This window comes from Neolamprologus brichardi, chromosome 18 (genome assembly GCF_056152115.1).
Source record: "Neolamprologus brichardi isolate AB-2024 chromosome 18, ASM5615211v1, whole genome shotgun sequence".
Taxonomy (NCBI): Eukaryota; Metazoa; Chordata; class Actinopteri; order Cichliformes; family Cichlidae; genus Neolamprologus; species Neolamprologus brichardi.
The window spans coordinates 28,734,944-28,861,312 of record NC_142121.1 but is presented as its reverse complement, the minus strand read 5'-3'; the positions used below and the strand labels follow the sequence as shown (position 1 = coordinate 28,861,312).

Below are 126,369 nucleotides of genomic sequence, written 5' to 3'. Positions count from 1 at the left end.
GACACAACCAATTTGAAGAGGACTTGGGAAAAGGAATTAAATATAGAGATCAGTGACGAGGTATGGGACAAAGTTTGGGAGAATGCTAAATCTCTGAGCGTCTGTAATAAAGTTAAGGCAATCCAAATTAAAATCCTACACAGAGCTCACATATCACCTTCTCAACGCCATAAATACAATTCAGACCTTTCTCCGCTGTGCCCTAAATGTAAAATAGAGGTGGGCAACCTCACACACTGTCTATGGTCCTGCCGGAAAATACAACAATTCTGGTTCCTCATAAAGTGTGAACTGGATAAGAACTTCACCACTGACACTGAATGCAATCCACTGTGTATGCTACTTGGAGTGGCAAACGACAAAATTAGGGGGACGTTTGGAAAGCAGCTCTATGCACTGTTAACATTCTGTGCAAGGAAATGTGTCCTCTTGAACTAGATCACGGACACGGCCCCATCTAAGACTCAATGGCATCGGTATTGGAATATGTCTCACTAGATTTCCTAACATGCAAGCTACATAGTAGGGACAAAAAGTTTCATAAAATATGGGACCCATTTATGGCGTATGTCGGTTTGGATATTTCTGCTATTTTCTCACGGGCCTTGGTATAATGCAAGCAGATCACTGCTATTTTACATATATGTATTGTTAATCATATCTCATAGTCAACATGTCTGGATTTTCCACTTATTTCTTTGTATTCATGAGCCGGGTTGCCTGTCTTTTTGTTTTGTCTGTTTTGTTTCGTTCTGCTATGTTGTTGTTGTTGTTTTTCTTGTTTGTTCTTTTTTGTTGTTGTTGTTTTGGTTATTTGTTTGTTTGTTTAATTTTGGTGTCAGTGTAAAGTTTAAAACTCAATAAACACACAGTTAAAAAAACAACAACAACAACAACAAAAAAACCCCCCCAAACCTTTGTGTGGGCTCTTTAAGTGCTCAGGATTTGCAAAGCCCCAAGTGGAAAGAATCACAACCTACTTTTTTAGACTCATAGATGGGTCAAACAAGCAGGGAGGAAGCTGACATCTGGCAGCTGCTAAAATAGTTGATTTATTTTTGTTTGCTGTCATTTTGCCCCATATTCATGTCTCTTTATAACTGGACTGATGGTTATATGCTTGTTGCTTTTACGCATCTAAGATTTTGTGCAGAAAATGCATTGTTTAATACCTGTTTAATATGCAATGATGATACAGCATCACCCTAACTAAAAATGTGAAGCAAAGTGCAGAAAACATGTTAGTGATGCTTCATAAAACTTGACCTGGACCTGCCAATACCTCATAATTAACAAGATCCAAGACTTCAGAACTTTTCATGTATGATAGAATCAAGGTAATGATGCAATGATGGTGCTGGAATTTAACAAAATACATAAACATCCATACAAAGCAGTAGCAGCAGTTCAAAACTTTTGGAGATCTTCATTTGAAAATAAGTATCAAAAAGTGTCCACCACATCCAAACAACTAATGTTCATGTCTGTGCACGAGCTGGGAGCACAGTGTTTATGTTAAAGAATGAGTCATGATCTCATGCATGGTTTAAAAGATGAATTTCTTCTGCCCTTTAGCTTTACCTCCCTCGGCGGCTCACGCCACGGTTTAGAGGCTCGTAAATTTCACTCACCTTTACATTTAAATCTCAGCAGTGGAACAGAAAACCTCAACTGGTTTTACTGGAGCTGCTCAGCAGCCACCAGGACGATGCTGTTGTTATAGTGACCATTTCAGATAAACTTTATATATGAGTCACAGTAGTTGCTGTTAGGGATTACTGCCCTCATAGAAATTGTATAAAGGGATCAAATTCAATATCAGAACGTTTTTAACATGGAAGTATTCTGGTGTGAAAAAGTCTTGAGCCACATCTCATTTCTTAATGTTTTGTGAGGAAAATCAAGAAAAGATGCAACAATTTATTGAAACTTCAAAAAATAAAACTCAACAACAAAAAAACATTCATATAAAAACAGGTAAGCACATTTCTAAGGAGTCCGAAAGTTAATATTTGGTACGACCACCTTTCTTCTCCAACACAGACAGAATTCTCTTAGTCAGGCTTCCTTGTAATTTTTTAAGTTCTCCAGGTTTCTGGAGAAACGCAGCTCTTCTTTTGATGTTTTCAGGATGATTCCACGTTAGTGCAAATTACTGCAGATGAGATTTACAGTAACTGTGCTGTAAATAGAAATTACAGCAAATTACTGTAAATGTCAGTTATGTTGAGCTCTGGGCTCTGGGGAGGCCAATCTACTGCATGACTAACAGTGTGTGTCACTGTGTGTTTGTGAAGCCATTTTCAATCAGATACTATCCAGATGGTATTACACAGGGGATGGGAATCTAATGATTATAATGAGTTATTTATGCTTGAATTACTCATAGGTCAGTGTTAAGTGGCTAACAAACAAACAAACAAAGAAGCAAAAAACACACAAGACATATCTATAAGAATTGGACTGGACTAAAAATGATGGAAAAACTTTAAAAATAACAGGAAAGTGTCGCTGATTAGAAGGGAAACAAAAAGTCATAAGGGCTGGATCAAGACTTTTTGTAGAAAGAAATGTGTTGCTGTCATTGCTGTTAATTTATTTTTAGAATCACAAAGCATAAATAAAGAATTTAATAGCTATTTTGTTTTTGCTTTTAGTTGCACTACATAATCTTCCTTGAAACATGAATTTTTGCACAGATAAATCCATCCATCCTCTTCTGCTTATCCAGTCTGTCACAGGGCTAATAAGATAAATGGTTTTTTCCCTGTCCATGTAGTCTTAAAAAAAGATGTTGTTTAACCTGCAACAAAATTACAAAATTAACATCTGGCATTAACCATGAGTGCAAGGTTTATATCAAAGATTAACATTCCTGCAGAATGGTTTGTGCCATCTTTGAGCATTACTAAAGCTAAAGGTTATGACCTCTTCTCACCTTCTAAACCACTTAGTTGCTGTATTTTTACAATGTGCATCAGTTAAACACTTTAATTCAGTGAAAATAATCAGAACTATAAATAAGACCTTCTTTTGACCTTTGTAACAGAGCATCAGCTGAAGCTCAAATGTAAACGAGATTTTCTGAAATGGCCTGCAGATGGCAGCATATATTCAACATTTCCAAGCTCTCCATAAAAGGGTGACACATTCTGGTCTGAAAAATCAAGTCATATCTTTGCACTTCAGGGATTTACAATCACAAGTTTTGTTTTCTTAAGAGTACGGATCAAGTTTCACCACTGAGCCTGTCGAATCCTGAAAACTGAGCCTAAGTCAACACCGTGAGGTCATCGCGTATACCAGGAGAATGTAGTTGTTGTAACTTTATAGGAAAGCTCGGCCATTAAATGTCCAAGTTTGTTGACAAAGGTGCTCGACTGCTGCGAGCACGTTTCAGTGACTTCATCAGAGAGAAGCATTAACACTGATGGTAAATTTGTCAAATGTGACACAGCATTCTGCAGCTTCCTGGACTGGAAAAAAAGCATGAAGCTGAAGTGAATAAAAATCAGGTTTCACTTGGTGTACGGGGGCATAAATTACTGCCCACCTCTTTCAGGAAATGTGCGAGTGACCCTAAAGTCAGCGTTACATGACGCAGTGGTTAATCATAAAAACAGTTGTGCACCGAAGGAATTATGTTGTTTCTTTATGAGTCAGGGCCTCTGACTTCCAGTTTTAGGGAAATTATAAAGTTGCGTAAACATTAAAAAATGGTCAAAATGTGGATATCATTGAAAGGGGAACATTACGAGCAGATATGATTTTACTGCTTCTGCCATTGCAATTAAACGTGATTTACTGTGGATCATAAAGAGGGCAGGGGGTTTGTTACGGCAGTTACCCTACTTTTACCCTACTCAAACACCTGAAACATGTGAAGAGCGGAATTAAAACCATATCACCCTGACTGCAGAGAGTCACCCTGATCGTTAAAAGAAAGAAAGGAAAAAAGATATATTAACATCCTTAGAGCCCAAATCCCCGAATAATGAGCATGAACTAGGGCAAACATGTTTGAGTCGAGGGTCAGAAAAACAGCATTACAAATGAGGCGAGCGAGCCAGGAAATCCTGCTGCTTCACGTGGTCTGTGGAAGGCAGTCACATGCAAACAAAGCCAATCACTGAGGACGAGGAATCCTTGGATTCCTACGGCGCAACAAGACCAGGAAACGCTCAGCCGTTTGTTCAAGTTTGCAAAGAAAAATAAGCTTGAAAGTGTGGAAATCATCACATGTCAAATATGTAGTATAGAAGATATTTAAGAAGACTGTAAAATCCTAATGTTGGGGAGAAAAAGTTCAACATTTTGGGGGAAAAAAATGTATATTTCCCTCAGTTTTGAATTTAAATGAGAAGATTAATGCCACTCTTACATCTGCACATATTAAGCTTCTTCTTGTTTAGCTTAGCACAGAGGTTGGGACTGTGTAGGTGAGGGAGAAGAAAATGGCCCCTTGATAATGTAGGTGTGTACAATACTGTACACAAGTCTTAATGCATAATTTTCAATTCCGTTCAATTCAATTTTATTTGTACAGCGCCAAATTATAACAGTTGGCTCAAGGCACTTTATATTGTAAGGTAGACCCTGCAATAATACATACAGAGAAAAACCCAACAATCACATGACCCCCCTATGAGCAATCAGTGCCTGGCTGTCAGAAGACATTTTTACAAAAGGAAAGCGAGGAGAAAATGCTGAGGTATGCTAAATAACACCAACCCTGGGCTAAAGTTAGCGGCAGCAGGTCTTACAGAGTGATAAATGCAAATACCACTTTTTCAAATCATTGTAAATGCATATGGAGGAGGTCAGGAGAGACGTACAACAGTGAGTGTCTGCAGCCATCTGTAAAACACGGTGGAGGCTGTGTCATGGTTTGGGTTGCATTTCAGCCAGCGGTGTTGGGCATCTTGTGAAAACTGATTAAAAAAGTACCATCAGATTTTGATCCACCATGTAACACATTGTGGAAAATACCTGATGGTACTTTCTTCTTGAAGGTTACGCCAAATTACAGAAGATCCGTGGTGATGCGTCTGATGGAGTGATGAATCCATGTTGTTTTTTGCTTTGCACTATATTTGTTTTTTTTGATAATTTCTTTGTATTGTTTTTCTTTAAACATTATACTGGGGAGATGGAGGGTAACAACAAAGAAGAACATAAAAAGAAAAAGAAAGAAAAAAAATTAAATAAATAAAACAGGTATAAAAAGAACGTGTTGAGTCAGCATGTTTCTACAATTTGATTTTGAAGTTTCTCATTATCAATGTGATGGTCTTTATCCTGTCGAGTTTATGTAATCAGTCCATTTCTCCCACTTTTGATGGTAGTGAATCTTTCTGAGTCCTTATTCTGTAAGTCAATTGTTCCATAATTCGTATTCCGTCTATAATTTTGATCCATTCATCCTGCGATGGTGGGTCTATCTTGTACCATTTTCTTGTGATTTCCTTTTTACAGGCTGCAATCATAATTTTTTTTATTTTATTATTTTTTTATTTTGTTGCCTGTCCCGTTTGGCTCTTTTTGCCATCACAATTATTGTCTAAAGGCGAAGAAAGCTGCCCAACGGATTTACTTTACCAAATGGACCATCTCAGCCTTGCCGTAATGGTCTATTTGATTCACCTTTTATTGTTTATTTTATTTTATTTTCACTTGTTAAATACAGGAAAGACCTGACTGGGGAAAAGAAAGGGGAGAAAGAAAGAGGGAAAGAAAAACAGCGGAGAAAAGGGACGGGGATAAAGGGCAAAAAACAAAAACCAACAAAATAAGCAGACAAAAAATACATATATCAATCACCTGGATCACCTGTTGAGAAAGAAAAAAAGAGAAAACAAGCAGGAAAAAAAGAGCGATATAATAAACAACATCACGATGATCTATGTGAATATAACAGTAAATACTAAATATTAAACATTATTGTGCAGCACGTAAGATCGACAGCGCACAGTGTGCTTTGAGGTAGGAGCCAAACTATGACCCCCCCACCCCCACTAGGTGATGGAGCTGATCAAAGGAGTCCAGAGCAATTGATCTGATGTGGTGGCAGAGGCTGTATCAAGAGTAATGTAATCTAATAGATAATTTCTATATTGGTTAGACTTAAGATTATTTTTATTTTCCCAGTTTATGAGGACTGTTTTCTTGGCTATGCATAGGGCAGTGAAAACCATATGGGCTATATTCTTATCTGTAGTGACATTATCTAAGCTGCCCAACAAACACACTAAAGGGGAAGTTGGAATGTTACATTTCAGACACTTTGATAAGTCTTCACATATCTCGCGCCAAAACTTCTGAACTGGTGGACAGAACCAAAGAGCGCGGATATAATTGTCCGGTGAATTGGTTTGACAGTGTGAGCAGTTGTTGGTAGACGTAAAGCCCATCTTGAACATCCGATGACCTGTATAGTGCACTCTATGTAGTATTTTGTATTGAATTAATTGAAGACTGGGATTTCTAATTAAATGAAAGGTTTTTAAGCAAATCTGAGACCAGATAAGTTAACTGATAAATCCGCTTCCCATTTTGCAATAGGAAGTGATATTGATTCATCTGTTTTAGAAAGCATTCTGTATATTTTGGAAAGTAATTTGGGGGTTTTAAGAGTAAGAAATTGAACCACACTTGGTGGTGTTTGTAGTTCAACTTGACCCGGTTTAAATTTCTTTTTTATTATGGATTTCATTTGTTGATATTCTAAAAATCTTTTCTTGTTGATCCCATATTGTGTAACTAGTCTGTCAAATGGAATAAATTCTGTTCCTTCTAGTATATGTTCTAAATATTTGATTCCTTTACCACTCCAATCTGGAAAGTTTATCATATTATTGTTTTGTAATATGTCAGGGTTGTTCCAGATAGGTGTACATTTGCATGGGATTAATGAAGACTCCGTCAATTTCAGAAACTCCCACCATGCTGTCAGAGAAGAGCTGATGCTGACGCTTTTGAAGCATTCATGTCATTGGATGTTTGAGCTGATAAATGGTAAATCTGAAATCTCTAGATTATTGCAAAGTGCTTGTTCTACATCTAGCCAAGGTTCGTCTAAGAGGGTATGTTTTAGCCATCCTGAGATAAATTGAAGCCTGTTGGCTAAGAAGTAGTGCTGAAAGTTAGGTAGTTCTAATCCTCCTTTATCCTTGGTCTTTTGTAGTGTTTTTAAGCTGATACATGGGGGTTTATTTTTCCAAAGAAATTTGGACATGTATGAATCTAGAGATCTGAACCAATCTTGTGGCGGTTTAGTTGGGATCATTGAGAATAAATACTTTATTTTTGGTAAGACCATCATTTTTATAGCGGCAACCCTTCCCATGAGTGATATGGGTAGACATTTCCATCTAGCCAGATCGCCTTCTACCTTCTTTAAAAATGGGATATGGTTTAATTTAGTCAGATCTGCAAGCTTTGGAGAAACATTAATACCTAAATATTTTATATTTCCCGATTGCAGTGGTGTAGAAGAAGAATTATGGAAGGAGCAATTAATCGGGAGGACTGTAGATTTTAACCAGTTAATTGAGTAGTCTGATATTCTTGCAAAAGAGTTTATCAATTCAATCACCCCAGAGATATTGGTTTGTGAGTTTTGGAGAAAAAGTAACACATCGTCAACATAAAGGCTGATTTTATGTTCCACGTTCTTGCATTTTATGCCCTTAATTACTGAATTCTGTCGAATTGCTGCTGCTAGTGGTTCAATAAAAATTGCAAACAGTGAAGGGAAGAGTGGGCATCCCTGCCTGGTGCCCCTCAGGAGAGAGAAGCTGGAGGATGTTTGGTCATTTGTTTTGACACAAGCTGTTGGGGAATTGTATAATATTCTTATCCAGTTAATGAAAGAGGATCCAAAAATAAATTTGTGTAAAGTTGCAAACAGAAATTTCCAGTTAACTCTGTCAAATGCTTTTTCTGCATCTAAAGAAAATATTGTAGTTTCAAGGTTTTTACTGTATGAGTAGTCTATTAAATTAAGTAATCTACGTGTATCTGTTGATGAGTGCCTGCCTTTTATGAAACCAGTTTGGTCAGGATGAATTAGGAGGGGGGTTATTTTCTCTAGTCTCTTTGAGAGAGCTTTGCAGATTATTTTGAGGTCTACATTTATAAGGGATATTGGACGATAGCTTGAGGGATATACAGGGTCTTTGCCTGGTTTTAGCAGGAGATTAATGTTTGCAGAATTCATATTTGATGGAAGTCTGCCCTTTTCTTTGATTTCCAACAACGTTCTGTAAAACACTGGTGCTAGAATCGTCCAGAATTCTTTGTAGAATTCTGCAGGAAAGCCGTCTGGACCTGGAGCCTTATTATTGGGCATGCCTATCAGGACTTTCTGAACATAATTTTCAATATGTATCTATGTTCTTTCAACACATTTCCCATAATGACACCAAGATATAATAATGTACAAGACTCTTGGGTTCTGTCCCAAGATTTTGTGATCTTGGGACAGAACCAGAACACATGGGAATGATTCACATTTACATCTCCACAGCTTCCCCAACACGGTTGTGGTAATGAAGTGTGTTTGCTTCTAATTTTGGGTGTTATAAAAAATCTAATTACATTTTTCCAGGAATGCAATCTCCAAACACGTGATGATGTTTTTGCCTGCTGTTTTTTCCAGATTTGTGACCATTCCTCATCAGATATGTTCACTCCCAACTCTCTCTGCCACTTCAGTTTTACATACGTTGTTGTGCACCCTCTTGCCTCCATTATATGCTCATAAATTGTAGAGATTTACACTATACTTACACTATATTTAAATATAAATTTGTACTTGATTCAAAAAGTTCTGCACCTACTTCCAGTTTTCCTAGCATATATAAAGAAATTTGGGGTGGCTCAAAAAATGTGCCTGCTACTGTATATCATAAAAATTACATTTTCATAATGCTTTATTTCAATTGATTATTTCTTGTTCCCACCTTCTTCTTAACTGCAAGTGTATAAACTTGCATTCTCTTTAGTCTCACTGATTTTAAAACCGCCCCCACGACGGTAAGTCAAATTCTTGTGGTGTTTGTTTTGTGCAACCACATTTTTTTTAAATAACAACATTAGCTTATATTGATGATCAGTTATATGGCATCATTTATATTTTGCCTCACTGCTGGAGGTGCCTTATAGCAAATATGAAAGCATTATTGATGTCGACAGAAGTCAAGTAAGTGTGTGTTTGAAAACATTTATTTTATGGATTTCACAGTAAGCCTAAACACTGTAAAGTAAAGGTGCAGTGTAAAGAGGGGAACCGTTAGTTAATAACTCCTGCAGTGCATGAATTTTTAGTTAAGCAATCACGCTGCTCTGTGCATCTGCTTCCACTTAGGGACCTACAGAGAGATTAAATGAATGTGGAAAAGTAATGAATCTCACACGTAAAGAGAGGCCCATTTACATCCTGTAATGGCGTTGTGTTCAGTCAAACCATGACATAAAGCACAAATCCTGGAAGAGGACACAGCATTTACAATGCATGACAGGCATGCTAAGTAGTCCATGAATTTTTTTTTTTACAGAAGGCCTCGCAAACATTAAACTGCTTCTGTTTCCTGCTGCACGTTACAATGTCAGACTGAAGCAAAACACAGGCAGAAGCGCACACTGCGTGGATGAGCATCCGGGCAGGCTTGTGCACACACTGATAAGCCGCACTGTCTGACTGCAGGGTCATCAATAGATTCCTGCTGCATCAATCTTTGTTGTTTAAACAGATGGCAGCGGCACCAAAGAGCTAGTGCTGCGCCTGATTGAATGCTTGATAGGAAAACCCAAAGGAGCCTGTGTCAGAGGCCATACTGGCTAGTAGATTCTAAGCACATTAACATTCCTGAATAAATAACCCCAGGGAATGTTACTGTGGAGACATTAAACAGGATTTTCCTCCCAGAGCTCCGGAGAAAGGCCAGGCATCACTCAGGGATCTCTACCGCCTGGAGTAAGGAGGAGCTGGAGAATCCAGTACACAGAGGAAAGATCTTCCTATCCTTCCCAAGAAAACATTTAAACTTCTGGGAACTGATGCGAGTTCCAACACAGGAAAGAATTTCAGATATTTTGGTTTGATGTCCCTTCTGACAGTGGTGGTCCTAGCCTGTTTGGCGCCCCGGGCGAACAATCCCTCTGCAAACGGCTACCAAACAGCCATCATAATTCGTCATACAATGAGAACAGGAAGAATCAACAATTGACAATGACTAATTAATATTAAAATCTGTAACATAATGTATTGTTTGGAGTTTAGTCTGTTACTGTTACTATTTTTACCATTTCTTTTTGGAGCAACTGTAATCCACATTATTTCCTTAGGGATAAATAAAGTATTCTGATTCTGACTCTGATTGTTTCAGGATGACCTGCCATTATCCAATGACACATCTGCTTACCCGTATCTTTTGCTCGTTTCTCTTCTTTTCTATTTTTTCTAAACTGCACCTGATGGCTTTGAACTTTTCTTGTCCATCTTCCATTGGTTTTAATTTTGCACTCCAGTATGAACACCCATCCCCCAATTTGAGGATCACCACAACATAACCTAATAGACCTACACCTTAGTTTACAGATTCACTTTGTCTAGGGTTTATTTCTGGGATTTCACACAACCCAGGATTCAAATCATGAATACATAATGGGCTTAGATTTACAACATTATGAATGAAATGTGCTCTATTTGGAAGCAGCACGGCCCCCCTCCCCTTTCGAAGGGTTGTGTGTGAGACTTTAAATCATCAAACTGTAATTTATAAATGTTAAATTGTTATTGATCCCTTTACCCCTGGTCCTAAAGTGTATATTTATTTTCTTACTCTTCTTATATTTATTGTTTGTTTACTTGCACTGCTGTAACTGGAGCCTCGTCGTCTCGTCTCTCTATATACTGGACTGTATGTAGTGGAGATGACAATAAAGTTTACTTTGACTTCAGCAGTAAGCAGGCGCACTGAGGGCTCTCGGTCACTTTTCGCGTATAGAATTTCGAAAAAACATCGTTGCAAATTATAAGTCTGTATCATGATGTCTGGTGTTTTTGTGTTTGTTTTTTTTGTTTTTATTTTGTTTTATTTTGCGAGTTGGTTATTAGATGCTGCTCCAGCCAGCCAGTGAATCCCTCGCCGCCCCGCCCTCTCCTCCCAGTGCCGCAAGCAGCAGGCTCACCTCGCAAACGGAGGGCGCCCTTACTCCAGGCAAATGGGCGATAGAAAACCGATCAGAGCCTATGACATTCCCAATATGCGCTGGCTGATGTCGGGGCAGCATGAGCAATTTTTTTTTTTTTTTTTTTTTTTTTTGCCGATGCCCGTGATGCCGCCCCCCACCACGATGCCGCCCCGGGCAACCGCCCGTGTCGCCCATATCAAAAACCGCTACTGCCTTCTGATACTACTTTTGATAAACGTTAAGCAGTACAGTTTACTGGGTACACTGTGCTAAAACCAACACAGTCCAATGAAGTCCAGCATTAGACCCTTTAACATTTAGACTTGCCGTTGATTAACTTTTTCTATGTTCTAGCATTTTGTTGTGAAACACTTTGGGATGTTTCTCTTGAAATGGATGCTGCACTAATGAAATTGCAAAATTGCACTTACTTTTTACTTGCAAATACTGCTGTATCTGCTGACATATTAGCTAATTCATAATAGAAATTGGACATTTACTTGTACATTTCTGCTTTTTTCATTCGATTTAGTGATGCATACTTAATGGTGGATGCTGAACTATTTTAGGAATACTTTATTTATAAGTCAGATAAAACAGCCCGTTCTGCAGGTGTGTTACTGTTTAATCCAAGCCAGGATCCCACAGTACCAAATCCAACTACCCTGCCTCAGCTGGTGATCGGAAACAATAGAACTTACTAGACTATAAAACACAATTCTTCCATTTTACCTTTATTTACTTATCATTATTGGTATTGGTTTCATTAAACAGCTCTACAATTACACTTTAATTTACAGGCTGTGTAGACAAAGTGATTCTGTCAGTGTTGTTCCAAAGAATATAATGCAGTAAATCTATCATTATAGACATCAAGTCACCAGACTTATCAATATACTGTCCACAGAAGATTACCAAAGCACTAATCCATATGTATTATACTTATTTTATTACTAGCCTAATTAAATAAGCAATAAACAAGATTACATGCATGTATAGATTAAAGGAGGCTACCCTAATAGATGTACAACAACAGAAATATTGATGAACAACTTAATCAATATAGCTACCGCCAGTTGATCAATACATATAGCATCTCATTTCAGAAAAACTATCAATATCCCCTCCTCTTGTATTATTATCTTTTTCTAACTGCATTTATTGATTTTTTGGCCACTCGTGGGAATGCTGACATTATCATTGATCTGGAGCTGTCTGTAAATGATGTCCGATATTCTCTCCCTCTTTGCTCTGTTTTACTCTTCGTCGAGTGCCGAGGGTTACGCCTGGCTTTTGAGCTGCTAAGGTTTGCCTGTAGAGTGCATTAGGGTTTAAGAGCTGCAAACAGAGCCAACGACAGCAGGGAGGGTGAACCGAGCACAGTGAAGTGTCAAGTTGTGGGTTTTAAAACCAAAATAATCAGATTAAGAAAATCACACCGTTTAGCTGATGGACTCAATCTCCTGTGGGTTTTCCACTGTAGGTGATCATTTTCACATCACACGTTTGACCCATTGTCACTAATAAGTGCTGGTTACGAGAAGAGACTGAGGCTATCGCATGCTTTGGGAACTACTTTCATTTCCAAGGCTTAAGTCATCACCTTCCATCTCGTTTCCCAGATGTGAGTCAGCTGCATGACTTGACTCACATGTTGCTTTGTCAGAATTCTGTCTACCTCCTCCAGTAAAAAGACGCTGATGCTAGGTTTAGATGATCAGAGCAAAGAAATCAAAATTCCAGTGTGCTCAGAGTCACTGATTCCAATCTGCTGGCCTCCCATGGGGTGACTTTAGTAATCAGTGCTTTCTTGTGAATGTTGTCCAGCAGAACAGCAATAAGGTAACTTATATAACTGTTCAGTCTAATGTGGAATGTGTTCTTTTTGTGTGTGTGTGTTGCCTTTATTGGATAGAAACAGTGAAGATAGACAGGAAAGCACGGAGAGAGATATGGGAAGCCATGCAGATCAGACTCAAACCCGGCACATGGTCGCCTGCTCACCCACTGAGCTAAACCAGCACCCAGTGTTGTTGGATTTCTCATAAGGATCTCTAACCACCATCAAATAACAAGTCGAACAGCTGAGCAGAGGGTCCAAATGGAACCCGATACAATAAAACAGCCTTCAGTGCAATAGCACTTTTGGTACTCAGAAAGGCTGTTATTGCCAAATCCTTAAGGATCCTCCCCCTCAATCTATCTGTGCATGTTGTGCTGTTAAAGACGCCTGGGAGGAGGCAGAGCCCGCTGATGGAGTCCTTCTGGATCAGCCCGTAGCTCCGTTACAGCACAGCTTGGCACTCAGTAGATAGGAGCAGTCCACTTTTCTCTCCCCTGCTGAATCACACATTCCTAATGGTGGAGGTCAGCGCAGAGGGAGTACCGTAGCTCCTGACACATTGATGATTGTATGAATTACTGCTGCGCTTAATTAGGTGATTTTTCTCTTTAAAACCGGCGAAGGCTTTCTGTAAGCGATATTTCTCCGGAGGCATGCTTTTCATTGCCTGAAAGGTCACCGGCAAATGGCATGAGAACGAAAGCGAACAAGGTCAAAAGCCTCTGGCCAGGTGCCAGTGGAAATACAGGTTTCAGTGGGCCGTACAGAGTGCAGTACCTGAGGTGTAACGTCAGTCACCAATGGAAACGTATACTCGGTCTTCCCCTCTGCTTCTTTGAGGCCCCACAGAGAGCGATTCTGTTAACGTACACAAGAAATATTGAAATTTGATTGGCATTTTCAATCTTTGCTATCTCACTGTTAACTTATCATTCGAAGGCTTGTGTAAGCACAGACCCTCCGCTGTGTGGTGATGTTTTGCCTCAGCGGTGATAGCAGCTACCATGACCAGCCTCCGCGCTCCTCCGCTCCTCAGATACTGAACATGTGGCAGAAGAAGATAAAGAACCTCACTGGTGAGATGCTGCTGTGCTGTCAGCAAATGCCTGCTAGTGCCAGGTGAGCATATGGTGAGCATCAGAGCATGCTTGCAGTGTTTGATGAAGTCAGTGTTTGTGTTCTGTCAGCACTATATTCTTCTTGGCCCTCCTCCCATGGGACTCCTTCAGACACATATGGAGGTAATTTGTTCAAATTCTTCAGCGGAGAAAGAAATAAGAGGGAGTACATGGCCTTGGGATTTGGGATTGGGAAATCAGTTTGAGGAGTTGGGGCTGGGATGGAATATGTTTCTGGGGTACGTAGAGGCAGGTTTTCTGTGACTAATGGCTTTGAATAACATGTTGCTTGGGTATTGAGATTTTATGGAGGTCAATATATTTGACTTGATAGAAAGCAGTAAAAGTAAAGTAAAATTCCCACTAAATAAAACTTACAATCGTCTGTAAGTTTTCACCATTCCTTCTATTAGTGTTGTAGTTGTTAGGGTAGCTAAAACTGCAAAGTCCACCTCATAATCATGTTATCAAATGAACAGGATCATCCCTCGGAGAATCTGAATGTGGGTCATTCCAACTCAAATCAGTGCGGCTCTGCTCGACCGTCTCTGATCTGCATAAAGAATGATGGTACAAAACATCCATAATGAATGCTGTGAAATGTTAGCATCATATATCAAATACTGGTCCCTCAACACACTTTCAGAACCTTTTTCTGAAATCTGCTTTTCCTTATCATCAACATGAATCAAGATCTGAAATTTAGGACAGATACATCTAAAAAAAAAAGAATCTTGGAGAACTGGCGAGTTAAAATTTGGAAAAATAATCTAGGACTCCTGCAAAGTCCCATATTTGAGCACACATTAATGCACACATCAACTTGGAGGAAATCTTGGCCATTTTTCTCTCACGACCACAACAACAACAATGCTTTAGAGAGGAAACAGTTACCAAAAGACATCACAGAAGTGCCAGATTTCAACAGAATGATTACATGAGTAATGTCATTACATGCACCATGTATTATGGTAATCACTCTTTTACATTATGTAATGTGTGTGGGGGGGAAACAGTATAAAAATCAATACTATAAATAAATGAAAAGCTTTCACTGTCAGGAAATCCATTTTTTAAAAGAGAGAACTTGACTGTTTAAACAGGCAAAAGGTCGTTATAATAGTTAGGAATGCTCTGAGGAACGAAATAAAGTTCCCCAGAGGTTGTTGTGATGTCAGAATCCATCCGTCCATTTTCTCCAGCTTATCCGGGGCGAGGGTCACGGGGGCAGCAGCCTAAGAAAAGAAGCCCAGAACTTTCTCTCCCCAGCCACCTCCTCCCGCTTACACCAAGGTGCTCCCAGGACAGCCGAGAGATATAATCTTCCCTGATTATCCTGAGTCTACCCTAGGGCCTCCTCCCATTAAGACATGCATGGAACACCTCACCCACGAGGTGTCCAGGAGGCATTCCTGTAAAATGCCCGAATCATGTCAACTGATTCCTTTTCAAAGCATTCAAAGATCTGATCGGTCTGATCCCTGGCTTTTGAGGCTGGGACATGTCAGAATCTGAGACAAATGTCTCAGATCAATAGTTCGATCATCATCAGCACCCCATCACAAGCAATAAAAGACACTATCAAAAAATAATGATTGCTAGCCATCCACACGTGACGTGACTTCCACAGACAAAGAGAGACGTCTCCAAAACTTCAGGAACAAGCAGTAGTGTCTGTACAATCCTAACATTACTAACTCTAAGTAGTCTATATATTTCAGAGTGTTTTAGGCTGAGGGTCCTGATATAGCAAATGTTATGGCAGGAATTTGGCCTTCCTCCTGATGTTTACAGTCTGTAGGTACAAGGAGAACAAAGAGAGAAACGAGAGAGGAAAGAGACACGTATTCAGAAAACTGCTTACAGCAGCAGAACTTAACCCCAAGATTCTGCCAAGAATAAGAGCTTCTGGGCATGGACGCAATATATTATGGCTAACATTAGCGCTTAGAGGTTTCAGAAGGGGCGTTAGCTTGTATTGTATTAGCATGAGTGATGGAGCGGATAAAATAAGCTTACATAATAACATGTTAAAAACACCTGGTCTTTAAATGTTCTCACAAGCTGCTGGTATAGAGATATCACATAACGCGATGTGTTTCTGTGTAATGTGAGTATTTCAGCCTGGTATTGATTGTCTTTGAAACTAATTGTGAGCCGTGAGCCAAGAAGAGAAAAACTCTCAGAAAGTCAGAAAACTTGGCACAGCTCAAAAGCCGAGGTCCCCCGAGGAGCCAGCCGTCATCATTCTGTTCTGTGAATAAGAAAAACATGCCCAGCGGAGCCGTAACGAGGTCACTTATCAGCGAGGGCACTCGGAGGGTGTGCCACGCTTCCTCTCAGCATCCCTCCATCTGTCAGAGGGAGAGGACCAGTGACCTCAGCAAGTCCTGCCAATAATATCATGTGGCGTCAAACTCCACGACGGGCTTCAAAGTTGACGGAAGGAGCAGCAAGGCCAAACTTTGTCGAAGAATAGACCAGGTCTCGTTTTCTTCTAACTGCATTAATTAAAAAAAAACTACAACTACACAAATGCTGTTTTTCTTTTCTGTCCAAACTACCAAAAACATCTGAAAGGATGCCCTTGAAACATTGTGCACTCATGATGAGAAACACCATCGCTAATAAGAGTTGCATGACAAATAATCTTAGATGGCTTTTAAAGTCTCTGTGTGTGCAGGGGGCAAACAACAAAGAAGCAAGACTTCAGACCGACCACAACAGTGCCGCAGAGTTCATGGGAAGAATTTGTAACTCACACTGAGTAATTACTTCACAAATATCAGGAGTTAAACCACAGTGGGAAAACACAGCAGCAACTTCTCTTTTTGTTCCCCCTCCAAACCACATGACAAGGATTTCAGTACTTCAGTGCTGAGAGCTTCTGATTAAGAAAGCCTCTGAATCACATTCAGGAAAGAAAAAAAAAGTGGAAAACAAAGAAAGAAACAAAGAAACAAAAAAAAAAACAGAACAGGACTTTGTTTGTTGGTGTGGTGACTCGTAAAAATGTACTCTGCACACAGCCCCTGTCGCCTTCAGTAACAGCTGTTGATACGAGCACAGCTTTGAGCACATCTCGCACCACCGATGATTTAATGAAGTGGTTCAGGATCGGGTCGCAAACAGAAACACCGCGCCAAGCTTGTGCCGGTGGACGTGCGCATTTGTTGAAGAGAGAATGCGACTGTGCGTCTTGGGTTTGAAGATGCTGCCATATTTGGCACGCAAACTTCCAACAGTTGATCAAACTAAAAGTGAAATGTCTTCAGGATTTAAATGAGTTGATTACACCACACATGTTACGCATAAAGTTCTTATTTTAACAACTCAAATACATTCAACTGGTATTCTTTCACAGCGTCTTGTGTTTTTAATTACACAAAGGCAATGAGATACTAAAATTTGAATACTTTATACAGCAATACAGCATCCCAAATGAAATAGTGTAATTGCTGAAGTCTGACACACTTTTTCTTACTCATTTATTTTGAAAGGTGCAATAATTAATGAAAAAGGTGCAAGCTGTATGCACTCGCCGGACACTTTATCAGGTGAACCCATACAAATATGTAATCAAGTGATCGCATGGCAGCAACTCAATTTGTTTATGCCAAGACGACCTGTGAAGTTTAAACTGAGCAGCAGACTGGGAAAGAAAGGTGATTTAACTGACTTTGAATGTGGCGTGGTTGTCGGTGCCGGACAGGGCGGGTGTCTGAGTATCTCAGAAACTGCTGATCTACTAGGATTTTCCTGCATAGTCATATCTAGGGTTTACAGAGAATGGCCCATAAAAAAGAAAATATTCTCTGGATAAAAATGCCTCGTTGAGGTCAGAGGAGAATGGCCAGACTGCTTCCAGCTGATAGGAAGGCAACAGTAAGTCAAATAACCACTTGTTACAACCAGGGCATGCAAAAGCGCATCTATGATCATGTGACACGTCAAACCTGCACATTTGGATGCTGCAGACAGGTGCCTGTGCACCTTTGGAATGGGAGATTTTCATCATGGATGTGCAGTCAACAAATCTGCAATATTTAAGAAAGGGGAACTGTTCCCTTTCTTGACGGGGGCCTTTTTGTTGCCTCTCCAGTGCACTTATTGTCGCTTTCATTTGCAGCAAAGCTAATGAAATGGCATCAAAATGGCTTATGATTCCTGCATAGACTGATATTCCTGCCTTAGTTTTACACTGTGATGATCACCACCATAAATAACTGGGTTCATTCTCTATAGAGAGCAAATGTAATTCAAAGTTGGAGTGCTGAACATTTATGTGAAAACAGACGTCTGTTACATTCAAGCCCTTAACACTGTTATTAACAGTGTTGGGGAGTAACGGAATACATGTACCGCCGTTACGTATTTAAAATACAAAATATGAGTAACTGTATGAGTACTGTTTAAAAAGGTGGTATTTAGAATACAGTTACTTTGTTGAAATAAATGGATTACACAGCGGTACTTCCCTGTTTGGGTTTTGTTTGACAGCTACGTTCTGTTGTTCCAGGTGGCAGCGTTATGGTTGCCATGGTTACAGGGTGACGCTCTCTCTCTCTCTGTTTCCTGGGTGAGAGAGCGCCTTTTTGTTGTTGTTGTGCTAAGCTAATAGGCAGAATGCTACAGGTATAGCTCTAAAGAATGTAGCATCATGGGCCGTGTAGTCCGTGCTGCAGGGAGAATGGACTGCCATACACGTTATGTGTCTGTGAGCGCGAGAAGGGAGAAAAAGCAAAAGTACAAGTTGTCATCGAGCAAAAACGGGAGCTGGAAGCATGTAAATATAATAATAACCACTGCAGCCAAGAAGAGTGCCTGACGAGCCCAGTTGTAAGTAAGCTAATAAGACTCGACTGTACACCGTGTTCGTGTTTTCCTCCAAAAACAATAAGTTCTGTTGGAGCAGCCTTTCAACGCCTCTCTCTGTCTCTTGCAAGCAAAGTTGACCCAGACAACAAAGTAAAGCTAGTTTTCGGCTATGAGCCCGACACAGAACCCACCGTATTAGTCAGAGGTCCCTTTACTACGGTTCGGAGCCGCGGACCTTCAGTAACAGTAATAAATCACAGCAATAGTACATTCATGTAGTTGTAAACAGCATGATAATATATTAAGTAAGCCAAAGTATTCAGAATACGTTACTCTCATTGAGTAACGTAACGGAATACGTTACAGAATACATTTTGGGCATGTAATCTGTAATCTGTAATGGAATACATTTTAAAAGTAACCTTCCCAACACTGGTTATTAATCCCATCAGCATCTGAATATGCCCAATTTTTAAATGCAGAGTTTCTGGTGACAGTAACACAGCTGTAGTAATGCTTTTTACATGAACCAGCAACGGCCCGTTTGCCAGATCTGCAGAAGCGAGTATCAGTGGGACAGAGAAGGCAGAGTAGGGTAACGTGAGGTTTTAAGGAGAAAACCTAGGAAGTGTACAAAAAAGGTCTGCACTGCAGCTATGTGAATCCATTCAGGAATTGTTGAGATGTTTTGTTTTGGACTGTGATCCAGATAGAATACCTAAAAATAATCCATAATGTAGCCTAGCTCAGAGTGGACACACACACACAAACACACAGTATGGTGTAGTCTTGTGGCAAATTAAGACACTGGAAACAGTAATTTAGTAGTAGTCATAACACAAGGCAGCTAGTACACAATAGCATTACTCCTGACATAGTCATATAAACAAAACATATTTTGCAGCTTATTAAACTAATCAGTTCTGGGCTCCCTCTGGGCGCCGTGCCTCAGCAGCTCAGGAGAACATGCTGGCACATAAAGAAACGTACAGTTAAACAGCACAACCTGTGGAAAACATATACATTTATATAAGGGCAGGCAAACTATATAGCCTCCAAGCGTTTTCACATGTGAATGTATTTTACCGCTCTGCCATAGTTTGTGTGGACTCTATATTATTCCAGCGAGTCATTGGGGAGAGGGGTTAAAGCCTGGAATGTTCACCATTTCCCCCACAGGAAGCTGCGCATGGAAGTCTAGTATTGCCCCACACCCAAAAATCGCTCCATCACACGCACTGGCTTGCCAGCGACTACAGAGATATAAAGAAACAGAATTTTGGAGATTTTCTTTTTTGTCTTCAAGTAAAATAACATAACCAAACACACTCTCGCTCTTGGTTTTAGGCGTTTTATTAAAGACATTTTTATTTTTGATATAGTCACACAGTTTCATCGTACAAAATTTCACAAAGTTAGAAAAATACTCAAACTCTTTAAAAAAAAAAGTACTGAAGCTGTCTGCTTAGAGAGCTTTGTTTTTTTTTCATAAAACTTAATATTCATGCTCTGCCTCTTCAAGAAGCTCGTATTCCATTTACACAGGTGTCAGAGTCATAGTGGACATTTCACCAAAATGCCTGCTGTACACACGCACAGCACAGCACGAACAACACAACACGTGGGGGGGAAAAATAAAAAATATATACAAGAATGCTCAGATTCTATATAAAGTACATTTATAAACACGTCAGACTAAAGTTTCAACTCCGTCGAGTTAGGATGACATTTTGATATTTCACCCAGTGGTTACAGTTATCATTGTGCTAGGTAATTACATTGAAAACATACAAATATACTGGCGTCATTATAAAATGGTCGTCTATTATATAATGCAGAGCTAGCTCTAGCTTGTTGCTAGCCCTTTTGTGTTACTTTACATGACTTTGAGTTATTTACAATGTGCTGAAAATAATGACTAAATTGTGCTTTGGTACTGAAACGGGTAGCTGCTGCTCTATGAGTGCGCGTCTTGTTGTTTTTAGGTGTATGTGTGCATATACAGATGTACTGAACATATATACACACACAGACACACACCTGTATAGAATCCAATACATCACAGGATTTGTCATCATGGGAATCATCACCAAGATTAGTCCTATTACTAATAGTACAGCAGCCCCTGCACCCAACAGTGCTCCTGTTTTGAGTTGTGTCAGTCAGAGCAGGTGTTTGTTCTCTGGCTGGAGAGTAGGCTATAAACACTGAGATATACAAACTTGACATTAAGGTACACTGGCCATAAAGGCCACACACACACACACACACACACACACACACACACACACACACACACACACACACACACACACACACACACACACACACACACACACACACACACACACACACACACACCTCAAACACTTGTGAGTACCCGCTTGGTACATACAACAGGCATTTCATTAAATGGCTCAGTGTGGGCTTGTCCTGCCCAGCAGAAACAGGCCCACATCCAAAACATACGCCTTCACTGTACTTCCCAACTACTGTTACTTCTGTGCAGCTTCTACAACATTACATCGTGCACATTTTTATTTTTTTTTAAACTTGACGGCTTACAAAGCTTTCCAAAAGCTTCACTCTATGTCATTCAAGTGGTGACAAAGAATACTGACTTTAGTGCTATAAATCACACAGACTGCTTGTTTTACAATGAAACCAAACGAAAAAAAACCATCCTTCCTGAAATTAAGGAATTTGTTTGGTTGCCATGGTTTGTTAGGACAGGTCACACAGTGAGCGAGTGGCAGGAGCAGAGTGGCGCCCGGCACTCATAGATGCAGCTGAGGCAAGAAAGCCGCACACAGCTTTGTTTACAGCTGCCATTTCTAAGCTGACAGTTGACATCTCCAGCAATCTTCATAACACAAAACAGGGACAAGGATCTCTTAATCAAAAGGAGGTCAGCTCTCTTTTCCACTCTGAGATTGTCTGGTAAATCGGAGGGGAAATAAAGACAAATTTCCATTCAGAAAGCTAAAGTCGCTTAACTGCTTTTCCGCAGCGTCTTCTCATCCAGTGAGATGTTCAAGACTCCGGATTTGTCTGCATTTTCCAGATCTTTGAAGTTTCCATTATTCAGTATTGACTAGTGGCTGTAGTTGTGATTAAAGAAAAAAAAAGGCACAGGTCAGGGTTATATACAGTCACTCTGCAGCCTTCTCTATGCTATGATGAGGTGGTTGCTCCGCTCTCTGATGTCTACGGCGGGAACAAGTTCTTTCTTCAGAGGGGTTGAAGACAAAGTAGAGCGTCTCCCTTTGGGCTTGAACAAGTCTGACACAAAGAAGACCTGTGGAGAGCATAGAGAGAACACTCCTTTAACGTCTGAGCAAAGGTGCAAAAGGTTTAAAATGTAATCAAATAACATTAAGAATGTAAGATAGAAAATAGATAATGCATTGTTTATATGGAGGGAGTATGTCAGTACTAGACAAATGTATTTTTTTCCTCCCATTTAAAGTTTTATTCCTCCCACTTTCACTCATACTTTCTGTCCTTTAGAAATAGTTTGGTGTTCCTCAGGGTTCTGTATGTGGTCCCTTTGCTTTTTCCACTTGTAAACATGCTTTTTGCAACATAAATTATAAACCGACTGTGCGTTTAAATGATGAAAGGAAAAAATCTTTGCATCATTTACAAGGCACAGTCTCACCCAATATAGAACATCATTACCATTGTCATTTTCTTACATACTGATATGGAAACCTTTACTTTACACTCCATAGATAATGCTCACTGTCATCCTAAGACTTAACATATAGACCCCAACAGCATCCACACACACAAAAACCATCATTTTCTACAGATAAACATTTGTGGTGATGCAGGAGTAGGATAGTAGTTGGGGAAAATCTAATGATTGAACAAGATCCCCTCTTGTTAAGTAGCTTAATGAGAGTGAGGACATCCACAACACCAACCTGGTGGGCAAAGAAGCCACTAGAGAAACGCAAGGTGGGCTTTTTGGTTAGCAGCAACTGAACTTTGAAAATAAAAGCGAGGGGATTGTCCAATAGAATGGCATCATTCTATTAGAAAGATTTAGCCTGTGCTCTCTTCGATTTCTGAACAAATCTAGTGCACTAGTTTGCAACACAGCCACTCACTATGCAGTAAGCCACCAGGGCTCCTTGTACGAAACCAGCCAGCACGTCAGTGGGGTGGTGCTTGTGATCAGACACGCGGGACAAGCCGGTGTAGAAAGACATCATGATGAGGGTGAACTGGGTTAAAGGGCGAAGCAGACGGGCTCCATGCCAAGTAAAGCGAGACTGGAGGTAAAACTGCAAGAGAGAGACGTTGACATACTGAGTATTCATGCAGAGAATAACAGGATGAGTAAGACGGTACGAGAATAAAAAGGTCAGAAACTTACCACCAAATAAAGCATCGTGTACATGGAGAAGGATGCATGTCCAGAGAAGAAAGACTTCCTGAGGAGAGCAGATGGTAGTCAGCATTTGGAAACGGCTTAAAAACACAGCGGCCAATCAAGCATTTTATTTGGGATATTTAGAACATTTTGAGCTTTGCCCGTTATACCTGGCCTCTTGAACTTTGCTCTCCGGGCCCCGACACTGGTAGTCAGTGATGTAGCCCAGAGAGCAGTTGACCGTGGAGAAGTCAGGATCGCACACGTCAAGAAAGTGAGGACGCAGACGGCCCACTGACACTTTGGCGATATTGGTGAAGGAATGGCTGACTGCACAGCCGAAGATGAACACCCCGACCTGCTTGTACAGAGCGGAAATGTACGGGTTCCCCACAAAAGACTTGGAGCCTTCATTCAAAAAGTAGATCCTGTAGCTCTCACCAATTATAATCTGAGGGGGAGAGACGGGAAAGCAATGTCAGTGACTGGTAACAAAGACAACAAAGACCTATTCCTGAGGGAGTTTTTATTCATTAACATCTTAAATATCAGAACAAATAAATAATGAACACACTATTAACTATTAAGACCATAGATGTTGTTATTACAGCTACAAGAGAATGCAGTGATTCTTTGAGAAGGGGCTCGAGAAGAGCTTGTTTAGAGTTTGAAGTGTTTACCTGTGCCATTCTACAACTATAAAAACAGTGAGACGACAGGGGGGTGGGGGGTGTCAGACCGAGTCCACCTTGTATAGTTTTCTAGAAGTGTGTAAATAGACCGCAGTCTAAACCAGCGACTGATGGAGTGAGGCGTGTTTAGGAGGAGGTAACTCAAAACAGCTGCTGGAGCTCAAAAACGCCTCGCAACCCCCCCCTCAACCTCCCTCCTCCCCTTCCTCCTCATCCGCTGTTGTCTCAGCTCGAGAGTGGAAGGATGGAAGTCAGCATCGGAGGAGGGAGGAGGGGCCGGGCCCCGGTGGTTCTAATCAGGAGAATCGCTGAGCTGGGTGCTGTGTCTGATTCTGGAGGCCAGGAGGGTTGTTTTCATGTTAGTGTCTCAGCTTCATAAGAAATTCTTTCGAGTGGCACAGAAATACGTCGGATTCTGGGAAAGTCTCTCTGCAAAGAGATAGACCCTTAAGAAGATTTAACAAGCTGATAGTGCGAGCGTGTCATTTTCCCACCAGTCAGGCCTTTAGAGCCGGCTCGACACAGCTCAGCGGCTTTCATGGGAAAGAGGGGAAGGGGGACAAAACACATCTGGTTCTCCTTCTTTGAGAGATTTTTGTTTTATACTCTGCGAACGAGCTGGCATTCGAGAATCTATGGCTGTTGCACTGAAACCTCAAAGATAATCGTGGGGCAGGAAACTGATTTGTGGCTTATGTCGAAAGTTTCGCATTTCCAAAGTGACACAGTGTTTTCTTCCATTCTAATAAAGTTGGGCATAAATCATTTACGACACATTGGATTCTAGTTCTATAGTGGGAAATGAAGCACTAAATGGCTTAATGTTTGCGCCTTCTGGTTCAGAGAGGTTGGCCAGAACGCTCCAGGGGGGGAAAAAGAAAAAAAAAAGAAAACGTGGATTTTAAAGTCATGTTGCGCCAGGGGAAAATGCGATATTTGGCAGAGCCTTCTTGTTTGGGGCTTTCGCCACAATTCCACCCCAGCAATTACAGTATTTAACCAAACAACCATTGCATCAACCATAATTGCTCAGCCAGGTCTCCTCACCATTAAAAGCCTCTGAGGGCCCAGAGTCTGTGCTGGTGACTGCAGGGCGAGACGATGACAGCCGGCGACATGTCGCTCTGTCAGGTGACAGCATGTGCAGCAGCGCTGAGCAGAATTATTATCATCATTATTAATGTGTGTATGCTCCATGTTCCTGTCCGGGCTGCAGCATCACATAGAAATGTCAACGCATTTGTGTGAAAAAAAATCAGATTTTTCAATGATGTCTGATGTTGTCTTATTGACAAACCCATTACATAAATCATTTGGAAAATGCCAACCTGTAATGTATACATACTGTGAGCATTTCAGGGCGTTTCTTGGCTGAGAATCGGCTTTTGAGGGCCGAGACTATAAATGTAAGAATAATGGGTTCGCACGTAGTTAAGAAAGTGCCTGTGTTACCTTGCTGTCCATTTATTTTAGTCTTATTTATCTGTTATTGCGTGTGATTTGGATGTTTGTGCTCACCTGCATGTCAGTGGTATTTGTTTAAAATACTGTGTGTGCATTTATCCTGTCGCAATTCTAAAACCACGATCAAAGAATCTACGGTATCGTACCACAGTTCCTTTACCGTGATCACCAGTGTGAGGCCTTTAATGCATGCTGAAGGTTTGTAGTTTGCTGAGACGTAATGTTTAATAACCGTTTACGTAACTAGTGAACTGGAAATGCACTAGAACAGGGGTGGGCAATCTCCGTCCACGAGGGCCGGTGTCCCTGCAGGTTTTAGATGTGTCCTCGTACCAACACAGCGGATTTAAATGGCTAAATTACCTCCTCAACATGTCCTGAAGTTCTCCAGAGGCCTGGTAACGAACTAATCATGTGATTCAGGTGTGTTGACCCAAGGTGAGATCTAAAACCTGCAGGGACACCGGCCCTCGTGGACTGAGATTGCCCACCCCTGCACTAGAACAATAGAATTAATCTTCACAGTCGACCTTTCGCCTATTTGGGGATTTTTCTGTGGACCCTAATTCCAAACTATTCATGGATTTTTTCAGAAAGGATACCTAAAATATTTTCTCCTGATTTTCATAAGGATGATAGCTGAAGGTATATTTAGTGTTTGCGCTATTAAAATATGCAGTTATAAGCGTTTTTAGACGGGGTTTCAAGTATTCGTGGATTTGAGTTTTTCGTGGCAGCTGTGGTCCCTAACCCCCGCGAATACCAGGTGTTGACTGTATTTATAACGGAATCATCAACTCATCATCAGGCCTCTCGTAAAAAATTTCCATTTTTTTGCTGTACAAATGATTGTCAAGTAAAACTGTGGTCTAAACATTGAGGATTGTTATGGACCTATACTCACATCAACATGTTTTACACGCGTGGATTATTTTGAGCCTCAGTGCAGCTGTGCACTCTGAAGTGTTTGTGAAATATTAGGCTTCTCTCTACAGGGCCCGGTGATGGCCATCTGAAACCTGAAGCAGCAACATTATCTGGAGCAGAAAGGGCCGTTGGGCTTCATCATCGTGGCAAATAAAAATTTGATTTGATTTACAGGAAATGTGCACAGGTTCGTCGTCATCGCTTTCTCACAGGAATTTCCAAAAACCTACTCAGTGCCTTTTGCTGCAATCACCTGAATCCTCTTAAATCCCACCCCTCATCCCCCAAGGCAAAGCCCTGAGAAAATGTTGACTGGCTGTTATCTAGAACGGGGTGAAACTAATAATAAGGTGTGATGGTGCAGGTACGAGGAGTCGTCGTTCCAGCCATCTCCCAGGACAATCTCAGTTTATGGCCAGAACGCATCAACCGTAAGATAAAGCCCAGCGATAAACCCCGCATTTCTCAGCACATACAGTAAAGCCCACAGAGAAGATTGCGGGTTGACTTGGTGGAAAACACCACAACTGTTCTAATCTAACAGCTGGAAAAGTGTAACAGCGTTACTACAAATCATCTGTGCTGGACACTTGGCTGTAACAATGAATAAAGACTGATGGATGATGACAAAGGATGGTTAACATCAACTGCAGTTCAATTGTGCTGCTAGTATATGAGCAAGGTGCAAAAACATGAGAGGAGGTGATGACATTAGTGGTCAGGGTGAGAGGACTTACAGAGAGGATGGAGATTAGAATGCCAGCAGCGCTAAGCACACCGTCGCTAATGGTGTCTCCGTTTTTGGCCGGATACTTGATGGACTCATCGTCGCAGTAAAACCCTCTATGGTAAGGCTGAACTGCGCTGGTTTCAATGACCAAGAAAGGCAGGCCGGCTAGTGTGAAGAAGCAGCGAGCGGCACAGAGAGGAAGGAGGGTTGGTGGGGATGGGTGATGGAGAAGAAAGGGAGAGGGAGAAAGAGAGACGGAGGTGCTGGGTTAATGCCACGCAAATTACAGGAGGACGCGGATACAAGCAAGAGGTAACGAGCGAACACGTGGGACCGGCTCAGTTCATTCTGTGGCTGCTATCCACAACCGATGGAGAAATGATTCCAGTTTTGTTAAACTACAACCCGTTTTAAGACGGATTTTGGACAATCACTGCTTTCAGACTTATCTGTAACTCTCCAAGCCTGCTGAAAACTGACTTATTCTCTCTGATAGAAAAACGAGCTCAGATTTGGGATAACACATATATCCAAATCCAAGCAGATGACAGAAAATTTGGTGAAGTGAAAATCTTTTTTAAAAAACGTACATAAGCAAGAGTGTGGGAAACTGTGTGTGTGTTTTTAGGATCATTTTTTAAGATTTCATAAACTAGATGACTCTTTGATCATCTTAGGGATTTGCTGGTAATTGCATTATTATATAGTCCCATTTCTAAAGTGTAAAATATTTAATTTTATTGAAGCAGTGAAATAAATGGAAACCGAGGCAGCCTGAAGGGTAGCGATTAAATCTGAAAGTTAACGACACCGCGCAGTGGAAAATGGTTGGCGGTAATGTACATGATTTACAGTCAATGAGACAAAACCACTGAGAGTGAGCGAGAGGCTGCTGAACCAATCAGACCCCCCCTAAGGTGTCACAGTGCAGCCGGTAATGAACTGAGAGCGTCCCGACGTGTTCTCTCGTTTTCTTACTTCACCGCGCAGGAACTTACTGAGACCACGGGCACAGTGAAGCCCACTGCCGTGAGCACCGCAGTGGACACTGTGCTGTTCTTATAAGGCAGATTGATGCTGCTGTCACTGCAGGAGAATCCTCTCTGGTAAGGCGGGAAGGGAAATTTGTGCAACAGCACGGCAACGAGCATCACTGCATGGTTGGACAGACACAGGACCACAAACACAGACACTTTGGATCAACAGGGAGAAAAAACAAAACACATTTAAAACATTTACAGTAAGTTTACGAGCTTATCGCATCCCGTTTGCCCGTTATCGTAAAAAGAAGAAAAAATGATAACCATTAAATCAAATCATCACCATTTTGCACTTGACTTGAGTGAACCGCTTGAGCCGAGAATAGCATCAAATGATTTCAGGTTCCCGTTAAGAGGGTAAGATGGGCCCTGTTCTTAGGAGGCAATGTTGCTGTTAACTGACAATAAAAAACACACGCTATCAGTCCTTCCTTTCCTGCTGAAGTACTCTTAAAAAGGCCCTTTTAAAAGACGCCTCAGGGGAGGTGTTTGTGTCCGATAGACTGAGTGTTTTTCGGCAAAAGTGCCAAAAAGATCTTATTTGTCTTCCGACAACAAACAGAGTGGGCGTAGCTAAGATGCAAGCCAACCCCCCCAAAACAACAGCTTATTTTCCCCGTCAATTTCCTAACAGACTTCAGCGAGGACTTTGATATTCGAGGGTACCCAGGGGGAGGCCTCAAATCTTGGACAGAATTTGGAAAACACACTTTCAAACGACTTCAAAGCACCGTTTAGCTTTCGAGCCACTCTCTGAAGACGTTCGCGATCTGCAGACACGAAGAAAAACAAGCAGACTGGTGGTCGTTCTGGGGGGGAGCGGGCACAATTTCTCAAAATAAATGTCAACACATGCTCCAGTCACTGCTGAGCCCCTTTACATCCACACACACACACACACACACACACACACACACACACAAACATACAGCTGACTCGAGGGTGCCTTTGAAGGTTCAGCTGTGGGCTGGCCTCAGGTTACAGACAGAACTCTGGCACTCTGAATGCCGGGGTAAGTCCTGCCACATTCAGCAGGATTCACATTATTAATTCTCTCACTTTCACTGTTGTTCTTCAAACAAACACCTGGATGGAGCGGCTGTGAAGCAGGTCCAGTGAAGAAGAAAAAAGAAAAAGAGCAGGGTGGGACATATTAACAGCTCTGGAACTGTAAAAATACACTGCAGTTTAAAGTCTGCTAAATCCTGCATGTCTGATCCCTTCAGTTTGGTTAGTCTGGCTATGAAAAGAGCAACACGAGCCTTTCCAAAGCAGGGACTTAGTCTGTTCAAACTGCTGATACAAAGGATTTAGGGAGGGAAAATAATAATAAAAAAAAGGGCACAGAAGCTCAAAATGCTATATGTGAAACACATTGACCCAAGAGCCCCGACCCCTGCGACCGCAGCTAAACACATTCACAAACCCACAAACCACAAGGCCAGAGACTGATGGAAAGAAACCAATGGATGGCAAACGGCCTGATGAACTTAAGAGGTCACAGCTTTTGAGGAACCAGCGTGAGGTCAACGGTTCCAAAGCGGTGATTGGAATATATTAAAAAAGAAAAAGAAAAAAAAGTGACGCCCTGCTTGCCTCAGGTTTTTCTTCCACAGTCCTTTGACCCCCTGCGTCCGAAACAGAGCTGCAGCATCAGCAGTGAGTGTGGCATCTTGGGATTTTCCCTGCCCTTCTTCCTGCTTTCCCCCTCATCTAAAAGTCAGGGGGGGAGGGCGAGGGGGTGGAGGGTGTCCTCATCACTGCCAACAACAACACCAGTCAGCAGGCGTGAGTCTGCCATTCGCGCCAGCAGCATCGGCCCAAAGACAATAAAAAACAAGCAGAATGCTGGAAGATTTTTTTTCCCTGCAGTTCATGATCTCCTTCTCGCACGTCTTCTCCAAAACAACTGTGGAGACCGAACGTGAAAATAAGCAAACTCCGTAAACGAAGACCGATGATGACTTTTTCAGCTCACGAATGAGCGCGGCGTAACGTCGAAACACGGCAGAAGACACATCATCAAGATGTGACAGCTCCATGCAGCCACACCTTGTGGAAACTAGAACAAATATGCAGTAAACGCACACTCCGAATTCAATCCTCACTATACTCCAGGAGGCATTCGCCACCACGGCTATTAAAAACAAACAGACGCACATTTTCCACTTGCAGGGATCCCTCACTGTCTGCTGGCCTAAAAAAGTATACATACACGTCTGAGGCAGCTGTGACATATACACAGATGAAGTTGTTTTCACCCCCCCCACACACACAGTCATTCAGCAATTGAGCTACTTCACAATTTCAGCATGGGGGGGGGGTGGGGGGTTGGCGCAGGTCTGCTTGCTTGGGTTTTAATGAAAATCCCAGTGAAATCAATTGTGAATCTCACATCTTGACTGCCACACTGGACTCACAATATCATTTAACACAAACATTTAAACTGGAACACCTCAGTGCTTTTCTCTTTTCTAAAAGGTCTGTGGGTCAAGCTTTTTTTATAGAAACTGTGTCACAAGGAGGAATCGAGGAGCCTACGAGTTCCTGGAAAGAGAACTGGATTAACTGGAAATAACTCGTTTCAGAAAGAAACCAAGCTCACGTTTACTATTCCCAAAGGGTCAGTTTCACCAAATTCTAAATATAAAGACATTTTTAGTTTCAGTTTTGCTTGTTTTGCTTGTAGAGGCTTGTGTTGGCTTCCAACGCATCCAATTACAATTAGTAATGAAACACATTATGAAAGTGAGGTTCTCTGTTTTTCCTCATTCTGGTGAGCAGGCCTTAAGGGATTAAAAAAAAAAAAAAAGAAAAAAAGGTGTGGTAAAAAATTCAGACGGTTACCCATTAACCGCCAATCACCAGCTTAGTTGTGAAGCTGGGCAAAGGCACGGTTAAACGTGATCAGGCGATTAACTGGAGAGTCAGTTGCTACAGCTTAGAGTTACGTGAACCCAATCACCCCCTCGCCCCAGGGCTGATTGAGGGGCATCTTTCTTTTTCCTTCTCCCAATTCAGTTCTAGTCAACACTGAATCAGCATGACTTTCTCATCCAGCCGACTCCCCCTGTTGTTATCTTTACATGCACTGGCGGGTCCATGGGGAGCACATTCCCTCGAAGTGCATGACAGAGCTGGGGAGCAATATCCTGGGATGCAGTTTTCCCCAGAAGTACAAATCAGTGTGCGAGAATGAAGGAGAAGTGGTGATTAACCAACGCTGGCCAGACGTTTCCTCCTTGTGGTTGCTCTGTTCAAGCCACATCTTTAGCCAGAAAAAACACTCTTGGTTTGTTGACAAGCTCCTCTGTGGGAAGTTATGTACATACAGAAGAAACGACGGGGATTTACCCTCCACAGAGATACAAAAAATAAAATTACACTTAAACTAAATATAGCTTGTCAAAGAAAGATTGTTTGTAGTCTAAACCACTGTTAACAATAGCTTTACCGCTATCCAGTATAGTTGCGGCTTTATCTTACCACTGCTGCGGTGTTCGCAATCATGACTTTACACCAATATTCCACTGAACAACAAGATGCAAACATGTGGTTGTATCACAGCAGAAAATGAAGTCAAGGGTCTGAACCACACAGCACCCTCCCCACTTTTAAAACTGGGACTTTCATGTTCTCAATGTTTCACCCAGTGTGTGCAGCTGCTGAACATCACAGGACCAGAATTGATCCACACACACACACACACTCAGCTCTGACCTTTTCACCACTTCCCTTAATTACACCACACACACAGAAATATTATGCCAGATGTTCAGATCTGAAGAATTCCTGCTGCTTTGGAATGTGGGCCATTCTGGAAAATAAAATGAACAGTCAAAGCAGAAGTCCATACAGGTGTGGGTGGAGACCAAAGGAATGTATATCCCTCCTGGAGCACTTTATTAATTTCTTTCCACTTGGACTGCATTTTTTAGGGGTTAAGCTAATGTAATTTTTGGAAAACCACATGTACTTTAATAGCTAAATAAACAGGCCAGAGTAGCCAATGCTTTGTTTTAGTTACAAAGTTTGTGAAAGTTGTGGCAGAATCACATGTGATATTATCACTTTTTGTCTTATTTAATACACATTTTTACAGCAGACATGAAGAAAAGAGATGCAAATGCAGTGTTTTAATATCACAAATGAACTACAGGAAAAATACATTTATATTATTACTCAGTGGTGTCAAACATATGGTCTGAGGACTAGAATCGGCCTGGGAAGGACTTTAATGTGGATGTCTTTGGAAAATAAGGAATACATTTTGACCTTTAAACTGCATATTCAGAATTTTTTTTACAGCTTTTTCTACTGATTAAGACTTTCCCCCACAGCCATACATGCTACAGTAATGAAGCTACCGATAAATCATTAAATGACAGTAAAGTTCCGTTTTTTCCACAAATCTACATGCCTGTTCTTTTTACGCCTCCACAGAAAATAAATAAATACAATGAATGAATTACCAATTTTTTTTTAGCTTTATTAATACAGGACAGCCTGGGCAGACTTTCACACATTTATTTCTTACAATTTCCGCCCAAAGAGTCTTGCAGAGTCCACTTTCTTCCACTAACATGCTGCAGCATTTCTAAACTGCACTTCTTTTTCTTATATTGAGAAGCCTCGGGAATGAAATGTGCAGTAAAAAACTACTTTTCTCTTAAAGAAAGTGTCACGACATCAAACGAGCTCGGCATCCCTGGTATCGAGTATAAGCCGGGGCAGCCGCACACGGTCCATTTGAAACACGGCAGAAGTAACAATGAAACGAGCAAGAAGCCGCAAACTTCCCGCCAAAGGTGCCCACAGTAACGTGACGCGACTCTTACCTAAAAACAGGCAGAACAGATCCACTCCGACCAGCAGCTTCCTCCTGCTGTGGTCTTTGCAGTTATTGTTGTTGAGCGAACTCCCGCCGTTCTTCGTGTTGGCTGCCATGGCTTTCTCATAGATCAGACAGCGTTGCATTTAAAGCGTTTGCGTGTTTGGTTAAAAAAAGGAGGAGGAAGCAGAATAAAAATGAATTGATAGCTGTTGGAGTTTATCTCTCGGTCTACAACACGTGTCTCTACAGGAATCCTAAGTAGGAGCGGTCACGCGAGTATCTTTGGTCAGCTGGAAAACACTGTGGAAACTACTCGCTCCTCACTAATGGCTCACCTTCCTCTAACCATCCTTTACTCGTTTCTGCAGGGATAGGTCCTGTCACAGCCTTTCAAGAAAACCCCTCCTCCGGCTCCTCCTCTTTCATGTGCCCGGTGGGGACTCCCCCCACCCCACTCACCTCTCAGGGCTGAGGGGCGCCCCAGTCAACAGCAGCAACAAAGCAAAGAAAAAGAAACTTTTTTTCTCTCCTTCAAATTCTGGAGCAAGTTCCCATTTTCCACTTTAAATAACTCATAGATGGAGGGGAAAACCAGTAGGAAAATTTCCTTGATTTTGCAGACTTTGTGCTCATCCATTTTCTTCTGCTCATCCAATTCAGGGTTGCAGTTGGACTGAAGCAATTTGAGCACTCAAAGTGCTTTCTTGGTACTATCCTCATTCACCTATTACACAAACATTCATTAAAAAGTACTTTTAACCTATGCCTGACATGCTCTTAAGTACACTGCAGTAGATGCAAGTTAATTACAGTTGACAAAATTAAGTTACTGAGCCACAGCCACCACCTAAATCCAGCCCAGATTATTCATTTATATCACTGAACACAGAGCAATTCACTCCAGCGTGCATGTCTTTGGACTGAGGACGCCAGCGTGAGGTAAAGAACACATTTGTGAAATAATACAAGGATAGAACACCCGCCCATATCATATGTTCTTAAGATATCATTTTTAACCCTGATAAGCACAGTCTCAGTACTGGGATGCTTTAACACACGGGGGGAAGAACTCCAGGTCTCATGTGACAGTGTCCTGCATATTTTAGATTTTAGATTGCACCCTGGGTCAACACACATGAATCAAATGATTTGTTTTTTTACCAGGCCTCTGGAGAACTTCAAAACATGTTGAGGTAATTTAGCAATTTAAATCAGCTGTGTCAGATCAAGGACACATCTAAAAGCTGCAGGACACCAGCCCTTGAGGCTTGGAGTTCCCCAACCACTGCCTCAAACTCAATCATAAGAAAAGACTGTACACAAACAGGATAGGAAAACCAAACGGTGTCATAAAAGCATAACTCAATGTCAACTATTTATTAGATGTTACACTGAAACAACAGCAAAAAAAAGAAAGAAATGTAAACAACATTTCTGGAAACAGTCATAACTAAGCAACCACAAGTGAACACTTAACTACTGTTACTAGTATTTAGACAAAGTGTAACGGTTTAATATGTGCACCATCTACTCATTTCAGTGACTTCCAGAGTAATGAAAACAAACAAACAAACAAAAAAAACGACTACTATTCGCAACTAGTAGGTGATATCACAGTTCAATTAGTATTCATGAGGGTTTTTTTCTTCACAGCAGAGGGTCAAAGCCATAACATCAAGCTCCACAGAGTGATAATTAGGTGTCAGCATATAGCGGTGGGGGAGGAAGAAGTTCCAGCTCTGTGAAGTCAACTTCTTGTTCACTGTCAAGAAGAACACAGGGCATTACAACAGTTTATGAGAAAGAAAAAACATCTTACCTAACCCTAAGTATTACAGTACATACTTCTATGAGTACTCAGTTTAATGTTTGTCATAATAACAAAGTTGGGCTTTCTGATCAGAAGGAAACAGGCGACACTTACGGATATGGAGGCTCCTCAACCGCACTCAAGAAGTCTAGATAAAGACGAACAGATACAAGTGTCACGTCACGTTTGAACAACCAGCAACGCAAAATAACTAACAGCAGCATGACTCCAGGTCATTTAAAGCAGATAAAAGGTTTCTCAAGTTATTTTCCATTAGGGAAAAAGTCTCCAGTGTGTATGAGTACCCCGTGTTTAGCTTCACCATTATCAGTGAGGGCGACATGTGGTGACAACAGTGGAGCCATGGCAGAGAAGGGGAGGGGAAAAACAAAACAAACCACTTACTCTGAGGTTCATGGCTAAACAGGACACAAGAAGAGGAAAGAACAGTGCTGTTGAATATAAAGACAAGCAGCTAGAAACATGACAAGTTTGCATAAATAGTTTCTGAGGTTAAAGGTTACAAAAATAAAACCTTGTAAACTTTGCTCCATCATCATCATCATGGACATCACCAAGTTCATCTTTGGTCTGGTGAAAGAAGACTGCCAACTTCTGCAGGGCTTCATGCTTAATTCTGAAGAGCAGAAGTGATGTTGCACATTTAGTTGTTTTATTTTGTCCAGCTTCCAAATTCTTACACAGAAACAAGACTGTGCAGGCTGAGCAGAACCCAACACAACACCACCTCGACTAAAGTCCTTGAAGCAGAGCTTTTTATTAAAGGCTACTTTTTGTACTTCTGGAACAGAAGACAAAACGTTTTAGCAAATTTGTATTGGCCTGAGATTTCAAAGTAAAAGCCTGGTTATAAAAGGCTCAAAAAGCTTCCTTCAGCTAAGGTAAAAGCCTTCAAGGCAATTCTATCAAAGTCAATTTTTATAATTTAGTTTTAGGCTTAACCTAAACTCAGTGTTCCATAAAAAAAAAGAAGAAAACTTATGTTACAAATCCACAGTTTTAAAAAAAACAAACAAACAAACAAACAAAAAAGAATAGTGGCGATCCTTTGTGTATTAGTAAGAAGTTGATAAGTAGGTTAAATAAAACAGCAAGCGTTGGTTATTTAACCATTTCTGCCACTTAGGATTTAAAATCTCCAAATATTTTGGACTTCAAGCTTTGCTCACTTAGACAATCAGCAGCTTTTCTCACTTCTGATTCATTGTTTCGCTTAAATTTCAAGTAAATTGGCCAACATTTTACCAGCTGGCGCCCTCCCTTCGTTGGATGTGATTACAAATTGAATAGCTTTTAGATTTATACAGTTGCTTGCACAAAAGAATAAACTGGAATACCTCAGAGATGATTATAATTGGAGTTTTTAATCATTTTGTAAAAGAAAATGATGCCAATCAAGAAAAATCATACACAACAGGTTAACAAAAAGAGAACCCAGCAGTTAGCCGGTTTCTCGGTTTGGTGATTCGCCTTTCTCGGGCAGACTGTTAATCAGTTAAGATTTTTAAGTTTATCATCCAGTGTGGCAATGATAGTCTTCAGTCTCTCCTGTAATCAGTAGAGGTCTCTAGAAACACTCCCTGTATCGCTTCAGCTTCAAGGACCTTGTAAAATGTGTCCCGAAATTGTTTTTGCTTCTCTTCCACCTTTAATATTTACCTGCTCATTAACACAGTAAGTGATCATAAATTAGTCCACAACACAGCATATACACCCTTGCTAAGAAGCTGTGCAGTAATGTTTATGAAGGGTTGGAAAGGGAAATAATGTGTCTGCTCTGACATCCCTGTTTGAGACTTACTGCGAGTGCAGGTCATCCAAGTTGGCGTCATTCGGTGTGTTCTGGGCACCAGCATGAACACATGCTGACAAAGTGAACAAATGAAGGGCAGAGGTGTAAGCGGAAGGGCGAGACAGGAACGGGGTTAGTTAAAATGCAGACTGAAGAGGGAGGAAGTAAGAAAAACATATGGTAAAAGTGCACATCAAAGCCCTGCTGCAGTCTGCCATTGCATAAAACAACCAGAGTTCCCTTTAAACAGGAGAGGGTGGGGGTGCGGGTAGGCATCTTCTGTTGGCCCGTTTCAACTTCAAAAGGACGGGACATAAAAATGTACTCACACGTCTCGGGCACTGAAGCCGTCTGCTGAGAAAAGCTGCTACCCAAATTGAAGAGAAAGAATATTTAGTGTTCATTTGTCATTTTTAGAAGTGACACTGATCAAAAAGCTGCTTTGAATAAATGCCAAACATCTCACTGGCTCTCACTGAATGGTGAGAGGGTCTCATCTTCATAGGCCCACTCCTCACTGTCATCTGTGACTGTGTGAAGAAGGAAAAGGGAATAAAATAAACAATGAAGCCTGACAAGCATGCTAATGAAAGCCCATGAATTCCATCAGTATCATAAAATAACACGCGGCCGTAAAGCAGATGACAGCAGTTAAGTGATACTGGCTGGGATCCAGCCTCAGTGCAGCAGCACTCAGTCAGTCATGCAGAGCCTCCTGAAACTTACAACTGCTTGTTAGAAAAGGCTGGTTTGAGGATCTGAAAAACAAAGAAAAAAATGAATCATGACACTTTTTTTTTTAATTGAGAAACTAAAAATTTGATCAGTGTGCTACCCAGTACCTGCTTCCAATACTTATGTTATCTCCCTCCATGTTGCCTCCTCGCCCTGCTGCTTGAGCCTTCTTGCCGAGTTCCAGCATCTCCTTTATATTTAGCTCCACATTCATCACTGAAATATAACCATCTGCAAAGACAGAGCAGCAAAGTAATGACACCAAATGTGGAGACACTCCTGTTATATCAACGTCTGTTGTATCCATGCTATGTTTTTAAAGTCCAGATGTTATTAAGCCATTCTTATTTCATACTTACAAATAACACAAAAGTGAACTCACACTTGTTGTTGGCGTCTCGGGCCAACCATTTGCCTTTGGGGCAGTTGGTGGTGCGGATAATGCTGACCGTGTCCCCGCTCTTCACAGGCAGATCATTCTTGCGGACTTTACTGGCCACCATCACCTTGGCATGGTACATCGGCTCTTCGTCCCCCGTCACCTACGAGGTCACGTAAAAGACTGTATGTAAACGATGGACATATCCACGATGATGTTAGAGTTTTAAGGTTCAATATTAACATTTTGACCACTGCCCTGTCCTTTTTCTTTTTGGATGGACAGAAGCTGGAGTGCCAATTAATCTGCTAATGTTTGCAAGCTTGGAGAGCAAGCTGCATTCATAAACCCTGCGGCTGCAACGTACACACACACACACCTACTAATTATTGCTAAGATTACAAAGCACTTACTAATCGGCTTCAGGTGTTGGTGTCTGAACACCTGTAAAATCGACTTAGACACTCAGAGTTGTTATGAGCAAGTGAACTATCCACAGCAGTGAAAACTTTTTTGTACCAGGTTGTAAACAAGCTTTTTAATGCTGTAAAGTTGGACAGTTTAACACGAGACTATGGGGATTCCTACAGGTACTGGAGTTTTTAACACTTTCTGCATTGGTTTCATTTTCAGAAGCTGTCCTTGGATGTCACACACTCACAGGCTGTACTCATAAAGACTTGAAATTAGACTTCTAGTTAGTGAAATTGATCACATCAGGAACACATTTACTGAGGTTATACATGAAAGGATTTTTTTTTTATTTCCAAAAAACAGAGGTGTCACCCTCTGCTGGCTATTAGAAAGAAAGGTATATGGTACTTTTTCAGACCGTAAAGCCACATCCATCTGTTATACATTATAAGAGTCACATCTTAGCAATGAGCTGCACTGTCTTACAAACACCTAAGCAGCAAAAAAAGTAAAACATTTTTGTGTTTTACATCTTTGAAGAGATGCTGCATTGATTCCATGTTTGAAGTTTTATTAAAAAAAACAACTAAAAATTCAGGAAGTAACATTTGCCAACTGATGACTTAGAAAAGCTGAATAAACAGTAACCAAAGGAAACTAAAATCAATAGTCATCATCTCAAAACAAATCACCCCCCCTTACTTTGAACTTCTTTTTCATTTCATTTTCCTTCTTCTCCCTCTCTTTTTGCTCCTTTTTTTCCTTTTCCAATCGTTGTTTCTCCCGCTTCTTCTGTTCTTTATGGTCAGCGGGGTTGGGAGTGTTCATCATGCTAAGAAAAATGTGAAAAAAGGGGTTAGGTATACGAGCAGCTTGTTTGTTTTTCTTGGTTGTTTTTTTTAAATCACATGTTCTGTAAAAAGATTTACATGTCTGACATACCTGTGCATATGATTATGTGCCAAATGTTCACCCGATACACAAACCCTGCAGTTTGATAACCATAGGAAGGGAATGGATGTCACAGTGTCAATGACAGAACAAAGGTATTACGTTTATGAGAAGGGAAGGAGGGAATGAAAGAAGGGAAAAAAGAAGCATACCATGGATTCTTTTGCCTTTTAACACATGATGACTCCTTTTGAGAAAAAACCCAAAAAAGACAACACTAGATACAAAAAACACACTAAAATACACTTTTTAAAGTTGCTAAGATAATTATATACTCTGATTTAAAAATGAGTTACCTTTGGCTGGTGGTCCGCGTATGGATCTGTACAAAACAAAAACAAACAGTGATTATAAATGAGAATAAATGTCTGCAAATGGTTTTATTTTAAGAATAAAATCTGTGTGAAGTACTTACTCTTCAGTCCGCCTTTTCTTTTAGTGGAGTTTTGGCTCAAAGTGAATTTGTTCATATTCTCAACATCTTCATATATGTTAGTATATGTTTCATAGTAACTGTCCTGTTGATGTCCACTGTAAGGGGAATGTATAAACAGCACACTGTTATATGAAGAAGAAGAAGAAAAAAACTGATTCCAGTTACTATAAAACTTACCACGAGTGGCTACTAAGCTCTCTTTCCTCTGGGAAAGACTGACACTCAGCAACTCCCACATCAGTTTCATCAGACGGAGATTTAGGAAAAGAACCGACAAGCACCTCTTTGCTCTGGGACCACTGCTGTGGTATAGCAGGCTCTGGGAACTCTAACAAGTTTATTGGTTCAGGGAAGCTGGCTGGATCAAGGGGTATTATGTTTTCACTGCCAAGGTTCAGATCTTGGATGATGGAGCTCACACTGGGCCCCGCAGGATCATGCGCTGACAAGTCAGCTTGTGGATGCTCAGCGTCGACAGCTGTGTGAGGGTTAGCGCTGACTAAGTCTAAGGCCTCCAGTTCTAGTGCAGCAACATCAACACCTCCACTTTCTGCTGTTTCCATCTCTGTATTTTCAAAGTCTGGAAACTCTGGGGCATCCAGCAGAGGGTTGGAGACGGGTGGGTGCTCAGACTCTGCTTGGCTAACGTTCGGTGACACCACTATAATAAGAAAGTAAAAGCAGTATTTGAACAGATGTTAGGCCTCACCACAAAAAGAGGAATAATGTGAACTGCAGAGAGGATAATGCTAAGTCACTGATGACTAAGCACATGAACTGTGGCCACAGAACTGAAGATGCAAAAAGAGGGAAAAGACGAAGAAATGAAACATTAATGTCTATAAACAGACTGATAGACCTTTCCAACATGCATCTGTTTAACCTGAGATGTTATTAGGAGTACTGCTAATAAATAATCATTCTAACTGACGCTATATAGACAGCAGCTGATGTTAAAACCTAAAATAAAATAAAACATACATTTTTCCTATTTTTCCAACATTAATCAGGTTTTTCTTAAGATCAAGAAACCTTTCGTTGTCACCTATGTTTTCTAATATGACTGATCGCAGCCCAAGTAATTTGGCCAATTCTTCCGACACCTAATGTGCAGTTTGAGATGCAGGTAAACTGTCTATGTGACAGCAAGAGGAGGACAGAATTTGCTAAAACGCATCAGCTAACCTTCGCTGACATTTGCTAATAGGTTTTTAACGCAAATCTATCCTCTGCTATTGCTCCCAGTGGCCATGTCTGTAGACTTGCTGAGACTCTCATACCAGTAAACAGAGGCGCATGGTAATAGCTGAGATCTACTAATGGAGGTCTGAGGGGCTTTGCCGGCACTGGCCCCAGTGTTCTCAGATCAGGCAGAGGCTTCTTTAGTGGGACACATGGTGGATGAAGTTCAACAGTCTTCACTGGCAGATTCTCAGATTTCTCTCTGCCAAGCTGCTTATCCAGTGCTGATTCTTGAGGGGAAAAAGCATCAAATATGAAGAGTATTAGCAATGTATATAATAATTTATGTTATAACATTAACACACATGATGAAACTGCAGATTTTGACATTTGTCACTCTTGACACTCTGCATATAGCTTACTGCATAAAGTGTTGTTGGTTTTGAAGAAAGGCCGGGCTGAGATACAAGCCAGATGTGAAAGACACACTGGTGGGGGGGTGGGCAGGTCAGCGGTCCTCAGTGGTGGACTGAACTCCTTGCCTGTGTTGTCAGGGGAATGCAAGCTCTTGGGTTTGGAAGAGATCAACATGTTTCGGCGTGAGAATTTCTTCTTGGCCCTCTCCAAAGTGCTCATAATTTTATTGTCAGAATCGACTGTGGTCTCTGCTGAAGGAGGGGTGACTGGGACATCTGGACTGGAGAGGGGGCATTCACTGTTTGATTGGTCACTTTGGAGTGAAGCCCCATCCTCTGTGGTTTGTTTTTCCACTGATGGCAACTCACCAGGAGCGCTACACGGTCTGGTGGTCAAATCACCATATGTGGGCTCCTCTCCGCTTTCCGCACTGACCTTTGATGCTTTGACTGATTTGAATGGAAGCAGCAAAGCCTTCTTCTTGATTTTAGTTTGTGGCAAGGCTTCCTTCCCCGATTCTGGTTCGGGTTTGTACTCTCTCCTGACTGGTGTTTCTGTCTTCTGATCTTTTGCAGGCAGGACAGGAAGCACCAGGGGCATGTATCGAGAATGCCTTGCTGTGCCGTCTCCATTAGTAAGCTGAGATGACAGAGAGGTCCACTGAGGTTGCAGCGGAAAGGAAATCGGCCTCTTGCCTCCAGACAGTCGCAGTGCATCTCTGAAAATGACACGAGGAAGCGCTGGTGTCTTGTTTTCTGCAGCAGTATTGCTAACCACAGTGCAGTGACCTCCAGGTGGAAGAATCTGTTTGGGTTTTTCAGCAACAGCTGGACGGCTGGTTTTGGATTGTGCCAGGAGAGCCTCTTCCTGAAATTTGGCCCTCAGGGCTTTGAAGTTGATTGGTCCCTCCTGAAAAAAAAAAACGTAAGTAAAAGAAAGCACAGAAGTATAAGGGATGTTATATGGTCATTTTAACTCTTTTCCCTCATAAAGACGAGGTTTGATGCCCTCCTCTGAACCCTTAATGACGAGCGCTGACACCTCAGTATATATCCATAAAGACGTGGTGTGACAACCATTAGAAGAGTTTGTCTTTTTCCAAGGACAGCTACATGGGCAGAGACCACCCTCATTAACCTCTGGTACAAACCCAGTCATTGTTTCTATAAGCAGGCCCGAAATATGACAGAAACTGCTCAGTTTAGAAAAAAAAAGCTTCAATGGTTGCTGCTTGGCATTCAAGGGGTAAAGAGATAAGCCTACAAAAATGACAAAATACGTATTTTCCTCACTTACTCCCCTGAAAGTGATACAGAAATAATTTTACATTCCATCTGTCCAACAAAATTCAATAGGTAATGTTTGCATATGCTGAGAAACAGGAATGAAAATAAACTTTCTAAGTTTCCAATCCTACCTTACCTACCAATCATACAAATGACACGTGAAGGTACCTTTTTTTGGTACTTTAAAACTATTTTTCTAACTGCAGAGTTTAAAGTAATAATCCGCTCACCTAAATTTAACGTCTCTGGTTTAAGCTTTCTTTCTAATTACCAAAACTACACCCTTTTGGTAATTACAAGGCTTTTCTTTTCACAAGTCGCTGGTCAATTAAAACCCAAGTGTTTGTTGGTTAATTAAGATGCTACTGAACAGATCAAGCCTTCATATATTGTTTTAATCAATAATAGATGTAGAAAGTTTAAGACATCCATGTTTCTCAAAAGCGATCAAAAGAAAAACTGCTATCACTAAACGACTTTCATATATTTAACTGGGTTGGTCGTAAAAATGATGATTTGTTATTTCAAAAGTATTTTTTACTCCGTTCTATCAGTTATTTAAGAAAGCCATACTCATGTGTTAGAAAGAGTAAAGCAGCAGCAGCACATTAGCAGAAAGAAAAGCAATACAAGTAAATTAGCTTTCTATTCAACTGCCCTTTAGCTAATTAAACCTGCTATAAAAGCCTTGTAACTTTACCTCTTCCATTGTAGCTTCTGTCTGTCATCACTGTTAAGGACCGAGCATTTGAAAGACGGTTTCAATTTTAATACCGAGATGCTGTTTACTTTATTTTTTTTAAACAGCGACCTAACAGCTCTGGTTAATCACGGTGAAGGCTAAAACAAACAATTTGAAAGAGCCGCTGAATGACGCACCTGCGTGCTGCACTCGACCTACGTGCGCGTTCACATTTCCTTGATCAACGAATCAGAAGCGTCGAAGGCGCAACGTGTGTGGATAGGGATTTATTTTGATAATGATAACTAATTTTCCACTTACAGTTTTTAATTTTAACTCTTCTTCTTTTGTCCATATCAACCTCTCACCTCTCCAAGAAGACTCATGAAATTCGGTGAGGTATCGGAAAATTTCATTACATATCATAATTTAAATAAATGGATATCAACTTTGCACACAGTGAAGGTTCAGTTTCACATTTGTAAAGTATGTCATAGAAAAAGTTCGTAATAGATGATTTTAAAAAAAGATAGAAAAACTTTCCTAACTGTTGTAATCGCATGTGTTTACTCTTGATCAATCATTTACTGTGACTGATCAAGACAACAGTGTCAAGAGTCCCCTCAGGACCCCTTCAGGATCACAATATCGGATTTGCAATGTGGCTCTGAGTCTTTAGGAATCGCTGTTTATTTTCACTATGGGGACATTCCTTCGTTTACTCCTTGGTTTATGCACACTGCATCTGTTTGTCAGTTCTGACACAATTGTTGACGCATCCAGGACGCCATGGACAACAGCTAAAAACAGGTACAGTATTTTTCACCTCACCACTTCTTGCATTTACACCTTAATAGCTTTTATTTATCATATTCCATACACAATGGGATTTACAAATGGAACTAAGATAATAATAATAATTATGTGGGTCAGGAGGGCCAGAGCTGTGAACAAACCGACACCTATTGACTGTAGACTGGGCAGCTGGTCATCTTGGACACCATGTGACTCCTGCACAGACAGAAAGGTGATTATGCTATTACACTAAACATTTAAATATGATTAATGTTGTTCACAGTGTTTGGTATGGCTGGCTTGTGCAATACTTTGCTACTGCAACTTTCTTCCAAACACTGACATTTCACAGTTTGTTTTGCAAAGTAACTCAGATCACATCAGGAGAGTCAATAAAGTGGGCCGTGGCTGTACTCTGTCCCCGATGTTCCTGGAAGCTCTATTATAACTTTATAACTCATCAATAAATATCAAATGTTGTACGATTCTTCTACTATGAGCATGAATGGATGAATTCAGAGAATTTAACTCATTTTGAACTTGGTTTTAGTTCAGTTTCCGATACTTAGAGAAACCTTCACAGTTTAGTGGGACTGAGTGTATTGATATACTCTGGAGGAGGGAGATGTGTCCCACATCAACCACGCCATGTCTGGTCCCAGATTACTGCGAAGAGAGCTTCACCTGCAAAGAAACAGGTAAGGACCATCTACGACCATTCAGGCGACAAATGCTGAAGGTGATTTCTCTATGTCTTTTCACTAACATGCATGGCCTGCTGCAAGCATTTGTGTGTCAGGAAGTCAATTCTGATAAATGTTCGTCCTTACTTACTTTGTTTCTAGGGCGTTGCATCAGCCGTTCGCTTCAATGTAATGGAGAGTCAGACTGTGATGATTTGTCTGATGAGGATGGATGTGAAAATGTTAACCAGAGAAACGACAAGTGTTCCACCCTCATACCGATCCCTGGTGCGGAGCGTGGCACGCAAGGGTAAATAATGTGCTGTGATGAATGCACATGCACATGTAGTTTACATCACCTATAGAAAGTTGTACAATATGGGACTTCGATTAGCAGTCAGTGGCATCTCAGTGGCTACAGCCATCTTTTTTATTGTCTATTGTTATGCCTTGAAACTGGCATACCGCTGTGACCCTGGTGAAAGCCACCTTTCAGTATTGTTTGGCCTGCTTGTGGCCTAAGATTTAAATGATTAAAATGCATTTATAAGGTTTTTTTGGTGCATAAATGTAAAAAAAAAAATAGGTAATTTTAGCTCATTGCTAGTTGGTTGCCAGGCAACATGACACTGTACAATTTATAATTCACCCTTTATGGATATAAATGTGGTAATTTGTGGTAAAATAAAAATAATGTCATGTTTTTACAAAATATTCTAGGTGCATAAATGTGAAAAACTACCCAGCAACATTTTACCCATGCTGCTGGGTAGTTGCTAGGCAACACGATGAAGCATTATTTCTGCTATTGATTAAAACCTCAGGGGCCTGATTTTTACCTGTGCGCCAAGTTTGGTGGCTCAACTCCTGATTGTGTAGGACGAGTTGGTGGCCAAAGAAACAAACATGCAAACAGAGATTTTCTGTATTATACTAAGATTGTATTATTTTTTTTTTTAATCACAACCAGTAGCTTGAGGAAAATGGTCACTCTAAAGTTTTCCTTCCTTTTTGTTTTGGATAAAGATGTGGATTACCATTCACTGAACCATTAGCTTATTCAATTATCTGTAAACTAATTAAAGAAAAAAGAAAAAACACATGCGACGCATATCAGAAACTGACATTTTGCCTTCAAAGTAAAAGTTGCACCTTTTGAAGTTGCTATAAAATAGGACCTAAAATATAACAGCAAGTAAAAAGATTGTTAGCAGATTCTTTGAGTGTGTATTTTTTTTAAAAAAAGAACTCAGTTTTGCCACCTCAAGTCATAATATATTTTGTGTGAACAATAAAATGCCAAGCTGTTTCAAGGCCTTATATATAAAATAACTGCATTAAAATGACCCTGCCACAATAAAAGCATTTTTTGCTTTTTTTAATGAAGGAGTTGTCAAACAATGCCAGCACGGTGGCATTGTTGCCTCACAGCAAGAAGGTCCTGGGTTTGATTGGAGTTTGCATGTTCTCCTTATATTTGCGTGGGTGTCTCTCCGGGTTCTCCGGCTTCCTCCCACAGTCCAAAGACATGCAGGGAGTGGGGTTAGGTTAATTGGTGATTCTAAATTGCCCATAGCTGTGAATGTGAGCGCGAATGGTTGCCTGTCTCTCTGTGTTGTCTAAAAGGTCCAGGGTGTACCCTGCCTCTCCCTCTATGGTAGCTGGGATAAATGTGAATCACAACCCTGATAATACTCCAGCGGTCACACCCATTGGTGATCAGTTGGTAATTGGTGATCAATATTTATGTAATACGTTAATTAAGTACCTCTTCTTAAAGTTTGCTTCTGTAGTCGAGAATTGTTAAAATACACATTTTTTTTACTTTGATCTAAAACTGTGACTATTTCACTCCACCATCCATTTTTTTCTACTTATCCATTTCAGGGTCACAGGGACGCTAGAGCTTCTCCTAGCAGTCATAGGATGAGAAGCAAGGTATACATAACATATAGAGAGATAGACAGCCATTCATATTCCCACTTGTGGACAATAAATCTATCCCATACTCACCCCTGTGCCCCCCCCCCCCCCAAAACAAAATACTTTGCTCCAGAAACAGTTTTAGCTGCAAAATGCCGATCCAATTGAACCTTTGATATGCATTCATATCACACTATTTCTTTGTCTTGAAAAAAAGATAGATCTGTATCTGAATGTAATTTCTTAATTTGCACTGTTCTTCTTTCTTGTAGCTATAGTGTTTTAAGTGGAGAATTAATGGATCATGTACTTGACCCAAGATATTTTGGAGGCGAGTGTGAATATGTCTATAATGGCGAATGGAGAAAATTCACGTATGATGCATTCTGCGAGAACCTGCACTACAATGAAGATGAAAAAAACTACAGAAAACCATACAACTACCATACTTACCATTTTATGGTACTGTAATGTTCTGATTTTTCGTTTTATTTTATTCTACAAAAATATTTTAACGTATCTAACCTGTTACAGGCCCAAGCATCATCAAAGGGCTCTTCTGAATATTTTGATGACATGGTGAGCCTGCTGAAAGCAAGGAAAACAGTGTCATCGTCCAACAGTGGCTTCACAGTTGGAATCTACCATGTGGAAGTGGGACTGGGTGGCAGCAATGAAAAATCATTTCTCAAAAACATAACACAGTTTAAAAGCCAGGTATATTCTTTTCACTCGAATATTAAAATGCTTTAAATGAAAACAATTACTGTTGATATTGTTGTTGTTAAAATATATTAATGTTAATTATTTGAAATCACTGCTAATTCGTTTTTAATTTAGCATTAAATAATTTAGAGTTAAATAGCTTATTTCTAGCTACTGAGGCTACCAGTAAATAATTAACCTATGGCTAACTAGATTGTTTATAAGAGGTCACATTCAATCCAACTGGCTTGAGCTAGCTAGCTCAACAGGTGCCTTAAGCTAAGAACTTTTAAGCTACCTAGCATTAGCTTCAGTGGTCAAACAAGAATATAGTGTCAGCAAGATTGTACAGTACTGTGTGGAACTATTGAGCTCCTCTTCATTGCTTTATATTTTGGGATTAAAATGGTAAATATGTCAATTAAATGTATACAATTTAAATCAGTCTGAAAGTCAAGATTTGGTATGACTACCATTCGCTCTTTAACATAGTCTAAACTCTCTAAGCAAGATGTCTTTGAGTAGTTTTCAGGAAAAGTTCCAGGCTTCTGGAAGGACGTTCAAAGGAAAATGGTCAAAATTATCCCACACTGCTTCAGTGATGTTAATGTTCAGGCAGGCATGCCGTCAGGATTCTGGTTTTTAATGGACCAAAGTAGTTTGGGCTGAGCCTCATAATTACAGAAGCACACGCATGTACAAATTAAGAGAACAATTCAAAAGCTATCATTATTATTTTTGGCTGTGAACTGTGAAGACCAAAGTAAGCGTTCCATTCATTTAAATGTGAGATCCAAAGTGTAATTAAGGAAATGTCATCTTATTCATATAGTTTCTGTCATATTGGTGAGACAAAGCAAGAAAAAAAGAGACTGAGTGGTGCACTCTTTGAACCATGAAATTGTTACTTAGGTCAATGTGAAACTGTCTCTTGTGACTGGTCAGCATTCACATATGTTATTATGTTATGTTATATTAAGACTGTGTGTTTGGGATCATTGTCATGCGGAACAATGAACCTGTTACCAATCAGATGCTTCCCAGATGGTATTGTGTGGTAGCTCAAAATATAATGTACTTGTCTGTGTTCATAGTTCCATCAATTTCAACAAGATCCAAATGGATCTAGTGAAGATGCATCTTTCAGCTCCGCCTATTTTGCTGGATTTTTCTATTTCTTGGGAAGAAAACTTTCAGACATCGTTCGCCTGTGTAGACTTCTTCCTCTAGTTTTTTTTTTTTTAAGGACAAACTGAAAAAGTTATCAGCTAAAAGCACTTTGGCAATCACCTGATTAGTAAGAACAACAACAACACGATTTTATGTTCAACCACAAGGTTCAATGGAGCACCTTGGGTTCAAGTCTGGCCCAGACCCCTTTGCCACAGAAACAAAATATTTCAATTCAATTTTATTTATATAGCGCCAAATCACAACAAAAGTCGCCTCAAGGCGCTTCATAGATACAGAGAAAAACCCAACAATCATATGACCCCCTATGAGCAAGCACTTTGGCGACAGTGGGAAGGAAAAACTCCCTTTTAACAGGAAGAAACCTCCGGCAGAACCAGGCTCAGGGAGGGGCGGCCATCTGCTGCGACCGGTTGGGGTGAGAGAAGGAAGACAGGATAAAGACATGCTGTGGAAGAGAGACAGAGATTAATAACAGATATGATTCAATGCAGAGAAGTCTATTAATACATAGTGAGTGAGAAAGGTGACTGGAAAGGAAAAACTCAATGCATCATGGGAATCCCCCGGCAGCCTACATCTATTGCAGCATAACTAAGGGAGGATTCAGGGTCACCTGGTCCAGCCCTAATTATATGCTTTAGCAAAAAGGAAAGTTTTAAGCCTAATCTTAATATAAAGAACTGAAGGGTGGCACATTTTGTTTCTTTGTATATTTGTTGTTTCACATTCAAAGTGCAAAATCTAGTTGTTATATTGTTTTTTGTTTTTTCCCCCTCAGGATTTAGGTTTCATTTGGCTTAATTCAGAAGTGCAAACCGCTCGCTTCAAGATGAGAACTAATAAGCTGATGCTTCATGAAGATTTCTATGTTTCACTCATGGAGCTCCCAGAGGAATACGACTTTGGGATGTACTCTCGCTTCTTCAACACATTTGGCACCCACTATATCACAGAGGGAACTATGGGTGGAACCCTGGAACATGTCGTGATTGTCAACAAAACAACAATGAGAAACTTAAGTACTGGAGTTTTCCATTTTGTAATCAGAGTACCCTACCATATTATCACATGCGATGTAAAGTAACCCTTGTTTTGTCTTTTCCCCAATGTTTACAGATATTAACGCTGATCAAGCTGGTTCATGCTTTGGTGCCTCGTTTGGTTTGAGTATTCCAGTTGGCAGCAGTGCAGCAATAGAGCCCAAACTGTCAGGGCAATTATGCGACAAAGGCGGACATTTCAGTGAAGGTGAAAAATGGAAATTCTGTCTTTATCTAAATTAGCTAGTTAAATTGCTTTATTTGTAACTTTTTTCATTTCTTATAAAAACAGGGTTATAGTTTCTTTTGATTTGTTTTTGTATGCACAGATAGAAGAGGAGGTTCAGCTATTATTCAGGATGTTGTTACAAAAGTAAGCGGAGGAATCACAGACAGGAGCGCTGGTCTGAGGGCTATCAGGAACCCTGACATGTACCGGAAGTGGGGGTTATCTCTTAAATATAACCCAACACTCATTGATTATGAGGTAACTCAGTAAAAATAAGTAAAATTATGTATGAATCAAGAAAATTATTTATCTTGCTCTTCAACAAATGTTATAAATCTGAGTGTCATTTATCTCAACACACTGCTGACATCTTCTTGTAATGAACTTTCCTCTTTCTTCTCATCTTGTCTCTGTCCCACATGCCCTGTAAACTAGATCATGCCGATTCATGAGCTTGTACGTATCAGCACAGCTGCTGACCACGTAGGTGACAGACTGGCCAACTTGCAGCGAGCTATTGATGAGTATCTGCAGCAGTTTGACCCGTGCCGCTGTGCCCCCTGCAGCAACAATGGGATTCCTGTCCTCTCAGGCACGTCTTGTAATTGCATCTGTAGCTCGGGCTACCAGGGGTACGCCTGCGAAGAGACCAACCGAAGTGGTGAGAAGAAGAAACAGAAACAAGCTGAACATGTTCAAATCATACACCTTATTTCAAAAGACATTAGAAACAAGTAAAAATACAACTGTGACAAATATTGTAGTCGTAATTTTTTAACATTCAGCAGACAAGCTTCACATGTATATGACCAGTGTTGGTCAAGTAACTTGAAAATAGTCATTAGTTACTAATTACGGATTACTTCTTCGAGAACGTAATCCTGTTACTTTACTGATTACTTATTTTCAAAAGTAATTAGTTACTTTACTACCTAGTTACTTTTTTAAAAACATGATACACAACTGAATAAAGCAACAGACCTTTCAGCCCAATTCTATTTTCTGAATAATCCATCATATAAAACTGAATCAAAGGAAAAAGTCTCTTTTAAAACCTTGTTTTATTAGTTTTAATCTTTTAACTTTATGCACATTGCATCAAGCAAAAATTAAATTATATATAACATTATTTGATTTGAAGGAATTTGTTTAACATTTAAACCTATTTTCTGCATATTCCATCATATAAAATAATTTTTTGTGTTTACACTCACTCTTTCAAATAGATGCAAGTAAAACACAGCAAAAAATAAATAAAATCAAAGATTTAGTAGCACTAAGTCCTGTTGCTCCTGAATCTATTTTCACCTGTTTAGCAGGAGAAACAAACACAAACAAAGGACTAGAACAGCAACCTGGGCATCGTAGAAATTAATTCGATAAACTAAACTGAAGCTAGAACACAAATGAATAACAAAATACAATAAAACTTAAACACTGGGTCACACGACCCAGTACCGTGACTGTTGTGTGGCTCCATGGTGTAGTGGTTAACACATTCACATTAAATCCAAAAGCTCCCCGGTTCCAGAAGGGAAGGAAACACAAACCCAGCCTCAGGATGATCACAAGGTAATGTGTTCTTAGTGCCAGTCATCAAGCCCAGTTAGATGGCAGGGTTGTGTCAGGAAGAGCATAAGGCACGCGATCTTTGCCAAATCAAAATGTGTGGCTCCATCTGCTGTAGTGGCCCCTTGGAAAAAAAGGGAGCAGCTCCTCTTTACTGCAGACTGTTGCCTTTTGTAGCCCAAAGCAACATAATAGCTGAGCTAGAGTGAACTGACTGCGGTGATAGTTCTCCACTGATTCAACATTCATATTCAAATAGTCATCTAATCTGTTTTTAGTAAAACTCAAAAATTGAGCTGTTAATGGATCTACACCCTACAGTTCATAATCAACACCTTTAATTTTCATCAACAGAAACCAAGGCAGATGGATCGTGGTCCTGCTGGGGGGCCTGGTCGCCCTGTACATCGAGGAGGAAGACCAGGACACGAGTGTGTAATAATCCTCCACCTCAGAATGGCGGAGCCACCTGCTTGGGCTCTGCTTCTCAGACTTGGCCCTGTTAAACACACGTTTCTTTCAGATTGCTGAGTGAAGATGTGTTAACTACTTAGTGAGCATTTTTTGTATTCCTTTGTAAACATTAAAGAGCTCACAAATAAAAGAGAAAATCAGAATTTCTGTATTTCCGAATAAATGTATGTTTATGCAGATTTTGTGTCCAGTCTTTGTACCCGACCATTTTCACAGGAAGGTTTTATTGTTTGCTGAGCCACTTAACACTGACCTATGAGTCATTTAAGCAAAAAAAAAGACACCTAACTCAGGGGATGAAACGGTATTAAAATTTAGGATGAAAGAACAAATTTTAAATGATAAATTAGGCACCCTACTGTTACTGGCAGCCTGTCACAAAAACATTTCATTTGTTCTCTTGTCTTTTGTTGAATTTTTTTTCAATTTGATGAAGAATATCAAAGACAACACAAGTTGACAGGAATAAAATGGTATTTGCACCAACAAGCTGATTCCCAAAGAGTCTTTAGCTGAAAAATTGCCATAGCTTGCCACAGTGTGCAGTGTGTCAATAAAAAATTTGAGGAAACTAGACAAGTGGAGGAAAAATGAAAAAGTAACTTGCCTGAAAGACTATCTACAGCAAATGAAAAGTATCTGAAAGACATTTGATCCTCACCAATGAGAAATGGTTGTTACCACTGTCCAAACTCTGTTTTTGCCTTACATACTGTTAGAGGTGGGAATCACCATACATCCCTCGATACGATATTATCACAATACTTAACGCACGATACGATATTATTGCAATTTTTAAAAATATTTTGCAATATTCAGATTCTGTACATAAAGGTAAACTTTATCAATATTCATTTTATCTAATATGAAAGTCTCACACTCAGTCTTTCTCTCATTTCAGTCAGTTTTATTGTTGACAAACTGAACGGTTGGTATTACAGTCTAGTCCAACTTAACTGAATGCAACCATCTAGTACAATTATAGCGACCCATTCAGCAACTGAAGAATTTGAAAGTAAATTAAAGCAAAATATATTTTTACATTAAATAAAAAAGTTTTAAACTTAATTAAAATAAAACATGTTTATTGCTGCCAAAAAAAAGTTAAACACATTTGGACAGTGAAGGAATGTCAGGATTCTTGCTCAGAAAAAGAAGCTGATGCTCTGAAGTCAGAGCATGTTCCAGTCCACAAAAAAGTTTTTTGTAACAAAATATCGATTTCTGCTGTCCCTGTATCGATACATTATTAGCAAACAAAATACTACACAGTATCGATTTTTCCCCCACCCCTACATACTGTATTTATTATGATCCTTTCATGTGTTTCAATAAATCTATGCACCTATTTTCCACTGTGGGGTGTTTTTTGGCTCAGGAGGTAGAAGCAGATCATCTACCAAATGGAAGGCTGGGAGTTTGATCCTGGACTGCTCCAGCCTGCATGACAAAGTATCCTTGGACAAAATGCTGAACCCCAAATTATTCCAAATGGTTTCATTTGACTGTTAATGTTTGTGAGTGTTAGACGTAGAGAAAAGTGCTTTCATGAATGGATGAATGAGACATGTTGTAAAAAGCTCTTTGAGCGCTCAAGTATGGTAAAAATAAATAAATATATATACGTTTATTTTTTAAAAGCACTTTATAAGAACCAGTCCATTTATCACTTCTCTCCTTGTCTTTTGCCCTCCACTGCAGAATGACCACGCACCCCAGCACTTTATGTGACAGTTTTGTGAATTACTTTAAATCTGACGGTCGAATCTTGTTAACAGAAGCTGAGTATCTGAAACAGGTCGGGATAAAAAATACAAAGACGAGGCCTAGAATCAAGACATAATCCGCTGGGGTTAACATTTTTTTTAATACTTGCATAGGGAGATGAAGCATTGTCAAGGAGAATCATCATGTCACACTGGACAGTCAAATACAAGACAAATGTACCAGACACTGAACATCTCTTTTATAAATCTTTATGGCATCTTTGACAGGGGATTTTAAAAGCAGGCAGTAGACTCTTGCTGCAGTCCTGTGCATGCCATGCCTCCATTGCTGGGTAGAGGGTTGTTGCACTGTCGACTTCTTGTCTTTTGCCCTCCGCTGCAGGATGACCACGCACCCCAGCAGCTCCAGTTGCCATCAATGGCTATTTCTGTCAGAACGGATGATACCATACCTCATGTCAGTGTCTCAGCACAATTAGTGGACATAAATAAAACAAATACAACACTGTTACCAGATTATTATTATTGTTATTATTTTTTAAAGTTGTCCTAACCTTTTTTCCTGTTAGTGATCTCACAGGCTCTTCCAGTATAGCCAACAGGACACACACAGTCACACCTTGTACCTGTTAAGAAGGAAAAAAGATATTTCCTTCAATGTCACTATTTGCCATCACTATAATCATCACCAGATATCACATTTAGATTGCGTTCCAGCTGAAACTTAAACAAAACAGTAGAAAAATGGGATTGTAATAAGATGTTGCAATTACTTCTTGAGTCTTTGATGAAAGACACATCCTTATTACATCAAAGTAAAGCTATCATAAGTAGCTTTTGATACAAAGTAGTGCATTGAGTTTTCTGTGAATAAATGATGGAGATGGAACAAAGGAATCACTCCATGTTAATAGTTGTTGCTCAACAACAACAATCCTCTGGGTTACCTTTCAGAACAGCCACTCCATTGTTGCGACAGGGAGCACACCGGCACGGACTAGCCTCTGCCAGGTACTCTGACAGGGCTCTCTTCAGGTTTCTTTTCAGGATAGCATGATGGGAAAAGTCTCTGGAGGTCACCAGCTCATAGAGTGGCCGTGTCTAATAAGACATAAATACTGTTTTAAATCCAGGATCTTTTTACTGTCCAAATAAAATTCTCTCCTTTTTTTGTACTGAGCTTACTGGGAAGCTCCACAAGTGCTGAAACCTGACTGTGCTGCAGCAAGGCAGCCTATTTGTCTTTGGCACACTTGCTATTTGGCATCATTTTGTGTTTGCTCTTGCCATTGATCAGCTCGGTTTGTACTTTGCCTCTGTGTGATTGTGCCAGTGCTTGTCATGCATCAATTAGTGAGGTCAGATGCCGTGTGGATAATTCCATCACATTTCTGAGCTGAAGCTGAGAAATATTTTTAAAAAATGAACAAAATGAACTATTTACTGGATTCATGTAAAAAAAAAAAAAAAATAGGCAAAAACACCCATTGTAGAGTATTATGTGTGGGACTCCAGCATGTAGCACAGCCAAAATAGAAGCAATAGACAGAAATACTGCAATAGGCCTAGGCTGCTGGGGGGTTCCCAGGCTGGCTGCTCTTCCTGAGCCTGGCTCTTTCTTGCTAATAGAAGTTCATCTGATTGTTGTTGTTTTCTTTGTTATTTTAGTATCTTCCCCTTACAATAGAAAGCACATTGAGGCGTCTGTTTCTGTGATTTGGTGCTATATAAATAACATTTAATTGAACTGAAATGAACTGAACTCACCGTTTGGCGAATGAAGTCAGGGTTGAACCGCACACCTTCACCCCATAGCCTCATTAGTTCAGGGGTGGGAAGCTTCTTGGACAACAAAGCAGAGACGGATTCGCTACTTCCACCTCTTACGATAGCAACAAAGTCTTCCACCTCACTGTCAGTCCCTTTCTCCTCTGGAAAGAGACAAATTACTTACTTAAGCTTATCTGCTCAATGTAAGACAGACTGACAGAACTATGATCAAACAGGAGACCCCACCTCCCATCTCGTTCAGCAGGCCATCACAGGATCCCCCGTGAAACCCCCCTGATACATAGACACCATATATGTTTGCGCCAACCTTTAAACCTGCCTGTACGCAGTTCTTGTAGTCTTCTAAAGAATATTCTGGGATAAAGAGAAAAAAAACCCTCAGAGACCGTTTCTTTCACTGAATAAAGCAAAGACTAGTTCAAACAGTCTTAAAGTGTTGACAGCTTATTTCTAACAGTAACGGTCTAGGATTTCTTGTCATGTCATCTAAATATGGAAACAACTGACTGAGAACGCCTAACTAAAGCTTGTTGAGGACTCCTACCTGTCTTTGCAAGCTTCTCTTTGTCCAAAATAATGGTGTGCTCATAGTCTCCTCCGAGGGCAGCCTCGGTGACATAGTGGGTGCCATAGTCCCTGTAAATCTGCCTGTATTCCCCATAATCATAAGCCTGTGGCAGGGCGCGTAGGCGCCGTAGAAACTCGGGGTGTAGCATTAAATCATCCGGCTTCAGCATGTACTGGGCCAACTCCAGCTCTGCCTTGGCCCTCACAAAGCTGTTTGTCTGGGCATCAGAGAATGCAGGTCAAAGTTACCAAAGTTAAAGTCAAAGTTAATACAACATATATTTTGGATATGTGGATATTTGAAAACAGAGTGAGAAGTTCAAGGTAACGTAAAGAGATCTGCACGCATTAAAAACAACCCAAAACATGACACCTCACCTTCCCAGAGGCACTGCGAAGTTTCTTAACTGACTTGCTGTATTTGTTATCATTGTAGTTGAAGCCAAACTCGAAAATTCCTGGAATGCCAAAACCGAAGGAAACAACGGTTTTGCTAGTGCGCTCCTTCATGGTGTAGTCCATGTAGTCAGAGTAGGATTCAAAAGCCTGCAGGCTAAAATCATAGGAGCCTCTCGTCTGTGGACAAAATAAATAAATAAATAAATGTTTTGTGTGAAAACTAAATGGTAATGGTTAATTAGTCATATTAAGCGTGAACTGGCCTTTCTGTTCACCCCCATTGAGGTGTTAGCTCAAAAACAAGACAACAAAGGGTATAGAGTAGAAAACCCTATTTTAAAGTTTTCAAAAATGGTGTGGCAAGAGGTTCACAAGAGCTTTAATCTGTACCCATACTTTCAAAAATGTGCACCCCTGTGGCACAACCCCAAAATTAAAAAAGGTAAACAAACAATTTACTGGCCACAATGGCACAAAAAAGTGATTTAAATGAAGAGAACACGCTCATGTCTTTTAACGATCTGACAGTAAAATTTAATTTGGAAGGACCCGGCCATTTCTGGCAATATTTGCAAATTAGGGATTGTTTGAAAGATAAAATAAAGCTGTCTCAGGAGACAAATCTTCTAGAGAATTTCCTTTTACTTACACCCTTACTTACAAAAAGATCTGGATTGATCCTTTGATAAGGGAACATGGGATTCAATCATCTCTGAAAATGGGTTTTACATAAGGGAAGCTAGAGGTAAATTTGTCCAATATAAAATTCTCAACAGGTACTATTACACACAGATGAGACTTTTTAAAATTAGTAAAGATGACTTGTGTTGGAAGTGCATAAAAAGCAAAGGGTAAGCTAGTGCATGCTATGTGGGAATATCCACTGGTCTCCCCAATATGGGAAAATGTTTTAAAATATATGGAGGGCTGGGTGAAATTTAAGTTTCCTAGATCACCAAGACTGTGCCTATTGGGGGACAGAGGCGAGGTGCCAGAGCTAGAAAAAGCAGGCTTCAGTGTTAAACACTGGGCTTGTGACCTGTGTTCATATTATTTTAACACTTTGGAAAGTGCCTCGGACCCCTACTGTTTCTTTAAATGTTCAAAAAATAATAAAAACTTAAAACAAATAGTCATATTAAGAGTACTTTGAACACAGATGATACTGCAATGATATAACAATGGCATAGCAACATGGCAACAATTTTGTTTTAAAACTTCAATAAACCATTAGTAAATGAATTCATTTATGATTACTACCACAATACTGGACAGAAGTGTATTTGTCTGCTTTTTCACCTGAAAGGTGTACTGTTGTAAGTTGTAGGGCTTCCTGAATCTGACGTCCTGGATGTAGTGGGGCAGGCAGCTGCCAGCATAGTATCTGTTATCAAGCACCAGTCCTTCCAGGTTACTGTTCAAGATGTTTATTCTGAAAGAACAGCAATGATTCTAACTGTGCATGGATTGGATTTAGAAGATTGGATAGATAAAAAGTACATAAAACACAAATAATAACACAAGACAACACAGACTAGTGGAAACATAGCTCACCCTTTGGCAAGGTTTTCGATTCCCCAGTACTCCTCAGCCTCCTGCCTGCAGGGCTTGGGAACCTTCCTGCAGCCATTTTCATCTGACATGTCCCCACAGTCATCCTCCCCATTACACTGCAGAGTTCTGGGAATACAGCGACCTGACAGAGCAGAGGAATATATGGTGTTAAACCATGACTTCTTTCCAGACAGGCAGTGTGCAGAATAAGCATGTTTGCAGAATTGGAATCATTTTGCAAAATTATCTGTAACATAAAATCAAAAAAATGTGTTTCAAAAGTTTTTTTTTTACTTTCAAGTGAAGAGTTAGATAAGAATTAGATAAAGAGTTGATTTGATTCTTAACATGTCTCTGTCAAGTGGCGGTCATCAGTTTGCTAAGCTTAGGGAATAAAGCAAGTTGGACTCCAAATAAAGAATATTGACTCCAGAAAGTCACAACTAATTCCCAAAATGTAATCTCTCCAGTGAATTCTGGGTCTTCCCTGGGGCCTCTTCTCAGAACACATCACCTAGGAGGCACTAAGGAGGCATCCTGGTCAGATGTCTCAACCACCTCAACTGGCTCCTTGCATCCTGGAGGACTAGCCGCTCTGTTTCAAGACCCTGCTGACCCCCTGTCACCCTTTGGAGGATGCTCATTTGTGCTGCAATCTTGTTTTTCTAGTCACTCAGAAAATAGCTCAATCAGTAAAATTTAAATTGTATCTAGGTTGGACAGTCAAAAACTTTGTTTAAAATTAGATCATTTACGATTATATAGCGGCTGAACCCAGTAAAAGTAAAATTGCTAGATAATTTGAAATTTTCAGACTGGAAAGAAGACTTGATTATATCAAACACATAACAGTAACGTCCGTGCAATGTGAATTCTTAAACATTGAAAAACTACTGCTGTGCGGTTTCTATTCCGACTAGTGTTGGAGTTACCTGTTTGGGTGCAGAGGAAGCCCTCACAGAGAGGAACACTGTCACAAGTGTAGCGGGCTGGAACATTACAGGCCTCCTCCTCCCTGGCATGGGAATTGCACTGTTCCCCTCCAAACTCAGAAGGCTGCTCCACTTTGGCATAGCGATACTGTGATGTTGCGGGTCACAGAAACACAAGAGATTTTGCCAGTATCCAATAACGGTGGCCTGAAAACTGCTCCCGGGGAGCTATCAGCTGAAATCACATTAGCGGGCTCTTTCCACTTTGTCATGTCAAGGTTATTAATCCCTTTACTTGTAAAGTGGATAAAATAGAGCACTGAAGTATATCAGCTGAGTCCTTCACCAGACACTGAGCTCTCGGCTTTCACAAAAACAGGTCACAAGTGTCAAAATGTAGAATGCTCCAGATTTAGCTCTCAATCCTAGCCCCATAGGAATGATTCATCCAGTCTAAACTACGCTAAATTAAGCTAATCTGACCGTGGAAATGTAACATTTGATTTAAGAAGTTTATCTGGCTTGTAATTCTGTGGGTTAGTTCAACTAAAAATAGTATTGCTTGATTTCTGAGTTTGAGATGAAAGATTTTGTTTCAACTTTTGATATTTTAGGAAACATATTTTATTTGCCTTTTGCCAAAAATTCCCATTGAAACAATACTAAGTTAGCACGCAGGCTAATTTAGCATTTTTATATTTAGCATAATTTAGCAGATTTATTTTTAAAATATATAGGTCTTCTAGGCAAATTCTACATTTGGACTAAACCAGGTAAGCCGTTTCCACTGTAGATGATCTACTATTAGCCGACTGCTGCCTGAAGCTCCATGGTTCAGACTTGAGAATAGTAGCTCTGCTCATCTACTTTCAAACAAATTCTTTTAAATAGTCTTTAATACCTCTTTTTGTTTGCCCTATCTCTAAAGCAGTCTACAGTATAACCAATGACCAACCATTGTTGGGGGTAAATTCACATGAGGCTGAATCAGAGGCTGTTCCACATTCTTGGACTAACAATGACTGTATTTTTTTTCTAATTTTTTATTAAAGCATTGCATTCAGACTTAAGTTCTGCTTGTATTTGTCCACTGGTCAGCTGCTCTGTGAGGCAGCACACGCTTTGCTTATGCACAGCTGGATGAATCAGATTGTCTGATGAGATCCAGTCATATTTCTGCAGATTTCACCGTATGTTCTTGTTGATTTAACTAACATCTCATAGCCATTATACTTACTTTCTTCTTTTGACAGATGTCACAACGTGACCATGTGCTCCACTCTGACAAAATGCAATCCACTGGGTGAATTACCACTGGGTCACCCACTGACCGGGCTTGACGACTGCTAGGGTCTTCATTGCTTCCTGTGGCCACTGCAACGTTACTGCTACATGCAGATTAAAAACCCACATCAAAACAAACAGAGCAATGCGGCACTGGGAGCAAAGGTCATGTGTTTTTTTCAAAAGCATCTGATCAAAATATAATAGCTTGTGAAAGGAATACAAATTTAAGTGTCAAATGAGGTGCTTCTAAACTTCCTAATTTGTCAGCTGGTCTTTGACAGATAAATAGTTACAACAATTATTAATTAATTCCTGTGGAACCTACTCAGCAAATGAAAAATAAGCTTATCAATTCATTGCAGTTAAAAAAAATAAATCTCCTACCTTAGCAGCACCAAACTCAAAGTAACGTGGAGTAGACAACTGTGCAAACTGATTGCACTGCTCTGTATCACCACAGAAAGCATGTTTGTGTGTTGTGACTGACTGTGAATGAGGAGAAGACACTCTGCTCTCTATGTAAACACAGCCTGATCAATAATGGACTGCATATGAACTGCTGCCATTAAAGTCAGACGTGGAGCTGGAGTCAGAATACTGCAGGCATTCAGGGCCACAAAGCCAGTGTTATGGTGTTGTCTGTGTGGCTGGGACACATACCTCAAGTTTACTTAAACATTATAGAATTTGCAGAGCTTGCAGGTTTGGTCAGCCCAAATTATATGGATGTATTTTTAGTTTTCATAAACCTTAGTCTGTATAATCTGTAGGAATCAATGAATCTGGATGCCTATAAAGTATTTCCATTAAAATATGCCAGTGGTGAAATATCAAGAGTTTGTAATGAAGAAAATTCCAGCAAAGTCATTTGAATCATGTTTCCCTACATGTGACCTTTAAGCTTTATTTATCTTGACTGGTTTGCGGGATTTCACAGAATGACACAACCACAGGAGTCAGCTGTACTTAGTGAAAAGCAATGAAAGTAATGAAACTGCCATGACTCACACTGAGTCTGCAACGGCTGCTTTGTCATGTTATACATTCAAAATTTAGGCTTCTGCTTTGTAAAGATAGTAGTGGTAGAAGCTAAGTCATATGCAGACATTTAAGTACAGTACTAAAGTATATACACTCCTGTGCAAAAGTCTTGAGCCACCCCTAATTTCTTTCTATTTTGTTTTGAAGGAGCCAGACTTTGTTGTAATGTTTTAAAGTGGTCTTGAGCGATAGTTCTCCAGGCTTTCCAAAGGTCTTTCAAAGTTCTTCTTTCTCCTCATTTTCAGTCCAGTGGCCATTTTTCCAGGAATGTTTTCTGTTTGTTTGTTGAGCCACTAACACTGACCTATTACTCATTCAAACTGGGCTAGAATAACAAAACCTAGCAAATTAAATTGTGTCTTTAGACATTTTCTTACATTGGTTACTTTTCCACGTATTTCCAGTCCTGTCTATGTACCTGATCATTTTCACACTAGTGGCTTTGTTGTCGTTGTTGTTGTTGTCAAACCACTTAAGACTGACCTATGGATATTTCAAGCCTTAGAAGGCACCTAACAAGGAATAAAACCAGTGTTGTGTCTACACATAACCAATAACCAATTTAAATGATATTTTGTTCCCATTTCTTTAGTTGCATCTATGAAAAATGCCAAAGTACAGTTTTACAGACATACTTTTGCACCATTAAGGAGCAGCAAAAAATGGCACATCTTAGCTTAGCATGGTGTGCAGTGTGTCATTCAAAAAATTTGAGGAAACTGGACAAATAGAAGACAGAAGAAAGTGACAAACAGTATCTGAAAGTCACCCTGGGGGAAAAATCCCGGAAAGACCCGACACATGTCCTGACAGACGCATCTGAATCTTCAGCTGATTTATTTACTGTTCGCTGAATTTTAATCAGAAATGGCCTCAGTGGGAGGGTGGCTGTCAGGAAGCCTTTTTTTTAACGAAGGAAAACAAGGAGAAAAAACTCGGATACACCAAACTGCACAATAGTAACTTTTTGATTTGTCACTAAAACAGTCACCACTTTTCGAAAACCAGATAATGAGTTTTTGCAGTTTCAGCAAAAGGTTTTCCCCTCTAAAATACTTCCTTAAATATGGATGAATCTGTAAAAATCTGGAGATGTAATTTTTCATACACATACACACACTAAAAAAAAACAAAAAACAGCAAAGGCAAAGGTGGGAATCACATGGTATTTTATTTGTGACTGAACAGTGGCATGGGTACAGTGTATGGGGGAAGTCATAGACGTACAAAAGTCCTTTTTTTTTTCCTTTTTCATGACAATTCTTAATTCCATAAATAAAATTTACAAAATATTTTGGGACTATTTCTCATTTTTCTTACACAAGCAGGGGTACAGTTACCATTTGTTTTTGTAAGTCTAGCAGTTAATAGTGATATCTCTATTGTTCATATTATATAAAGTCGCCTGTCTTTTCAACCGTCTTACTTCAGTGGAGCAGACCTACAGTATGCCTAAGTGCTTTGTCACAACAATGACCTGCTTACTGTATACACCGACAAATGAAAAAGAAAACGATAAAAGACGATAAAAAGAAACGCGATAAGGCATCGAAACGCTATCGACCGTCTCCGAGCTTGGCGCGATCGAGCCGCGTCAGTGCAGGATGAGTTGATTCTGCTCGCCTATTAAACCAGAGATACGGTTAGATGACAGGCAAAGTGTAAACAACGTGACCTCAGTTGGAAATGTCAAATATCTAAAAAGCAAAGCGTCCTATCACTACAACAAAAAAGAAAAAGCGGTTGTCGTTTCGGCCCCGTCGCTCGTGTCATTTTTCAAGTTCAAAATGAGCAAAAACTGGGTCTAGTAAGTTTTTTTTTAATTTTATTTTTAATGACAATGTAACACAGATTCACAGTTCATTTCTCACTAACTGAACAGAAGACAGTTTTTGAAATTTAAAAAAAGAAAAGTAAAAGGCGAAACAAATTTCCAGATGTCCAAAAAAAAAAAAAGAAAAAAAAGAAGAAGGAGGTGCTGGTAGGGCATTGTTTGAGAGAAACACAGGTAGTTGGCATCCAAGAGGCAGAGAGCTATCTTATGGCACAGAGGCTCGGGTGTGGGGGAGTGGGAAGATTCTTATTTACAAAATAGATGTTTGGCAAATCTTGATTTCCATGCTGATGCCTCAGAGTCATGTGGATATCTGCAGTGACTCAGCGTCATCAACCGAGAATTCACAGCTTATAAAATAAAAACAAAAATGAAATAACCTTTCTTTTTTTAAAAAAACTGTTGCAGGCCTAGAAGGAAGCTGCGGAGATCAGCTCTGCTCACAGCCGAGTCCGCTGAACCCACGTTAGGTCTGTTCATGCAAATGGCTGAGTCGGTGGAGCGACGCTATGAGAACATTTGGCAAATCTTCCTGCTGTGCACAGTGTTTGCTGGTGGCAGCTGACGAACTTGAAGGTCAACCGCATCCAGTAGGACGCTGCTCCTCTCTCTTTTCCAAAAAATAATTTGCATCATCAGTGTAACCATGTTGTTTTTTTTCTTTTGTCTTTTACATCATTGCAGATATAAACTCATTAATCCAGAACAGGAGGACGCAATCACCTCCTGTTGTCAGTTTCGGTCAAAGATAAAAGGTCACTTCCTGGTTGAAAGGTTAATTGATTGGACGATGAAGCCAAAGTCTGGAGTACAGTACAGTACAGTAAGCGGCCTCTGGAGGAAAGCAGATCCTAGGATAGCCAGCTATTACATAACTGCCAAAATATCCTTTAAAGGTTGAAAAAAAAAACAGCAGTCTGTGTTTCAGGCTGTGAGATGCTGCTGCTCACAGTCGCTCATCTCTCTTTTCTTCTTTTTCTCGTGAGCTCATGTTTCGGCCTTTAGAGCTTCCATCACCCTAAAAGACAAACAGCAATAATTTCAAAATCACTTAGCAGCACTAGTGCTGTTACAACTTTCGTCACAAGGTGGCAACATTGTGCCTTTCTTATTTCTGGGACGACGCAGAGAGCTGGAGGACAGAAACAGAATTTAAACCAAGGCCCTTTCTCAACTGGCCACTCATTCACACGGAAAAAGGAGATATACTGACAGGTGAAAATACAAGGATAATAAAAAGAGACAGAGAGAGGGAAGAGCAGGATGAGAGGAGCTGGGGAGAGAGGACCCAAATGCAACAACGTGAAGACAGCTGATATTTAACTGAGAAAATCAGAGAAAGAAGGAAACCATGAAATACCAACTCACTGTCTGATGTTCTCTAGCTGTCTTCCTGTGGACATGTCTGATCCTGTGGAGGATCAGCAGCTTCGCTGGGCACAACGGCAGAGCCCTGAGAGAGAAAACACAATAAAATTTCTCCTTTAGACGTGACGTGTTTGTCAAGATCAGGCGATCCTCAGCTTGTTAAACCTCCTGCATTTCCCCCGAAAAACAGGAAAACATTTAGGAAAGTGACATCGAGTTTAATTACCTTGAAATTTTGCCTTATTATACATGATCTAATCAAAGCACTTAAATCATTTTTGACCTTTCGTGTTTAATTGACTTGACATTTTTCTAGAAAAAAGGTTAAACTCGAATTTGGCCATAATAATCACGACATTCTAATCTGCGTAATTACATGTTACATAATTGAGAATAGGTCACCCATGTGGCAGTAATGGATTGTAGCATCATGCTAGTCAGCTGTTCTATGAAAAATCTATGAATCTAAATGACTGACATGACCCCCAGAGGGGCCGTCCTCACCAATTGTTCCTCCTTAGCGTTGCTGGAGTTGCCCTCAGGGTCAACAGGGGAGTGATCTGTGGGTGGGTCACTGCCTTGGGAAGGGGGGCAGTCTGAAGATGAGCTCTGCTGTGGGGCTGGAGTGGATGCTAAGGAGAAGAACATAATCATAAAGATGAAAGAAAAATATTCACAGAACACAGTAAAAGGACTTATAGATGGATTTTGTGCTAATCTGCTCTGTGAGTATTCTGGCATCGTGGCTGGTAGCATGGATGTGCTTATAGGGAAGCAGTAAGTGTAAAACTATGACCTTTATTGCTTGTCATCACCTATCCTTTTTATCTAATGTACTTGACATTCTATAAAACAAAGGACAACCCTCTTCATTTTCTTAAGGTTAACAGAGTTTTTCGGTTAAAGCTGTAAAGACACAAGGCAAGATGTACAGACATGCTAGTAGTTTTGTGACATTATGTAGGCTATATAAAACTGAGGTGAATGCTAATGTCTGCATGCTAATATATTAGCTTTTTGATTTTTAGCAGGTGTACAGCAATGTTAGTGTGCTAACATTTGCTCATTAGCCCAGTTGCTAATTGCTAATTAAGTAGCTAATTAAGTAGCTAATTGCTAATTAGCCTGGGTGTTGATTTGTACCACAGTGAATATAAAACATGTACAAGTGTTTTGTAAATTTTGGTCATATTATGTTACAAAATGTACAATTATATGTGGTATTTTCATTGATTAATGACTTGCGATTGACAAGCTCTTAGCTAATGTTAGCCAAGTCGTTGCAGCCAGTTTTTTTTTAATTACATGTATTAAAACTATATGCATGTAACTTATTTTAAGGTAGTACATATAATTGTTACAATAATATAAGTAACTAAAAACATTTCACACGCCTGGTGGATTTAGAAAATACTTCTGTTCAGTCATTCTCTATGGAGGAATATCTGCACAGAACTAAATCAAACATTTGTAAGCCCACTGTTGTCCAAAGTGTTGACCTTTTTCAAAAGGGGATCGAGAAGATGAAAAAATGCATTGAGCTAGTCATATAAAGTGGCACAGGTGCTGGTTTGAGTAATTATGTAGAAGGTAAATAATATAAAACACTTACGAGACTCAGTAGACGGTGAAGTCGATGTACCTGGGCTCAGAGTCATCCTAGAGAGATCAAGGTCGCTACAGCTCCCTTCTTCTTCCTGGGTCGCAGCAGCTGGAGGTGGCAGGAGCTGACTGCAGGCCAGTGTGTCCGGTACACTCATGAGGCCTGGAGTGCCGCACCTGCTCACCCCTGCTGATACAGCACCAGGTTCTACTGATACAGCTGCTCCCGATGTAGAAGGACCCTCACCTGCATCTGAGTCGAGGCCTTCTTTACCCAGGCTGAGCTGCTTCTGGAGCAGGGTGGGGTCGGCCGTATGCTGGGGGCTGGTGATGGCTGAGGACGGGGCTGATAGGTCGCAGGCCTGGGGGCACATTGTGGTTATGGGTACTAAGCCCTGGAGCATTGCGGCCGGGATGGCGTGGCCCCCCACGCCCACTGTCTGGGCCGGCATGTAGGCTGCCATAGCTGCCCACTGCTGCTGTGTAGCAGGGAAAATGTTGGCCTGGCTCCAGATGACCGGCTGACCACTGGGGAGAACCTGAGCCACCTGCAGAGGTGCCTGCACAGGGAAGGCCAGAGTCTGAGCCTGGGCGGAAAATGGCTGCTGAGCCCACTGTGCTGCCTGCACAGGGCCCATGGTCATATAACCTGAAACAGGAACAAGAGTGACAGAGAAAAGAAAAGGAAACGATTAAAGGTCTCCGTGGTTACCAATTCAGTGCACATTATTAAAATGACAGATACTCATCTATAAATACTTCCAATCTTTAAAAATGAGCTATTTAATTCTGAATATAAGAGTAAAAGAGATGCAATCATTCTTTTTACAGTCTTAGATTCACAGGGACTTTTCTTGTCGACCTCCTTTTGGCACTATAATCTTTCCAAATCATATTTTTGTCACATTTATGCTATTATTTGTGATAGTACAGTCACAAATTTGAAAATGGTTTGCTGCTGTAGTGCTCCAAGTCATCAGAGTGACTTAAATTTAATTTTTCCTTCTTACTCTTTAAATCTTACTGTGAATGAAACCAAGTCAAAGACAGATGGCTGGCTATAAATGTATATTAGGGAACATACAGAGGTACAATCAATGTACAATCCAGTTGGAAACCAGTGCTGCACATGTAGTATAAATAAGAACTACAACAATGTTCCTGCATGAGGCCTGCTGACTTCATATTATAAGCGCTGTTATCTTAGACAGACACACTGTGAAAAGAACGATTGTGAAGGTTGTTGTTTCTTGCATCTAAAAGGATGTTGCTCTTCAGCGAGCTGCTGTTTTAAACGATATATCTTTTTTTCTTCAGTTTTTTACAATGCCAGTTGTTTCAGTAAAGTATGCAAAATCACTGTAGTGGTCCTTCAAGTAACACCACTTTGCTGTATCTCGCCACAGGTTTACAGCCTAATTAAACTGCATCTCTGTGTGCGGTCCTTAAATTCGCTCACTGCTAAATCTTGGCAAGATTTTTCATGAACCGAACATCAAAGAGCCACGTCGCCACCGGCGTTCTTTATTTTTTCTCGCATTGTGGAAAACGATGAAGCGTTTCAGCCTGGGTATGGATACCTGATGGCACAGAGGTGGGGCTGAAGGGGGCGTACAGCTCAGCAGGAGTGTGTTGCTGCTGGCGGCTGCTCCTGCTAGGGTCCAGTGTGTTGGCAGGTGATGGGGGCATCTGGGAGGAAATGCATACACACACACGCACATGCACAGATGTCACCGTGCTATCAAAGTCACCTAAAAGTCACAATATCTTTGGCTGCAGTGTCTGCCACATATTCAGATCATTTAGATCTCAGTAAATAACCTAATGAAATTAAATGACATTACATGTTGGAGCTAAAAAAAAGAGGGTTTGTGTTATAGTACTCACCGAAGGAGGAGTTGACATGTCGCCGAAAAGATCAAAGTGGTTGATATTCTGTCAGTCGAACCGAGGAATGAGGGAGAGAGAAAGACAAAGGCCAGTGATACATCACGCAAATGAGACTTGCACAACCATGAAGCCTTAAATTCATCTCCGGATAGGGTACGGTGGTTGCATGGGTGGGTAGGTGCGGGGAAGTGAATGTTACTCACAAAGGCAGTTTGTGCCGCGGATGGCAAGAAACAACTGTCCCCTCGATTCATTATCAGAAAATGGATCTAAAATGAATCTTTCGTAGCTCGCTATAATTGAGTGGGTAAAAGGCTATTCAGCCCTGTAAAGCAGACTCTGATTAGATATTCTTATGTGCGCCAATCAAGAGCCCCTCCACTCCCACCCCTCCCATGAGAGCTCGGGCTGCTTTATCATGCTGATTTCCCTCTGTGAGCACATACACGGGGGGGACTGTGTTTATATCATCAAATGAAGGAAGGAAGAAGCTCCTGGAACCACCCGACCGAGGCAATGAGGCCACCTCACCCTATAGGCAGATGCGACCCCTGCTCTAGTCCCCTCTGTCCTCCACTCACACTACTTAAAGGAGAGGAGACCTAGCTATGGGAGAGACTATGAGATGGCTAGGTTGCGTGAAATGTCTCTGAGGGGAGGGGGGGCCATGCACAAGCAGACAATGATTCACCATAAAATGCACAAAAACACACAGGATTTACATGCTGTAAAAGAAACAGACAAACACACAAACACAACGTGGTCAAACCAAAGAAAGGAAAAGGGGGAGGAATCACAGCAATCCACGTTGCTGCGGACAGGGCGTTTATGTCCTCCTCCGATAAGCTGGGACATAACCGATTGTAACTGCATTTCGAAACCATCGAGGGGGACAGAATGAGTCCGAATTTGGAGCGAGGTAAACACTGTACACAGAGATCTCTGCCCGCCGGCACCGACACACATCAGGGGAGCTCGAGGCTCTCAGAAAGCTCCAACTGAATGAACAGACAAGCAGTAACACTTAGAGATATGGAAGCGCTGCTACTTAATATACTGGCATGGGCTGTTCAGGTGAGATAGCAACAGGGGCTGGGACAGTTTATCTGCCTGATAGGCTGAGCAACAAGCACAGAAACAGCGAGGAGAAGGAGGAGAAGAAGAGCACTTTGCCGCAGCTGTTTTCAGAGGTTACATGGAGGTTCTTACTGGGTTAATGCTTGACAAAATTGGTTTGAATAAATGTTTTTTATCCTTTACAAGCGACTTGAGAGATGTAACAGCGTAGTCACTGCATGGCGGTGAAGAACTCATAAAGCCTAGCAAGATGAGATGAAATATATTTTCAGTTAGATGACATGGCAGGGGGATGGGGGTCAAAAGTGCATTTCTTTTTATGCTGTTCTCTGGTCAGATGCTATTTGTTAAAGTAAAGCTTTTATGAGTGTTTGGCGGCCTTGGATTGTATGTAACTGCGACTACACCTCATGCAGCTCAACCCGACACCCGCCCCCACCTACAAACCTCTCGTCCTCGACCTCTGAGGAAGATGAAGCAGCCACTCCTTTGTTTATCTAATCAGCCCCCTGCACCGTCAGTTGGGACCAGCAAACAGACTCTTTGTCTTGACATGAATCAGATTGTGCAGAGATTCAGATTTTGGCTAAGAGACCCGTCCTCTAACGTTGTGTGAAATTGCTGACATGCATGCTTTTGGTTGACAAATCAATTTGTTTCGATTCTTTAAGCATGCTTATCATGATCAGTAGCTTTGTTGTCACAGAAAATACCAGACGCAGACACACACATACACCCCTGTGTGACTGCGTCCTTGTCTCGAGAAGTTTGTTTTTAGAAGCCTGTCGGCTGTAATTCATAACTGAAACCATTAGATAGCAGCAGATTAAATTACTAGAAATGGATGGTGGCTTAAGGCACTTCCTTCAAGAGCATCTTAAAGAGAGGTTTGCAAGTAGAAAAATAGGAAAAGTAAATAATAATTCGAAAAAAACAAAACACCTACAGTCATGAAATGGCGTTTTGGGACATCATAGATCCCTTCCTTCTGCTGACTGGTTGGGACCTGCATTGGATTGGAGGTCGAGTCAAACGTAAGTCACATTCAACACCTTTTTTTTTCTTGGCTGAGTATTTAAGAACAAGAACTTACAAGAGCTGAAACATGTCTGAATCAATTTCTATCTGGGCCATTTATTTAGATGCGTTTTCATCGTTTAGCGCAATAGGATTATGCAGATTTTAAAGTTGCGGCACCGAATCAATTCTACTTAAATCAATATCGATTGCAAACAGTGCCTGAGAACGGTGTGTGCTGGGCTCGTGAGTATTTGTTAATCAGCAACAGCACATCTCAACTACTTTATCTGGCTATATATAAAGAAAAAAACCTCCTGAGCTCTGGCCTGTTCTGTTTATTTCGTTCACAATTATCCAAACTATCTGTTGCTCTTAAACTCATCTGTCACACCCCCCCACTCCTCCACGCTCCTTCGACTGGTTAACTTTTGGTTACGTTTTTTCCCCGAGTCTATTGATCTTGTTTCACTCTGAGATCAAATGGCATGGCAAGTGATTAATCTCTCACTCTCTCTGCATCTTTCATCTTCAGAAGAAGGCAAGATACAGAGAAGCAAAAAGAGGAGGAGGAAGAGAAGAGAGGGCGAAAGAGAAGGGAGGCTGGGGAATTGGATTAAACCATACGCCAGCTCCCTGGAGTCCTAGTTGGAGCTTCAAATGGTCTAAAACCAAAAGGTCATCGTATTGGATATATAAAAGCAGAATGTTATACAGGCTGTGGGTGAACTATTCAGACTAAACAACTGACCTTGACTCGGACATCATTTTTTTAAAGCTGATGCCTTTTCAATGCCAGCATCTTTAAAGTTACAGCCCTTGAGATTTTCAACATTATTCATCATCTTTATGATACTTTTCAGCGTTACCCTTTACCATTTAGTAGATATCATTGTTTGCAAGGTAGCCATCTTTAATATGATCTGCTGGTGCTCATCGTGTAATTATATTCAGCATGAAAGTTTTTTTTTGTTTGCATGAAATTTTACTACAGAATTTCCTCGTCAGGAACATTAGCTTGATGTACTTATGAAAGTTTGGCATTTTTTAAAATTCTTTAAGATGTGCTACGAAGTTATAATATTAGTACTGTTTGTATTATCTATCACAGGGTATGAAGAGGGAAGAAGAATGGGGGGCAATGTTTGTCTTTGTACCTGATAAACGCTCTCCTCTGACTGGGGGCCACGGAGGGGTTCGTGTCCAGCCTCAAACACTATGTACTAAAGAACAGAAGTAGTGGGCAAGGCGTATAGGTGCAGAGAATAATGAGATGGAAGAGAGAGAGCAGAGAGAGACAGATTGGTATATAAAACAGAAAGACAGAGGTAGTGAAACATGACAAGAATACATGAAAGCACACAGGAGTGAGGATGGCGTCAAGTGGGAAATGAAATGAGATAGTGTATAAAAATAGGGCATGGAAAAAAGGAATGGAGAGGATGAAAGGAGGAAGAAAAAAAGTGAGGTGTGAAGAGGAAAGAGCACAAGTATAACAGGTCAGGCAATAGTTCAAGGCAGTGTAGAGGTTTTAGCTCGAGGTCTTCCTTCAACCTCAGGAATGCTCCACCTCTTCCAGAGAAAACAGACCTATTGGTCTGAATATTTTCTTTAAATCCTTTAATGAAGTCTTAAAATCTGTCATTAATTCCTTTAACGTTTAAGAAGTGTTTCACATCTTGGGACATGTGCTTAGTCATCTTGCGTGTAGAGTAAGATGAGAGAACTGCTACTTTATCACACTGGCAATCGTAAATACTTAGCTGAAACCAGCTAATTAGCTTATCATATAGACCAGAAAAGAGCTAGCCAGGCAACAAGCACATTAATTCATGATATAAGTTATATAGTATGTATTATATTAATTACTGAATTATAAAAAAAAATCTAGGATGTTTTTTTGGTTAACGGCACCTTAAGAAAGTTAGCACAGTTAGCGAAGAGGAAAAATTAGCAAAAATGTCATTTTTACCCTTTGATTTTTCCAAGGACTAAAAACACAAAATTTACTTTTTAAAAGGGAGCTTAAGAGGTGCTAGTAAGCTTAATTTATTTTCTTTAGACCCAGCCAGGTTGTTAGGCTAGCTATTAGTTCTTTATGCTAAGCTAACTGGCTTGTAGTTCCATGTTTGGGTACAGTTTTCAGACCATAGGCAGGATAACACATGGATGTATCCTCTGAATCTGAGAAGCCAGTGGAAATGCTCAAAGCTACATTCTATCAGAAGGCCACCAGATGGCTGTGGTTGCAAAAAGACTACAGAGCCTATATTGTCTTCTCATGTGATTTCAAGCCCACAATGCTCAAAAGTGATGTTGAACCTACAGGACATGAAACCATTGGTCGTGAGAGAAAAAGCAACGTCAACAAAAGCAACATCAAACCCCAGCTAGCAGGTTTTCCTCTTGTAAACAGTAACCCTACAGTGTGACCAAAATGGCCAACAAGTTAAGTCATTAGCTGTTATGCGCCGGCAAAGTCTTTCCTGATGACATTATGGGCTGAGTCGCTCATTTCAGGTCATACTGGTTATACTATGTTTCAGAATGGAGGACTATCAGTATTGTTTTTATTGGCCAATGACTTACAAGTTTTTTTAGCCAGTGAGCGGGTTCACAATGAGACCTGCCCCTCTTGTCATATGGTTGTTAGTGTTTTTTTTAAACCAATATCGTGATGGTGAGAACACCAACCTCGAGGCTTCAAAACCAAGGGCCAGATTAACTAAATGGGTTAAAGTAGCTCATGAGCGCAATGCCCAAATAGCATTTATAGGTGTGCTTAGTTGTTCAGGTGATTTACAAAAGTGGCGCTGCTCTCTAAACCCAGTCAGTTGATTTCAATATCAAGCACAAAAATAAGATGTGCTTTTTTTGGCATTAAATATTAGCATACTTAGCAATAATTTGCATGTCACAAACATTAATACATCATTTTGTGCACTTGATTTAAATATTTGTGTCCCTATATTTTGCATCTTGAGAACTACATGTGCAACAAGTATAGTTCCCACCTCTTGCACGCAATCTTGTCACTGTGATGTCTTTGTAAATACCAACAGTACCTTTTGTTTTTACACCTAAACCCAATTTGTGCTGGCACAACGCATTCGTAAAACTGATCCTAAGACTTTAGGAACCAATAAATGAAGTCATGTTTGCTAAGTCTAGCTTTTACACTGTCTGTGATACAGACATGAGAGTTGCACTGGTCCACTTATCTAACTCTTCGCAAGAAATCAATTAAGCATGTTTCCCCAGATGTCAAACAGTTCCTTCTGGGAGCAGGCTGGAGTTTTGTCAACCAACATCAACATAAATTGAAAGCTGCAAATGGAATGATCATACGTGAAAACATACTTGAAGAGCAAAGAACAGAGGTGAACTGGGAGGTGGTTGGACGTATCACTGAACATAGCATTCAGAGTAAGAGTTAGTGTTGTCTGTATTCAGTGTGAGCAAACACAGAGAAAAAAAAATGTTGAGCCAAATAAATGCACAGGGCAAAAGGGACGGGAATAACAACCAGTCAAGGGGAGGGGGGCATGTTTTTGGAAGAAATCAGAACATTGACACAGATCAACTGAAAAAATATGGTTTTACAACACTGCACTGGCAAATGGGTGTTGAATGGTTGAACAAAACTGTCCACTAGATGGTCTACTGTGTATTACTGGAATGGTGCAATATTTATGAATCATTAATTCAAGCATGTCAGTGGCTGATATAAATTAAGGATTATTTGTTTATATATTTATTCCAAGCTTAATAAGGGAAAACAGCTAGAAAGCATCAAAGTCAGCCGTGTTTTGCTCCCGCTCTGAGTGCCTACGGACCTACCTGGTAAACTGGATCATCCACTTCATCTTCCAGGATAGTCTGTGTGTGCGGAACAAAAGGCAGATGACACATTTTGTTTTTCAGTCTCATTAGAGAATAAATTGAGAGAAGATGTTAAAAAAAAAAACAAACATCACCACCAGCAACAACAACAACAAAAAAATATACTCATCGCAGCGTGACATTTCCTGCAAGCAGGCACAATTATAGACTAACAGCACGTTGCTTTTTAATCAAACAGTTATTTGGCACATCACAGACAAAACACATATTTCCTAGAAGTGACAGTAATAATAATAATAATAATAATAATAATAATAATGATAAAATCAAACCAGCAAAACCTGTTGCTTTTCCATTGTAGTTAGATATTCAGAACAGAAATCAATGGTCCAGACAAACACACAAAACAGCGTCGCACTTTAAAGGAAGCTACAATGTGTTAAGATATTTGTTGTGTGAATGAATTGCAGGCGGAGCTATAAGGTGTGATCTCACCTCCAAATTAGAAATGAAACTGAGTGGAAAACAACAAAAAACGAAAGTGCAAAGACTTCAACGCAGGAAAACCTACCTGGTACACTGCCTGCTCACACTGTTTGTCCTTCTGGGCCTTCTTCTCCATCTCCTCCCGCTGTTTTATATCGTAGATGAGTGTGAAGAGGTCACGCAGGTCAATGATGAGAGGCTCCGCCTGGATGAGAGAATTGGAATATGATGGTGAAGGACTGAATTAAGAAAAGGTTAGCAATAGATGGTATATAATCAAAGTATCACCTCTCTGTCTCTGTCTCTCTCTATATATCTATATCTATATATACACATACATACATACATACATATACATATATACTATAGTACTAATAGTACTCCATCATCCATAACTAGAAGAAATTGTTTTACTTAAAATAGGAAATACACTGTTCATAATCTGAGACCTTAAACAGAGTTGTAGGCAAGTTAATAAACTAACATGTCATAGTCAAAGTCAACCTTATTCTCTTTCCTGCCAAATGTAAAGAATCAGAATTAAAATATTCATCAAGTGGGGAAAAGTACTCACAGACTGCGCGGTCTTGATGGCCACAAACCTGTGGTGGCCCTCCTTCCCACAGACATAGCCAAAGGCGCGATGATCCCGGGTGTCCTTGGCAATGTAGCTGATCTCATGGACTGAGTGGTGATGAAGGAGCACCTTGATAGCAAAAAAAGATGAGCGTGTTAGCTAAAACTAAACAAAAAAAGGTCTTCTGTTTCACGTGTCCTATTTGTCGTCTTCTACTTTAAGATGCAGAAATGAAAACCTGATGTATGATTTAAAATCCTCCCTTAAAAAAACAGACCACAGTACTGTAAACTGTGCTGGGAGACAAAGTAGGTCAAAGCTACTTAAAACATCTTTGCATATTGTTGAGCCAAATGCAACACAACACAGAGTGTGCTTCAAAGAGTGCTCTCATCTCTGCATATAACTTTATGGATAATGTAGCTACAGAACTAGCATTCATTAAAGATATAAACCAGTAGCACGATTTTAGCTTTGTGCTGTTTTGTGATATCAGCAAGACTCGAGTTGCCGTTCGACGAAAAAAAACACCAAATTAGCAAGCAAGAGATATTAGCAGTTGCAAAACTATAAGTATATAGGAGTAACTCAGCTCTTCACACCCATCTGCTTCCTCCTCTCTTAGAAGATATGTGCTTAGACACCAGGAAGGAGCGCTTGTTTGAATATTAGCCGATATTCGGCGCCGTGTGTCGCCGGTAATGCCTCAGATTAATGTAAAATACAAAACTAATACGACTCGGGCACTCAATTCAGTGGCGAATCACATCAGCTTTACATGAAGCATTTCCATCTAAATGCTCGCTGACACAGCCTGTGCTCTAGCGATCCCCATTTCCACCTAAATAAGTCAAGAGGGGTATTAAGTGTGGAGTGTTATTTACTGCCAGTAATCAGTAAATAAAAAGAGGAGCATTAGGGGGCATGATTTCCGAGCAACAAATGAGCATGTCAAAAAGCTGGTGAGCTGCGCGGGTCGTGGCTGGAGGCTTAATGCTCTTTTTCATTAGAGGCGAAAGACGTACTACTATCACCACCAGTCACATTGAAAAGAGATATTATCAAAAAGATGAGGGGCTTTTTTGTTTGGTGGGGTGAGGGGTAGGCTGTTGGTGGTCGGGCGGGAGCTGGCAGCCACGGGACGAGCGCTGTTGCATAATTATCAGTTTAGCTCTAATGACAGCTGAGGTGGAGCCGGCGGTGTAATTAGCATTAGCGGCAATGATCATTAAGGGGTGGAACTGAGTGCTAATTATCGGTTAGCGCTGATGAGCAGAGTGGGCCTATCTAGCCAACACTACGCCGCGGGACGGGGGAGAAGCGAGCCCCTTGATCATCCTGTAATGGAACAGCAGGCCTCTGAGTCCGCCGGGTGGGGGTGGAAGCCAGGATGCAGGCGGAAACAGTCCATTTCATATCATCGCCATAAGACTGCTCACTGCACTATCATTAGCACACAGACAGGGCCTGAGTGATCTTAAGTAGGTCCTGCAGCAGCACTCCCCTAATCGCACTGGAGTAAACCACTTGGCTTTGGGTTGTAAAGCAAATGCAAGGCCCACAATCCAGTGCTGTCAAGTTTAACTTTTAAGGGCTAAAGGGCAAACTGTCCTGTATGAATCATGCTATTTCGTGATTTCTGTTGACATTTGGAGAAGAGATTGAAATATGGTCAACGCACCGAAAGATGTGTTACAGGTAATGCAGCTGCAAGAATATGTCAACTGTGGGAGTCAGGCTTATAAGATGGCGGCCCGAGCAGCCGTTGTGAACTGAGCCGTACGAGCGTCTGCCCTCTGGATGTCCTGCATTGTAGGTTCACGGTACAGCAGCTGGCACAGAGGTTGGCAGCGCAGCCCTGACAAACCGGGCCTATTCGCTAATGTGATACTCACCCCTGATCTTTCACAGTAAATCTTGATCCCGCCGAAGGAGACCGTCAAGAAGACTCTCTGCTTGTGCTCCCCTTTGGAACGTGCCGAGGAAGCCATTCCCTGCAGGAGATTAAAGGGAACGACATGAGGAGATAAAAGGAGATGATGAAGCCTTCCTCTATTCCGACTCAGGTGAGTGTGGCAGTGGGAGATGTGGGGTAGAGATTGGGGGCAGGGTGACAGGAGTTACATAAAGTGTGATAGGACAGGATGTTCTTTCATGTGCTCTTTTTTTCTTGAAGCTTCACTCTCAGAGGAATTCACACATCGCCTTGTTCAGCGAGTTATATTATTATTGCCATTTCCCCCTTTAGAACCATTTTTCTCTCCCTTTTTTTGAAGTAAGTGTGCTGCACCTCAACGTGGCAATACACAAGTGCTGGCTAACAACAATAAGGTGAGATCTGCTGACAGAACGGATCGCGCCGCTGACCGACGTCAGCTCGCTTCGGCAACTTCACATAGTGCTGACTGAACACCCAATCCAGCCTTTGAAGTGTGTTTTTCCCATGGATCTCACCAGCTCCTTTTTCCTCATATTCTCAGCTCTGATAAAGAAAACAATTAAAATTTCCACCGTGTTCCCTTTGATGCGACCTGTGTGCTTGACATGTCTTTCACAGAACAACGCCTGGGAGAAAATAGAAGAGAGGAGAAGAGGAAAGATGAGATAAGGGTAGAGAAAAAGCTTGCCTTCTGCGCTCAGTATGTCTGGAAAAACTGCATCAATGCTATTCAATTCAATTCAGTTCAGTTTCATTTATATAGCACCAAATCACAATGGCAATCGCAAGGTAAAAACTCTACAATAACACAGAGAAAACCCCAACAATCAGATGGGCCCCTATGAGTAAGCACTTGGCAACAGTGGGAAGGAAAAACTCCCTTTTAACGGGAAGAAACCTTCGGCAGAACCAGGTTCGGGGCATGTGAGGGGGAGGAGAAGTTCTTTGAAAGCCTACCTGATAACACAACCACAAACCCTGACTCGCAGTAATCACCTTCGAGCTAGCTTTAAATAACTATACAGTAAAAAGCTGAAGGAATAACAGTACATAAAGGAGGAGGGCGAAGGATAAAGAGCAGAACAAGCAACAGGAGCAGGAAAGAGATAAAGCAAATGAGAAAGAGGCGGGTGGGCAGGAGAGTCAATGGATGTTGTCAATCAGTCATCGGCATCCCCATTTGGCGGATTAGTAAGCACAGCAGTGAACGGCAGCTCAATAGAGACCTGTACCCCCTCTCTATCCCCTGTCCAGATAATAGCAGGTCTGTATTGACTGCTCCATTGACTGTAACTGGCTGGGAGCTGGTGACTACCGGAGTCATATGGAGGGCACTGCAGAAATGTCTGATCAAAGCAGTGAAAAAGTTGCTTTATTAGAAGTACTGTATCATTTGAAAAGGGTATGGGCAATGAGAGGTTTTGCCTTCTGGCTATACTGCTTTTCCAGTGGGGCTTCCCACACATTTAAGCTCTAGGAAAGTCATTGAGAATATGCATTTACAGTTCATCTGCTTATCCTGTAGCCAATTACTGCAGCGATGCTTGTGCGCTGCTTCTTTGCACAACTGATAAATATCACTTGCCATTCATTTGTCTTATTCCTTTAATGTAAAACCAGAGCCTGATACAGGTTTACATTTGCAGTACACCTCAATAGAATACATCGTCTTTGTCTCTGAGAAGCCAGGTTTTATTCATCAATTTTTGTATAAGACCATTACCAAAGATAAGAATCACATCAGAGGTGTGAATCTTAAAATCATCAGGCAGTTCAAAATGTTTCCCCCAAAACAGATCACTGTAATTGCCAAATTCAAAGAAACAGCAACTTTCAGCGCTAAAAACAGACAAGAAGCCAATGAAATGATACCAAAATCTAAACTTCTTCAAACAGAACTCATGGCTCGATAGTGAATCAGTCCCCAAAGACATTAATATTGTCCAAAAATGCCACACTTTGAAGCAAAATAATACGGCATTTCCAGCCTTCTATAAGATTTTCTTTTGTTTCTTTCAAATATCCTATTACCTTATTTCACCCGCATGGGAAGAATTGTAAATAACTCTTCTAATTTGTGGCCATTTTGAATGGCAGGTGGACAGACAGCTGCTGCTGCAAGCTGCCAGGCTTCAGCTCAGCTAATATACAACACTGAACTGGACCTCTTGACTGCATTTCTGGTGTTGATACTTTCTGAGATATTTTTCAATCTAATTATCTGACCAAAAAAGATGTTAAGAGTACTAAGAGCCCATCTAAAGAGTCTTTGCTCCACTTTTACTGAGCTAAATTATAATTTTTTGATTTAACCTTATTATAATTGGCAGATACCCAAGTCTGTGTGATGCACATAGATAACCAAGCTAGCATCAGCTAATAGCCACTACAACTCATGTGATAATAATCACTTTTTCTGGCTGCAAACAAATAAATAAACAAAAAACAACAACAGGAGCCACAAAAGCTAAAGCTGTCCACGGTCTAAAAATTCAAAACAAAGCTGAAAAATAAAATAGACCTGATTTAAGCATCTGATTATAATGATAGACATGATTTACTCTGTACTCTGTCTCTATTACTTTGTCTTTTACATGAAATTAAATCGACAAACCTAAACAGAGGCAGCATTTTCACCAATCTGTCTATCCAACATGTGCAGGCTCAGTCACTTAGAGGAGAGAAGCTCCTGAAAGGTGACTTAATAGAGGTAATTCCTTTTAAGTAGAAGTTCATACATCAAACTGTCTCCTTCCTACCATAATCCTCGCTGCCCTTCATACCTGTTTGTTGTTGCTTCTTGTGTCCCACACCCTCCCCTTCATTTGCCTCGCTCCTGCTGCGCTCTCCTCTTGCTTGTAGGTGGGGGGGATTTCAGCCCCTGATCCCCAACAAAGCCTTCTCCACAGCACCACCATTTACCTTACTTCTCTGACACTTCTTCCCATTTAAAAATAATAGAAACAACTCGCAGATTATGTAGTAAGTTCATGAATACCCAACTCGTTCATCCACCACTTTTTATGCAGGCATTTTCTGACTCTCTCTGTCTCTGGGGCTGAATTTGATCTAGTTTACTTTCAATATTTTGCAAGGAAAACTAGCTGAAGTATTATCTGGGTCATGTTATCGCAGTTTGCATATGTGCCACAAGTGTAACATCATGAAATTGGTTGTAAAAATAGAGTGTGAGTGACACGAGAAAACATACAGGAGACAGATCGGGGTGGGGGGATGGGATGGTTACTCTCCTCGCACATGCGGAAAAGTGAAAATTCTCTTATTTGACTGATATACTGATTTAAGTATTTCTCAGAATAGGGAGCCAGTTTGCCCCGGAGGTAAAGAAAAAACAAAGACATATGAATATATGCGAAGTGCTTTGAGCGACACTAAAAATAAAGAAGCCTATTAAAATAAAGTACAAAGCCGCTTCCATTTTGCACAAGCCAACCTTACAGTAGCTTTCTATAGGACGCTGTGGAATAATAAGGCTGGACTTTCATTTGTTCCATCTGGTCAGTTCAAACCTTCAGTGAGTCATACACAGGATAAGACAAGCTCCTGTGATTCATTCAACAACAGACAACACAGCCATGTCTGGGCATGCTTTCTGCAAATCTGACTGAGATGATTGAAGATGCTCAGTGATGTCCACACAGACTCAGACACACACACAAAGAAGTCTGCACCTTCAGCTTCATCATGGAGTCCTGGCACAGCTTGTCCCCGCGTGCGGCTGTCACCTCATCAATCCCAATCAGCTTGGCCTTGTAACGCACGCCATCTCCGCGGAAACGCTTAATAAGCCCCGCCTCACTGCGGTCCTGACCTGCAGAGGAAGAGAAAGAGAAACAGACAAGAGTCGGAGAAATAAGAACGAGAGAGTGATTACAGGAAATGAGGACGTGTGAGCTCAACTGAATTGAACGCGTTTGGTATGGTGCCCGTCTCGAGGGTACGTGGGCTTCTGCGCGCGGTGTCTGTGCGTAGGTGCGTGCGTATTTGCGCGTGTGTCTCTTTGCTCCGGTGTTAATATTTATGGAATAGGAAACGCGGAAAGAATAGAAAATTAGCAGGGGCGCGCAAAGATGGAAGGAAAATTGAACTTGAAATTGAAAATGAAGTTGGATAAAGCCGGCGCACTAAATGAGAAAACAACTGGAACATCAAAAACAGTCAGCGCCACAGTCACCTGTCACAGAGCATTGTAGGGCATTCACACACAAAGGCAGGACTGAAGGGAGGGGGTGCTTACTCCAGTGTTGCTACCCATGGCTGGAGTTCCCATGGGTGCTATTGGTAGCGACAAACCAGCCTGAATGGCTCCTATTGAGAGGAATCTTCTCGGTCCAGCGCTCACCCACAATCCACCCAAGCCCTCTCTGTGTGATGGATGTAGGGTGGTGGCAAGAAGGTGGCGGGCTGATGGTATGAGCCGCTGGGGGCAGTGGGGGGTGTTCACGTGTGTGTCTGGATGGCCTCAGGCTCTATACTGTCATCCCCTCCCCTCCTTGTTCCTGATTATTCTGTCTCTCCAGCCACCCTGACATCTCCTTGATACCGACACCTTTCTCATTTTGTCTCATCGCTCGCTGTTTTGATTATGTGGGTTCGAGCCTCAAGCGTTATCTCGTAGGTCTACATTGTATAACCTGTGCGGGCTTTGTCACTCGCAAAACACCGGCTCCCTGCAGCAGTCGCACAAAGACATAGTAGGGATTTCGAATCAAGGTCACCGGCACCTTGGAGAATTTAACAGTTTCAAGTCTCTTCCTCATTCAAATCTAGGTCAGGAGACCATGCAGTACATCAGTTAGCAGCACATTAAAGGGGCTGGCTAAGCTGTGGGCGACAACGAGACAAGGTGTAACATCCTTAACAGAAGCTGTCAGGCTGTGCTCCAAAGTCACATTTACGCCAAAATCAGCTTATTCCACCCAGAAATGCCATCGCCTGCCACATCTAACCAAATTCCCGTCTTCCGTTTCTGCAATTTCCAAGTCAAAACCAAAAAGGAAAAATTGGAAACAACCGAAAAGGGCAGATTAAGAAGCGTCTCTCTCCCCACCCACCCACCCACCACCCCATCTTAGTAAAATGTAAGTGCTTGTCTTGGCTGTGCACACTTCTTCACTAATTCATGAGGGCACAATTCTCTAAAAGGGGGAAGGGCTTGAGGATGCTAAAGTCATTAAAGTCTCTAAGCAAGCGACTGTCAAATCTGGGTCTAATTTAGACTTATTTCACAGCCAGAGGAGTTATACAGCTAATGGGCACATCTGAACATCAACCGCAGCGTGTGAAGAAACGGACGCTCAGATTTAGTGACGAACTCCCTAAAAATACGAACTGTGTGCTATTTGCTAAACCCCGGAAGGTGATTATCGTTGCTCACAAAGCGGCCGCAGTTTGTTCGCGCAGTATTATGCACTCCACCCTGATTTTACTGACTCATATACTCTGTAATGTAATGTAAAATACATGCTGCTCCAGATGCATTTTAAATACAATCGGTCCAATTCAGTGCAACTCTCTCAGATGAGCTGTAACCAAATGTTTTGTGCCATTTGTTTCTTTACATACCGCATACGGCCCTCCTCACACTTCAGGAAGGATTTAGAGATTTATGCACAGATCCTCAAAAAAAAAAAAAAAAAAAATAGGCCTTGCATACCAAATGAGAGTCTTGAGTCAGTGGCATAACTTGTTCACTACGTGCTCTGGGTTCAGATCCAGATGAGCGAGTGTGCTGTATTTGAAAACTAAAGAGCTGAGGGGCATGCTGTTTCATGTTGTTACACACTGTAAGAGAGGAGAAGCGAGAAGGTGTGTGTGCGTGTGTGTGTATGGGTTCGTGACGGGAGGTGACACATATTCCTCTGGCTTTCTGGATTTACAATTACCCAAGGTTGAATGGTCCTCACAATGATTCTGGCCCGTAAGGCTGATGCTCATAATTTTTCTGACAGTGGATTGCCTGAAGTATTGTGTGCTGTTTGTCTCTATGTGTCCTGGTGCCTGGTGGTCTGAAGTGCATGTGTCCAGGGTTAAAATTTAGACCTCGTCTCCTGCTTCCCAATATTTCCGAAATCCCTTGTTTCAAAGATTTGGTTTTTTTTGGTGAGTGAGTCGGGCATTAAAATCCAGGATGTCAGAGGCTTTAAATCAAACGCTCCAATCCTCCCACGTGACATGCAGGCTCTGCACCAGGACCATGGAGAGAACAATTACTGTTCGCCCTGCTCCATACTGTTTCAGGGCTCGTCTCTGATCACAGTGTTGCATCCGTCTTCTTGCCACACTCGAATGGGGACAGCAAAGGGACAGATGGCGGCAGATGGAGAGTCAGAAGTGCCCCTCCAGATATAAGGACTTGGCAACAAGAAACTTTTTGTTGGGGATCTGGGCATAGAGGCAGCTTAACCTTTGAACCTCTCTGGGTGTGTATCTGTGCCTTCCCGTTCCTTTTCCTTTAAAGTCGCTGTTCGCCATTAGCCACACACACATCCACACGCGCACGCACCATCCTCCGGGCTATAATGAAATATGCAATAGCAGCCGATATTTTCTCTGAAATAAAAAGACAGGTATTTCCTGTCAGCGCAGGAGGCTGAAGTAGCAGCGAAGAGAATGCTCGTCTGAGAAAAGCAAAATCTGTCCGCGCCATCTGCCTCCCCCCATGTGCGCAAAAGAAATTTCACAAGCCTCAGCAAACACACAGAAGCACATTTACAAATCTCAACAGCGGTGCGTGCTCTCCCCGTCCAGCCCTCGCTGATGTAAAAATAAACAAATACGTTGAAAATTCCTCGACCAAACTTTGGCACTAAACGCAGCATTGAGGGTTTGGCTAAACGGCTGATCAATAAAGCAGTTTCAGGATTAATTAAGGCTTTTGTGCAAATTGTCAGTGCACTGGATAGATCAGTGACTCGCTGTGGAGTCACACACAGGAGACGGTGTGTGCTGGCTGGCATTTTGTGGGGATGATACTTTAGGAAGGGGGGGCTCCATGATGCTATTACCAAGCTGATGGGGACGCAACGTCAAGACACAGTTAGGAAAATGCATACCTGCAAATGACTTGGCAAATAGTGTTTGAATAGATTTGAATGGGTAGTATTTGTATTGCCTCTTAGAGTATGGGAGGCGACCAGTGATTTACTCTGCTGCTTCTCTGCTAGCTGCTCTCTGCCCTTTTCTCCCCTGCTCTCAGTGTCTTCCATGTCCTCAACTCCATGCTTTTCTTTTTGAAATGAATCTTTTTTGCTTTCTTTCTCTTTTTTGGTGCACAGATTACACTGGGAGAGCAACAGTTGCTATGGAGATAGAGTAAAGTCACGCATGTAAAGCAATTCTGACGATGGGTAGAGGGGAGCTTTGGTTTTTATGACGGCAGACTTTACTGCAGTCAGGTTTGAATTTTTCCTCACCGTTTTGAGAAGAATGAAGAGTGATATAAGTGCGTGCCAAAACCAAAACGGACACGCAAAAAACCAAGTTCACCCTAAATTGTTTCGCATTCATCACAAATGCATCAGAATTTTATGAAAATGATACAGAAGCAATTAAATAATAACTGGTCGATGATGCATTCGAGGATGAACCAGGACATGACTAAGGGGGCAAATCTTTTTATGTTGTAATGGGCAGCTTATCTCCAATTTATTTCTATTCTGTGAGTGGCAATATTGTGGCATTTTGAAAGGATTCAAAAATTTTCCCTATTTTTTGCATCCATAATATACGACTTGATGTAGTTTGTAGGGATGCAACGATACTCGTATCGATATTGAACCGTTCGATACAGTGCTTTCGGTTCCGTACGCATATGTATCGAACAATGCAAAATTTTTTATTTATTTTATCAACTTTTCTTCTGACGATGCTGTCTGTGTTGAGCACTCAGTGGATCTGCGTTTGACTACTCCGCCTAGGCAGCGCAAGCTAGCGAGACAGAAGCTAAGCTCGTTGCAACATGGCAACTGCCTCAACGCTACCCGAAATTGAACCTCCCCCACCCTCATTCAGATCTGGCGTCTGGAACTATTTTGGTCTTCATGTGACGTATGACCCTGATGGTAAGCGCGTCATGGACAAAAGTAAAACAGCATGTCGGATGTGCCACGCAATGCTCAATTGGTGGGAACTAGTGCGTTAGCACAGTTAGCTTGTTAACGTGTTGACGCCGTCCAGCCCCACGCACGGGGCGATCCGCGGTAACTCGTTAACGGAGATTTATGGCGTTAATGTAATTTTAACGAGATTAACGCTGACAGCACTAGTGGGAACACAACGGATATGGCTGCACATTTACGCCGACATCATCCTAGTGCAAAGACGAGTGGAAGCAGACAAAAACAACAAGCAGGCATGCTACAAACTTTACCCGAGTCATTTAGACAGCCGTTAGCACATGATTCTCCTTATGGGGACCTGATATGTTTAATATGCTGCTGAGAATATAGCCCAGAAGAAGCGTATAGTAGAGCTTTTATTTTGGAAAGAGCCATTTCTCTGTAATAAACAATTATTTTGTTGTTTCAGCAACATTTATTCTCTTGTTTCATAGTAAAATATTTCTTTCTTTCCTTTTTTTTAAAACCTAGTGTTAAAGCTAACAGCCTATTAAACCTGTCCTTGCACTTGGAACATAGGTGCTAGATGAGGAAAAATAATAAAATGAATTCAAAGCTGCTAAAAAACAACAACATCATCAAGGTCATTAACTAAAAACACAATATTTTGTCTGTCTATCTGCCCATGGCTTGCAGTTTTCGCTCTGACTGACCAAAACTTTACTTTTCTGTCATTTCCTTTCATTAAATTCACTTCTAAAGTTCTACTTACAATCTTGAAAAGAAAGCAAGACATTGTCTATCTGTCCAACAGTCTGCAAATAAGCTTAACTTGATGGGAATGGGAAAGCAGAAGGGGAGCAGTAAATACAAATGAGGCTGTCACTGTCATGCCCTCTTGTGGTTCCAGGTCCAGAATGAAGCTGGATTAGATATTTTATCCAATATCAACACAAACAGACACTCACCACAAACTTTTTTAGGTACAACTATTACTATTTGCTATTCGTGAAGTTGCTGGAAACATTCCTCAGAGATTTCGGTCCATATTGACATGATAGAATCACACAGTTGCTGCAGATAGGTTTGCTGCACATCCATGATGTGAATCACACCTTCCACCACACCCCAAAGGTGCTATATTGGATCAAGATCTGGAGGCCATTTGAGTACATTGAACTCATTGTCATGTTCGAGAAACCAATTTGATCTAAGCTTTGTGACATGGCGGGTCATCCTGCTGGAAGCAACAATCAGAAGATGGGTACACTGTGGTCAAAAAGAGATGGTCAGCAACAACACTCAGATAAGCCGTGGTGCTTAAACAATGCTCAGCTGGCACAAAGGGCCCCAGAGTGTCACGGAAAAATTTCTCCTACACCATTATTGCACCACCACCAGCCAGAATCGTTGATACAAGGCAGGATGGATCCATGCTTTCATGATGTTTTACCCACAATTCTGAGCCTATTTGAATGTTGCAGCCAAAATTGAGACTCATCAGAGCAGGCAACATTTTCCAGTCTTCTGTTGTCCAATTTTGTTGAGTCCGAACAAACTGTAACCCACGACATGTGATGAGGTCTTCTGTTCAGAGATGCTCTTCTGCATAGCTTGGTAGTAACAAGTGAGTATTTGAGTTAGCTTCTCCTTCCTATTGGAAACAGTCTGGCCATTCTCTTCTGACCTCTGACATTATCAAAGCATTTTCACACAGAGAACTGCTGCTCACTAGATATCATCTCTTTTTCAGTCCCTTCTCAGTGAACCGTACAGCCGGTTGTTTGAGTAGGAGATAAGCACTTTGTGAAATTCTCAGATCAGCATGTCTGGCACCAATAACCATGCCACGCTGAAAGTAACTTAATTCACCTTTCTTCTGTATTCCGATGTCAGTTTGAACTTCAGCAGGTCATTGTGCGCTGTCTACATGCTTAAATGCATTGAGTTGCCTACATGTGAATGACTAATCAGATATTTGTGTTAATGAGCAGCTGAACAGGTGTACCTGGTTGGTGAGTGTATATAGCCCTTATGAGTAGGCTCATTAAAACAACAAACAAAGAACCCTTTTTAATTAACTCATAGAAAAAAAGGCAAATAAGTTTATCTTTTGTTTGTTGTTATGAGAATACATTTAGGTACCAGACTCATTAACTGATGGAACTGCATGGACACTGGGTTCTGTTGAATCACCGCTGATTGAATGATCGTTGATTCATTTACTTCTTTTCATTCGCCGCTGGTCAGGTGCTGTACAGGTGGGACAAATGCTAAACCACCATGAATGAATTCTTCATTCAGTATTCTAATGTTTTTGTAGTGTTTTTTTTTAACTTGTCTTTTAAAGTGACCTTTTGTGCAAGAAAGAAACATGAAATAATTGCAGCCATCTGCTTTAAACTCAGAAATTTCATTACATATTCCCGTGGATATAAACAATGCATCAATCAATATACAGATAAAATCTAAATTATTAGCCACCCTATGAAATTAAAAGTTTTTGTCAAAGGTTTCCATGTTTCCCATGTGTTTTTTTAAAGAGCAAGGGATTTTCAACACAGTATTTCTTTAGAAAGCATTCATTATTTCTATTTACACACAATAACAAAATTATTTCAGATAAAACTCCAAAATAACCAGGGTCAATATTATTATCCCCCTGTGTTATTTTCCAGATACAGAGTATATACAGAGCTAGGAAACAAAAGATTTCAAAGACTCTGGAAAGAAAACTTGAGAGAGATGTTTCTAAAGACCCAGAACAACTACAGGAAGGACAACCTGGAGAGAGATTATGCATACTGGGAGCACGTTCTTTGGTCAGATGGGATGAAACTAGAGATCTTTGGCCACAGAGACTCTCGGAGAAAGATGGGAGATCAGTTAAACCTAAAGAACATTATCCTCACACTGAAACACGATGGTGGAAGTATAATGCTGTGGGTAAGCTTCAGTGCATCAGGAACTGGGAAACTTGTCAAGGTGGAAGGAATCATAAAGAAAGAAGGATAAATAGTTTTGATTTTGGCCTTTTTTTATTGGATAGTAAAGTAAAAAATAGTAAATTGAGATAGATAGGAAATAAGGGCCATGGGGGAGACTCAAACAGGGAACGCTGCGTTCTAACCATTTGGCATGTGGCTGCCTGCTCACACACTAAAAAGGCACTGAAAAAATAAAGGATAGGTAAGGATTTTGAAAAAAAACCTCCAGCAGTCAGCACCAAAACTGGGTCTGGGTCATCACTTTGTCTTCTAACGTGACAACAACCCAAAACACAAAGCTCTGACTTAAAAATCTGCAGGATGAACTGAAAACTACGGTCTGTGGCAGAAGACCATCAAATCTGGACAACTCAGAGAAACTCACCAAAGAGGAATAGGCTGGAAATGATCAGGAGACGTATGAAAGACAAAACAAATGACTGGAGGTTGTTATCCAGCGAGAAAGCCACATAACTGACTTTTAGCATGAAGAGGGCTAATTATTTTGACCTGTTGACCTGTAGTTTTATTCTGTTTGTGTGTAAACTAAATAATGAAAGCATCCAAAATAAAACCATGATGTTTGGACAAGCTGTGTTAAAAATTTCTTGCTCTGTTTAACAGCACTTCGGAAATACTTATTAAAAAATGACATGTACATGGTGGCCAATAATTCTCCCCTCCTCTGTATGTCATCAGCCTGATTCTTGATAGTGCCCTTCACCTCGCCCCAGCTGGCTCAAAGTCACCATGCTGCTTGACAGTCTGCTTGTATTCATGTTGCCTGATTTCCATTTATATGGATCTAAATAGCATGTTTGCTGATTGTGATAATAGTCCCTGCAGCACATGTGATTAGCATGGTAAAGTCAGGGGCTGATAGCCTGTGCTGATAGTCCCCGCCAATAAGCCACATGGCCACGTGTGCAACTGCCCCCTCACTCTGCTTCCCCCCCTCCACTTAACTGAAATCGATGGGCCCTCCTCCAGCGGGCCATTTATCTGAGCAAGTCAACAGAGCCAATGAAACAGCCGCAAAGGACCCGGCCCCGTGGCCTCGTTACAGCGAGCCCGCAGAAGCCAGATTTACAGGACTAGTTGGGAGTGGCTTTATTTGTGGACAGAGAAATGAGAACAAAAAAGCCAAAATGAAGATGGGGGAGGAAGAAAGAGAAAGCATCCTTTTCTTTCTCACTTTCCTCTCCCTCCCTGTGAATCCCACTCTCTCTGCCCCTCTATCTCCTCGTTCCTCCCCCCTCTCAGCCTTTTCAATCCCATTTCAATCTCCCAGTGAGCATTCTGAGAATGCCTCGTCCTATTACTTCACTTATGCTGTTCATCAAAGCGACAGAGTGCGAATTACCCTGTCCATGACACCTAAATCACGTCGCTACCAAAGCCTGGGGCTACATGGAATAGCTGTTACTACATCTGGATCCCCGGGATGAGACAGGGAGCCTCTCGACAAACCTGACTGAGTGGAGCCTTTTCCGTGCAGCCCAGCGTTATTTAACTCTATCCAAGATGTTTCACCAAGAGGTGAAAAGTTACGTTCACCACCTGATGAAGATAAGAAAGCTTTCAGGTTCCCATTTCGTCATGTCACGTTTTGTGTCTTTTGAGTACTTTTCCCTTAACGTTAAATCTCAGATCTTTATCTCATTTGACAAACAAACATAATAAAGCCCGATATATTACAAGCATCTATGTTACAGACGCTCTGGTGTTGCAAAGGTAAGAACATACCTTTGATCCTCCTGGACTCCTTTCGCTGGCTGGTTTTGACACCCGGCTGGAGTTCGGCCTCTGCTGACATCCTCCACCGCTGAGTCCCTTTCCCCACTCACAGCAGATCCACCATGGGTTAGCAGCACTCCAAGCTAATCCTCCAAGCCTCCAGTGTCCAATCCCCCCCCCCACTCTGATGTTTCTCACTGTCGCTCTTTGGTGAAGAAAATCTCCTTCAAATCCATGGTGAGATGTCTGGTACTCCTCATTAGATGAAGATCCAGCAAAAATAACTGCGTTCTGTCACTTTTGGCCCATGGTGTTTGAGTAATGATAAAACAAAACATGAAAAAGTGCTTGAATTATGAGCTGGGCGATCCTCTCGAGAGCTGCTTCAGATCCGATTTGACATCTTCTGGAGTGCACCTGAGTTCTTTCTTTGAAGGTCAAGAATCACATGGTCCAGTGTTGCTCTTTTCTTAGGGTTCACCTATTGTTCAAGAGTAATTCCCCTGCGGGGGAGACTGCGACATTGATCGAATGAAATATTTTTCTTCAGAGTAGGTCAGGAGTGGATATTATTCTTTGGTAGAGTACTTTAGATGTGGTTTGACAGCCCATCACAGTCACTTGCACTGAGCACTGCAAGACAAGGAGACAGGGGGTGATGGTTAATTTTAAGATGGAGGTGGTAAGAACTTAAAAAGACACATGCCCCTTGATCACTCATTACAACATTAATTTAAGATATGAAATGGCAGGAACTAATTTAACAAATCAACAAAGATGTTATTATCTCTTCTGGATCATCAGTCCGTAATGAGAGTGCAGCAAATGCTTGCTGTTCGGCACCCACCCTTGAAGAAGACCTGTGGGGAAATATTTGATGTTCTTGTTTTTATGTTCTGCTTCTGAGTAAATATAGTACATTAGAGCATGACCGGTTCTTCTGTGCATGCAAAACAAATTTTCAGAAGATGGATTGGTAATGCTCCCAGCTCGGGCCAACAGCATGAGAGGAGGGGAAGTAGTAGAAAGCAATGAATGACAGGCTGTTTCAGAGCAAACTGTGGTGGGAATCCTGGCACAGCCACCAATACACTAGAACCCCCCCCCCCCCCCCCCCCCCCCACACACACACACACACACACACACACACACACACACACTGTGCTTTAATGCCCTTGAATCATCCACTGCTAACACGATGGCTGTGCCAAGCTGACGCTGTGGCTGGCACAGCTTCTGTTGGCATGGTGACGTGCCATTGTTGGAGAAAGAGGCCTTGAGCCTATGCTGTCCTGAAAAGAGATGCAGCCCATCGAGCACCGGCCACACATTGTCCCGCGTGACATTGTGTGACATTGTCTGTGTAGTAGGAGTGTGATCAGTTAGTCATTTTATGATTAATTTCAAAACATTTCATACTATTTATTAATCATCACACCTGGATAGACAATGTATCCAGTGGACAAATTTTGCCTACTAATATATGCAATACTGCCTGTTTTTTTTTCCTGTTAAAAGGGAGTTTCTCCTCCCCACTGTCGCCAAGTGCTTTCTCATTGGGGGTTGTCTGATTGTTGGGGTTCTTCGTACAATATAAAGCACATTGAGGTGGCTGTTGTTGTTATTTGGGGCTACATACATAAAATTGAACTGAAATGAATTGAGTCAGTCTACATTGACAAACACAACTCACTTTCAACACATCTCTTTGCAGCATGGGACTCGGCTCTATTGGTTGCTAAGAGGTTGTACTATGATTATATTCCTGTGTAAAAGTAAAAACCTATGTCATTTTGTAGTTAAACTGCTGCCCTGCAGCAACCACATCACTATCTATCACTATTTGGCTGGACTTTCTTACAGTCAGTTACCATATTATCACAAATAGATTGCATATAATCACCAACTTGACCTGATTTGACCACAAACTGAGAGCAGACTGACTCTGTCTTATTCCTGTGTTACTACCATCACGCCAAAGATGCATTGAAGGTGGTAGGTGACTGCGACTGGTCACATATACTCCCTTGATATGCAACTTCACACAAGTTTACTGCACACAGCTGTAATACTTTTGGTCATATCATGGCTTCCAATCACTGTTTTTCCCAGTGTGAGTGTAACATTAATCCACTAGTCTCCAAAGTCTGTTGTAGACACATATAATGTCTTTGAACAACAGTTGGCCACTGGCTGTCTCATCACTACCGCTTCCCTTCTGGATGTCTAGCCCATGTGTCACAATTCATGTGCACTTACGAGCCAGATAATGCCACCCAAGTCCAGACGAAGGCGCACCAGCTGCGACTCAGACAGAGCCTCGGAGTGTCAGTGGTGGGAGAGGTATTTTCTATGTCACAAAGAACCTTATCAGAATGTAATTTTCATTACCGACCAGGGAGATATGCCTCATTATATTAGACGTAGGAGCGATTTAATGTGAAGTACGGCTGCTTTTCAAAACCAATGCTATCTAGGTCACGCAGACTCCCCAATCTGCTCCGTGTTTTAACAGCTCCCACTGTCTCTTAGGATTTGGGTCAGAGTTAACGAGCATCGCTCATTTTTCCTGCTTCTCTCAACTGTTAGGGGATGTTAAAAGCCCTCGACAAAAGCCACCACTTATTTATTAATTTGTTCATTTTTGTTCTGCTGCTCTCACGTGTAAAGGGAAACTTCCTTGAGCAAAGTCAATTTCATTTCTTCATGCATGTCTTTATTTTCCTCCACTAATTCACTGCTGGCATTTTTTCTGTCTGCCTGAATTTCAAAACTCTGTTCTTGAAATGTGCATCACCTGTTTGTGTCTCAATTTTCACCCTGTTGGTTTATAGAAATCAACATCACAAACCTACTGTGTGGTTGGCTCTTCTTTAACACGACGCTCACAATGTATTCAGCCCTTCTAGTTTCAACAGGAATATGAATATTTACCTTCTCTTCAAAAAGACCCTCTGGGCGACATGCAGGTGTCTGTATCTTGTCATGCAGACTCTTTGTATTAGAATGAAATGCTTTCCATAATTACATAATTATTGCATGTATCATACAACCAGAAATTTGCATAACATGATAATTGGTTTGGAATGAAATAAAAACTATAATTTACAGCTTTGATTTATGCTTCCAAGAAACAAAAGGTTGTGATTTTCTAACAATTTACTGAGTCTAGTTCTTTAGTCGTCTCTGCTGAGGAAAGCAATTAATTAAGCGTGATCAATTTTTAAATCATGTTTACTGTCTCTGGGATATAATAGGCAATCACTGAGCACGAGCCGGTTTTTGAATCAGATCTTTCTGGAGATTCTTCTAAGCTCCAGCATTCCAAGGAGAAACACTTCCTCCTGAGACTGGTGTTTAATAGACTGCACAATCAACCTCATATTGTGAGACAAGCCTCTGTGTATCCTGCCACTGATGAGCAACAAAGGTTGAACACCCATCTATCACTGGATATGGCCAATTACACCTCTATTCACAGTGGTCCCGACGGAAGGTGCAGGCTGCACTCCAGCTTGCACGTTGAAGCTGAGGAGCGGGGAGGCCCCGTCCCCAGGACCATCTCTGTCTGTTCTTAGCTGAGCCTAGCGTGGCCCGGGGCTCGTGGAGCATTTGTTCGACAGACCGGCTCTGGCACCTCGCGCTGGTCATCTTTGTTACTAAATGGCCTCCAGCTTATGGAGTGGGACACAACTGTCACAACCTGGCCTAGGAAAGCTCCTCTCAGAATAGCCTTGCTGTGCTAACTTGTGTTATCTACGGTTGTACAAACCGACCGACTGTTTCTGCTTTTTATTTGGACATTTTATTCTATTCTGAAAGAGGCCTTATCACAGGTTCACAACCAACAATAAGGTCACCCTAGTCTGATGGCCCTTTAATCTATGATAACGTTAATTTGATTTTGTTGGACAAATTAGATTCCTGATTAGCGAGTGGTTCATTGGTACATGGGTCTTCATGGTAGCACGGCATCTATTAACATTTCTGACCATGTGTTTCAGGGCTTTCTGAGGGTTAATCACATTAAACTTAGTTATGGCTGTAAGGCCACTGAGAAAATGTTTAAAGATTTCAAAGTTAGCATTTCAGAGTAATGGTCCACCATAGAAATAGTTCTGCAAGGCTGTACTTGAAGGACTTTATAGAGAGAGGAAAAAAGGCAAACTACAGGAGAGAAAGCCAGAGTTTAATAATTACTAATCATTAAATGCAGAGTGCTGTATAAACACATAGACAACGAGAAGAAGTGAGTGAATAAAACAATGCTCAGTGCATTATGGGAAGCCCTCCAGCAGCCTAGGCCGTAACTAAGGGATGGTTCAGGGTCACCTGATCCAGGTATAGCTATAAGCTTTAACAAAAAGCTTATAGCTTCTGATAACTTTAGGAACCACAAGTAAGCATGCAGTCTGTGAGTGAAGTTCTCTGTTAGGATATTGAACTGTTAGCGTAATAAGGTAGGATAACGAGGTCTTTAAGATATGATTGATTATTCAAGATTTTGCCTATAAAGAGAAGGGTTTTAATTCATTTCTGAATTTAACAGTGAGTCATTAAAGATGAGCTAATAGGGGAGAAATATGCTCTCATTTTCTAGTCCCAGCTAGGACTGAATTTAGAAATCAGAGGTCATCCAGGCCTTGATGTCTTTAGGACATGCCTGTAGTTTAACTAGTTAATTTGTCTCATCTGGCTTCATGGATAAATAAAGCTGGGTGCTATCGGTTTAGCATTCAAAATGTATACAGTGTTTTCTAAAAATATTGCCTAAGAAAGCACGCATAATGTAAAATGAATTGGTCCTAGCACAGAACCCTGTGGAACTCCATAATAAACCTTTGTGTGTAAAGAAGACTCGAAATCCTGACTGAATAATCAAATCCTCTATAAATGATCAGTTAACTGTTTTACACCTACTCGTTCAACATTTTTTTGAAATAAATGAAGGGTTAGAAATCTGTCTATAATTAGGTAAGGCAGCTTAATCAAGTGATGCCTTTTTAAGTATTTGTATAATTACTGCCACCTTAAAAGCCTGCTATGTAGTCTGTTATTAAGATAGATGCATTTGAAGCATTAATTAATGGTGAAACCTGACCAGTCTTTTAGGAATGGGGTCTAAAATGCATATTAATGATTTAAAGGAAGACATTATTGAAAATAATGCAGACTGATCAGAGCGAAAGAATCCAAGTAGAATCAGTAGTTATTAGGGTTGCTGTACCTAAGGGCACATCTTTGGGACGGCTGTTAATATTTTATCTCTAATGGTTAAAGTTTTACCTGTGCAGAAATTCATAAAGCCATTTCTAGTTAAGGTTAAAGGAATACTTGGTTCAACAGAGATCTATTTACAGTGCTAAACAGCTACCGTTTTTCTCAGTCAGTGACAAATAGAAAGATGTTCCAGCTTTACAGAGGGCTTCTTTAATAGAGGCCCAAATAAGACCTTCTAAATGAGTGCAAGACCATTTCCTCTAACTTTCACGTTATCAGCTGCTTAAGCAACTGTTATTGCTTGCCTTCTTTTTCAGATAAGCCACAGTATTATGAGGATATAACACTAGTCACAAGATAATGGACCTCTGTGGGAGTAGAGTTGAGAAAGCTGCTTTGCATCGTGTTGGGACATAGCAGTACAGAAGGTGTGTGGAGGAATCACTTCCTTAACCATAGTTACAATTCTGATCAATATGTCTTTATAAGCTTATTGGTGCTAACCTCCCCAAACGGTCCCACTTTCCCTGCTCTAAAGACAGCGAGGCCCAGTGTGGTGGAAGGGATAACCAACAGACTGAGGGCAGTTGGTTATCCCAAGGAGAAGAAGAAGAAATATAGTGGCTAAAGAACAGAAGGACCTCCCCTTTCTCCTTTTCTCTGCCTTCCTGGCCTTCCAGGGGGAACTGATAGCCTCTGAGCTCAGGCTGCTCAGCCGCGGCCCATTAGTTCACCTCTCTCTGACAAGACTGAGGGCCTCTGATGATAGAATAGTGAAGTGTGTGAGCTGTGAAGTGGGGGGAAGAAAATACATACAAAAAATTCAGTTGAGGGTATAAATAAGCGTTGTAACGCAGCTGCTTGGCTGTGCAGATTTAAGGTTTGCCCATAAAGGGCTCTGAGCTGTGCACTCAGTAAGGCGTGGCTCCAGCATGTTCGTGGCTGGCAAGCAAAGGGCAGTGAGAAGCTGCCCTTCAAAGTGCCCCTGCATTATCCTTTTGACCAGCTTAGCTGGAGGATATTGGGCCCATTTTAGATCAAACAAGTATGAGGAGGGGGTGAGTGTGTGTGTCTGTGTGTCTATCTCACGAGATAAATAAAGAAATACACTCACAGCATAGGTCTCAAGATGCAAATATTAATGGGGTTTATTTGGGAAGTTTTCATTTCTTAGGCCTCTACTGCCTCAATAAAAGACATATTCAGGCTAATAAAGTGTCACTTGCTCCCAATGGTAGCAGTAAACAAAAGCAAGAAAACAAGCTACACTACATTTCCTCTTTTATTCATCTAATTACAGCCATGGCAATATAGCAGGTCTGGAAACTGGCACGAGACTCCAGGACCTCTCTTGGAACACTTAATTGCTGAATCTGGCTTTCCAAAGCACCCCCTCTGATGTTAGTCTGTGGTCTCCCCGAGGAGTCTTTAATTTAGTGTTGATTTGGTTTGTTTGTGTCTCAGTGCCTGAACAGTGTGTTAAAACAGCCTATTTACCATGTTCGGTGGGAGAGAGAACTGGGCAGAGTCCAGAAAGCCTGGACAAACACCACGATACCTCACAGCCAATATTTTCTCCTTCTGTCTCGCTTCCCTCTCTTTGATTTGCTCTGTATTTATAATTTTCAATCTCAGCCTTTTTTATTCTTTCAATTGCGTATTTACCTCTTTTTTCCCCTCCCTCCTGCCCCTGATCTCATTTGCCCTCTTTTTCTTTGTCTCCCTCTCTTCCAACACAATGCCTGTTTGTGAAAAGAGGTTAAAGCATGTTTTATTTTGCTGCCACCCCTCCTCTGCTCTCTTTTGTCAGTTACAAAAGAGCTGTGGATACCTTGGTTTGGTCATTATTTCATGTGGAGAGTAATTAATGAGACAATTAGGGCTTTCCCCCACTCTTCCCTCTGTGTTCTCTTTGAACTAAATAAATAGCCAAAAGGTGTCCTCTTTAATTACACACGGGTCATGAGTATAATTAAGATACACAAGCAGCCTCTTCATGAAACTTGACAGTGAATTGGTTTCACGGTTTGTTGTTCCAACTATTCGCATCTTAAAAGACGCATGTTCAATGCAGAATCATTGACAGGTATATGAGGAGTACTCCCAACAACAGTCCTGTGTAGCAGAGATTAAAGTGCTCATGATCAAGCACAAAAGCCTTACCTGTGGTCTGCAAGAAAACATTAATGAACTTGAGGGGAAACCCAAAACATCCAACTTGAAATGAAAGTTTTTAGTGTTTCTACTTGCTGTCACAACATTTTGCTAAAGCCTATGTTGAGATGGGCACAATATTGCACTTATGGTTAGGATTTTAAAGAACACAATAGTTCTGGCTCCATTAGGATTGGCACAGTAACAGAACTTCAAAGTCAATACCAATACCCAAGGAAATATTCAACACCATTTTTGAGACTTTTGCGGGGAAGATTGAAATGGCAAAAAAAAACATGAATCAAATGTATTTTTACACCAGCAGTAATAGGAACACACCAGCTGACCTCAGTCATGGAGTAGCATTAATTTAATGTTTTTAAGCTCCCTTGGCTAACTTAAACTTGCTTGCCCTCAGTGTTGGGGAGTAACGGAATACATGTACCGCCGTTACGTATTTAAAATACAAAATATGAGTAACTGTATTCCGTTAGAGTTACCGTTTAAAAAGGTGGTATTTAGAATACAGTTACTTTGTTGAAATAAAGGGATTACACGGCGGTCTTTTCCTGTTTCATATGTTAGGCTGTCCCCTTTCTATTTTTGGTAATTCCACGCCGGTGAAAACCCAAACAAAACACGCATTAAGAGGCTCTAATGCCTGTGGCCCATGTCACCTCTACTTGCAGCCCGCGTAATGATGTGAAGAAATATTTTTTAAAATTATTGTTCAAAAAGTTATTTAATATGAAGGCAATAGGCAGAGTGTTACAGGCATAGCCCTAAAGAATGTAGCCTCATGGGCAGTGTAGCCCAGTTGTAAGTACGCTATTAAGACTCAACTGTACGCTGTGTTCGTGTTTTTCTCTGAAACAATAAGTTCAGTTGGAGCAGCCTTTCAATGCAATATTAAGTAATCCAAAGTATTCAGAATACGTTACTGTCACTGAGTAATGTAACCGAATACGTTACAAAATACATTTTGGGGCATGTATTCTGTAATCTGTAGTGGAATACATTTTAAAAGTAACCTTCACAACACTGGGTGTCCTATAGAAGACACCATAGCTAGGATTATGCATTTGAATTAGGAGGGGTAAGAAAACGGAAATTAGTTGACTGCAATAGCGGTGAAACCTTTACACACTTCAATCACAGGAATCTTTTGGGCAGGAAATTTGGAGGGGCACCAAAATAAATTGTGGCACTTTCTTTTAAAGAAGAAAGAAATGTTTAACCAGAACTTCTTTTCACCATCTTCATGTTCGGCCATAAAAGTGACGCATTCGTGTGGAAGTGATTTGTAGTAATGTGGAATATTATTTGTACATCCTTGTATAGATCTAAATAAATGAGCAACAGATGTGTGAAAGATTTGTTGAAAGTTTCTTCAGATCTCTAACAGGTGTAGATTAATAATATTAGTCACAAAGTAGTATTGTCTACATTTAAAAAATACCATTAAATAATATTGTGATGGTGGGTTTCTCATAGAGATCTGCCTGCAGAGAATTATGCGCTAAACCTGCAGCTCTGTCAGCTTTACTGAGATTTAAACGGTTTATCTTTTTCCTCCACTCTCACTGTTCTCACAAGCCATTTTCACACATGCGCCATAGCCCCAAATTTTATATTACCAGAAGAAGTTTTATGTGAGAACATGTCTGAATAGTCAACCAGGAGCCACAACAAAAGGAGGTATGTTCAGAAGTGAGAAGGTGTCTTAGATTTGAGAAAGGACTACTCCAAACAATATCTTGACCTCCGAAGTTCATGTGTGAAAACAGCCATAGTGCAATTTTTAGTTACAGCACAGAAGTGTGCTTGGAAAATCCCACTATACTCTAATGTCTCAGCATCAAGCAGACCAAAAAAAAGAAAGAAACAGGTAGCAACTTGCCATTTCGAGTGGTGGAGAACTGAATTAGAGCTAGAAAAGGGTATTTGTTGGACTTTCATTTGCTGGATGCGAGATGAAATCTCAATCTAAATGCTGATTTGGCTTATCTAAGCTGCTGAAAGCAAAGCAAGTGAAATACAATCTTTATATGCAAACCAAGGTGGTAAAAAAATGCTACTGATGGAGCTGATTCTAAAAATTAACATCTGATTAGGTAATCAGATAGTAATCATCTGACCAACAGTGCCGTCTTCTCTTCCTGCAAAGTTCAGTTGTTTAGTTATGATAATCAAAGTGTTAGACAGCTCGGATGACTGGACAGAAACGGCGATGCGTTTCAGCATTTAAGAAAAAACTTTGATCTCGAGAAAAGTGGCATCAAAATTAAGGAAAGTGTGTGAACTGATTCTTCATGATGAGTTCAAAAGAAAAGAAACATGGGAAACATTTGTGCAGGTCACCCAGAATTTTCTTGGCAATCACAGAGCAGAGAGTTACGCTGAGCTTGTGATAGCATGAATGCTGAACGTGTCCCAGAATGCCACTTCTTACATTCTCATCTCAACTTTCTTTCACCAAACCTGGGCGATGTCAGCAATGAACGTGGGGAAAGATTTCATTCAGATATAAACACGACGAAAAAAACGATATCAGTGAACATTTGATCCGAGTATGATGAGGTGGCTACTGCTGGTGCTTGCAACGAGAGATGGATGTGCAGTACAAGGACAAAAACAAGTGCCTCGAACATTTTTTAGCACACTGACCTAATTTTATTTTAAGTTAAATTGACAGAAATATGTTTTAACGGATCTCTAGTGTCATCTTCTGCTCTGCTTTTAGATTAAAGACCTTTCAACAATTTTGTTTGGAAATTGCTAAAATTCCATATATGTTAATATTCAAAAGTGTCAAAATGTCGTTGATATGTATCTCAAAAACATGACATGCAAGCTTAAATTGAATTTCATAGCAGAAATCAATGTAGAAAAGAAAAACTGAGCAGGTCTGAAATTCCCAGTAGCAAACAAAAGACCAGTGCTATTAGCATAGCCTTATTAGCTGCCAGTTAGGTTATCATTCAGATAGATGCTAGCAGCTTTGGCTAATAATAAAAGAGCAATGATAAAAATGGGAGCTGGGCAGTAAATCGTATCAGTCCTGCCTGTCTATAACATTAACAGAAAGTGTGACTTAACAGGAAAGCACCATTATTTGTGTCTAAAAAGTGATTTCTCCTTAAGTCCGGGATTTATTTGATTTTTTAATAATTAGATTCGATTTTATCATTGATGTCATTGGTTGTGTCATTTTCCACTTTGTGGTCTGAAAAGCAGTGTTGGGTGTTTTCTTGTGTATTGGTATTGAGTTTGAAAGTCTGGTATTTCTTACCAACACAAAAACTACGAATCACTTCCACACGAACGCGTCACTTTTATGGCACATCAAGCTGGTGGAACTGAATTCTGATTCTGAAACATTCCTTGTTCTGCTTTAAAAGTGTCGCAATTAATTTGGTCGCCCCTCCAAATCTACTGCCCAAAAGATTCCTGTGATTACAGCGTGTAAAGTTTCACCAATATATGTCAGTAGATTGCAGATTGCAGTCAACTAAGTTTTATTTTCTTACCCCTCCTAATTCAAATGCATATTCTTAGCTATGGTATGGTTTAGTCAGCCAAGAGAGATCAAAAACATTAAATTACAACTTCTCCATAATGACTGCAACCAGTTGGTGTGTTTCTTTCTGTTGGTATAAAAATACATTTTGTACACACCATATTTTTACTTTAACTTAGCACAAAAAATAAGGAAATTGAGTTTGGTGGATTATTTCTTTGTTGTAACAATATTTGCTGGCGATAAATCTTACTGTGTTGGAATGCTTGTTTATTTCCACTTAAATTGTGCCACATTTGTAATGCATCTGTGGGTTCAGTAGCAGATTGAGGAGCTTGGAGAGAAAGTGTCTAGACCTCTTTAAGTTTCCTGAAGATGTTTCACCTCTCACTCGAGGGGCTTCCTCAGTTCTGACATAGCCTCTTGGATGAGAGGTAAAAAACATCTTCAAGAAACTTAAAGTAGTCCATACTCTGTCTTTCCAAGCTCCTTAAACAATCATGACCTGGATAACAGAGAAGTTTTCCAGGTCAGTTATTCAGCCCACATACTCAACTCTGCTGAACAATCATTACAGCAACAAAATAATTGCTTTAACAAAACATAAATGTCCTTACTTTTTGTAATGAGTTTATTTGAATAATATCAACACTTAAATGAAATCAGTTAAATCAAAACCTCTGGCTGCCATTTGTCTGTAATGTGTGTACTGAGATAGCAAAGTGACCGACCAGATTTGCCTTTGAGGTTTTTCCTGTTATGTAGGCTGTCAGTCAAACACAGCCACCTTTATTTACACTGAAAGAGGTTATGAACCTTTGTAAAAGAGTCATACATGAGTTGATTAGTCAGTGAAGCTCAGTTCTGACCAATAACAGCAATACTGAGGTGAGTTGATGAGGATATGTTGAACTCTTCTGTTGGTAAGCGTTGCTGTTTTTGCTGCTGTTAGCCAGCATTAGCAAAACTGCCTTTGAAGTAGATCTAAGATTGGAATCTGATGGTTAGTGAATAAACTCTAAGTTTATCAGAGGGAAAGTGTGATTTTAGGACATTTGAGCATAAAATTAGCTGGCATAATGTTAACTTATATTCAGTTTATTATTTATAATCTAGTCCAGAGCCTGAACAGTCACGTGTCTAATCGAATAAGTAAGTGCGACAGTATGGGAATAAACAAACATGTTTATGTACACTTGAGTGTGTGATGCTATTGGTGTTGTCTCTTTTTCTTTGCATTTTCTTTTCATTTTTTGCTTCTTTGCTAAAGGGAACTCCGTCTCTAACAAGAAAATGTAGCTATGAACCTTCACGCAGACATGAATTTTATGTCCCTACAAGTGATACACAACTTTTCTTCTCCTTTGCGTACTACATATGTTTCTAACAACCACATATGTGAAATGTGATTAGAAGGTAGCTGTCCTTCCTAGCCATTGTAATCAAATATGCTAGGAACTTAGCAGCTTCCACAAACCTATGTGAATGCATCAGATTGTTGAAGGCGTAATTACACACATATTCATCAGTGCAACAATCTTTTTTCATCGAAATAACCCCCCCTCAAAAAAATGACTAACTGCACCTTTAATAAATCTACACTACAACTTGTTAACGTTACTTGTTAACGATATTTTGCAGTGATTTGACTTTGTTACTCCACTTCCCCACACAGCCACTTCTTCTTTCCTCTCGAGGTCACCTTTGTTGTAGCTCATCCTCGCCCACTAAGGAGTAACAGGTATCTCATAAAACTGTACATTAAAAGGAGCTTAAGAAACCCACACACATACACTCGGACACACAAACTCTCTAGTCCCCCGACTACATTACAGCATGCGCGGGTGTAATTAGTGAATCTCCCACCACACCTCAACGTCTCTCATTAATCTCACATGAGTGATTAGGCTGCTGCGACGTATGGAACCACGGGAGGTGTGAAACTGGGTGTGAAACTGTTGTCATCTCATATGTTATCGCACTCTGGAGACTGGGAGGATTAAACCACGTCAGGCACAGCCCATTGGCAGCTAATCATGCTGCTAATGAAAAGTGAAATATTCCACTGCCTCTCATTACAATGGCGTCGCAAGGTCAGGATCTCGCACAGATCGCGAAAACACCCCCCCCAAAAAAACATCATGCACACACAAGCAACACTAGTGTCGTCTCTCTCTAAGGAGCTGCTCCTTCGGTGTTTGGTGTTGTTTTGTATAAACCAAAAGTGGAGGCTGGATACAAGCCTGAGTGAAGCCTTCTGAATATGACACTTGACGGCTGATTAGAGCAAAGTATCAGGGTGGTCTCCAACTGCGACGCTCTGATGAGAAGTGATCTAAAGGGTCTCGTCAGAAGGCGTCATGCTGACCGCTGCTGCTGTGCCAGATGCTCGCTGCTCGGTGCAACTCCACATCAAAAAAAAAAAAAAATACAGAGGCTCTTCCCTGCAGCCGCTGCTACGAGACGTTCTGCACCAGCATCTTTTAATTTAGCAGACTTGGTTATTAAAACACGCGGTACGCTGATGAAATAAAAGCATAACTCAGGTGGTACTCTCATTCCTCGCACTTTCGATCGCATGAATATAAATTCTGTCTTTTTTTCTTGTTTTTTAAGGGTAGAATGAGAACTTTGGGTTTTTGAAGATTTCTCTTTTGATCTCAGCAAGAGCTACAGCAGTTTTACAGCATCTATTTATGCTGTTTATGCTTTTCTACATCTTTACGGTGTAGCAGCTTGGCCACATGAAAGACATTCTACACTCACTAGTCACTTTATCCGCTACAAAAAGATACTAATGCAGTCTAATACACCAGCTTTCCGGTGAATCCTGAAGGTTATGCTGTAACGTAGCCTTTGCTGCTGAAACTTCTTCAGATGTGTGAGGATTCCCTTTTTTATACCAATGAGGGCATCCCGAGTATTGGAAACACAAACTACAGCCTCCCATAAGAGGCATAAAGTTCTCTTTTTCGTGAATTGAAAAAAATTAGCTTCTCAGATACTCCAAAATTGTAAATGATTGAAATGGCAGCACTTAGGAAAACAACAAAAAAAAAGACATGAATCTGGGGGAGATGAAATCACATGAAAACTTAATCTGATAGCTCCTCCGGGCTGAACTAAACAGCCCAATTATCTCCAGGGGGCTGAAGAAGTACAGCAGTAAGGAGATGTGGCAGAGACAATATTTAAACTGACTGTCAGTGGAAGAAAAACATGGCTAAGCTTATATTTGATTACATATTTTACAGACTGAAACACGAGGCTGCTGCTGCCAGCCTGGCACTCTGTTATAATCGTCAGCCACATATGGACCCGCTGTCCTGCCTGTTGGGAACAGGGCTGTAGAACGGGCCAGCGGGATGAAACTGAAGGATCTCACTACTCTGAGGTGATGGATGCTCTTATGGAGCCTCCTGTAGTGCATCTGTGAGAGCAGATGAATGGGGAGGAGAGACTGATAAATTGGGTCACGCGAACGCAGCGTTTCTGGGTAATGCGGTGAAAACGCTGGAGGAGTGCAGTTGGGTGGCTGCACGTGCTTACAACTGGGGCAGAGTGGCTCCGACTTGACTTCCTTTGCCTGTATCCTCACTCATTGCTGGTATTATTGAAACTTTAGGCTTTTAATGCGCAAAAACGTGCATTCATTTTCTATTTCTTGCTCCCAAAAAAAGGCTCCACAAATTAAAATGTGAAAATTCAAAAGCCAAACCAACAGAACCTCTTGAACGATGGCCGGTTTCCGCTAAAGATGTTCACGTGAGATGCAAACCTGTTTGTATGGAGAACACTTACCAAAATCCCTTTCTTGTTAAGTGTTTTCAGTGACTCATCCTGCTTTCACTGCCCTACATATAAATTTATCCAATCAAATGTGATTTGGATGAGCAGCTAAGCCGTCCCATCATATGCCGGAAAATGCTGGAGATATGGAGGGAGGGAGGCGTGTGGCCGATATTAATTTCCTTATGTGCACGGGAGGTTTCACTTTAAATATATACGCTAAAGAAAACCCTACACCTGCTTCGGCCGTTCCTTCAAGGACGTCTGACCTAAAATTTCTACAAATCAATGTAAAATAGAGCAAATTATGAGCATTTGCTTTTCAAATCTCAAAAGTGTTGATGATTAATGGATTTTTTTTTACCCCGAAGGGGTTGCCTCCTGCTCCTATCTGATTTCATTTATTTCTGTTTATGGAACACTTTGATTAAGTGGCGGGGGCATGTGGAATGAGGTGAGGGGGTCCTTTACCTTGGCACAGATAAGAAGACAAACTAGATTTGAGGGCGGATAGATCTTGTCTGCAGCGCATGCCGCCTCTTGGCAAGGGAAGAGAAGTCGATACTGAGCGAGGGCCTTTCTTACCTCCTAAGATTTACAGTATCTGGAGCTCCACAGTCTCATACTTCAGTAGATGGATGAGTATTTCATACGGTGCCAACTGGCGCAACATGAGTTGAGCTGAAGGTCATTGTGAATCATTTCCAGCTCAAAAGCTGGGCGGCTGGAAACAGAGCTGCTAAAACTCTGCTACTGACTTGTTTTCATAGCACAAAGACGATGCCTCTGCGGAAAGGAGCAGACTGCAGCCCTTGTGCTGCTACTGTACACCACTGATACAGCACACATGTACAGACTTTACAGTGCCAAAATACAGTTGAGATTATAGTAACGGGGAGTGGGTACAGATTGCTGTTGAACCTCGAGGCATATGGCAGGGCGCCCCATGCCTCCTAGCTAATTGAGTCCTAATGAATCATTGGTTTGGCATGCTACATGTCCCTTGTGATGGCTGGTGTCACTGATGCATTGAAGTTGCCCAGTCCTCTGGAAGTGAAGCGGGCAGTGATGGCTGCCCCGGTTGAACCGAGGAGGCAGGCTGACACTGCTGGCTTCACACTGAACACTTCACTCACTCACCAGATGTTACAGGCCAAGGCACAGGGATTACTAGCCACCCGCCTCTGCACAATGGAAATAACTGTATGACTGACTGGTAATTCACTTCCCCATCTGAGTCCAGTGAAACTGTTTATAGCGTTAGGGTCACTGCCACATTATCAGCTCAAAAGGATCAGTGCGATAAGTGACAAGAGGTTAGGAAAGCAGTACTCGATTGCTGTTTTTGCATAATGTACATATTTATCTACAATTGTCTAAATCACAATGAGATAGTTTTGGATGGAGAAGTTTATAAGTTTGATTGTTTGTAAATGTGAGTGGATTTATTTGCTTAATATCTTCAGCCTTTGTTTAATTTTGGATATAATAGCTTAATTGGAAACAATTTAACATATGTACTAATAAGGCATAAACAGAATTAGCTTTTCCATTCAGATACTCTTTATGAAGTGAAAGACAGAAACTTGCAAGACAGTACAGCCTCTGTCCTGTGGAGGATGTAAAGTGTGGACTATTTCCAATTTTTATACTGAAACAGGTCCAAAAAGAGTATTTTCATTTGAACATTTTCCAGTTTCGCATTTTATATTCTGTATGACTGCTTGCTGATGCTACTGAGAGATTGTTCAATAAGCGAGTCCTGTTACCATGATATTGCTGATGTGAAGTCTGTCCAAGCTGGATATTTTGGTTCTTAGCAGGACGGCAGTCCTAGAGGACGTTAAAAACAGCTTTCATGCTGAGAGTTAGATGAAAAAATCAATAAGGGCAACATGACCTTAAACTGCATAAGACGCTGGAGCCAGCAGCCTGTGAGCTCAGCTTAGCATAAAGACTCAAACCAAACAGCAACAGCTAGCTTTAGCTTGGCTCCACTGGCTGCACACTAGCTTGTTAGCACAGAAGTTTATCCGGCGCAGGAATGAAGACTTCAGTACTCGTGCTTTGCTCTTTGTTAGTCACAATGATGGATGGAATGAATCTCTATTAGTGACCATATGCAACTCTCAACTCTGCAACTATAAAACAAAAAAAGGAAGGCACTACTTTGTGGTGCTATCTAAGTTCCTCATTAGCCAAACAGCTAGTAGGGTAGACCAGGGTTTGTTGTTACACTTTTTGTTCTTGCATGAATTGCTGATCATTGAATAGCTTTCAATAACTATTCCTTTGTTAAATCAGAGCTTATGGTGCTAGCTAAACATGGGTATCCTTTTCATTTTTGCAGTTAATTGTATCACAAAGTAATTAACCATCAATGACACGTTGTGAACACCAACTGGGGTTGGTTGTCTCCATAGTTATCAATGGTGTTTCTAAATGTAAATTTAGAAATGAACACCATCTATTACACCTTGTAATTAAAATGTGAATTTAAACAAGTGATAATTATTGTGTATTATGAGCAGTGAAATTAAGGTATTCTCAGTGCTTTAATAATGTCACTTTTATAAAAGCCACAAAAACAACAGAGAACAAATTCCACTGATGGTATCACTGATATAATTTTTAAAAAGGCCAGAAGTTCTGTATATATTTTAAAAGACAAACAGATTTTTTTGCAAGATTTTCCAACAGGTAACCAGAGGAATATTGAGCAAGGTGGTGTAAAAGTGAGAAGAAAAATGAACTGCATCAATATCAAACTGACTGCTCTCCATTTAAGTCCTTATGCATGCTCGATCAACCAGGTAAGGAAAGTTTCTGGGATCTCCATTTTAAGGTTGCTTGTTGTGATTTAGCAAGCCTATACATAACTCAGCATCACACAAGTCAGTCATGACAAACATATACCTCTGTTTTTCAGGGATAAAGTCTTTGTGAGATCAGTTTTAGCAGACAACACAACAAAGCCATACTTCCTCTGGTTTATGGCTCAACAAAAACCATTCTGTCAACAAAGAATCAACCACAGGGTAACAGTGAGACCTAGCTACCAAATGGCTTTGGGTGGGTAGTGAAGAACTGATTCAAATCAAAGCTATTACCTTCAACTTTTTAATAAAAGTCCAGTTTAAATGTCTAATATTGTATGATTTTTAATACAGAAACAACAACATGAAAACTCTGACCCAAGAAAATAACAAAATGTGTCCTCCCCTCAAAGTTTGTGTGCTTTCCACAAACTGACCACAGCAAAAATGGACATATTGTCAGGTCAAATGTGTGATACTGACAGATTCCACGGTGTGATGTGACAACCAACTTATACTTGCTATTCCTTCCAATACCTTTAAAGTTTAGTATTTAGCACTTTGTTTGTTCATCAAATATAGCAGAAAACAAAACAACTTAATGGGGGGTTGTGTTGGACTATTTCAAGATGGTGCCAGTTTGCTGATGTAAACTCAATAAAGTTACTCATCCCAAAACCTAGTGCAGCACATGGCACCCTGTGAAATGAAAGCCGTTTTTTTTTTTTTTTTTGCTCTTTGATTTCACACCATGTAGTCTGAGTTCTTGCTTCTGACACATTAAGTTGCCCCAACCCTCCCTGCACCTGTCATGGTGATTACACTCCCAGGAGGGGGGCGGGTGGGGGGGGGGGGGGGGGGGCGAACGTGTGCATCATTCAGCTTTCTACAATACACCGCTATCGGAGCAATCTCCCCCCTTTTGTTCAACTCCTGCAAGCGAAGTCACCTCTGACCTGCCTCTGCCAGGGGCCACATCTTTATTAATGAACAGACTAAATGTGATAAGGCCGCCAGCAAAAATCAGAACTCAGGCACAATCTTGCTCATTAAAGCTACTTTTTTTATAAAAGATTCAGGCCACTCCAGGAGTCGTGTGTCTGAGTCTGAAACTCTGCATTAGTGTCAGTACGAGGCCCTGTTCGTTAGACGCATTACCTCAGAGCACTTGGTAGTTCATGTTGAGGTAATGCCGCTGCGAGATGAAGAGAAACTACAAATGCGATAATCCACCAGGCTTTCAGCAGAAACAAAAGAAGAGAAGCAGAGTGTGCACAGCAAAGGGGTGAAAAAGCCCAAAGACTTAAGAAGTGCAAAACAACAACAGGCTGAAAACGCTCCAACACTGCTGCAATGCAATCGTGAAGAGTTAACACAGAGAAGAAATACCCAAACCACCTTTCCTCCAAATGCAAAAGGGGAAAATTCATTATGGTCTTAATTGGATAAGCTATATCAACCATAGGCACCGGCTGCTTTCGCTTTCAGGAGCTAAATGAAGAGCCTTGATTCCACTGGGAGATCCAACAAAGAAGGCCTTACTGGAGAAGTTAATGCTCTCTAGTGTTTTGTTGAGCTCTATCTTAAGCCCCACAATTCACACTGGGCTGCAAAGAAATGTCTGGGGGTGACAACCGGAAATTATAGCATGTGTGTGTGAGAGTGGTAACACATCCATCCCACGATCGACCTACTGAGCACAGCTTAGGCTCTGTTGCAGAGCATCCTCACTAAGGAGATTACGAAGGATAGTTTGGGCGACTTGCAGAAATCGCCAGTGAACTTTGGCACCAGCATGAGAATCCTAGCCCCAGACCTTCGCTTTTATCCCACCAAACCACGGCATGAACAAGATGCAGGTGAGCCACAGTGTTTCAGCAGCACCCTGATCTGTAGCTGATGGCTGCTGTGTTACTACATTTCCACTACAGTGCTCATTTCCCATCATTTACGGCTGCTCTCATACAAGCACCCATGTAGAAAACACAGAGCATCATGACTGACATATGGTCCAGTAATGAACTTTGCATTTGAACTGGTAACACTGGCTCCAATTCAATTTTACCCAAAGGGGGAGGGGGGTTGGGTTTGAGAGGTTATCATTGGAAAAAACAAAATAATAAACAGCCAGGACAGTAGCCTGTTCTATTGAATGATTTAACAGAAAAAAACAATATTTTTGTCAATATTTGTCTCTTTTTAATTAATAAAGAAATGCCTCTGGACTAGGGATGCACCTTGTTGTCTAGGGTTATCTTTAAATATAGAACCAAGAATGTTAACAGACTTTAAAAAAATAAAATAACCAAAGTTTAGCCATGCTTATACAACGCAAGTAAGTCCTACAAATCCAGACATATATTAAAAATCAACATAAAAAATAAAATAAAAAATTTTAAATGACGCAAATGGAAGTCGTGTCTCACGCTACCCCCCACCCCCACCCCCACCCACCCACCTCATCCACGTCTTCCAAGACTAACTGGAACGCTTCCACCTCCACACTGACCCACGAACGTCGTTGCTGACCGGAGGACTCACACTGAAGGCCCACGCACTGGTTTCTGGCACATTTTTTGCTCACCGCTGCCGGACAGACCGGCGCCGTTGTGCGCTGTGCGCTCCCATCCAACCGTTCATCCACAGGTACTCAGCCCCTACTACTGCAGCCCGCCGAGCATTCCCTGACCGCTTCCGCACTGAAATCAATACATTTATCAACATATGCGTCATCATTCATCCATTCGCTCAGCATCGGAGAGGGCTAACACGCACTCGTTTGAGGATGACTTACTGCTGTTGCAGCAGAACATCTCTTCATTTGAATATTGTGGAGGGGGGGGAGAGCAACAGACGTGGTGGGGAGAGAAAAAAAGATTTCGCCTGTTCTCACACTTGTTCCTTTACACGAAATCCTACAGCCAAAAGCCCCTATGAGCAGCTAACGCGCTGAAATCGTTTAAAAACAATCAAAACCCAAACGTCACTTTGTAATTTATGCGCAATTTGACGTGGGACAGCGGGTTATTTGACAGGCGACCGGCGTTTGCGCTTCAGAGGACTCCACATTCAAATCCATCAAAGCAGCACCGACGATCAGGTTCACAGCTTCACGATCACATTTGTTTCTCTTTCCCTTTTTCTTTCTTTCTTTTTTTTTTTCACTCTGTATGTGTTTGTATCCCGGTCATCCACAGCGGACTGGTTCTCAACCCATTTTCATTCAACGCATCCCATCCATAAATCTTGACATGTCGCTGAGCTGCCTTGCATCCTTAAACAGCTCTGTAGTTTCACAGTTTAATGCTGAAGCACCTCTTCACCCAACACCCCTCATAAAAAAAAGAAAAGAAAGAAAAGCTGAGATGTTACTCACCTTTTCTCAGTGGATGCTTTTCTGAAGTGTCCCATTTGTGCGTTTTAATCCACATCTGTGTCTCCTTCATTTGAGCGCTCTATTTCCCCCCCTCAATGAGCGAGAGAGGGAGAGAGAGGGAGGAAGCGCGTTTAAGAAAATCCATTTGTTAATTCCATTTGCCGGACACTCAAGGTAAAATCACATTGCCTCTGCCTCTTTATTTCTTTCTTCTGTTAACAGCTTCAAAATTCTTCCATCATTGTGAAAATCCCGTAAAGCCCTATCATCTTTTTGCTTTTTTTTTTATCTTCTTCTCTCCAGCACTGAAGTTGCTTGGTTACCCCTATTTCTCATTCAAGGAGGCTGAAGCGCTGAATACAGCGGCCAATCATAGCAGCAGCCGGAGAGATTAACTATTTCTTGGCTCCAGTATTCTAGTTTCAAGCTTAAATGAGGAGAGTAGGCGGGGAAAAACTGGGCCCCCGGTGACAGAAGAAGGAAAAAAAAATTAAAATGCACAGAGAATAATGTAGAGAGGGGATCCGTTGGAGGGAGAATGTGTGGAGGGGGGAGGGGACGAAAGGGATTAAACATTTTCGAAAAATAAAGGATTCTGGAGAGGAGGAGGGACCAGTTGCCACTTCTCACAACAACAAAGATGTAAGTGAATAATATTCCTGCCTTGCAGGGCTCTCATGCAAACTGGAGTGGAGCCTCCATTCCTTCTGAATTTGCCTTTAAAGAGCAGAGATCTGTCTCATTTCAGAGATCCCCAAAAAGCAATCCATCAGGGTAATTGATCATCCCCCTTTAACCAGCCATCCATCAAGTCCAAGCTCACTCTCTCTCCCTCTGTCCGCCACCTCCTACCTTCCCTCACCCCTGTCTCACTGCAGTCGCCTCATCATAGGCTGTATTGATTTTAATTTACCCCTTAAGATTGTCAAGGGGAGAAAGCCAGGTTCGCTCACCGGCTCATGCAGGCGTAATGACCCCCTGCCTTCAAGGTCCTTTTATTGAGGAACATCCAGGTCAAGCCCCCCACCTCTCCAAGCACACGCCTACCTTTGGTCTTTGTGGCCCGCTCATTGAAGGCTTCTGACTTGCCCTCCACCACCACCCCTCACAGGGTGCCATGCAGGAGTGCTGGTGCATTATGGGCAAACAGTCGGGGGTCCTGACAAGGAGACAACAAGCTTCTCAAAGAGAGACAGAGCACCAGCAACCATTGAGAGGGGGTGACCTGTGTGGGACTGACTGCACACTAATGATGTAGAACATTCCTGCAGAAGGAATTTATGTTATTTTATTATTATTATTTAGTTACTTTGTCGGCCCTCTTGTTGTCAAACTTGTTTTTGAAGCACTTTAAAGCATCGTCTTCATCCCACATTACAGTATGAAGGAGATGTCAGCCACATACGATTCATGCTCGGGTGCCAACCGAGTTCACACATTTCACGAAAAATAAAGTTTTTCTCTTTTTTTATGTTGGGTGACTGACGTATCGCTGGCTTCGCTCCATCCCACAGATTACGAACAAATTCAGCAAAGTTGGGGTCCTCGCTGTGGGATCAGAAGAGCACATGTATGTGGGTGTACAGTTGTGCATGTGACACATACACACACATATATGCACATTGGCACAAGAACACGCACAAACACTTAGTGGTTGATTGACGTGTAGCTCCTGGCTTGAGCTCAGCTTAATCCTGCTGCTTTCACAGATGGACTCAGTCTTCCTCTTTTTGTCTGGTGTCACGAGCGGTGGCGCACACACACACATACACACACACACACACACACACACTGCACATCCCCATGTACTTTTGTTTACCAGGGAGGGAAGCTGCTGTTTGGGTTTTAATCCCCTCTGTAAACCTCCCGCTCTTTATCGGACACCCCTGCTACTGGACACACACACAAACAAGCACACAAACACACACACACACACAGTCATCTACTCTTTGGTCATTAAAAAGAAACAAAGGAGGTCAGTGTCAGGAGTGGAATCAGGCAGCTGTGTCCTGTGAGGCGAGAGTTAATCCTCATTTCCAAGGCCCAGAGACAAAAAGAAGCCTCGCAGTTGAAATGCTTCGTGAGTTACGCAGGAACTCGTCACTTTTGTGCCACCTTGTTCACCCATTCATCCACCTCCACTGTAAAGGGGAAATTAGCGTTCAGCGCATTGGCAGCTGTGGGTTGAATGTCCACCTGCAGCGAGCACATGTTATCAGATGGGGGCAATGTCAAAAATATGTGGTACAACTGGTCTGTGGGCAACTATTGTTTGTCTTATTGATGGCCCTTCAGTCATCCACAGAGAAAAGTGAAGAGTTACAAATGACTAAAGGGTCCACTGCAGCCATTGTCAATTCCCCAGTTCCCTGTTCCCAACCACTGTCAACCAGTCAGCATTAATAAACCCCTCTCCACAGGCTCTCTTTAGGCAAATACGCACACAGTCCCTAAATAAAGAATAACAGGAAGTGTTTGTTGTTGTTCATTTGCTCGGTTCATCGTAGGTTTTTTGGTGGCATGAACCAAAAGACTTTTCTCCCCCTCCCTAATCGTATTCCACTTCTGGAAAGGCTTTGATTTCCATGTATATGGAGCAAAATTGATAACGGCAGGGAACTGCCCCGGAGAAATGAGGCAGGGTGATAAGATAAGGAGAACAGATCCCCGTCCAGACAAAAAAGACAAAGAGGAGAGCCGTCACCCCACGTGGCGGTTAATCTCCATTCAATCCAGCGATTAGTTAAGTCAAAATTCTCATCGCTGCACCCTGGCAAATGATTAGTCAGCTCCCTAAGGGGAGATGGGTAACTGGTGGCTACCTTGCAAAACCTCGGCATGAAAGCTGATCAATAATTAGTTCCCCGTTTGAGTCAGAGCGGCAGCTTCGGGGTCACGACGTGTATTTCAAGGACAAAGAAAAAGGTCATTGTACCAGCACAGTGCTGATTTGCCTCTGATTCTGGGCATGAAGGTTGCCAAAAACACGAACAGTAAGTGCACGTCCAATCAGTTGCAGTTTCGACACTCAGAGTGAGCATGTTTTCCAGGAAAGAAGGATGTTTGCCCAGCCTGTGGGTTCTATGCTAATAGACTGTTTTAATCAAGTCTAATCGTATTGTCACAGCAGAGCGTGAGCGATTAGCATTCAGAGAGGCACGGCGGGGCAAAGCCTGACATCGATAAATGACATGTGACCCCTGACTCTGACTACTCCGACTGCTGAGAAGTTCCACTCCTTTTATCGCTCTCACCCCGGGCCACTTCATTTCCGGTACCACGGGTAATCATGATGTACTCCATCGGCTGTGGGTCTAGGGGGCACACTTCTCAGGGGACTGAGACAGAACACCTGTGGTAGTGCTCATATTTATTATTGAAGGAAACGAGCAAGTTGTTCAATGTGACTATTGTTTATTGTGTATATGAGCTGGGACTGCACTGCTACTGTAGTTAGGTCAATAGCTTTTTGCTCAAAGGCACTTTTTTTCTAGTTTTGCCTCTGCACGCTTTCACAGTGGATTTTGAATCATAATACCATGGTGGGATTGAAGGCGAGACTTTGAACTTTAATTGAAGTGGGTTTATAAAAATTACAGCCATTTTTATACACAGACTGTCAAATAAAGAATTTGGTACATTTTTGAAATGAAAAGCAAAATCTAAAAGAAACATCCAAAGAGGTGACACAGTTGTGGAAAGATGAAACCATTAACCAACAACTATTTATGCATAACCAAAATGATAGGAAGACAAAATCATGGAGATGGTGAGAAACAACTCGTGATTTTAAGTATAGCGCGTCATCTGTCAAACATGGTGGAGGCAGTAATATGGCATGGGAATATATGGCTGCTAATGATGTGATTGCTGATAGAAGTAGCAGGATGAATTGTGAAGTGTACAGTGCTGCACTCTCTGCTCAGATTCAAAGGTGATCAGACAGCATGTCACAAAAGTGGATAATGAGCCAAAGCATATGGAAAAAAGCAACCCAGGAGTTTCTCAAAGGAAGGACGTGGGATATTCTTCAATGGCCAAGTCAGTCACTGGATCTCAACCCGATAGAGTTATTAAACACAAGACTGAACGCATAAAGACATGAGAAAGTGTGCATAAAAATGGCTGTATTAAATGGACTCATCCATCCTCTAATACAATTTTATAATAGTGTTTTGTTTTGTTTTTTCTGTTTTGTGGTAGTTAGCATGTCTTTGGAAGTAGTGCTTCTGTTGGGAAGTAGGAGTATGGAATTGCATGCAAGTCAACTATTTGTTAAAGTCCACAACTGTCCATCAATGTAGACCCAGAAACTTTAAAAAATCATAACTTATTGACTGAGATCATACTGAGTCTGAGTATGGTCCTATTCAACACGATCATACTGAGACCACAGCGGGAAATGGGAGGCAGGAAACGCTCTTTAAGCACTTCTTCTTTGGCTTGAGCAGAAACATTTGCATGCCAGCATGTCTCCAAATTAAATTTTGTGTGCTTTCAAATGGCAGCTGTTTGCTAACATCTGTGACATATCCACGTTTTATGTCATTGCTGAAAACAGCTTGCTCCACTGCCCTATATTGCTCAAAACAAACAGGGAAAAAAAATCAGTTAATACTGCTTTAGTATTACCAGATCCTTCAGTCTCAAAGGATTAAGTGTTGTGACCTTGAAGCAGCAGTCAAGAAATGAAAAGCCACAAAAAGGTAGTGAATCAGCATTAGGATTCATGCAACTGAACAGATGCAATGCCGATGCTCAGGGGGGTTTTAACTTTGTTTCAGTATCGTGCCACACCTTTACCCTTGTTGTCTTGCTCTAAGCCATTTTTGTTTCTCCACCAAGAACACCACAACACCGGCTTGTTAATCTCGTGCAGCCGGAGCAGCTGTCTTTTCAAGGTCAAAGAGGTCTGGAGAAAATCTTGCTGATAAATCTTGAAATAATCAGACGATGCAAATCCAGATGCACGCACTAATTTGTGTAGATGAAACCCCGTCTTCGATTTCTATCTAGGTCGAAAGAAGCTCTACATACCGCAGCTTTATATTAGTGTCAGTGTAACAAGGCGTCTGTGTTTTCTAACTAACCTTGGATTTTTTATTGTTTTCCCACCGTGCATGAATATTGAATTTTAAACTATCAGCAGTGAAGTGGATGGGTGGGGTGGCAGGGGAGATTTGAGGATTTTTGTGATGCTGCTGGAATTTATATCCAGCCATCACTTGAACCACACTGGAGCATACTGTATGCAGAATAACAAGTGGCAGCATGGAAGCAGTTAGTCTAGCTTCAGCGTGGAGGATACACATGGTGGGAGCTCAAGCTCAAGGTGTGAGGGTTTATTAGCCGCTGATATTAAATCCCAAGAACAGGAAATAAAGCAGATGGACAATGACAAGTGCCAGTTTGCATTTTGGGTTGGAAAAGGAACTTGGATTCACACCCATCTGCCAAACTCGCATTCTTAATTAAAAGCGCAATGTGGATACATTGCCTCTGTACACTGCTCGGATACAGGCTAGCGTGCAGACACATCTTATGTCGCTTATTTGCGGTGAACATCTTGACTGTAGCAGAAATTTGGCTCCACTCTGGGTCATTTGCATTCCTTTTTCTTGCTTCTGCATCCCCCGCCGAGTTCTTGTTGTTTCACGACATTATACAGCGTGGGGAGACGTGCACATCAAGCACCAATTTGGTTGTTTGCTGTGTGCAAATGGTGTGTAAATGAAGCGCAGACACTGCAGATGTCACGTGTTTACATACAAACTAAGCTGTGCACGTTTAATAGCCTCATCTGCACAAGTTTGATCACTTTTCCCTTTAAACTGACAAAAAGGGTGATGTCCCTTCCATGTCATTTTAAGCGCTATTTGTGAAAAAGTAACACGACGCGCTCTTTGCTCAATCGGCAACCCCAAGCACACAGCATCTCCTTCGGGGAGGGGGTCATGGAAACACGCGAGACCTCGTCCATGTCCAGTTTATCAAAGAGGGCCTGTATTCGATTTTATATATTTACTTTTGTTTTAGCGAGTGCACTGGGTGTGCAGAAGTCGCTTTACGTGCACGTGCGTGGGCACGTGCGCACACACCGTACGTGCATTTTCCGCCCACTCATCTCCGCGATCGGGCTGTCACAGGGGCGCTATGACAGAGACAATGTGACAGTATGTGATTTATTGTGTCAGAAGAGAGCATAAAAGAGGCTAATTGAGGGGTAAGTGAAGGAAGCAAAGTTTGCAGGTGTCAGCGTAACTTTGGCCGTGATGAATTTATTCACGGGTGGGTGACGCTGACATGTCAAGGACAAAAACCATATAATTAGCCCATAAATTTAGAAAGTGATTAATTCTAAATTCCTGCTATTTAATTAAAATATGCAAATAGACAGCCATTCCCACTAACAACGCGACACACTTACTAGAGTAACAAAGTTTGACGGGGAGTTAAGTCACTTAGTTGACTTAAACAGAAGAATTCTGCCACTGATTCACACACACACACACACACACACACACACACACGCAATACATCTGTCTCCACTGCACATTTGCACCACTGCGCATCACTGGTTTGCCGAGCACATTCGGGTCCAGCAGTGGTGACTCAAGGAAGCTGACTCCTTCAAAGCAGAAGAACAGTTGAAGAGGCATTACGGATATAATTGGATTTCATTTCAACCATGTGAGGGGGGACTTGTCACCACCCTGGAGAAAATGGAGCCAAAATCACTGTGTTTACTGCGCTGCATAGAGGGGGTGTGTTTGTGTATGTGTGTTTCACCTCGTGTGGCTCAGAGTGTGCGCGGATACGCTTTTTTAGGTCGTGTGTGTGTGGGTGTGTGTGTATTGCACATGCCGAAAATCCCAAGACACACAAACTAGTGTCAATTGAATCCACAGAGAGAGAGAGAGAGAGAGAGAGAGACGGGTTTCCCTGATGCCTTTTAAAGCAATGCATCAGAGAAGGACTAACTGCAGACAGCAAATACAGGACCAAAGGGAACCACAGATAAACTTGTGCCTTTCGCCTTTTGGAAATAAACCTCCCACACTGCCTGCTGCGCGTGCCATTACTTCACAGCAAAAATGTCCACCATGATGAGACCTTTGGTCTTTGAAGCCAGTGGGAAGGGAAAAAAGTGTCTGTAGTTTGGAGATTTGACTTGTTTTTGATTCAGACAATCCTTGTTCGGGACATGGATTCCACAGTGATCACAATGATACTTAAAAGATCAAATATTGCTAACAAAATGCGACTCACTCCATCCTCTCCAGCAGGCAGCTGTTTGATTGGTGTGTAGTTTGGCTTTTGTTTTCTTTGATTGACTTTTTTTTTGGCAGGCATTTCCACTTATCTGCATCCACACTCTCACTGCAATACTGATATAGGTGTTCAAATAGAATTAAATCTACACTGAATAGTTAACCTCACAATAAAATTCCCTGTATGATGTTCCTTTTTTGTCTTAAATGTGATTTGGTTCATGACATGAAGTTTTGGCTGAAAAATGAAAACTATGCTAATTGCTAGTATCCCACTACAGATTACAAAATACATGCCCCCAAATTTAGTTTGTAACATATTCTAAATACTTTGGATCACTTACAATATTGTCATGCTTTTTACAACTACATAAATGTACTATTGCTGTGTGATTTATTACTATTACTGAAGGCTACTCGCCACTGAGCTAACATTGTTAGCTGTGTTAGCTGGGGTTAGACTGCTTTCACAACTGCACATGATTACTTGCAGCTAGCAGGTTGTTAATGCTATCCATCAAGTCTAACAGTCTGCAGTCTATGAACTAACCTCAGCTAACGCCAGCTAACAATGTTAGCTCAGTGGCGAGTAGCCTTCAGCAATAGTAATAAATCACACAGCAATAGTACATCGAAGATACTGAAGTGGTACATAACCCAGGTAGCTACCACAACTAAAACAAGGTAGTTGCAGTAGGCTAACGTCGGTTTTTTAAAAAGAACTTCCAGATGTTTCTTTAGGTTGGAGGTGGAGTCTTTTGACGCTGAGAGCAACTTGGTTGCTGGCAAACAGAGTTTGCATTGCACGGTCAGATTTCGCCCATCCCTTTCTTTCAATGTGAAGTGGTGTCGGAATTTCCAAGAAATGCATTCCTGCCTGTGCACTGCTGAAACTTTTGTGCCGTTTCCGGGTCCATTGTGTAATTGACGCCACCAACATTAACAGGACGCTTACATTAAAGCCTCTTATTTTGTGTTTTGTTTGGGTTTCTGGCAATGAGTGGAATTACCAAAATTAGAGAGGGGATAGCCTAACATATGACACGGAAAGACCGTGGAATCCAATAATTCCAAGAAAGTAACTGTATTCTAATTATCACAGTTTTAAACAGTAACTGTAACAGTAACAGTTACTCATATTTTGTATTTTAACCTCCTAAGACCCGAACTCTTCCATGATATGCATTTTAAATTTCTCTTTGATATTTGGGCTGATTGGCACCTGATGAATGTAAAAACAAAGAACTAACAGATTTTAATTTACCTAATCTTTGTTTCTGAGAAAAATGATATTCACATATGAGGATATTTGTTTAAAATTTCAATAGAACAATGGCAATATAATGTCCTCGTAAGTGGATATCAGGCCCTTGTAGAGCAAAATGTAGTATTTTGGTCTAGACCAGCGGTCCCCAACCCCCGGGCCTCAGACCGGTACCAATCCGTGAGTCGTTTGGTACCGGGCCGCGAGAGTTGAGGCTCAGGTGTAAAATGTATAGTTTTCAGGGTTTTTATCGGTTTTCAGCGTTATTTTGTTATTGTTTTTATTGTTTTTTATCGTTTACTCGGTTTTCCTGGGTCTTTTCACATGTGTTATGAATAAATCTTCTTTTTTTCGGTACCGGTACTAGTTTTATTTTGTTGTATTTATCCGCGACACCTTAAAGTTCCGGTCCATGAAAATATTGTCGGGCATAAACCGGTCCGTGGCGCAAAAAAGGTTGGGGACCGCTGGTCTAGACAACCCAAAATGTGATGTCCAGATATGTGGACGCCAGGTCCTAGGAGGTTAAATATGTAATGCCGATACTTGTATTCCGTTACTCCCCAACACTGGTTAAAATGCAGGTTCTTGGGAGGAAGGCAGAGTTTCTGGAGAAAACATGCAAACACCACACAGGAAGGTCCGAGCTGGCCAATGGATTCCAACCTTCTTGCTGTGAGGCAACAGTGCTAACCTGGTGGTGCAGTAGACTTCTAGTAAGGCCTTAGTTTATGCACTATTAGCAGCATGGATGCATTGATTGACTTGATTGTTTGTGGTTTTGGTACTTTTTAGAGCATTATTAATAATTATACCTCACTCATGTCTTCCTGTATAATTGGTCTGTTAGCATCTGTGCTGAGAAGTGTGACCTCCAAATTGTAGTAATTTAATACTCATGTGTAGTTTATCAGCAATTTACAGGTATCTGTGTCTCTCCCTTTTCTCCATACAGTCTAGGGATGCACTCTGTCAGTCAACCGTGTTAGTGTAGCCAATGACTCAGCATCACAGACAGTGTAAAAGATGGATGTAGCTATGGCGACATCACCCACTGGTTTCTGAAGTTCTGTTTTGAAGCCTTGAGATGGGCATTTCTGCCGTCTTGATTGCAAAAAAGATATAGTCTGATTGTGAAACCACACACTCATTGGCTGCTGACTTGTGATTACTAGCCAGTGAGCTTTTGGTTTCATACCAAGGACAATTATACATTCTGAAACGCAGCATGACCGAAAATTTCAAAATAGACTTAATTTTTGTTCAGTATGTCCTAAAGTGAGTGACTGAGCCTATAAACTCAAAAGGAAAGTGTGTACACAGGTCAAGACAGAAAGCTGTTTTTCCATAGACTCTTTAGGACCAGAGGTCTTTTTGCAACCACAGGTGTTGCCATCTCCTGGCCTTCAAATAGAATGCAGCTGTAAGTAACTTGTGGATTGGCTTCATTTTTGGGACCTGAAAGCTACATCCATGTTTTTTACTGTCTAATAAATAAGTAAGTCACTGTAGTCCATATTTTATATACATTGTTTTTGACTAAACATCAAACTTAAAAAGACTCAATCCCAGATAAGTGAGTCCCTGGGATTGGTCAATTTTCCCCCCTTTTAAGAAAACTGCAGAAAGTAGAGGTGAAGGCCTTCAGACCTCCCTTTCACTGCACTCACAGGCACTATACACATCTTTGCATAATCACACTCCTCAGCACAAGCAGTCAGATGAGTGCAGCTGCTTGTGTCTAACTGACATATATATTTAACCACCCACGTGCACTTTACATGATACACATATACACACAGAAATATGTGTTACCCTCTTAGATCTGTTGCACGTACACAGGTCCAAGATATTCCCTGAAGATTCTGGAGGTAAACGGCGCAGGGACCGACATTTGAAGGCTTTAAAAGTCATGCAGGAGCCACTGAAACGTTGAATATGTGTTAAAAGCGATAGGCTGCTTTGGACACAAGCACACACACCACGACAGATCCTTCTTCCCTGACATCTGGAGTCTTGGTATCCCTCTCCTCCCACTGTATCCTAATTTCCATCCTAGATGTGCTATCCTATTGTTTAGAGAGTTCTTCTCTGGCAGAATACGAAGCTTAACAATACACAGAAATGATAATAAGGCTCCTCTTTTGATATTTTGAAGCTCTGACCCAGTTTTGATTTCTTCTACGGGGGGGGTGGGGGGTGTTCCTGTGATACATTGCAGTAAAATACCCTTTGGATTCCAACGCCTGCTGTATAATTACGCCAGCAAGTTTCCCGGGACAAACAAGTGTTGTTTGATAATTGATGGCAGAGTTTTATTTAAGCCGGCCAACCAAGAGTGATACCGAGAACCCACTGGGAACAGAAGCATCAGAGGCACGTGAAAAATCAGCAGGAGCGGGAGAGACACTACCTGTGTGTTTAAAGGAAGTGAGATAAACCGAATCTGAGGGAAGCAGTGAATGACAGGAAGAGAGGCAAAAGAAGAAGACAGTGGGGGTAAAATGAAAGAAAGACAAGAAGAGCCAGATGGAGGTTTGAATATTCTGCTAACCACCGTGCCTCCCCTAGCATGACGCGAGGCTGCCGCCATCACCCGCCTGGTGAAGAATGAGACAGATGTGCATTGATGTAGGAGAAGATCTCAAATGTCAGGCAGCATCGAAGGCTGTTATATTAATCACAGTCAGAGGCCTCCTTAAGACTCCAGCATCCTTGGGGAGGAGTGTCATAAAAAATAACGCAGTAAAGGGAACTGTGTAGCAATGCAGCATGAAAAATGCCCTCCATCTGCAGTGACTCAGCCAGTGGATCCAAGGTAAAGAGGAATATGTTTGCCCTCTCTCTTCACTTCTCCATGCTTGCTCTCTCCGTCTGATTTCCTATCTCACACACACACACACACACGCACGTCACTTCATAGTGTGTCAGTTCACAAACGCACACGCAGACTGTAAAATAAATCCCAGATAGTCAAGACAGATCGGAAGACACTTGGCTTAGCACATTATCAAGGCCCGCTTACATTCATCAGGTGCCGTGCGCATACGATTTCAGTCATTATCCTCAAATAGACATATGAATTCATACATGCTCGCTCAAACAATCACGGCTGCCTTTCCTTTTCGAAATCAAACAGTAGATGCAGGCATTTTCTTCTCCTCCACCAGCCCCCCCACCCCACCCCTCCAGTTGGCTAATCTGTTAATTCTACACTCCCCGGGTGAGGCAGACAATAAGGACGATGGGCTTCAACGTGAAAACCCCCGGCTATCGGCTCTACATGGTGAGACTGCTTATTGTTACGGGGCTTTCTAATGTAAATAGGCTGTGTAAACAACAATCACGACATGCTACTGTCCTAGATAGATACTACTGTGCGCTGCAGCACCATTAAGCACAAAAGCATATTTATTCATGACCGAGTGCACTCACAATCATGCTTGGACGTAGTAGTGAGCGCACAGGACAGCACATGCAGAAACGAGCGTGAACTCTCATGCAGATCAGTTCACAGATGAGGAGGGGGACGCCAGAGTACAGTCACTCAACCCACTGTTTTTTGGGTCAATAGTTACAGGATACGGGGCAATGGCTCTGCAAAAGTTTCATCTTTAAGCTGAAGCTACCCGAAAATGTTCAGTAACAATGCAAGGAGTTCTTCGTCATTGCTCACTTAAATGATTCCCTTTGCATGACTGCACCTCTTGCTGAGTTGAGTTGTCTGATGCACATGTAATTCCAGGAGTGACTTCTTGTGTTTAAAATTCTTGCACAAAAGTTTTTCAGTGTGATTTTGAATTCCACATTATTGGGGCTCCTTATGGTTTACATAAAGTATGTGTTTTTGGCTCTTTTACATCCCATCCCTCTTTGTTTTAAGGATAAGGACTGTGAAAGTCCTCATTTGTATCGTTGTGCTTCTGTGATGTGTGCTGGATCTCCTTTCATGATTTTGTTGGTTTGACCTCAAAATTATATAGTGTACCATCACATGATAATACCACAGTTTAGCTTGTTTTGATGAATGTACTCGCTCGTATGCCTTGGGGGCATTAAACTAGAACTTAGTCTGACCTTGGGTGACAAATTAACAGTATACAACCATCATGTTGGAAAAGAACAATGTTTCTGACCTGATGTGCCACTCCAAGTAAAAAAGGGCTGGGCCACTTTCAGTCTTAAACTGAAATCTAATGACACCTGCTGGGTTGCAGAAGAACACCTAACAGCAGCTGAACTATGCTGACGATCCTGCAGGTGAAACCTGGGTCGCATTGAGACAGAGGTTGCTTGTTCTCTGCTGAACTTTGAGTTCCTGGGTGAAATTGGATACGCACTACTGATCAGAAGAGGACTTTCATGAAGAAATATAAGCAAAACCAGGCCAAAAAAAAAAAGCACAAGAGGTACAAGAGAAGGTATAAGGAAATTTAAATAAGGTAAGGTTTTTGATTTTTACTAGTAAGCCCCTGAACTTTTTGATTGCAACTCATATTGCAAGTGACTTTTTAAAAACTGCTGATATATACTGACCAGGCATAACATTATGAGTGAGTAACACTGGTTATCTCTTCATTGTTGCCCCTGTTAGTCGGTGGGAAACATTAGAGAGCAAGTGAACATTTGTCTTCAAAGTTGACTTTTTTCAAGCAGGAAAAATGGGCATAAAGACTTGAGCACGTTTAACAAGAGCTGTGATGGCTAGACAACTGGGTCAGAGCATGTCCAAAATTGCAGCAGTTGTGGGGTGTTCCCTATCTGCAGCAGTCAGTATCTATGAAAAGTGGGCCAAGGAAGGAACAGTGGTGAACCAAGGACAGAGTCAATGGCGCCCAGGGCCCACTGATGCACAGTGGGGAGGGAAGGCTGGCCTGTGTGGTTGGATCTGATAGAATGTCAGAATACACAGAGCGTCACAGTTTGCTGCTAATAGGGCTGCATGGCTGCAAACTAGTCAGGGTCCCTATGCTGACCCCTGTGCACTACCAAAGCATAAACAATGAGAATTTCGGGATGAGATCTGGACCGATGAGCAATACGCAAAGGTGGCCTGGTCTGATGAAGCTCCTTTTCTTTTACAACATGGTGGATGTTACTTTGACACGTACCATGTGCCTAAGCATTGTTGCAGGCCATTTATTCCCTGCACGTATATGGCCTCTTTCAGCAGGATAACGCTCCCTGCCACAAAGCAAAAGTGGTTCAGGAATGGTTTGAGGAGCACAGCAACAAGATGTGCTTGATAATTAAGTCTGATCCATGAACACCCACCATAATGTTATGCATTATTGGTGTATAACCTGACCAGACGACGCAGCGCCACAGATCACAGAAAATGATCGTAAACGTCTTTAAATGGTGCAGTGACCCAACTCGCTGCAAGTTCCCATCCTGTAAGGAAAGTGTGCACACATTCAACGTGTATCAGCCAAACTAATTCAAGTTTTTATATGATGGAAACGTTTGATCGATTCCTGCTATAAGGTCTTTACGTGACAGGACACGCTGTTACAGAATATCTGTTTGCACATGCAGTGAATGTTTTGAATCCTGTACTGGAATAAACTATATTTTCACTTCATTCACACATTTCCACCCTTCCTGGTATAAAAATAAATCCACAGTCATGCACGTTCTCACGCACATGAGAAAAACACACAGTCTACCACAGACACACAGTCTAGTTAGAGCGAGAGACTAAAACAGCCTTCGCTGCATTCTCACCCATCCGTGGCCTGCCCCGATGCAGATGTGCTCTCTACCTCGTTAACCTCAGCCAATGGGAGCTGGCCGCGCGCAGCTGTGCAGCCGACATGCCGCTCTGCCTCACCAGACTGCGGTGCTGGCACGAGGAACCCACTGGCACCAAGTCAACACATACTCGCACGCCTGGACACATGTACGTACACACAGAGCACACGCTCCCGTGGACACGCGTGCACAGAAAAACACGCCGCGTCTGCACGGGATTGCAGAGCACTCAGACATGACTGAGTTTTTAAACAGGATCCAACCCCTGACCAGGCTGGGAGCATCGTGCTGCACAGAACACTGGCACATATTGCAGGCAGTCACCTTGTTCAAGGCCAGAAATAAACAGGTAATTTATTGGCAGGGGGTGGGTTCACCGACTACATTCAATTACACTTCGCAAGGGGTTTGTACAAATTTATATCCATTCCTGTAATGTTCACAGTGGCTCTGCATCCTGCAGGGCTGCAACCGTTACCACCACCCGATTTACAGTAACCATAGCAACTACTTGGAAGTACCATGCCTTTGGGGGGAGGGAGGTCAAGGGTTGAGTACTGTTCAGTGGAGAAATCAAATCTGCTCTTTGCCAAGACAGCAGCTCTGAAGATTGATGTCCAGCAGGAGAAGAATCTGTGGAGTGAGTTGCTCTGGGGGGTTCGGGCTGTTTTGACCCGGGCTGAAAAATCTGCTGGCCGTGCCCACTGTGTCTGAGCTCCTATCTGATTGATCGGCGGACTCTGCTGTCTGCTGAATCAAGATGTTTGGGTTTTATGTTGTTGTTGTTTTTTTTTAAATCTGCCTGCTTGAATGTACTGAAACATCAGAGAAGACGAAATGTTGGATTTATTCCAGGGTACTCTCGGTCAATCAGTCTGCAGTCTGGTGATTTGTCTCTTTTTGCCTTTTTTTCCCGTCGTTTTACATCAGAAGCGAGCCCACAGGTGGTCGCTTACTTTGCCGTAGCCATGGCAACTGTCCACGGAAAGCCAAGAGTGTTGGGCAGAAAAGAAAAAGAAAAAAAAGAAAAGAAAGACCATTGGCTTACCTTTAGAAGGGCAGCTACTTGGATGTGCGTGGGTGGTTTTGCGTGTGATTTAGGCTGCGACCGACCTCTAACATATTAAAAAGAACCAGAACAAAATGAGCATCGTGCATATTGGGTGGTCAGCCCAGGTAAGGACACCTTCCTGCCCCCTCAACTCCAATCCACAGATGGGCTGAGTCAAGAGAGGGTGACTTATGGGAGTGGGGTGGGGTGAGGTTGGAGGAAACTGGGCACAGTCCTGGCACAGAGGAGCTGAGCCATCTGCCTGTCAGGAGCGCTTCATTTCAGCCCCCTGCTCTGGCTCGCCGGTGTTCCCACCACAGATGGACAGCCTTCAGAAAGGTGTCACCCATGCCTGACACCGGGAGGGCCGGGCAGCCTGACCGCCGCTAAACCAGAAGCAGAGTGAAGAAAAAAGGTAGAGCGGAGGCGTAACGCAAGAGTAAATGTGTTTTATATTTGAACAGGTTGAGAGGGGTTAAGACGCAGAGCAGGGACCTGTCGCTAACTGATATTTGCCCACAACATTAAGTAACCGCTGTGTGGATACCAGACATTAAACGTTACAGCTCACAACTGTCATTGTACAACCAGCACACCCACGCAGCACCACCATCTCTCTCTCTCCCTGTTCTACCTTTTGTCCTCCTTGTTGTGCTCT

At 41.4% G+C, this 126,369-nt stretch overlaps 5 protein-coding genes across 15 annotated transcripts; 1 reads left to right on the top strand and 4 right to left on the bottom strand.

Moving 5' to 3' along the window:
* Positions 1 to 20,312: 20,312 nt before the first annotated feature.
* On the bottom strand, positions 20,313 to 33,390 carry LOC102796738 (phospholipid phosphatase 3-like). 2 transcript variants are annotated; one of them, XM_087831825.1, is made up of 6 exons: positions 33,048 to 33,390; positions 28,168 to 28,322; positions 23,527 to 23,807; positions 23,360 to 23,417; positions 23,091 to 23,267; positions 20,313 to 22,273 (listed from the first exon to the last, which is right to left on the bottom strand). In XM_087831825.1, exons 1-6 carry the CDS (start codon positions 33,184 to 33,186, stop codon positions 22,145 to 22,147), a joined length of 939 nt encoding a protein of 312 aa, XP_087687951.1. In that variant the 5' UTR covers positions 33,187 to 33,390; the 3' UTR covers positions 20,313 to 22,144. The 2 variants fall into 2 exon arrangements, with proteins under 2 accessions (XP_087687951.1, XP_087687950.1); XM_087831824.1 differs by lacking the exon at positions 28,168 to 28,322 and adding an exon at positions 27,177 to 27,334.
* Positions 33,391 to 34,453: 1,063 nt separating this feature from the next.
* si:ch211-188c16.1 (uncharacterized) lies at positions 34,454 to 43,350 on the bottom strand. 7 transcript variants are annotated; one of them, XM_006786929.2, is made up of 19 exons: positions 43,167 to 43,350; positions 41,186 to 42,089; positions 40,862 to 41,053; positions 39,759 to 40,242; positions 39,561 to 39,676; positions 39,442 to 39,467; positions 39,298 to 39,332; positions 39,137 to 39,181; positions 38,897 to 39,026; positions 37,784 to 37,943; positions 37,509 to 37,632; positions 37,393 to 37,424; positions 37,133 to 37,196; positions 36,996 to 37,033; positions 36,676 to 36,739; positions 35,389 to 35,490; positions 35,259 to 35,305; positions 34,968 to 35,001; positions 34,454 to 34,805 (listed from the first exon to the last, which is right to left on the bottom strand). In XM_006786929.2, exons 1-19 carry the CDS (start codon positions 43,173 to 43,175, stop codon positions 34,739 to 34,741), a joined length of 2,673 nt encoding a protein of 890 aa, XP_006786992.2. In that variant the 5' UTR covers positions 43,176 to 43,350; the 3' UTR covers positions 34,454 to 34,738. The 7 variants fall into 7 exon arrangements, with proteins under 7 accessions (XP_006786992.2, XP_006786993.2, XP_087687702.1 ...); XM_006786930.2 differs by having other exon boundaries at positions 35,259 to 35,272; XM_087831576.1 differs by having other exon boundaries at positions 35,259 to 35,272; positions 36,996 to 37,030.
* A 66-nt stretch (positions 43,351 to 43,416) lies between these two features.
* c8a (complement C8 alpha chain) lies at positions 43,417 to 51,937 on the top strand. 2 transcript variants are annotated; one of them, XM_087832054.1, is made up of 12 exons: positions 43,417 to 43,542; positions 43,751 to 43,958; positions 44,082 to 44,175; positions 44,494 to 44,641; positions 44,789 to 44,936; positions 46,822 to 47,011; positions 47,084 to 47,266; positions 49,227 to 49,467; positions 49,565 to 49,696; positions 49,818 to 49,975; positions 50,153 to 50,378; positions 51,641 to 51,937. In XM_087832054.1, the coding sequence occupies exons 2-12, from the start codon at positions 43,849 to 43,851 to the stop codon at positions 51,790 to 51,792; spliced, it is 1,782 nt and encodes a 593-aa protein (XP_087688180.1). In that variant the 5' UTR covers positions 43,417 to 43,542; positions 43,751 to 43,848; the 3' UTR covers positions 51,793 to 51,937. The 2 variants fall into 2 exon arrangements, with proteins under 2 accessions (XP_087688180.1, XP_087688181.1); XM_087832055.1 differs by having other exon boundaries at positions 43,417 to 43,547.
* Positions 51,938 to 53,608: 1,671 nt separating this feature from the next.
* On the bottom strand, positions 53,609 to 60,514 carry c8b (complement C8 beta chain). 2 transcript variants are annotated; one of them, XM_087831420.1, is made up of 12 exons: positions 60,402 to 60,514; positions 59,968 to 60,115; positions 58,731 to 58,878; positions 57,799 to 57,940; positions 57,544 to 57,676; positions 56,224 to 56,421; positions 55,823 to 56,063; positions 55,504 to 55,632; positions 55,255 to 55,418; positions 54,435 to 54,588; positions 54,042 to 54,113; positions 53,609 to 53,915 (listed from the first exon to the last, which is right to left on the bottom strand). In XM_087831420.1, the coding sequence occupies exons 1-12, from the start codon at positions 60,482 to 60,484 to the stop codon at positions 53,761 to 53,763; spliced, it is 1,767 nt and encodes a 588-aa protein (XP_087687546.1). In that variant the 5' UTR covers positions 60,485 to 60,514; the 3' UTR covers positions 53,609 to 53,760. The 2 variants fall into 2 exon arrangements, with proteins under 2 accessions (XP_087687546.1, XP_087687545.1); XM_087831419.1 differs by having other exon boundaries at positions 59,968 to 60,118; positions 60,402 to 60,513.
* Positions 60,515 to 62,215: 1,701 nt separating this feature from the next.
* Positions 62,216 to 110,767, bottom strand: LOC102794687 (disabled homolog 1-like). Of its 2 annotated transcripts, XM_087831421.1 has the most exons (15): positions 110,372 to 110,767; positions 89,506 to 90,129; positions 80,384 to 80,523; positions 76,648 to 76,746; positions 74,750 to 74,881; positions 74,261 to 74,380; positions 73,687 to 73,725; positions 71,004 to 71,069; positions 69,776 to 69,835; positions 67,750 to 67,797; positions 67,443 to 67,551; positions 65,873 to 66,511; positions 64,765 to 64,892; positions 64,261 to 64,345; positions 62,216 to 63,910 (listed from the first exon to the last, which is right to left on the bottom strand). In XM_087831421.1, exons 2-14 carry the CDS (start codon positions 89,573 to 89,575, stop codon positions 64,274 to 64,276), a joined length of 1,722 nt encoding a protein of 573 aa, XP_087687547.1. In that variant the 5' UTR covers positions 89,576 to 90,129; positions 110,372 to 110,767; the 3' UTR covers positions 62,216 to 63,910; positions 64,261 to 64,273. The 2 variants fall into 2 exon arrangements, with proteins under 2 accessions (XP_087687547.1, XP_087687548.1); XM_087831422.1 differs by lacking the exons at positions 69,776 to 69,835; positions 71,004 to 71,069.
* Positions 110,768 to 126,369: the final 15,602 nt, after the last annotated feature.

What these genes read in the sequence shown, in the direction of transcription:
- c8b (XM_087831419.1), bottom strand. Translation starts at nt 60,484, where the DNA reads ATGCTTTCTGTGGTGATACAGAGCAGTGCAATCAGTTTGCACAGTTGT. An exon ending in CCTGCTGAACGAGATGGGAG is followed by an intron (nt 55,419 to 55,503) that starts GTGGGGTCTCCT and finishes GTCTCTTTCCAG; the next exon opens with AGGAGAAAGGGACTGACAGT. An exon ending in CTGACTTCATTCGCCAAACG is followed by an intron (nt 54,589 to 55,254) that starts GTGAGTTCAGTT and finishes ATGTCTTATTAG; the next exon opens with ACACGGCCACTCTATGAGCT.
- si:ch211-188c16.1 (XM_087831574.1), bottom strand. An exon ending in GAGCTTAGTAGCCACTCGTG is followed by an intron (nt 39,677 to 39,758) that starts GTAAGTTTTATA and finishes TTCCCCTTACAG; the next exon opens with TGGACATCAACAGGACAGTT. An exon ending in AAAAGGCAAAAGAATCCATG is followed by an intron (nt 39,182 to 39,297) that starts GTATGCTTCTTT and finishes ATCAAACTGCAG; the next exon opens with GGTTTGTGTATCGGGTGAAC.
- c8a (XM_087832054.1), top strand. Translation starts at nt 43,849, where the DNA reads ATGGGGACATTCCTTCGTTTACTCCTTGGTTTATGCACACTGCATCTG. An exon ending in ACCATACTTACCATTTTATG is followed by an intron (nt 47,012 to 47,083) that starts GTACTGTAATGT and finishes AACCTGTTACAG; the next exon opens with GCCCAAGCATCATCAAAGGG. An exon ending in CAACACTCATTGATTATGAG is followed by an intron (nt 49,976 to 50,152) that starts GTAACTCAGTAA and finishes CCTGTAAACTAG; the next exon opens with ATCATGCCGATTCATGAGCT.
- LOC102796738 (XM_087831824.1), bottom strand. Translation starts at nt 33,186, where the DNA reads ATGCAACGCTGTCTGATCTATGAGAAAGCCATGGCAGCCAACACGAAG. An exon ending in AGCAAAGTTCAAGAGGCCAG is followed by an intron (nt 23,418 to 23,526) that starts GTATAACGGGCA and finishes TGCTCTCCTCAG; the next exon opens with GAAGTCTTTCTTCTCTGGAC. An exon ending in CCCTGGTGGCTTACTGCATA is followed by an intron (nt 22,274 to 23,090) that starts GTGAGTGGCTGT and finishes TGCTCTCCACAG; the next exon opens with GTCTTCTTTGTGTCAGACTT.
- LOC102794687 (XM_087831421.1), bottom strand. Translation starts at nt 89,575, where the DNA reads ATGTCAGCAGAGGCCGAACTCCAGCCGGGTGTCAAAACCAGCCAGCGA. An exon ending in GGAGTCCAGGAGGATCAAAG is followed by an intron (nt 80,524 to 89,505) that starts GTATGTTCTTAC and finishes CTTCCTCTGCAG; the next exon opens with GTCAGGACCGCAGTGAGGCG. An exon ending in CAGAGGAGAGCGTTTATCAG is followed by an intron (nt 69,836 to 71,003) that starts GTACAAAGACAA and finishes AATCCAATGCAG; the next exon opens with GTCCCAACCAGTCAGCAGAA.